The sequence below is a fragment of the Battus philenor genome, unplaced genomic scaffold, assembly GCF_028537555.1.
Source record: "Battus philenor isolate CCGP_79_NKW_IND1 unplaced genomic scaffold, ilBatPhil1.0.hap1 SCAF_7, whole genome shotgun sequence".
NCBI lineage: Eukaryota > Metazoa > Arthropoda > Insecta > Lepidoptera > Papilionidae > Battus > Battus philenor.
Genome location: NW_027181737.1, coordinates 7,319,267 through 7,463,445, shown reverse-complemented (window position 1 = coordinate 7,463,445; position 144,179 = coordinate 7,319,267). Strand labels below are relative to the sequence as shown.

Below are 144,179 nucleotides of genomic sequence, written 5' to 3'. Positions count from 1 at the left end.
CTTTTTCGAAGAATCGACCAGTCCTTGAATGAAGATATATTACTAATGACTTGCTTAAAGTTGTTTTATTCCGTAAACTGAGGTAAATAAAGGTTTCCTGGATTCGCACTCTGCCGATTCGAAATGTCTTTCAGTGATCTATCACAAAGCCGTAAACTGCCTCTGCCTGGGCTAATTCATCGTTAAATGTGCTAACAATTTGATTCTTGCAACCGGTGAAAGTAATCACACTTATAGGTATATAAAATAATTGGTCCTGAACTAATACGAATCCATAATTTTTTTTAAAAAATTAAAGGTAAATAATACTTAAGAAAGTCTTTTAAATTTTCTCCGATAATAAAAACAGTGCGTTGATTGGTTCGTTGTGCGGTAATGTGTAAATGTTAATGAGTAAATTTAATCTATGAACCTGGGCTTTCTCTGAACATCCTTCTTATAAGCTTGCAACAATTCCATTTTATGAAATTATTAAATCCAGATAGATTACATCGGGATTACAGAATTGAAAAAAGATAATTTCATAACGCCAAAAAAATTGCTTTATGTGTTGGCAACGCCACCTCGGTTCTTTATTTCGATGGTACTCTATACCCGTTTTATGTTATTTAATAAATGCCGAATTTTAATTTCAAATCAGGTACTCTCTTTTTATTCCTTTTAACTTTTAATCCTCTTTTGTTTTTGATACTGCACTGTACCGTGACGGTGCAAAATTATAAAGTTATCCTTTATTTGTATCACACTCTGTTAAAAAGGAGATTACATAGATGTTTTATTTCTCTCATAAACAATTATGTAATTATTTTCACTTTATTTCAATTATATACTTTTTATTTAAATAAATTTGCTATTATAACATTAATAGTTTTAATTTTTCAATATCTAAAGAGATCGAATAAAAACCTAAGAAAGATGTGATATCAAGAATTGAAATGTAATATTCTGTGCAAATTAATTTGTGCAGTCCACACTGATATTTGTAATTAAGTTCTGTGTACATATGATCTCAGAAACCAAACTACTGTAATGATGGCTTAGGCTTGCTTATATTGTTTTTCTCAATTCTGTTCGCCGGTGAACAGTAAAAATTTTCTACAAAAATTATTGGTTATATTGGGTCCAGATTTTTTTAACAAATAGTCCCCCCGAGCACTAGTTACCACTACACTTGCGTCTCTGAGTGACCATGGTGTGTAGGTTACTTCTCACCGCCTGGACCTCTTCCTTCTATACCGAATGTAGTCCCAAATGCCTAATCCTTTTTCTTTTCTATTCGGGATTAATTCCGGCATCAAAACGGACTTCAGATATTTTTAAAATATTTAGGTATTTTCCTTGAAATAATAATGACCAGTGCATTTACTAGTTTTAGAGACAAACTTGCCGTACCATTAAACATTAATGTTAAAAAAAAACTTTTCCGCTCCTATTTGTCAGGATGAAATTAATAATACTAAACTAATTATAACTCACATATGAATGAAATAAAGTTTGAACTTTTGATAATAACGTATTTAGTCTAACGTTTGAACATGAACAAACCCCTCTGCATTAAACCTCATGAATTTCTACGCCGCTTTATGATTAAAGATTTGACTGCGCAGTAGAGTGGAAAATAAACGGCTCCAGTGCCGAGTCAGCGGTTTAATTTTATTTGCTTCATATGAACAAAACCCATAGGTTCTAAAGTTTTGTAACTAATAGCACAAGTTTTGGTATAAAAGTACAATGAAAATGGATTAATTTGATATCTGTTGTAAGTTTAACGACAATATTGTTTTAGTTTAATAAATTTCACTACTTCTTTACCTTTCTCACTAGCGAAGATTGACTGAAAATTTTTTCGTATCGTGTTATGTCTCATGAAGCTTAACGACCATTAATGATGAATGGATTACTATTTCTAGTCAAAAATAAACGGTCAGTCAATGAAGGCCTATATCAAGCGGTTTTTTACAGTCCCCGGTCATGTGTATAATACTGCTGCCACATTTGGGATGGCTTGACTAAATACCAGTTGGATGTTTTTAACTCTGTAGAACGGCGTTCTGTTCGGCTTTTAGGTGGTAATGAGGTAGTTTCTAAGAAACTTCTCGTTTTTCTATAGGACGAGTAGGTCGGCCCACTTTCACCCTTACATGGTTGAGTAGCTTTAAAAATATACTAAGCGTTTCGATTCTACGTCTCTGATCCGCATCGGTAGAGCATGAAACAATCTGTCGGCTTCTTTATTTCCTGAAAAATATAACCCCGGTATTTTCAAGGTCACAGTAAACAGGTACTTACTGAGTCTGCGTGTTCCATCTTAGACCACATCGTCGATTTGCAACATGCGAGTTGGTGGTCAAGGTCGGATAAAAAAAGAATAGTAATCTAAACACAAAGTTTTCCATAGAAGCGATTCCAGTAACTTTATATCGGGTGGCAGCCCAAGATCTCTTTCGCCAGGTCACTAAATCGTCCAATCAGGTAATAGTGTATGTGATATAATGGCTCGAGTCGAAGAGGGAGCCATTGAGCTAACATAATAAACGAGGTTTAGGTTGAGTGCCTTCCCCGCACTGCCTCCTGAAACCTGCTGAATAATATAAATAAGGTAAATTCCTAATAAGGTGATCCAGACCGCGAAATATAAAAAGGCAAATGGTATATATAAGATGTACATTATCAATTTTAAATTTAGAACTTCTGAATAAATTTTGTTGTTAAGGTAATTTACTATACGAGATCAACGTCAGACCCGAGATCTAAAACTTAAACGAGTTTTGCCACTTCTTGTTATCTTTGGCTATTCGCCATCCAACTTTTATATTGTTCTGTAAATTGAACATCGCAGACTTGTTGGTCGTGTTCATTCAAATGTGTACAAATTAACATAAATAAATATATATCCTTTTTCTTCGGTATAACTGTAAATATTTCTAGACAACTCTGACAGTTTTATTTATGAGTATTGAAAACCGAGGTCAATGCTTTCCTTGTAAAAACAAATAAAATTTTACAATAATAATTGTAAAATTTTATTTGTCCAGTAATTTCACGAGAAGAACCTTTCAAAACAATGTATTTATCTCTTTGGTTTTGGACTTAAAGACGTGGACTCTTATTCTTGCAAACCTCAAGTATAATCATCGAAATTTGAGTTTATTACTTTCTGTTTTTGATTAAATTACTGAAGCGGAAGAGGTATTTGTGTGTGAATATGTAAGTGATACAACTTACCGGTTTTTTATACAGGGGCCATTACTACTTAAATAGTATAGACTCAATTATTTGTAAGATTTCAATTATAGTGCCCATTGAACTTACTGGTTTCCAGAAACACAACGCCAAGCCGACGTCATAGAGGCTACTTCAGAAAATTTATTAACCGAAAATTCAGTAATAACCGCAGATGCGATTTGTTGCAAAACATGAGTTAAACCATAACTATTGCAGAGCGTTCGCTTAGCTCTAGGTTTTCTGTGCCAAATAGTAGCATCGAATAAATGATGGGCTGTGAAAATTGTTTCAGACTTCATTTAATATCTAAACAAGAAGTATTTTTAATGGTTATGCTATATGCAATAATGGAACATTCTTATATAATTGCCTATATTTCACTCCAAGAAATATTTGATACAAGGTACCACACATTGAGATATGCTCAAATATCAATATATCTTTTGGAGTAACAAACGTGTTACTTAATCGATTCAAATTTGAAAGTTTTGTTATTATGATTTTATCATTAATGAGGCTCGAGTTGATAATGTTTATTTAGTAGACATCATACTTTTTATCATCATAATTAATATTTAGGGTTCTGGATTTAATGGCAAATCTATGGCATCTATTTTAAATAAAAGATTTTTTAATTCTCTACTTAATGACCTTATGCACAATTGGTATGCGTTATAGTATGAGGACAATAGAATTAAAGGTAAAATACTATTTATATTTTTGTACCATAAATTGATTACATGTTCTGGCCTTTACAAAGCGTTACGCACTAACGATGTCTTACAAAAATACTACTATAACTACTACTAACCAATACAAATTAATTTTGATTAGGAACAAAATCAGTTACAAGTCTGTGCAGTGCTGTCGCCGAACTAAGCAGAATTTGAATATGTTAAAGACAATTGCATCCCATACAATTCAGAGTAATATGCCAACAACATAAAATAACAATAAACATTTAAAAAATCAATCCAATTTAGAAGATCTATTATACAATACGTGCGTATGTGTGTGTGTATGTTTGCGTGATGAATGTGAGAGATTTTAAATTAATACTCGTAAAGAACGATACTGAATAATAACATGAATCTACCGTACAATTTAGTTTTTAGATTTTCAATACACGAGGAGATTGTATTTTAATAATAAAATAACGGCAGCGGTATGCTATTTTAGTTGAGATTTCAAGCCGAGTTTGAGATGGCCGTGCCTTATCTTCATAAAGCTAATGTGCACTTTCATTCAACATGAACTCTTGAGAACTGCAAAAGTATGTAAAGCTTTACGTGGACAATTTTCTACTAGAATTTTTTTTTATTATTTGATATTACCATTTCATTTTTTGTAAAAAAAAATTCTAGTTATAACTTAAACAGCTATAGCTATTCAAAGCTCATATAATATACTTAGAGTAATTTTGATATGATAAAAAAAGTTGTTTTCTTAGATCTCCTACTTATTTCCGATTTGATCTCGTAGAAAAATCCTATCCGTATTTCGTTGAGTGACTAAGAGCTTGCCAACGAATATCGAAGTTAAACCACATTTCATTATTAGACAACCACTGGTAAATAAATAAAAAGTAGTAATAAGGGTTTAATGATCTGAATCTGGAACACAAGATAATAATTCACGTTTAGGCAAGTTAGTGAAATCATATTCTCTCCTTACATATTTAAGCGGTCTATATTTAAAAAAGTAAGTTATTTATGTTTCACAATATAAACGAAAATTAACTAATGGCGTTAAATGAAATGTCGTAAAAGTTAAAAGTTATTTAGTTATAAAAGAATCGTTCGCCGAAAACTTTTACGGCACAGAATTATACACTTAATAAAAAAAAAATTAAAAATCGTAATCAAAGAAATGTAGATTCATTCAAGTTCATTAAAACACATTAATATTAAGTTGCTTTTAAAGCCACTTTGTGGTTAGCGCCCTTTGCTACTACTTGCTTTTACGCTCTAGTTAGTACGGCCTCCTCGGTGCGGCGACGGTTGACAGCCCTTTGAGCACATGTTAACAAGTTTTACCCGAACTGATGCTTAAAATCAAAATTCCAATATCAAATACTTCGTGAAATCGATGTCAAGAGTATAAATACATAGCAAAGCGTAATAGCGTATTAAGTATTAATAACCTTATAATCATGCTGCGGATGCTCAAAATACCGTGGAAGACGCGCTTAACCAATGTTAACCACAAAAAACTCATACGGTGAAACATTAACCAATACTTAATTTATTTGGTAATGTCATCCGTAATGAGGAACTTTTGGTGGTGCAAGACAAAGCGGAAGTCAGGCGACGTTGACGACGCTCTCCAACAAGATGAACAGACTCATTGAAACTGCCACTGAAAACTCAATAAATAAATGTTTTCACTCCACCAAACACCGATCTACATGACGACGCATAGCGAAAGTAGCGGGGGTACCAGAACCAATCGGAGCATGTCCACAACATTTCTGAGAAGACTGCACCGACTTAGAAGTAGACATCGTGCTATAGGTACACATCAAACTTGTACCTGAATTTTTTTAAAAAAGGGTGAAATATGTATAAAATATAAACCTTGGCCTTATAACAGAGTAAACAAAAGAGATTTCCCACAACTTAATACAATGTTAATTTTATTTAATTTTTAATTGTCGCAACAAAAAGTTAAAGTTAGCTTATAAATAGCAATTTTTATAAGTAAAACTTAATCAAATTTATATGAAGAACTGTCAACGAGTACGCATTAGTGTTATACATATCGTACAGTACTTTTGTTACTTTAGTAATATTGCCAATGTTTCAACGTTGTACCAGAAAGTTTTTGATTAATGACACAGAAATGCTGCAGACAAAGCAAAGCAAACTACCAAAAGCAGGGTAACGGTACACAGTTCAGCACTATTGTTGTATTGTTAAACCGGAGTTTGTTGCAACAATAATCGTGAATTCGCTTAAGTTTCTTAAAGAAGCTCCCGTGTCATTGTTCATGCTTCAGAGGCTTTGTTACGTTTGTATTTTAAAGGGCCAATGCAAATAATTTTCGTATAGATATGTACGGTTCTAAGATTTATTACAAAATATTACGAACCTTAGTGCATAATTTTTTTTTAGTATTAGAAATAAAATTTCTGTTAGTAATAGCGAATATACAAATGTATGTTAAATACATGTCAATTTAGATTATTATAATTTCCATGTAATGCATGTTCAAATAAGTAGAAAGTAAACTATAACTGTAAAGAAAATAACCAGACAATCAGATTTTTAAACAAACAGTTCTTATAGTTTTACAATTACATTAATTATACGGTTTGAGTTTAATTTTATTTTGGCTATTTAATAACATTTCCTTTAATTATAAATCGTTTTGTGTATGTTTATTTTGGAACATAGATAAATACGAAATGCTAGGCAGACTATAATTTAATAAAAAAATAGAAAGAGAACAGAATGGTTTGTTTTTTTTTGACTAGCTCACAGTATAGAATATCTGTAAAGAATCTTCGATTCTATGTATTTCAATAAGTAAGTACTAATTAATGTTACGATGTAGCCATCTATTAATTAAACCTATATAAGGTGATAAAAATCTTTTCGTTAAGATACAAAATATGGCTTCAAGTTCCGACAGCTGAAAACTTTCTGGTTGCATCGAGGCGGAAGCACTGAAGTTAAAACATAGTGCACTTCGCACTTAACAGTGTTTCCATTTAGTTCTTCATTTTAGTTTTACGCTTGCTCCTATTTATTTTAATAAATATTATACTTACATAATAATAATAAATGTTTTAGCATAGATTATTTATTGCAAAGTTTCATCAGGTGAATGAAAAAAATTAAACTAGAAAGTTAGGTCCAAATATTACATACAAGGACATGGATATGCGAAGTTCGTTATGCTGATTTTAACATTAGTAACGTAAAATTACTTAAAAATTTACTAAATTTACATTGCATTTAAAGCAGCAAATACTCGGCACTTTTGAGAATATCTTGCAGAACTATGTTTACTACGTTTACCGTTTTGAAAAAATATAAGGTGGGTGGATATTAAGAAAAAAAAATAGTTTTTCATGAATACTGGCAACCGAAAATAAAACGAAAGTGTATATTTCTGTGTGAAAAAGTCCCTATCCAACTGCCACAACGAATAACAGAGTTTATTTTCAAGTAGGTCTTGAAGCTGCAGAATTTAATTAAAAACGTTTTTCTTAATTACTAGTTTTTTTTAAACGTTTTTAATTACACAAACAGTCACGTTAGTAAATTAATAAATGTCAATTATTAGAATGCAATTAAATAATTTAGCAAATTTTTAATTAATTTGTCCTCGTAGCAGTTTCTTTTTACTTTTTGGACCTGCTCAAAACTGCGTTTTTTCAAGTAATATACAGCGACCATTCTATACGTTAATTTTGACTTGTGAGTGATGTAAATGGTTTGGTTTATATTGTTAATTATTATATGTTTCCGAGTTCTGGTAGAAAACTTATAAAACATTTTAATAATTTTTGAAGGCTAAATTAAGAAAAAAATACCCAGTGTAAAACGTATGCTAAAAGAAAATAAAAGAATTAAAAAATACATGCATTGGGTATGTACCATAAAGAAATCATTGTTAGGATCCTTTATAACACAGGATTCATACAATAAATTCATTCAGCTTTACTAACGTCTGTGGTTCTCTAATCACTGCGGCGAATATGTGACATGCACGTTGTATACAACTATTTTTATTCAATGTACATTTTAAATAAAATTTTCATGGTTCACTGACCATAAGTTGATATCCGTATCAACGAACATCTGCATTGCGCAAAGGAGTGTTTGAAGAGAACTTTTTTACGTATACGTCATAAGCAGTCTACTTAAAAATGTGTGCAAATATCGTATAACGTTGATGTTATTGTATTTTTAGTTTTTATTGTTCAAATTAGCACACTATATGTGTACTATATAGTTAAGTTATACGTGGTGTAACAACAATGTCACTAAAACAAATCGCATCGATAACAAAAAATCTTTTACATTTTATTTCAGTTGTCCGTCATTACTTTTGAGGGATAGAATAGAAATCCACAATAGGCACGAGCAATTAAACAAAATGAAATATGAAAAGAATCTCGCTTACGTAAAGACTCTTTTGTAATTTATACTAAGAGCTAAGAAACTTTCTTAATATAACCTACGTATAAAGTGAATACGAAATGTTTAACTTCCTGCATTGTGAACCTCGCAAAGCTTTCATTTCAAAATATGCGGACGTTATGAATTTATTTTAAATTACTTTTAGATGTTATGTAATATATTAGTCTTTATTAAAATAATTATTAATTATAAACACATCGATCTGTTATAAGAATAGTCTTTTGTCTATTCTGAAAATCAGGTAATTATATCCGCTAAGTTTATTTTTTTTTTAATAAAACCTGTCACATATAATAAAACATGTTAAAATGGTTTTTTTTCTCCAGCAACGGCGGGCGCTATTAAGCCAGATAGGTAAGAAAGACCTAAGATATTTTTTCTTTAAGAAAAACATGGCATAGAGGTCAATGTCACTAAGTCACAGAGCGTTCTACTACCCTTCAACGTCTCTTTGGACTACGTCCAACTTGTTACGTAAGCTTGCATTTTAGGATTTATTAAAAAGCTATAAGTCAGTTTTTGTTTATTTTCATTTTCATGTTTAGATGGCAAGACAAAGTACTAACATTGCTGTCACGGTAATTTCAGTTTTCACAATGTTATATAGCCATGTCTTCGTGGTTCTTCTTCTTGGTTGTTTATTTTTGTTGCTGAAGGACACGCTTTTTCTGAAAAGCCTTGGTCTAGGATTCAACGAGTTACTCTATGACCTGCTTTTCTAATGTTTCATTTATTGTGAGGCTCGTCACCACGCACAGAGAGCCCGTCTATCGGGGTGATCGCTTGGTTCGTTTCGCGCTATTTTTCCTGCAACAACCAGTTTATCGATACTCAATGATGACCTCTGTACTATGTGGCCAAAGTATCTCAGAATACTCCCAGAGGGTGGACAGCCTGGTCTTTATAATAAGTTCATCGAAAATAAATCTTTTGATTCTCCTCCCAGTCCATGGGATGCAAAATGTCCTTCGCCTGCACATGGTCAGTAGAATACACCTTTAATGATTTGCGTACTAATCAAAATGAACAATTCAGTTAGATTATACTCGAGGCGAACATCTATTATTAATTTTATTGTCACATGTTTTAAATTACCTCATGTAATTTGAAAGCTGACTTATGCTAAATATTATAAAATTTTCTTGTGTACTTTTATTTTCATTTACATTCATATATACACATTTATAAATATATATACTTACACATGTGTGTATGTTTCAAATTTGCGAGAAATGCGTTGTTCTCTAGTTATGTTTGTTTATACATTACCCCTAAAAATCAGCAAAAATCGGCAAATTTAAATCATATGTAAATATTTGAAGAGATTTAGGAATTTAATGCTCTATTCACTTTTAGGCATGACTTTTCCTGCTACAAGTGTGGTATAAGTAACTTATGAAAGTGCTTACTGTTAAACCGTCGTGACTCAGACTCTTATTTTCTTACATTAATATGAAATTACGACCAATGAAAACACAAACAAACGCTGCCCGATGAAAGATAAACATGAAATATTTGGGTCGCCATAACATGTTCTGTTACGCCTTAATGTTGTTTCCTCGTGTCAAATAACTGGTTATAATAGGTTAGGGAAAAAGTTCCTTCGTATTTTATATGAAAGTTCGAGACATTTAAAAAAAATACATTTAACTACAGCAACTATATAAAATTCTGTTCGATGACTTTTTGAAATCCTGTAGGTATTGATGCCGTGGTTATAAAAGTTTTGGAATCTCTGCCATCAAAACTCCGGGAATGAAATCTCTTGAATCAACTTTGTGCTACACATTATGTACATTTATATATAAGGTACATAAACGTCAAAATTTTTTTTGCTGCTTGCGTAACATATTTCTGCTCTTGAAGTAAAATTTGAAAAATTATATAACAACTTTATTAAATTCACGAATTATATACAATTAAACAAAAAAACAATAACTCGAAACGAAAAGTTCATCAGCTTGTTACTTTTTTTTGAACAAATAAAGTTATTTTTTAATGTCACCAAAATTATTGAGATACAAAATGAAGGGCCAAATTAATCTTATTACAATTATACATACTATTTGCGAATAGACTTATTACTCAATATTAAAAGAAGAAAAATATGTCATTTTTCTTTCAATAATGTATCAATGATTTAGTAAACGATGTGTAAATCAAACATATTTAAGTATTATAAATAACATAATCTTTTTATAAAATAATACAATTAATTAAAAGTGTTAATAAAAGGCATTCTAGAAATTAATAATATGATAGTAATTTTGTTAGTTAATACCACAATTCATGTCATTTTCTATATAAAAATAGTTTTATTTATAGGCGTCACTGTTTTTATTCGCGGTATTTACTAACGTCAGTTAATTACGTAAATTTTTCTATTTTTTGTTGTGTACATGATAATCCATCATAAATCTTGTCAATTTTTAAAATTTTGAGATGAATATAAAATACTTAAACGCTGATATCGTTTACAACAAATGTAGGCATCATTTCTACTTCCTGATTTATTATTGTTAACATAATGACAAATAAATCTCTTTAGATTTATTACTTTGTAAATATCTTTAAAATTATTTTTTTCATTCATGAATATATTTAGGAATTCAATATTATGATAAAAAAGTTATTTAATTGAGAAATATGTAACTTTCTATAAATAATCAACAAGTCTGATTTTATTGTTTAGCCTTTGAGTCATTTCTTGCAAAGTTAAAGAAAAAAAAGGAATGACTGTCAGAAACAACTAGCAAACACGGTTGCGATTTAGATGCTTCAATAATTTGGCAGATGCACATATAGAGATTAAACAGATTTAATTAATAAATATTTCGAAAATAACTGTACATCTTTATGTTATTGTTGTTATTTATAACTCATGGTTAAGTTTGGTTTGTTTTAATTTCATAACAGTGTTAACAAATTGAACATTAAATTTAAATGCTATTACAAAGAATGACGAAATATTTCAAAATACAAAAACTCATTGCAAAGATCATGCAAAAATTCATCACAAAATATGAAATCTGTCAATAGGAAAGCTTCCCCAGAGATCAAATTGTTGGTAAAAAAAAGCTTGTGTATTTTTTTCTTTAGCTCATTTTTTATTTTTATCCTTTATATATTCTGTGGAATGATAAAGATAATGTTAAACTAACTAATAAAATTGTTCAGTAAAAATTATACAAATGTTATCTTACGGCTTAAGAGATCCAAACGTGATAATAAAAGATTTATTTTCCGAAGTGATTGTAAACAACTCTACTATGAATTTTAGTCATTGTCCTAGGTTCGTTTTATTCCAAACGTAAAATATTTATATTTTGTTTTATATATATATACATATGTATACATGTATAAATATATATGTGTATTTATATTTATATATAAATATATAATATATATATATATATATATATATATATATATATATATATATATATATATATATATATATATATATATATATAAATATATATATATATTTATATTTATATATAAATATATAAATATATAAATATATATATATATATATATATATATATATATATATATAAATATATATATATATATAACAGTTTAGGGAATAATAAAGTACGTGTTATATGTGCAAGTGTTTTGAATTAAAAATAAAGTTATTATTAAAAGATTCGAAATTATGAATTGTTATAACATTTTTTATTGAATCATATACGAACTGCAATATCCTATACTGATTTTGTGTTAGTCTATGTTCTTCTTTTAATATTTTCTAGGTTGTTTTACAACATTACAAGATTTACTTTCTATGAAATTTACGACGCAAATTTATGAGTGAAAATTCTTAAACTAGTAACTAGTAATAGTTTATTGAGAATCCTGGCTAATCCAATAAATATTATGCACAATTTATTTATACATACACAAATTTATAAAAAAAATTGTATTATTCGATCGGAACATAAAATTCTGTTATTTTGGGAACTCCGCGCGGTGTTGATTTTGACAAAAAACAAGAGTTTCATGGCGATCAAATACGTAGAGAAGTTTTAAATGAATATGCTAGTCGTTTGTTAGCGTGAATTGGTTCATTAAATTTAATTTATGTTTGCCTAATAAAGCACTAACCATAATGTTTTTTTATTGCAATCGTTCAGCAAAATTATTAAAAAAATTTTGCTCTAAGCACATCATATTGATTAAAACTTTAAGCAAAGTATTAAAGCAATATAAACCTTATTTTGTTTTTACCGCTACATATTTTTTCGATTGATGGTCATTTTTAATGAAAATTAAACATTGCTTAGAATGTTTATGTATTCTTACATTGTAATATCCTTTACGATATATTACAATTTCACCAATCTATTTTTCCGTCCGGTGTCGGTATACATACAATGAAATAAAACTATAGTAATATGTTGCTAACTGCATTTAATTACGTTGCACTGCTAGCCTGCCTGCAGAGCATGTTAATTTTTGTAATTTAACTAAAGTCGCTTCCAAAATGCAAAGCACGAACACGAGCTGCAGCGCTGTACTTCTGCACATATTATTTATATCCAGCTATGTCTCGAGTACTACGCCTAAACTTGGTTTTTGCATATGTGAATCCTATTAGGTCAGTTATGATGCTAGGAAGGCAAATTCTAAAAAGTGTAATGAGCTATAGAAAAATTTTGCATAGTTATATTTAAAAAGTAATACGGCGAATCTTTTAGCCGAGTCGTATTTGAATAAAAATATATTTACATATATTTAATAGATCTTCAGTTCTGGATAGAATTTGATTTAAATTTGACCTGTCTAATTATACATACAAGAAAAGATTTGCTATTTTTGTGTATTTTAAAATTTAAACTTGATATGTAAAATTACATTATAAAGCTAGCGATGTACCTCAAACGGCGGCTGGATTATTATACAAAGATTCTATATGTGAACCTTGGAACCTTTTTAGGAGGTGGGCTTAATTACTAATTATTAACGTACTGAATTATTCATTAATTATTTCACCACATTATTTTAATAAGGTCGGAGAACATGTATTTTCGCAAATAAAAATAAAAGGCATATACTCGTTATAAAATCTTTATTGTCTTGGTAATATTTGTATCTGGCGGTTTTTGATGAATTAATAAGACTGCATTTAAAAAAGATAAAATTCAATAATAAAATTTTCGAGCCATTTTACATTTGGTTTGTTAAAATGCAATACAGGAAAATAAATCGATTTAAAAAATTGATACATATTAATTCTCGTTCCGAAAAAGTTAAAATTGCAATCCAAGCTGAGGGAAGAATATGTAACGTTTATGAACCTAACGCAGTGTAGTTTTCAATCATGGAATTTTAAATCAGGGAATTGATGCACCTTGCTCTGGTTGGTCAATGACGGATAAAATTCTACATCGTTTGTGAAAAAGTGGAATAAATAAAATTTAAATAACGTGTCTCTACTTTTCTAGTAAATTTCGAGAAATTTTTATTCTCTACTTGATATTTATATGTAAACACACATATGTATTTATTAATATACGCTCACATATGTGGATTTTGCGCGTATGCAGATGTCACATCTTTCATGAATAAATTAATATTATATTCCGTATAATACTTGGTAACTTTGTTAGACGTTCTTTCGACCACAAATATAATGCGAAAAACAAAACAAAAACAGTTGTGACGGACATCTTGAAGAACCCGATGAACTGACTGACGTCGATATATTTCCTTCAAATCACTTTAAATATTTAAAATATAATATATATTTTAAATAAAAATTAAACTGTCCGTTTTTATTTCATATTTTCCATAAGATTTTATTTAAGGCATTAAACAAAAAACAAAACATAAAAAATGGAAATTTCGTAGATCACTCATCACTATATAAAGCTAACAACACACTGATATGAGAAAAGTGGTTGATATTTTACAGTTTTGTTTGTACCGGGAGTCTCTAATGTATAAACGACTTTGGAGAAACAAAACAATTTAATAAATTACATGAAATATTATACAATTTCTTCTTGCTGCACACAATCCCAAATCATAAGAACAAAACCAACTTCAGTAAATATCATATTTTTTTATAAAACTACTATATTTTTATTCCTGTACACGTAATCGAATAATATGTTCTCCCAAATTAAGATAGATAGATAGATTTTTATAGTATAGTTCACTTTTCTTATACCATAATGATTTTCTTCACTACGAAATTTATACAGATTTTATATCTGTGTAGGTAAACATGTGTTTTGTATCTTCGACGATAAATGTATTCATCTGATCTTTTTATTAGGTAGGTAAATGTGTCCTATAAATTAATTGTAATAAAATTTTCGTAGTATAAACAAGACTTAGAGCAAAACATCGTAATACAAAAACGCTGTGTAACGCCACATATTTATGGACACTCGATGTTATTTACTATTGAGTGATTGCCGTTCTTTATCGTTACTGTCTAATTCATATAATTAAAAATAATTCGCCAAATGCGTTGCTCATTAAGAAAATAAAAGTAAAATTTTAGGTAAAGTACGAAAAAGTTCATAGGAGATATTTTAATATTATTGCCAGTAAAATGCTTAATACATTATTAATATATTTCCATGCAAACCACAAAGCAAATTTAAATTTGATTAACTCTACTGTTCAAGTGGTATTTGTAGCATCCACGAGTGCGGGGCGAACAAAACGTTTGACAGTGTAAAGGACAGTAGTAATAGTTTCCGTGCTTATAACATAGTCGGTATTTTTGACAGCTAAACACGTGTTTAATAAAAGTATTAACACTAAGCAAATGTTAATACTGCTGTTTACTTGCACCACATAATTATCTAAATTATAATATGCAGACCAAAATTCAAATTTATGATAAAAACGAGTCAACATTGTGGGTAACTATTAACGTTTTAATTTCCTTTGTTAAAAATTCCTGAGATGCACGCTTTGGAAGAAAATTTCAGAAACCTCTAAGCGCATACTCCTTTCAAAGGCAACTCTCGTTATAAATGCTTTCCGAATTGGGGAGTAAAACTGCGGAAGCTTCACAGTGCCTTTAGAAAATTAAAGCGGTAACATAACATAGGCATGCACTGCCGCTTGTGAACAAAAAAGAAAGAAATGCGAAAATTAGGACTATTTTATTGACTTATCTGAATAAAAAAACTGAAGTTACCTTTTGTTTCTTTAGAATTACTTCTTTACACTTTTTTTTACTAATTCCAACACAAACATCAGACATAATTAATAGCAAATGATTACATAAAGAAATTAATTACAATTTGTACATAAACAAAATAACTATTTTACGTTTAAATATTCTACTTGATTGCGGTAATGTCTGTTTTAATTAACGTAAATTGTTGTTATACAGTCCTTATGTCGACCAACGAGCGTGAACGAGAAAAGTAAATCCACTAGAGAAATACAAAATGGTAAATTCATTTGTGCAGCACTGCTTTTATTTACATTTGTGCCGTGGAAAAGCTTAATTCACTACACGGCGGTTCTGGAAGGTAAATATTATAGAAATAATATGATATATGTACCACTTCATTCCATTATGTAAACAATATATTACCACTGATAAATATCTAGTTAATTTTATCATTGTTGTGATAATAATTTTAACATTTCAGCCATAGAACGACCATTTTTGAACGTAGGCCTCCCTAAATATTTTCCAATAAGCCTGCAGGGTGAGGGTCACATTCTGCATGTTTCCACGGTGTCAACAAGGTCCACCTTCCAGGTGGACATACCAAACCTTGTTGACATCTCTGCTTCGCATTCTGATCTGTTGTCTCGACTCCAGAACCTTAAAGACCCATCGGTCACCGTTCTGAGTGCTATGTGACCCACCTACTGCTACTTCAACTTACCAATTTGCCAAGCTACGTCGGTTATTTTGGTTCCTCTACAAAAAATAATTATAAGAGTCCAAAAAACAGTGTTGGACTGCTTCCTTCCTGTCTTTAATCACCCATAATAAAATTGCCCAGTGCAGGCTTCTGAAAGTCGAACATCTTTACCATATTGCTAAATAATATGTATGTGATATTTATGGTAGAAAATTAGTTAATTAAGAATAGAATAGATGTCAAAGTCACAATTCACGACCAATCGAGGAATTGTAATTAATTATTATCTTTTATGTAATAAATTACAGATGAAGGAATTATTAAAACAAATTTTAAAAATAACAATAATATTCAATCTAATAAAATGGACATTACTACTCTTATAGACCTAAAAGAAATAATTTCCTACTCTGAAAAAAAGTCAAATATTCTGTAATAAAATACTTATTTTTAATTAATCAAAAACTTATTATTCTTAAAAAAATTAAAAAATCTTATAAAACAAATAGAATATCTTTTAATGATTTAAATTGAAATTTCATATTTTTGACTCCACAAAGTAATGTTTCATATTAAATTATTAAAATCAAATAAAATAAAATAAATCAACTTTTAATATAAAATGTTTTAAGGTAAACAGTGTAATATTAACATTAAATATTCTTGCGATACTCCTGTATAAAATTTATAAATTCCTAAATTATATTTTCTTTGTTTTGTATGAGAATGAAATAAGAACGTAATCTATAACCAGCTCTAAAAAAAGAAAGTATTATAGTAATTATTGGTAATCAAGATCAACTAACTATTCTATTAATCCATCTTATTACCCCTATAAAATTAATTGAGAGGGAGCTGCTAAATATTATAAAATATTAATAAAAAAACATCATCCTAATCTTATTGAAGATTTAAAATTTATTATTCTCTCATTAATACATAATAATCCTCTATGTAAAGGTTCATAATTAATATAAGCTAAACAAAATAATTATAATTAATGTTAGAGAAACATAATCATGACCAATTATTACGATGTAAGACCCCACGAAACCTCAATAATTTATAGTTAAACTAAAAAAGGAAAAAAGGATTTTCACGCTAAACGTTTAATAAATCCATCAATTTTTTCTTTTTAAATTGATTTTAAGCTAAAAGTATTTTAAAAACATCTTCAAATCTTATACAGTATAAACGGAACATCTAATATAGATTTTTCCGCAAACCTTTAAAAAAATTCGTCACATTTTTATTTTTAAATTATTATAAAAACACCTTCGTATCTAAAACAGTATAAACGAATCACCAAATACAGATTTTCACGCTAAGTTTTTGAAAGGAAAAACTACATATATTTTTCAAAGTGATTTCGAAAGCCAAATTAAAAAAAAAAATCTTTAAGTCTACACAGTATAAACCAAACATCAAATATACATTTTCACGCTAATAATTTAAAAAATACATCAAATTTTTGGTTTTAAATTGATTTCTTAAGCTGAATTTATTCTAATTTTTTTAAACCTTTATTGTATAGACGGAATAAAAATACAGATATTCTCGTGAATTTTACAACAACATTATTTTTAAAAAAATTTAATATCTACACAGCTAGCTTAGCGTGAAAATATGTATTTGCTGTTTTGTTTATACTGTATAATTTGAAGATTTAAATAAATTTTAGCTTTGGAAATCTCTTCTCTTTTGCTTTAAAATATTTTCAATTTTGTAACTCCGTTCTGACAGTAAACAATCACATCAATTGCTTTCGAGTTCTTCCCTTCTTTCATGGTAAGCCATCTCGGGATTTACTTTCAGCGGAGCAAATTGTACATATATTTGTATTATTATAACTGTGACATCTATTCACAGGTGCGAGTTTTGTAATTAATATAACCTTCCGTCATTGAGGTTGAATCTATTCGTACCTTGCACCGGCACGAACATATTCTCCTGTCTACTACTGGCGCTCCCTGTTTCGACCTGTTGCCGCCTGACCAGTCCCGGGAGATCGTGCGGCTGCTTACCATCACCGTCAGGGGTACCGAGCTGCGGTGTAAAAGCAGACCAGGCCTTCCACCCACCACTAAAATTAAATTATATATATTTTTCTTCTATTGTTAAGTTCGTTGTTTTCCTTTACCTTTACCACTCACAGCTGAAACGGTGCAATAGTAGTGTTTATTTTTATCCTATATACAAATTGTTAATAGCAGTAACGTTTCTAATATAATTTTAGCGGGTGTTTTAACTTCAATTTTATTAAATATAAGAGATACTTCTGTAAAATGTCTTTCAATACAACCTAAGACCATTGTGTGCTTAAATAATATAATGGAAAAGTAAGTAAATATAAAAATTAAATATTAATATTTATTTTGTCTTTGATAACTCATTTTTATTTTCGAAATGGTTGCATCTGACGTCCTAAAACAATAATTATCAATTCTGTAATGCGTTATAATAAAAGAAAAATATTGAATATTAGTCACCGTGCTCTAAGTAACCGTTAGAAATGTAAATAATCCTTGCGTAACTGTTCAAAACTCCTATAAAAAGGTTCGCACTACATAAGAAATAAGCTTATTGGCGAATCATTTATACATTAAAAGATGTTTAAAAGCTCAAGTGAAACATGTAGTCTCACCAAAATAATAAGCTCCTTACCTTTTACGTCCATTTTTTAGAGCTTCTTACGTAGTAAAGTCTATATTGTTTCTGATTCACTTTGTTTACTAAACAAAATAGAATTACTTTAGACACATCATCGCTTTAGAAAATCACATTCAAAACCATTGTACTTAATACATGAGATGAATCAATCTTACTGGTAGAAAAAGGCAATAATTGTACCTAATTCTATAAACAATACGATTTTAGAAATAACAGACCGACATTAATTTAAATGTATCCTAGGGTGTACAAAAATAATATTATATAAATCAACAAAAATAAATAAGATTTAAATCGCTGATTTGTCCCGTCTTAACTAGTTATCTTGAACCTGAAGTGTTTGGAGTCTTGTCAACAGCTACTTTAGCGATCGCAAGGTGTTCGTATAGTACGCGCGAGCAGAGTGGGCCAGAGGGTCCGACAAGGAGTGCGTACAGGGCCCGTCGGTGTACAGAAGCGGGGAGTCGGAAACAAACTTAGGTGCGTTCCTCAAAAGACTAAGGTGATGGTGGGTGCTAACCAAAAAGTTTAAGTACGAAAACCCCATACTGAGTATGGGAGGTGAGTCGCTTGGTCTTACTAGGGAGGTCCGGATACTAGACCTCTCTGTTGACGATAGGCTTATGTTAAATAGCCACGTAAAGAACGTAAGCAGGAAGAAGGACCTGGAGGTACTGGTCAGCTACTTAAGACTGCCACATCGGTCTGGCCAGGTTGGTGTGGAGTTTTCCTGCCTGGGGGAAGGTGGGGAAGGTGCGGAAGAGGTCCGACTTGGCACCGCGACTGCAGATAGAGCGATCTTCACCGACAGCAGCCGCATTAAGAACAAGGTGGGTGCGGGGTTCTACGTCATGCAAAACGCCACAGAGCTGTACTCCAAAAAGCTCAAGTTGGGACACTTCTGCACCGCATACCAGATAGAGCAGCTGTCATTAGCGTAAGTGGCAGGGTACGCGGCCGTCGGTTCGGCGCAGCCATGAGCCATATTGAGTGACTAGCGATCCGGCCTCAAAATTGTCGCAAAATCCGACACCCTTTAACTATTAGCGTTATGAACAAAAAAAATTGTACTGGAAGCGAAAACGAGAGGTACGAGTGTGAATATGTACTGGGTGAAAGTGCACGCGGAGACGGATGGTAATGAGAAGGCCGACCAGCTGGCCAGCGACGCGACCCTGAAGAGTAAAAAAAGCCCGAACTACGAGGGATGCATCATCCCATTCATTAAGCGGCAGCTACCTAGCTGCCTAGCGGCAGACACCCTCGATAAGCGGCAGCTTAGGCTTGGGGCGCTTGACGAATGGAACAGGAGGTACATGGAAGGAATGAGGGTATCGACAACGGGAAAATTCTTCCCGGACGCCTTCTTGGCCTACCGCTCGCTTCGTAGCATCGAGCTGAACACGGTCTTGGTCCAGAAGCTCACGGGACACGGATGATTGTCGGAATACCTTCCCAGGTGTAAGCTCAAAGAGAGTCCCTCCAGTTCCTGTGAACCGGAGGTGGACCAGATCGTGGTGCACCTAGTGGCAGACTGTCCCGCATTCGGAAGAATCTGATGCGATTAAAAGGTTCAGTTAGATAAAAAGATTACGGAAGATAGTATCGCCTCGATAATGGGCGATGAAGTAGATAGATCGATTTTTCTCAGATGTTGCAGGGAGGTTATAGAAGTGGAATTTGATATAAATAAAATTTTAAAATAAGATATCAGGTTAGATAAGCGAAATAAAGCAATTTCCAAAAAAAAAGAAAATAAAAAAAAAAACGGTAAAACGAGAAAAGTAAAATTAAAGGTGATACCAGCTGTGTAAAACTTACAAAATTATGTTAAAAATAATAAGAAACCCAGGAAACTGAAAATGGATGATCATGCGAACTATGTTATAAGACCGAATGAATGATCTTAAGAAGACTGAAAGAGGAGTAAAAAAATGAAAAGTAGGATGTGAAATAATTAAAAATTGTAAGTTCCCTATTCCTATACGAGATAGGGGAGAACAAAAGCTCCAAATAATCTTATTGATTATTGGGAGCTATTATTTATCTTAATGATATGGTTGAAGTTAGTTGCATGTAACTTAAATTGATTCATTTTAATTAAACTATACGCTCCTTAAAATGCAAAAAAAATATTCCATTTATAGTTTTTAAGACCGATTCTAAGGTTCGTACGACTAAATAATTCATCTGTATGATTTGACATTGTTAAAGTATCTAAATGTATACGGTTTGTATTCAATAAACGAGAGTCCTTTCTTAAATGGAGTTCTAGTAGTAACAGAATATTTGTATTCCACTCACGATGCTTTTAGTGAATAGAATTGTTTTGTTGTTACTGTTTCCTTGGAAAATATTCCGGTAAGTTATTCTTATCGATAGTATTTTACTTCGAAAATATAATTTGTATATATTACCAGTGTTCGAAATAAGACATGAGTAGTTCACATGAATAATATAAATTACGTGTTAGGCTCACATGTTTTACTTTAGTAGTTGTTATAATATACGCGTACAATATACATTTCTCCCAACGTCTAATAAAATATCTAAATATAAACATAGTATTTCGCCCATAATCATTAGATTATTTTCGCATTTCAACGCCATTGCAACGCTTCTGAAATGTTTGTGGAAGCTCGAGTCGACACATTAAATGCCAATCATAAAAATCGTATTGTGTTATTTATGTCAAGAGTATTCATGTGGAAGAACCCCATTGTTATAAATCTGGCTGATGATGAGGACAATGTATAGACGATGGGTGGATGTGGCCGCCCGACTGTCATAGGTTTTTTGCTGTAATTATTATATATTTTATTTTGTAATATCATGAGTCTGAAATTAAAGCATTAATTATTAAATATGTAACGGTAATCAGTTGAAATTAAAATAGGTTATACATTAACACAAAAAATAAAATAACCGATTTTAAGTTTTGTTACAAAACCATGTTATGGTTTCAAGTAAAAACAGAGATCCTTAAATACTTAAAATTAAATTGAAAAGGTGTTACGATATATTTTAATAAAAAAATTACAGTGAAAAATATTTTACCACACAAGCGATAATCATATTTTTAATCAATAACATCTCGTTTCTAACAAGTCGAAAGATTCAATTTAATTTACTAAACGAATTATAAAATCTATGTGCACTGATAACAAGTTTCTACTACAAGAAACTGTTTGGGAAAGTAACGACGCAATTTTAGTTGATGCCTACTATTGTGGGTAAGATACGTATATATACGCCCAATAGAGCGTAGAGATCTCCATACTTCGGTTTTAAATATGCAAAATTACTGTTTTATTTGTAATTACCAGCTCAAATATGTAAATAATCGACGCTGTAAAAATTGTTAAATTTTCTAGTCAGTCAGTTTGATAAGTATCAAAATTGCATGAGGATATCCTACAAGATGGCCACAGTTCAATTTGTTTCCATAACGCAACACTTTTTAGGCCAAAGTCCAAAATTATCGACATATGGACTGCCCCCTCTGCCCTTTTCTATATGTAGCTGAGCCTCTTGAAGCATGAGTATTGTGTAGACACAGGTACCGGTATGCATTACACTTCCTAAGACCGGTGCAGACGCCCACTAAACAAGTGTATTTTGTTGAATTTCTAAACAGGATCGAACCTTTTCACGTAACACATCACCATTTTTTTTTAATTAATGCATGTGTACATTTTGCATAATGTTAATCAAATTTTATAGTACATGTTCGTGCAACATCTCGTAGGATAGTCAATAGACTCTTGGTGCAGCAACTTGTATGTTTCGCCATCTGTCCGCTACACTTACTACGATATTATATTTATATTGTTTTCTTTTTTATTATTTTTTTCTCTCAGCTGTTACAATTTGTTTTCTTATTACTATATCACAGCTATGCTATTTGTCATTATTACCTGACATTTGTTCATAGTTATGACTTTCATTATAGTAATAAGGGACAGCAGGTAATTACGTGCACCAATATTATTACATATTTAAGCAATGTACGTTTATACATATGTTTTTACGTTTATTGCAATAACTAATGAATAAATATTGGAATAAATTAAACACGGACTTATTTCAGTAAAATAAAACTAATAACATTTAAGAGCATGTCATTCAGTTTTGACCTTTACCATAATCCAAGATTGCCTGCTTAAAAAGTTACGAGTTTAACAACTACTGATATTGATTTTTTAATAACAGCTCTAATATACATTATAGATTCCAAGTACGACCATGACTCTGTAAAGAAAATTAAAGAATAAATTTTAAGAATAAATTTGTCTGTTGTAAATGATAACATAAGTGTCCTCTCCAAAAAATAGAATGCATACCATGGCTTATTGGTGGCACTGCATGCATGTCTATAGTTGCAAATACATACATATATTATTCATGTATAATTACAGTTCCCAGCCCTCCAATCATGTAATTCCTTAAACGAATATATTTGCTATGTTTATAATTCAAAACATGGCTTTTCTTTACAATTCCAACATGATGAACAGCAGTTGAAAGGTTTAATCTCTAATTGCTTATTTACTGTTATGATTTAAAGTTTTTACGTTCATACGTTACCATGAACGACACCTAAACCTTGTATAAAGAACTGAAATATTAGTGATAAGTTAGTCTTAAACAAAAAGGCAATTTTAAATCATAAGTACTCTGTATTCTAATATTAATCTAATCAATGCTAAAAGTCGACAGTCATTTACTGCGTAATACATATCATTGGCAAACAATTATTAATTAAAATTATTATGCCATGTATTATTATTATATATTTATACCGTTATATTAATACTTTAGGAAATTTATAATATCAGTATGAAAGCGCGAGCCTTTGCTCATGGATAATATTAAATCAGGTAATAAATTATTACGAATTGTCCAGTTTAAGTTTAACGTATCCGCTTTGCTGAAAATTAAATACATTTTAAGAAATAACACCAGTATCATGAACATCAGTAATTACAAAACGAACTAACGAACCAGGACGCGAAAGTAAAAATCGCTGCAAAATGTACAACAAAATCCAGGGCGCAATTTGCTACTTCAGTAATTACACTATAACCAAGTAATAACTAACTATATTTTACATGTTAAGTCTTATCTAAAGTTCGAGCATAGAGATGATGATTATTTGCAATAAGGTTTTCGAAACAAGGTAAAGAAATAATTAATCACAATCAAAGTTCATATTCATATTTCTCCTACCGTATAATGTCATGTGTAATTTAGAAGAACCCGTTTATTAACAATTTATTGCCTCTGAGAAAAATTAGCTGTTTGTTCAATTTCCATAAACTCACAGCAAGCTGGTGTTTGAGTTCATTTTACAATTCTTATTTCAGGTTTACGTATTGTATTAAAGTTCTAAGATGATATTCTGTATTTTAACTATAAGTAATCGTATAATGAATATAAAATCATTTACAATGTTTTAACATCTAAAAAATTATAAAGAAAAGTATACGATTCGCAAACACATATCAAATATTTATACCCAAAAGTGCATATACTAATTATTAAAATAAAATTGTTTAAATAATACAACCGTTTATCTGGGAAATGATTGTATTATTTAAACAATTTTTGAGATTTTATTATTGAAACCGATATTTGGGAAAATTTCCCTAGCCTCTTAGTAACACAGCACTTTGCATTTTACTGAGGTAAAATTTAAGGTTTAAACGATACATAATAACATTGCTACCACGATCAATGTTACCACAACCATAGCTAATGAACAGGCAGCTTAGTTATATATGAAGCAATCATGAGACGTCATTTCACCAATCAATTAATAGCAATTTAGGTAATCTACACTCTAAAGGTTTTTGAAACTGGTTTCACCTTTTCTTTCAACTCCTCAGTAGTGGTTTAAAGCCTCTGAGCTATAACTCTAACTCGTATAATCTTTCCTTTTTTTCTTAGTAGTTTAGCCGTATCCCATTCACTAAAATTAATAAAAAAGTAGTAATTTTGTGATAAACATGGATTTCAATATTTTTATAAGTAACTGAGAAAAAATGTTGAAAATGTGATTTGGTTTCAGTTTACTTGATTATTTATTTATTTCTTCACCCTTTTTACAATCTTCGTAAAGGCGGAAATCAATGTCTTTAGGGATTCTCTACCAATCAACCTGAGGTAGTACTGAGATATGTGGACATGTGACCAAATTTTATATAAAAGTTAATTGGTTAAACGCCCAAATGGTATTTATATAAAGTATAGTACTTATTATAACAACTAAAATAGTTAATTATAAACCTACACCTAAAAACGAGAATGTGATATAAATATTATTAGACAGTGATGACGTTTCTTTCGTCAACAGGTCTTAAACCTTCTTTTTAAACATACAACGGCTTATTGACACTCTTTTTTGCCTTGGGGATGTTTATTCCGAAGCAGAATACTTTGGATAACAAAAGAAGAATGAAAGAAGTCAGATTTATGTAAAAAATAAAGCAGTAAAAGTTTATTTTACGATCGCTTTTGCTTGTCATGGTTTGAATCAAGAAATTTGTAAGCATGGAGCTAAGTGAGAAGGTAAAGTGTTAGACTTAAGTAAATAATATAGAATTAAGATCCAGTCGATGAGAAGAGATGTGGTCGTATTTCCGTAGGTTAAAAACGAATCCACCGCAGTTATTATTGTGGTCAAGCCTTATTTGCAAAGATTTACATTCAGATCGATTTATCTGACATCATCGTGATCGAAGATAGGGAGGATAAGGGATTGCACGAGCATCGTCTTGGTCTTGGACAGCGCATGGATCAGAAAAGCTTTAAGGCTATACCTGCAGATGCCACCTTAAGTTGGTGTCTATTAACAGTTCCAGGTGTTTAACATACTAGCATCAAGTAATATCAATCAGATGAAAATGTGAGGAAAATTATGGATCTGGAACTTTTGGAAGTGGGATAACATATGTTTTTTTACCACAGAGAGAAAAAAGCCTGTGTTAAAAGAAGCGTTGATGATGATTTGGATTATTGACTGGAGAAGGGGACCAAGGAATTAGGTTATCATGCGGCGGCTTATACCGCCGCAACCAACGGCATAAGATGTAATCGACAGGATTTTTAGAATAGTTTTTATTTCATCCAGAGACTCTGGAGAAAGGTGTAATGTCTCAACTACAAGTGGAGGAAATCCAGCCAAGTAATCCAAACTTCCTCTTACGGTCTATTGCGAAAGTTGCTGTGACATATTAGCTAAAGACACCCAAATAATCGATTATATAGGTAAATTGTTTATGAGTACACGTTGCAAATACATATTGCAAATATATATTCGGCCTGTAGTAACTTGACACTTATTTGAGTAATTTTCTAAAAAATTTTGACCTGTATTAATTGGCCACAAAGGTCGTAGTCCAAATTACTAATTATATTTTTCGAGTGTGGGATTACGACCGCGATAATATTTTCAATGCTAAGGGCGCTGTCAGTCGCTCTCATCGCACTAATAAATTAAAATTCTTTCATTGGACAAAACGTAAACAGTACGTACATATTAAGCAAATTCACTGTGTTAATATTCCTGGTAAATTTGGTATTTAGTTAAAATTAGGAATAAAATTGACAGGTTACTTCAATTGACTAGTAAGTTCAAATTAAATTGATAAATGTTTATTTATATATATATATATATATATATATATATATATATATATATATGTATATATATAAACATTATATATACTATGATTACTATGATTTTGGAGCGGATCACCAGGTCACTTCCAACTGATCTTATTGAAAATGTATAGAGGAGGCCAATGTCCTTCAGAGAACGACCTTCGGCTGAAATGATGATGATACAAGTTACCCAAACTGCCTACATGAATAGATCATGATGCTTTACATTTAGTTTTATAACTTTATACCTGATTTACATTTAATTTTTAATATATATCCCTACTCTCAATATGTTGCTATTTGATAGATAAATCGAATTGCCGAAGAAATATCGAGACATGTTAATAATATTGCGACCAGAAATTTTTAGTCTTTTGTTAACCTATTCCTACCTAAAGAATTAGAATGAAATCGAGGCAGTCAAAAATTTAATGATGCAATATCAGTTCCACATGGTAGATACTAACTGTTCTAATCCTACATGTGAAATTTCGTTTAAGTCTGTCCCGACCAGACTTAGACATTCTTTTCACCATATAGTTTTGTGGATATTCTGCTTGTAGGCATTTACTTTTTTCACAAATCCTCAAAATTTTACAGATAAATCTAGAAAAATCGTGTTCTACGTAAAACGAGTACACGATTCATTAGATTTTTTTTAATTAGCTTGTGTGGCACCCGAAGCGATATTTTTGTATATCTAGACTATCAACTGGGTCAAAACTGTTTTTGAACAAATCCCTAGTACTACTGTTATGCCACTATTGTCAATAAGCCGAGCCAGTTTTCAAAAACAAACTCCAAGCCTTCATCTGTAACAAGTTGACTAAAGTAACCAATTTAACAACAACAATCTTACTTAATAATAATAATAAAATATACGGATTAAAAACTCTATAAAGAAAATGTTTTTTTTATTGCATAGATTTTTCTGCTTGTATTAAATTTTAACTTTAGTATGAATCAGAATTATTTGTCAGATATGTAATATTCTATGAGAAAGACGTTTTTAAAAATATCACTCTTTTATTATCTGATAGAATTTTGAAATAACCTATTAATAATTAAAACATAATAAGCTTATAAGTGTCGTTATATTAAGAGAAAACAACCAAGTTTCACTTTTAAACTTCTAAAAGGTCTTTTACTAACTAAATAGCTAGTGTATATTTGCGTCAATTGATTCGAAAAATATGACTGGTACATTTTTCATCTCTTTTGCTGTTGGGACAATGTCGATTTTTGTTTTTGTGGTATCTCAAAGAACTAATGTGTATTTCTGTCATTTGCTTTCGAATCTCACGGCTAGCGTAGGTACACTATGCCGTTTCAGTCAAAGACGTGTGACATTTCCTGTGCCCTCCAGCTTTGATGCCAGTTCGTTATCGTGGAGTAGAGCTCTCGTTTTGTTATTTCTTGTATTTTGTGATTTCCTATTTCAAGGTTTGGATCTTTACGTTCATATTTGTAAACTTGTTGCTCACATAGCTGGGTATGTTCAGCATGACTCACCATTTTAGTCTAAAACTCTTCAGTATTTCAAGATTGCTTTTGCAATCTTTACCCAAAGCTAGATTCCTTCGTTGTAGGTATTGATTTCAGAATGTATTTGTAGATGAATTAAATTGTTTTCATGTGATAGCTTTGACTTGCATCTCACTAGGTAGTACATGGATCAGAGTTTTGTGTCCAGTTGCTTTTTTGTCTAAATGTGCTTTTTCCACGTCACCATCCAAGTACACTCCCAGGTATTTCGCATCAATTTAAGCTTAAATAGAAGCTCTTCATGCCCCACTCAACCGAATGTTTGGTTGACATCCAGAAATATTGCAGAGCAATATTTTTCACACGGCTTCGACTTAGTGACGGTGATATTTTTCCTGGACGCCATTTCAGCCTACCGTGTGCTCCGCAGTGTATGTACTTCATACAGTGTGTGATACGGTCTTGGCCAAGCTCTTCACGGGTCACGGGGGGTTCTCTGAGTACCTTCACAGGTTCAAGCTCAAGGAGGACCCCCCGTGCTTCTGTGAACCGGGCGTGGGCCAGGCCGTGGTCCACCTTGTGGCCCACTGTCAGGCGTTCGAAAGACTGCGCGCAGATTCCTAATGCCGGATGGGCGAAAAGATAGAGGAAAGGAGTATCTCGGCCATCATGCAAGACTAAGGGGAGAGAGAATGCTTCCTCAGCTACTGCAGGAAGGTGGTGACAAATGCCATAGGTAAAAATAAAACACAGTAATAGATTCAAATATTTAAAAAATTCAAAAATTAGACTTGAATATGAATAAAAAAGTAAAGCAAACACTAAAATATAGAAATAAAATAAATAAAGTAGTACCTAAAATAGTGCAATAAACAGTATAATATAATATGATAATTATAAATAAATTTATGTGTTAAATGTTTAAACAATAAATGTAATATTACAAAATAAAATAGTAAGGAAACTTAGAATGTAGTGGTTGAGGATGGATGTATGGCTAATGGAATGAAAGAGTAAGACTGGGAAAATTGTAGAATGAAAGAAACAGTACGACAGATAATATGATACATGAAAGAGAAGAATGATAATAATAAAAAATATGAATAAAATATTAGAAATAAAAAGTCCCTGTCCCACACGAGATAGAGGAACGAGAGGTCCCCAATAGCGGGGACCACAAAAAAAAAAATATTTTTTACACTCCAGCATACGACTTATGGTTTCTGCAATACGATGTTTTTGCTCCGTAATTCCGTCTTGTTTTTGGATTCCAAATTGGCGCTTACGAATTACTTCTGGTGAGAATATCCGCAACAGATTTAGAAGAATGTTTCTAGAGATTTGTCGAGTACGAAGACCAGGTAGAAAATTGCTTCATGCAGAGGTTTTCCTGGTTTGGGTATCATTTTAACCTATGCTATTTTCATCGAGCGGAATAGTATTCCAGCCCCGGGCGTGTATTAAAGATTGCAGTGATGTGGACAAAAAAGCAGTGCAATGACTAAAAAAACAAAGTGGTTACAAAATTGTAGAAAACACACTGAAATTTTATAGGCATGTAAAAGGCTGGTAATTTTTTTAAACGAGGAACGTTTGGTGTGGTTAAGCATCACGAATGCGTTTCAAAATACTAGGAATACGTAGATAAATCTGATTAGTCAGTTGATTATAATCCATGTAGTTTCTACAGATCTTATAAAGAAACACAGTATTTAATAGTAAACGCCTATTACTTCAGTTAGGAAAAGAAAATTTACTCATAAGATTATGACACGAAGACCGAGAGTCGTGACATTTATAAATGACAGTTCAACGGAACTTTATTTGAACTGACTTCAGTAGATCACATATTTTTGACTAATAATTATATTACAACAATTAGTTTACACCTCACGGCAGTGGGTGAGAGCCCTATCGTCTAGGCGTGGAATATCAGGCGAATGCCATGTCTGTCTCGTTTGTATTGACATTGACCTTACAACTACACTTAAACTTATTCGATAGAACGCGATAGATGGCATTAGTCTTTTTCTCTTACGATAAAACTAAATCAATTCTTGATAAAATTAATATAGTAACAGTAAAATAACGTTAAGAAGAAATAAAAATAGCACACTGATTGAATTTACAGTACTGTCATCTGTTTATCTGTTTTCAATTCTGGTTCAAAGTAAATTAAATTTAGGCAAGAGAAATTGAAGAATATAAGGTTTAAGTAGATTACTTAGAAGCGACGGTTTCGTACGCCGACTTGAATGAAATTATAGCCTTACTGAAGAGAACCAAGTTTTTTTCTCTTTTAAAATAATGATGACAGATATTACTTACACCTCTTTTTTTTTCAGTTATGTTACATTTAATGAAATATTATTAACATGTATAATTTAAGTAAGTTTCGGTGTGTTATTGAGTTAAAAATAAGTATTATGTAATGCAATAATATATATTACATTTATTGAGTAAATAATAGTAAGCAGCTTAGTCTAATTACCTTTAAAATGCCTGTGGTTAACGACTTGATCCCACCCACTAAAACAGCAACAGCTACAAAATCTAATATTAACGTTCAATATTAATTACTATATGTTGTTTAACCATGATAGATCCAGAACAAATTACTAAGATACCTTAATAAATTTAATAATAATAGTAAATACAACACATACTTTAGGGCGAAAATTCTCGAGAGCTTTATACAAACAAGAAACACGTACCACTAATGTGATGTAATTTTCTTTATTACTGAAAAAAATAATTATCATTGACTACTAACATAAATTTATTATTTCTTTATTTGTAACACACTACTAATTATATTATGATTATAACTACAGATATAAAATATAGGAGTAATCACAAACAAGATGTTTAAAAAGTGCCTTGGATTTGAGATGTATTTTATTACAAAAAAACTTTTAGCGAAATTATAATCTCATTCCCCTTTGACACAATAGTATTTGTACAGGTATCACAAAAATGACTAGGCATACATAAAATGAACACTAAAAAAGTAACGACGTGAAAGTGTCGTTAGTGTACTTATATTATCCAAAATTATTACTTCCACTCAACACGTACTAACAATGTATTTTTGTAATACACGGACGCTTTTAGTGCCCTAAATATTTAAACGGATAATACTAAATAATGTCATGCACATCGTCTTGATTTTATGTTTAATAATATTTGTAATTCTGCTATCTATCACAGTACAAATAAACGGAAAAAGAGAAATAGTCGCCTCAGTAAATTTATGACAAAAGAACTATGGCTCGTCTATTATTACACAAAACAGAAATGCGTTGTTCTTCGTTGATTATACCAGTTTACTGTTCATCTTATCTTAGGTAATAACAAGAGCCCAAGTTTTAAAAGGCAAAGACATAAATATGCAGTTACTCTTAACACGAAAAACATACATGTATGTATTCAATTTTGATGCGTTAAAAAATTACTTACAAATTAACGTCTTAATAAGAGAATTTCTTACTTAAGAAAAATTTTTACACTTTTTGAAGCTTTGCGAAAATAGCTTCATCTTATGTTTAACATTAATTTACTTATTAATGAAAGACAACAAGTAAAACAAGAGGTATGAATGCTCTTTCAAATGCACATTTCTATAGCATGAAAGCAAGCTCATTAGTTAGTAAACAATTATAAAGCAAGTCATTAAGAGAAAATGGACTGAGAACCGTACTGAATAAAACCGTGATTAACGATTTATGTAATCTTAAAACATAAAGTAAAGATGTTTATAATATATCATATATAGTGATCATTACACATTATATTGAGGCAATATTGTAACCCATAAACAAAACACTGAAGATAAGTAAGGAAAAAAATTAAATAAACCTAAAAAGAATAATTTACATTCAAACCCAGATGATCTACACAAAGAAGGGACGACACAGGGATTTTTACCACAAACGGCGACGGGTCTGCTGAAATAAGAAAATAAGTAGCGATATTGGTGGAATAGATAGTAGTAAGGATGAGAGGCGTCCTCGATAAAAACCACACATGCGTCGATAGTACGACATCAGAAGAACTGCGAACGTGAAGTGGTTCGAAATTGCAGAAACTCTAAATAAATGATTTTGTTTGTAAAATATATACAGTTCAATAGATGCAAACAAGCATAAATACGTAAAAAACACTTCTTGTTTTATTTGTATTGAATCTTTATGAAAGTTTTTAATAATCACAGAGAACAATGAGATTTATTGAACTATAAACTCGGAGGCACGAAGATTTTGAACTTCACAAGCTTTAATGTTAGAGGTATTTAACGATACGTTAATGTTGCCGGAGAAACTTAGTGATTATTTCTTTAAAATCGATAACATTTTCGACATAACCGTTAAGAAAATTTTCGTTCCAGTGCACATTTGAATTACAATTCAGTTGTAAAACTGTGATATCCGCAGTTGTGCTTTGTTAATATAAGAATTTTGGATATAATTTTCAATATCAATATTTATTTTCAAAAACACTAAACTTGATATGTAATAGGAAACTACTACTATTAACTATTTTAATCTTTTTTAAACTATTATTTGTTATAATTTTATTATTTCTAACAAATTAATAAATGAATTAAGAAGTAATTAATTTTTTTCGTAGTTTTATTACTTATGCTATACACGGGCGTAATATTTCTTTTCCTTAACATTTTTATTCCACGCTCGGGAAAAACTTTTATATTCGTGCCACTGGGTTCCCACTGGGTGCATGTATTTCATGCTTGCAGTCCTTCGCGTAAAAATGTTACACATCTTTCGTAATGGTTGTTTTAAGTGATTTTAGTTATTAATCAAGTACACTTTTTTTATTTATATTTCAGTAAAATTTTCGTAAAAACAGAGCCGAAATATTATAATTTTGAACGGTCTTATTGCTATCATCATTTCGGCCGTACCATGTCCACTGCTAAATATAAACCTAGTCTAGCCATAAATTCTGGTACTGGCTGTACATATATTTTAAAAAAATATTAATTTGAATTTCGAACTTTAACTTTTACAATAAAAAAGAAACTTCTTTTCCGCCTTTCTTGTATATTTTTTGTTTAGAAATTATTTGTTTTAACAATGAAGTGGGGCACTAAAGAGAATAGGATTGCAGTTACTGCATAAAGTAGGTAAAGAGCCAGCCGACATTTTTGATACATTGCAAAAGCTAGGGATTAGCCGAATGTTTGGGTATCATATCATCAAAGGCTACACTGAAACCATGTCTGTTGATGACCGTAAGAAATCTGGCCGACCGCGTTCTATTTGAACTAACCAGGCCGTTAATGCAGTCGAGGCCAGAATTCGTCTAAATCCCATAAGGAAGCATAAAATCCTTTCCAAAGCAATGAAAATCCCACCGAGGACACTTTCTCGGATTATCAAATAAGACTTAGGTCTAGAGGCTTACTGAAGATACACAGGACATATCTTAAATCAGACACTAAAACAAAAGAGAGTCGAAAATCAAAACAGCTGTTACTTCGATACGCGGACGAAAAACACCGAAAAATACTCTTTACCGATGTAAAAATTTTTACAATCGAGGAGCACTTTAACAAAAAATGATCGAGTCTATGCACACAGCTCTAAAGAAGATTCCGAGGTAGTGGCCAAAGTTAATCGAGGCCGTCATCCAGCATACGTCAAAGTTTGGTGGGGTGTCTCTAACAAAGGGGCTAATAAACTCCATTTTTGCAAAAAAAGGAGGTGAAAACTGCAGCCAAAGTGTATGAAGATACCGTGTTAGAATATAGTTAAACCTCTCAACAACACCTTATTTAAAAACTAAGTGTAAACATTCCAACAGAATTCAGCCCCGGGTCATAAGGCGCGCACTATCCAAATTTAGCTTGAGCAAAATGTTTTAGACTTCATAAAGGCCGATGATTGGCCTTCGGCTAATCCGTACTTAAAACCTTTGGACTATAAATTGTGATCAGTACTAGAGGACCTGGTCTGCTCTGAGCATCACCTAAATATTGAGTCGCTCAAGTAATCTTTGGAAGCAGCAGTGACCAAGTTTCCAATGGAAAACGTTCGTAAATCCATCGACGCATGGCCCGACCAATTAAAAGCTTGGGTTAAAGCTAAGGGTGGATACTTTGAATAAGTAGTTTAGTACGTTAACATATATTTTTCGCTCTACATAATCACATATAAAACTAAAATAACATTTTTGTTTTCGAAATTATCGGATATTTTCTTTGTAATATAAAGTAAAGTGAAAATAGCCTTTTGACAGCCTTTTGACAACCTTTTGACAGCCTTGGCCAAAGAGTCAAGAGCTAATCTGTGCCATTTCTACACTGATAATATCCCGGAGAACAGCCTGTGAGAGATCAAAGAAGCCCTGAAAGAGCTCAAAAACAAAAAGGTGCGAGGCGATGACCGAATATCATCGGAGCATCTGAAAACAGGTGGATCTAGTACTGAAAGTCCATTCAAACTTACTCTCGAAAAACCCAGATAAACAACTTAGGTCAAATTCACACGATTCTATGTGTTATTGTATATATAACTAACCGAGGAGTAAAGTTTGGCACTATAAGAAATATACTTTTATGCTAGACTTTTGTGGAATGTGAGATAGCCTTCAGTTTGGTCATAACATGGACAGTGCTTGAATTTTTCCAGCTATACCGAATTAACTATCGGTAGAGGTTCACACGTTATTTTATGGTCACAGTTCACTGCCGACGTATACATTTACTCACATTTGCCGTTGACATTATAGTCAAAGCAAAATCATAAACTAAGCACAAAGCTCGACCTCAAATGTGTTTCGCAAGCGTAGGCCTGAAAATGAACAGAAATAAGATACAATCAGTAACCCAATAACAGCTGCTGGCTCTTGAATTCGCGTGGTTAACAATAAGGACACTACAAAACGTCTTCTCGTCCAATATTCCTCAGTACTTAAAGACAAAGGTATACATACAATGTGTATTACACTAGTAATGACTTATAGGACATAAACAAAGTCTCTCATTCCGAGCGTCATTGGTAAGCTCACAGTCGCTCATTGCCTCGATGAGGGCTACGCTTAGGGTTACAATAAGATCGTATGAGGAGGTCCGTAGGTGAAGAAACTGATACAGTTTAGTGGACAGATAAGATGAAATGACAGTGGACAGGATGAGAAGGTATCCGATGTACATCGTGAACTCTGGTCCTCGCATTTTTTAATGTATTGTTAATAATAATCTTCTAAACACTAAATTTCTTAAACGCACGAACAGTATTTACGTAAATCTTTCATTATTCTTCTTATATGTCTGATCCTGTTTCAAAATTTGCTACCGTTTAGGACTAATTAATAATAATAAATAAATTTTGCTACATAGCCACATTGTTCATTTTAACGGTTATTTGACTAATTAAATCATAGAAAAAACTTTTTAAATTACATTACAATTTCGAATATTTATTTCTGTTGTTTACACCACATAGTATAATTTTATATTTAGAAGTAGTGGTCGGTTAAAGGTGTTAATAGTTAACATTTAATTAGTAATCGATTTTTAACTTTATTGCTCCTAAGCCTTCTCGTTAGTATTTTTTATAAAACTGTTGTGCTGGAAGTACAATCATTTACAACTTAAATTTATCGCGGAATAAGTAAAAACGTTAAAAATATTCTGGATTAAGAAAACTATATTAATATAAAATGAAAAACAACTACTCTACAACTCAGACGTGTCATAAAGTTATTTAGATACATATATCTTACGTACAAATAGTAAATTGATTAATTGGTAATTTAGTAACTGGTGAAGCGGCATGAACACTCGAACAACCAGGTATTGGCGGGACAAAGTGAGTAAACACACAAGGCCGCTACACTGAGAGCGATACCAGGAAATTGATAGAATTGTTTGGTTCTCAAATAGGCGACAAGAAATGCACTAAATATGAGCCTAGTTATTGAATTGCTTTCACAAATTAGTCGTAAAATTGCTCGATGGTGGATGGTATAATTAAAACTTTGTTGGTACGTATCCATTAAAACCGTAAATTATTGTTATGTTTATTTACAATGATTCAACATTTTTGTACTGTATCGGTATCCGTTGATAAGTGATACAATTAGTAATACGTAAAAACAAGCTACCAGCGTATACACAAATAAGTCGGCGTTGCCCAGCTCTTTGTAGTAAAATCATGTGCACCATTGGCGTTATGCCTGTCACCTGGAAGTAAAAATTTTCTTTGCCGATGTGATTAATTTTAATTATTAGTCGTTAATTATTTGTTATAAAATATCCAAAACCAAAAGAACCATGTGTTACGTTAGTTTTTTCAGTACTTTCATGTATTCTTTGCGGCCTATATAACAAATGTCCAAACAGCAGGTAGAATAATTTTATTACATTTTCTTAAAAATGTATTCCTTTATGTATTTCATTCAGAGTAATTAATATTATTATAAAATAATAAATGCTATCGCGACTAGGATAAAATGCTTTGCAAAACTGATAGAAAATATTTAATACTATCTGCCTAGTAAAGATATTTTAATTTTATTCCCAGACAAACTTAGTAAATAGACAACCAGCATCCTAGTTTAACTTTACAATTCACTTAGTATTCTAGTTCGCGTTCGTTAACTAGATTAAATCTACGGTGGCATTTGTAATTCAGTTGATATAAAATTATTATTAAATTATATTTGTTTCGTATAAAATTATTAGACAAATTACGCATTGTTTGAAAAAAAAAATGAAACATTTAATATGCTTCTGTATTATTCCTATGTAACAATTTTTATTAAAAGAAATTGAACAGCTAATATTAAAATAGTAACAGTCGGTTAATCGCGTAACGTAACGTAGATTTCTATTTCTATAGTTAAACCAAGTGGTTGAACGCAATCACCATTTTTATTTTCTTATTTAAATAAATTCTCCTATAAATCAAACTTTAAATATTCCTGTTTGTAATAACAGATAGTTTAAAGAGGAAAAGTCGATTAGTTAAGTATATCGTAATCAGAACTACATATGCTATTTGCAAAAAGTTTTAAGTGAAATTGAACAAAATTAATCATTGGTTAAATCTGAACAATTTTTGATGTTGTACGTGCGTTTTACTCCTAATGGCCATCGTTTAATGTATAATGCTTAATCAAATCTTCGCTATATAAATGTATATTACTTTTAGAATTAGTTTAAATATTTATCTAACCTAATTTTTGCGCCTATTAAGTCAAAAAAAGCCAACAAATCTCGAAAAAACTGTATTTGTTATTGCGACCTTTTTGACCAGGTTTTTTAAAACAAAAATCCTACACATCTTCGCTTCTCACTTCGAAACCTAAAATTGTACGTTTTATTTCTCTTTACGGGGCCCATTATATCGAAACACCTTAATGATTATGCACTAGTTTTTGATGAAAAAATCTAGGCAAACTTGCTCATGAAAAAGGAAATACTATCATCGACAAGTCATTTTTTGTTCTAATAATTATTTGCCTAATCGGAAAAACTCAGTCCGGACTAATCTGCCTAGTGATAGTACATAGCAACACGTTTTTTTTTTTTTATTTGTACTAGATTTTTTCTTTCAGTGTTAAATACGCACGATTAATGTCAAAATATCAAGCGGAGAGGCTTTTGTGGCGTTATTGAACGTGTCACAACTTTTTCGGCATCCATAAACAAACAACAATTTTTACTAAACGGTCTGTCCAACCAAAAATTAACCGATCACACTCCCTTAATTTTTAAAGGCAAGTTAGTATTTTAAAGGAAACATTCGCTGTGAAGATTGTTTCTTGGTTTCAGGATCATATCAAACTGAACTAACATAAAGCCAAATTTTAAAGCGTCGCTTACACCGTCAAATGCAGCATTTAATGATTATTGGAAAATGACGAATGCAACGGCGACGTTATAATGTTTCCTAACATATATATATGTGTATATATATGAATATAAATTATACTTTAATATTTAACTATACGGATGTTAGGGCATACTTGCTCGATTTTACTGGTAAGTAAATAATCTTGTCAGGATTTTGTCTACCATATACAACAAAACTTCGACGTTTGTTTTAATATTGACCGTTGAGGTGCGTCCTTCACGGGAATCAGCACTGAGATTAATAAGTCCACGTAAGAAATCGTTAAAACAGTTGTAGATAGTAGCAAAGAATGGAGTTCATCACCAAAAGCTAACCGACTTTGTTTCTGATTGCAACAACAACGAAAGCAGTAAAAAAATCATACAACGCAAATATCCACGTGTTAAATCTATTTATTTAATAGAATAAGGCGTTATTTTGCGGAAGTCCATTCGAAGTAAATAAAGGACGATTATATAGCTAATTTCGCACATGCTCATGCACATGTGCGAAAGTAGCTATTCGTCCTTTTGTTAAATCTATGTCGACTTTATAATGTAATTACAGAGTTGATTCCAATTTGTCGAAATCAATAATAAATATGAAAAATAAGTGATAAGATTAGCAGAAAGGTTAATTTTCGTTTTTTTTTAATATTAATTTTGAACTGGGCAACTCTGGCGAAACGAAAAAATGATGTTTATTTGTTTCATAAAAAAGCCGGTGTTGCTTTGTTTAACATCGTGTATGGTTTCAATCGATGTCAAAATGTGTTATCGAAATCATTTTTCTAAATTCATATTTTTCTGCTGTCATCAAAAGAACTATTTCTAAATTTTACTATAACCATTTAATTTTAATACGGTATATTTGAACTGTAGATGTTAGTTCGACTTTCTTTATTTGTAAAGCCAATTCACATTTCTCAGGCTAATGCTGCGTGAACACGAATAATGCTCGTTTGTTTGTTACTTGTTTGTGGTTGACATTTACATACATTAATCTCAAAAAGAACAGAGGCTTAAAGAGAAACGAACACTGGTACACATGGTCTGCAGACATTTGTAACTTTAATCTCTTCACAGAAGCGTTTCATAAATTTATTTCTCTATTGCTCAAACTAAAACAGTGTGGCACACAATTTCTGAAAGAATTTAGTATTTTTTTGTGATTCTTCAGTTTCGCCTTCTAAACTCAACTTGAATTTGTCTATCATACACTTAATGTTAAACTTGCAGTACATATATATACAGGCATTTTACATTATTATTCAACGTGTCGACTGTACACATATTACACAAATTTTGAACAACAAATTGAGATGTTTATGTCTATTACAAAACTAGACTAAGAATACATGCGAAGAACTGCCTGCCCTTTTTCGGTAAGTAAATATAAAGGAATGTTGTAAATGAATTGGAAAAAATTTCAGTTGGCACCTCCAAGTTTCGAAAGAGGCGGTCACTAAAGTCAATTTTGACAATATTTCCTTTTGTATACTGTGACAGTCTCAAGACTGGTTTCGTCTATACAATGAACACCTGCATTGCATAGTTTCTGATGTTATTAGCCCGAGGCGCTTTTATTACTTTTTCGGAATTGAGTTCGAGGAACTGAAGGATTCGCGAACGAAAATCTGAACGACTATACGAAGATAGCAAACAAAGTGTTTACGCTTGTTCTTAACACTTTGTTGCATTGACATATACGATAATTACAAGGGTACAAAATTGATTCACAGTATTTTTTGTTGGCTACTTTTTTTTGCGCCAGTTATCGATACTTCTTGCGTTCCTTATAGCTATGGAACGATGTTCAATATCTTTTTATGTTGCGGATTTATTCTGTTCATGCAGTAAACTGTATAAACATTAAAAAGTTCATCACGCTCTTTTACACGGTGGCGATAGATAGTGATGGGTTGGTGAATATATGTTACGTATTGAATTATAAATCAATACAATGTTTTTCGTTAGATAGACAGAATACGCTCGAGTGTATAAAATATCTATTTGTTGCTTTCCCGTTTTACAATGTATATGAAAATAAATTAGAACTTCTAAAATATTTAAATTTTTATTTATAGTAAGTTAGTTTTGTTTTTTTTTCAATTTACAAGTCGAGTAAACCTCAAAAAGGAAATAAACGTTTCAGTGTTCATCTACTCCGTAGTCGTAAATGCCTGTTTATTCACATAATAACAAGCATTTGTATTTTATTTTTGATAAACGTTTTATTTTTGAAAAACGCAAAGTGTATTACAAAAAATTAACTCTTAAATCATATTTGCTACTCATTTATACCACGAAGGTGAAATATACGCCGTCGTTGCTCATATAGTTTCATGCTTTGGCCAATTTGTGTTATCTCAAATGAGTAGTAAGGAATTATAAGAGATGCTTTTACAAAAGTTTTTATCTTAAATCTCAATTTTTGTATAAAACCAATATTTTTTTTCTCTATTAGTAAGTCGGGGTTCTTTCGCAAAACATGAAAATTCGTAACATATTTTTTATCTTTTATTTACATTTGCCATCTAGGAAGTATAGGACTTCTAATCAAAACACTTGACATTTAACTTAAATAGTCACCTAGTGATGTTAACTTGACTCTGGCTAAAGAATTCGGAAAAGAGCGACACAGGTAAAAATCTGCAGTGCTACATGTGTAATATCCGGAGGTTAGAAATGGGTCTTGAAAAGGAAAACTACACAGCGTCACAATAAAAATAATATTTATTGTAAAGTAGAGCTAGAGTTTAGAGTTAGCACTTAAGCAAAAAATCTTAACCAAGACTGATTAGAAATTGAACTATGACTTAGCTATAATGCTGATACGAACGGACTGCCATTACTACAGGGCGGAGGACTATTCATAGTCGCTTAAAGTATTATAATCAAACATCATAAGATAAATTCTGTTTCCGTAAACGACCCATCGAAATTTGTTCTGGCAAACAATCACTTCCGATATATTATCTTTTTCATTGTAATGAGTAGTGTAAATGAGCACTTATATCAATGTAACAGTAAACAGTTGTCATTTAGTTGTAAAAAAGGAGAATAATATATTCCTTTAAGAAAATAAACACGGTTTATTTTTATTTTTTAGTATCGTTAAACAATTTATTAATAAAACTTACTCGATAAACAGTCAAAAAATATACATAAATCATTATTAGGATCAACAATGTCGTTTTTACATTAAGTATTTTAATTTAGAAATAATGTAATTCTTAAATGTAAAACATATATTTGTATTTGCCACTGTACACAATTAATGAGTTAATTCGACTTAAAGGTATATCTGAGATATCTGACATGGAAGGTCTTCTAGCTCTACACCTTTGTTGTTTGAACGAGCTACTTTCAATTTGATGTCTTCTAATGCCAGTTTTCTATCATTTCTTTTACAGAAGAAATGTTTTTTTCTATAAGTATTTTGCAAATCTATAAATTATATAAATAAAAAATTAGCTTTTTATTGGAAGGTATCACATACGCAAAATAAGCATTCTAAATATCTTAATCAAAAATCGATTGATTTCCTATCCCATCAATCATGTCAATAATTTTATCAATTTTATGACTCGCTAAACCCAAACTTTCCAACTCCAATTTTTCATGAAAGATTTGTGATCAGTAAAAATCCTAAATTAAGAACCGTACAGATATGGTCGAAAATGCTTTACAGACCATACACATATGCATATATGCTACTAATTCTTTCTCTGTTTCTCCTATTCTATATAATTTCAGGTCATATATGTTTTCACAAGACTTACAAGGAAATTAAAGCTAATTACAAATGGAATTCTATGAAAAAAGAAATACGAATCATGTCAAAAGAACAAAGTGAAAGGAAAGAAAAATAAAAAAACCTATGGAAATTCGTTCAACATCCACAGAAGCATTTTAGAAAATTGGTTTGGATATTGTTGGCCCGTTACCTTTAACAGAAAATGGACAAAGGTATATATTAACATTAAAAGACGACATCACAAAATATTCTCAGGCCTACCCGTTATCCAAACACGACGCTAAAACAATAACAGATTGTTTTGTTCGTAATTTTATTTTCAAATTTGGTACTCCTGCAGTATAGGTAACAGATCAGGGAGCTGATTTTACTGCAAATTTAATAAAGAAATTTCAAAATAATTTAAGTTAAAAAAGATAAAAACAGGTGTTAATCACCTACAATCTAATGAAGCGTTAGAAAGAAGCCATTCAAGATTAGCTGATTATCTTAAGCGTTATGGTAATGAAGATCAAAATAATTGGGACAAATGAATAGATTATCCTATGCTATGCCATACAATACAAATATTCATACTTCAACACAGTTTATGCCACTTGAACTAATTTTTGGTTTCAAAGCAAATTCACGTAGTTTCATAATGAAAGGATTTAAATATTACAAAGTCCAAAAAATAACTCTTAAAAAATTAATAGATTCTAAAGAAAATATAAGTAAGTAAGTTATAGAGAAAATATAAGTATAAGCAAGTAAGTATGTAAATTAGCATCGTATTGGTTAGGACCTTATAAAATAATGTAAATTTGAATCACTGACGAATGTTACGATTAATGTTAAAAATTAAAGGTTCAAGGTTTATTCAAACGGACTGAAGCAAGCATTAGTTTCAGAATGAACCAGGGCACGATGTTTTGATATCCCTGAGTTGGATAAAGTGTGCAACACCAACAAGTATTGAAAGTTATTATGGTATAAATGTAATAGATAAAGGAGGCATTTGTTTTGAAAATTTAGGAAAAGTAAATCATTTTTACATCGAATGTATCTTATTAACTTGTTTATTATAGCTAAACTTCATAAAAAAATGCGTTAGTTCATAACACCTACGTTACGATAAAAGACCTTTGCAATCACGAAACGTTTAATAAGTGTTCTTTGTGTCAGACTACACTAGTTTTTATAAAACCAATTATTTCACCCAATAATTACGATGCAAAGAAACTGAATTAACCGCGTAATGAATGTGGAAAGAATTAACTGGTTTTCGTATCAAAAGTTAAAATGAGCACTTCTAGATAGAATTGGGAGTATTTTTAAAGTGTTATCCGGAGGAAGACCATGCTAGAAAATATAACAAAGCAATTGGCAATTTTAGATAAAAAAACGAACACGAATTTTACCATAGTAAAAGTCGCAATCAAATGTAGTGAAATAAACCATTTTCAATTTAATAATACGATCACAGATTTGTATAAAAATCAAATAATATTTAATAAAAATTTAAAAACATTGACAAATTACATGAAAGATGTAAATGGGAAAATATTTGATATTAAAACGAAACAAGTTATTAACATCGGTGAGACGTTATTGAGTATATGTCATTATTAACTTTACTTATCGATTACAACTAAAATTAACAATCAAATTTCGATAATTATCAATGCAATCAATCTTATTAACAAAGACAATGCAGTTAATCCTGTAATAATAACGCCGGGATAATATGTTATGTTTGTTATGTATGTTATTAAGAAAGACAGTATCATATTTATCACCTCAAACCAAACATCCTTTAGAAATAAACGATGAGAATATACCAGAATTGTTGTCACTAGGAAACTTAGCCACGTATATTCCACGTGTTTTTCTACTTAAAACTCCTTTAATTACTCAAGCTAATTACGACTCATAGAATGTTTTACGTGTACCGATTAAATGTAGAGACGATACGTTTTGAACTGCATTATCTAATAGCTTTTAAAATATAGACAACTGTAAAAACTTCTAGATAACATAAGATATAAATATAAATGTAAATTAGAATTACCTTTATCTGTTCAAACTAGTTAAACATGCGAAACCGAACTTATGTATAGACTATATACACTTACGAGTTGAATACATACACACATACATTTGGATACGTACAAATTATATAGCGATAATTATTGGATATTTGTTACGCCAAGGAAAATAATTGCTACGTTAAACTGTAAGAATAAAGAACATTCAGATATCGAATTAAATAAAACTGGAATGTTGAAAATTATATAATTTAAGTTTCAAAAGTAACTAATTCAATATTACCACCGATAGTTATCGTGTCAGACGATAAGTATAAAAGAATAAAGAATAAAAATAAAACAAATATAAATTATATACCAATGAAAGTTCATGAAAAATTGATCTTGAAAAGTTTGGATTTAACGAGTTATAAAATTAGAGAGGGACAGAACAAGACGAAAAGACGTAGTGCAAGAATATTACAATTAAAAATAAATTAACTCGTTTATTATGTACAATGGCGAATACAAATATATGTTTTACATTTAAGACTTAAATTGTTTATAAATTAAGATACTAAATGTAAAAACGTCATTGCTAATCCTTGTAATGATTTATGAATATTTTGTGATTATATTCAATAAGTTTCATTTGGTCCATAAACGACATTTTTTTCCCTTTCTTGGAGTAAATTTAAAAAAAATGAAATCTTTTTTACAATTTTTGATTTTGACAGAAAGAAAAATAGCTCAAAACAATTTTACTAAAGAGTTTCTTTACATAAAATTTTATCTTTTTAATGTCATTAAAACCTTCCGTTTATATACTATTTGTGAAAAGAGTTTTCCCCCAAATTAATAGTACAAAGTAATCTCCATCACTTTCACATCCATAATTTAAAATTTAAAGATGTTAAATTCTCTAGGTAATAGAAGAAGTATTTCATTCTTCTTCGTTTAAAAAATATAGTAACTATTGGAAGCCACTTAACGAAGGCTTCATTTAAATAACAATTATCATTAATTATTACCAATATTGTGGTACATGACTGTAAACACTCAATAGCCCAACACCGCATAGTATATACATACAAGGCTACAAACGTATTTAGCTTGCAGCTTTGTAATCGGCGCTAAAAGCATTCAACTATTGTAAAAGACAATCTCACATTGCAGACTTTAGTCAATGTTAATGTCATTAGATTATTAAAAAAGCGTAGGCCCCGGACTTGTGCATTGAGATTTTTCTAGGCATATCTTAAAAACAAGATACAATCTTTACTGTGGGTGTGTATGTAATATGTAGAACAAAGGAGACAAATGAAAAACCCTAAATATTTGTATCTTTAAAAATACACCTCCCGTATTTAAATAAATAATTTTGCTTGTATTTTTTATGCCCCAAAATAAATATTATAAAAATAAGAAATAGTTTCAATCAAATTTGTAATGACAAATGATCATTACAAATGATACATAGTTGAAAATAATATGATTAAATAAATAAATTATGAAATAAATTTTACATTACAATTAAAATTATTTATAGTACTTTTTGCATTGTTTTTCCTCAGATTTATTCTAAAATTTGTGAATAACACGAAAAGGTGGTCAAACATTTATCTTTTTTTCTTTTTGTTAACCTTAAAAGAGAGGCAATCATTTCTGTCAAAATAAACATCCTTGGTTCAGTCTACCAAGGATAAGCCTCCCTCTTATCTTTTTTTATTAACACAACGCGACTAAGATTTAATTAAATAGATATGCTGGTCCTTTAAAAATGTTTATTATATTAATTACCTTGGCCTATATATATATACATAAGTATATGGTATAAGTATTTGTAGTACTAACTATAGTACGTAACGTAGTCCTAACTATATACATAAGAGAATTAATAAAAGGAATATCGTAACTAAAATCTACTACTTAAATGAAAACATAAGCCAGGTTAAATTATACAACAAAACTGATTAACTGTAACCGGTACTTGTTTTTGAATAATTTTTTAATTGTTTTTTTCTTATCTAATTTCTTGGTCAATAATTCTACCTCAACATAATAACATTACAATGATACATTAAAACGCAAACTTCATGAACTAAAATTCCCCTAATATTCAAAATAGTTTCTGGTGTCAAGAAAATATTGTAAGTAGAGATGACTCATTAAAATAATGTTATGTAAGCAACACCAAATAGTTTAAAAAAAAGGTGTCACATGGTGAATAAATTATCCTGGAGTGCCCAATAGTACAGCCAACAAATGCTCAAAAAAAAATCCAATCGGTGCGTAAAACCTTTTTATTGATCTAACTGTACTTTCATGTACACCGGTTGCAAAACAATGAAACTCGTTGTGTTTTGGTCACAAACATTCTTAAGATTAAATTGTATTAATACTTTCAGTAATTTTTGTAAACTTTTATCATGAAATTTGTTAATAAGAATATTTAGATAAAGTTTGAGGGACTTCGGTGAAAAAAACATGTATTTTAACCTAAACATATTGTAAAAAAATCAATATTATTTGCATTTCTGTATTAATTTAAGTCTCTATATTTATCATTTCGTACATGTCTATACAACAAAGTGTCAGTAAGCGTAAAGAAGGTACTCTGTATGCTACCTTCATAATAGATGTACAATGTATAAACGAAACCAGCGAACGCGAGGTGAAGCCGTGTAGAGGCAAGTCAGACAAAGTATACAAAAGAAATCTTGTCAAAATATACTTTTTCTTCTAAAATTTTAGGCATAATATTGAAAAGGCATAATATATATATAAAGGTGCTTCATCACCTAAAGACCGCCTCTATCGAAACTTGGAAGCACCATCTGAATTATGAATTTATTTTCCAAATTGTTTACAATATAGACTATTAATAAAAAAATAGACTATTCTTCTCATAGATTATTAGTCTAGTCAGTGGCGTACCTAGGGGGGGGGGCGGTGGGTGCGGTCCGCACCGGGCGGCACTTACCTTGGGGCGGCATTTTTTATATTTACTTATAGTTGTAAAAAGCAACTTTTTCATTTCAAATTTGTTTCTTTTTTGAATAATAAATGATTATTATAAGTTTAATATTTGATTTATATAAATTATTATTAACTTTATGATTTCGAATATTATTCCTCGGTGTATATAAATGCATTTTAGTGTAAATTTTGGATTCTAATACAAGAATAAGATAATTTTATTTTATTGTATTAATTAAAGTTCGTTGAATTCGTAAAAGGATCTTTACGACTTTGTTCGGCAGTTTTTCCAAACTAAAATTTTTTGATGTCAGTTTATAAATGTTATTTCTTTTGAAAAGTTTATATGATTACTTTGAATTGACATATCAATATTTTTTTAAGTCAAAAACCACTATTTGATTTACATATAATAGAAAGGGCGGCAAACTGGAGATCGCCCCGGGCGGCAAAAGTTCTAGGTACGCCACTGAGTCTAGTTTTGTAGTTGACATAGACATCATTTATTATTCAAAATTTGTATGACATTTGTACAGAACATATTGCATTCAGAGTGTTATACAGGACTTGCTTAACTTGATGCAATAATTTAGTATCATCAATGTAAAACGTATGTATATATATGCACTGCAAGTTTAACACTTCAAATTTATGATGGTCAAATTCAAGTTGACTTTAGAAGGCGACACTGGAGAACCACAAAATTTTACTAAATTCTTTTAAGAATTGTTGTATGCACGATAATGGTTCGAGCAATAAAAAAAAATTATGGAGCACTACAGTGAAAAGATTAAAGTTACAGATGTCTGCAGACTATATGTACCAGTTTTCGGTTCTCTTTAAACCTTTGTTCTTTTTAAATTTAATGTGTGTAAATGTCAACTACAAACAAGCAACAAAACACACGAGCATTATACATGTTTTCGCAGCATTAGCTTGAAAAATGTCAACAGGATTTGTAAATAAAGAAAATCGAACAACATCTACAGTTGCAATATAACAACTGATGACAAATGTCGTTTTAAAATTAACTGGTTTTTGTATAATTTAGGAATAGATGTTTTGATGACAGCAGAAAAACATTAATTTAGAATAATGATTTGGTAAAGTCTTTTTGACTTTGATTGTAACTATACACGATGCTAAACAAAGTAACATCGGCTTTTTTATGAAACAAATAAACATCGTTTTTGGGAAAAAGTTACGCCAGAGTTGCCTAGTTCAAAATTAATATAAAAAAAAACGAAACGAAAAACGAAAATAAATCTTTCTGTTAAACTATTCATGTATTTTATATATTTGTTATTGGTGTTCACAAATTCAAATCAATTGTTGTATTTTCTTACTACCGCCGTTGCTCTCAGAAACAAGGGTAAGCTTTTGGTGATGAACTCGATTTCGTGCTACTATCTACAACTGATTAATCGAGTTCTAACGTAGACGACGTATTTATCTCAGTGGCGATTCCTGTGAGGATTGTCCTTCAACGGTAAATATTACAACAAACGTCAAAGTTTTGTGGCATATACCTACCAGTAAATTTGAGCAAATATGTCCTAACATTAGTTAAAGCCAAAAATTAAATAATTTGGAGTATATTAAAGATGTTATGAACAAAAAAACACCGTCGCATTGCTACAGTGCCGTGTTATCGAAATCAATGCCTCAAACCGCATTAAAACTTGGATTTACGTGGGTTTCATTTTGTTATGATCCAGAAACCAAGAAACAATCTTCACAGTGTTTTCTTTGAAATACTTGCGTGCCTATAAGAATTAATGGAGTATGATTGCATAATTTTTGGCTGGACAGACTATTTAGTAAAAATTATTCTCAAAAACGAGAAAACAAGTACACATTGCTACACTAAAACCGGGAACAATGTCCACGTAGCAAAGCCCTCCTTCATCAAATAGAATATATGAATAATCGTGTGAAACTGTTAGGCCATCCTGCTAATACACCTCAACCAGCACACTGTGACTTACTAATATTCCCAAAAACAAAAAGAAAACGTCAAAGTCAGTCTGTAGAGAATATAAATTTACAGGTAATACAGAATAATTGCAGGTGTGAATTATAGTGTTTTGCTCAGTGCCACCATATTTCATGTTGAACCCGACTTCGAATTATGTGCATACTTTATATTAGCTACGGTGACCTGAAACCAGAAAACATTTCACTCATATTCAGTAACGTTTGAATCTTTACAGCATAAACAGTTTTATCGAATTCAGGGCACACGTAAGTAAAATTTTTAAAAGCGGAAGAGTAATGCATGCTTACGCATTACGTTTGACTACACACTATGCTAGACGACATGGAGGCATTGCAGTAATTCATGTGTAAAGGTCCCTTAATAAGAAATATCTACGATAACCAATTAATTATTGTCCATTTATTACTTATTTTATTTTATTATTGTATAAAATCTCTTAACTTAACTTGGTTCCAGACGATGAAGTGAAAGTCGATAGGAAGTCTGTAATGTTCATTTACCACATAAACATTACAACATCGTAAAAGTTAGATTGGCCAAATATAAAAAGAAAAGTCCATAGTTATTTACGCTGAAATTTGACTTAAGACGATATCTTCTCTAACAAATAATAAATAGTTTAGTATCGAAAATGATAAAAATATCGTCGTTAATTAAATTATGTATAGTATTAAATAGAAATTAAACTCAACGATTTTTACAAGTATTTTATTTGATTTATTGGCTTTTGCGTGCCTCAATAACAAAATATTTCGTAGCTAGCGCATTGAACTATACATGTAGCAAAGGAGAATTCAAACATTTCTTGCCTGAAAAAGTTGTTTTAATCCAAAAGAATAACTTCTTAAATAATGTGGAGACAGACAATAACTTTTCATCGACAAAATTGTACGATATTAGATGGTAACTAATTCAAATGAATTAAAAAAGTGCAAATATGAACATAAATGATTCGGTAGACAAACCGTACCACGCGATTATCCTTAGAAAATATGGAGACAGATTCTGAATTGGAACAATTGAAGAAAAAGAAAACTTAACATGTTCTCGTATCTCTATGCATAATATGTATTGGTGTATTTTACAAGCATGCCACCTTATTTATCAGCATAGATTAATTATTACTACTTAAGTAACTAATCAATAATGAGTATCTGAATTTTACTTTAATTTGCTTTACTTATGAGATATATATACAAGTAGAAGCTAAAAGATGTATAGATGTATAGGTAAATATTTGTATGCATATAATTAAAACAAAATATTAATTAAATATTTTTCATTGTAGTATTTCATATTTATCGTCATTTTTTATGAATACGATATTTATTTTAAAAAAGGAATTTCGTTATTGTTAATGTATATTTCTAGAATACATTAACAATAAAATACATGTTACACAATTACATTGTCGGTGCCACTGCAAAGGTAATTAAATTCAAATTCAGAGGAATTTATTCATTCCATTAAATTAGGCATCTGCGTTCAGCAACGTTTAATCAACCACAATCACGGTTATGATTAAAGATTCTATGCGATAAAATTAATAATCATTTTCAATGACAATATCATTTTGATAAATATTTTTAAACCTATGAAAAAGAAATACAATTACAAAAAAAAAGAAAAATTATTTATTATAACATTTTTCAGACCAATCACTTCATACAGGGTGATTGAAAATAGGTGCAAAAGCTTTAACCTTAAAGCCTTTAACTAAGAAATGTGCTATCTATTCACCTTTTTAAAGTTTGTACATCTCTAACTATCAGTCTGTGTACTTATTCCGAAACAAACATCTACCAAAAAAATAAAAAAAATAGATTGAACTCGTAAGAGCTCGCGAGATCAAGGGTAAATTATTTTCCAAAAACGATTTAGGTCATATTTAATTCTAATGATAACGTTCTTTTTAAATCGAAAAACTCAAAAAGATTTTTAATGAAATTTTCGCGTAGTTGGTTTTTGCTATATATAACAGGGACAATATTCGTGTATTATTTATTCATATATTGCGGCTTTTACTAAGGATACTTTGAAAGATTTTCAATTCTGAAGGAATCCACCATCCAAGCCACCGTCTTAACAAACTCCATTTCACGAGCTCGTAATTTTTCTAACTTCCATTAATATTTAAACGTGTTATCTTCGACACGCTCGGAGTCTCAAGTCTTCATTTAGAATTTTATTACATTTAGATTTATTGTAATTGTAGTTATGTTTAACCATTATTAAAGCCCAGCAAATTTCTACCTGTATATGGTATTTCATTGGATTCGTACTTACAATATTCCCATGACCGCTGATGTGATTTTACGATTTTTTAAGAAACTTAATTCGATAATAATTAAATTCATAATACTATCCATTATTTCCAAATGTTACCAGTATAACTTAACACCTCACGTGTATGTTACTTGTAAACATACATTCTACAGACAAAAGCCTAATTATATCTAAGATGCGTGTCCAAAAACTTCAATACAAAACTTGGCGACGGACCTTTCTTTAAACATTAGGTTGGTCGTTTATTCTTATTATTAACGATTACAAAAATCATTCGTAATTTATTTTTATTCATTATGGCTTATGCAGTCAACCCATTGTCGAAGATAAAAAATATTTTCCACAAAATCCCTTCTTTTTTTTCCTTATTGAATTATATAATTAAAGTTGGCTTGCATCCCGGTTCTCGGTTCGCGTAATGTAGGTCAAGTGAAAGTTGTAAGTGTAAAGACCATTTGGTTCTATTCCATGTTCTAATGACTTTTTGTAAAAACAAAGAACATAAAATAACTAAGTCATTAATAATTGGACAAGGTGGTCCGACAATCTTGTTAAGGTTGTCGGAAGACGCTAGGCGGAGACCGCTTCCAACAGTTCCCATTGAAATTATATTGGGGAGGGCTAAGTCCGGTAGTGGAGGTCTTACGGTTGAAATAGTGATGAAGAATGATCATTAGCAGTTTATTAAAGATATAATTACTGTAATTATATTAAACATTCAATTTAAATATCTCTGCCTCCTCAGAAACAATACATTTCTCGTAACTCTTTATATCACTTGCAATATTTATTGTAATAGTAATTAATATATGGAGTTACAACAGACAAAAGGATCCTAAAATACAAAAGCTTACGTTTTTATTGTCTTTAATATTTCATAGGATTCTCTACTCTTAACATGTCCAATTATTTCAACTTATTTCACTCTAGGAGTCGGTATAATGATAATTAATAGTTAACTTATTTCACCGTAGAAGACAATCTGAGCCTAATGTAACTTATTTTGTTAGCAGTAAGTTCAATTATAATTCCGATGAAAAGAAATTAAAACTTTTGTAATGTAATTAATATTCTTGATAGCACTAAAAAACATACATACTTTAATGAACAAAATAAGATATATTTTAAGTATGACCGTAAAAAGTTTCTTGATATTTTTCGTATATAGAAAATGTAAAAATTATATAAAAAATATCCAGTCTCGTAACACTTCAAATCTCTAGAATTACTTAAGGGTGCACTTTTAGTTTTAGATTGTAATTCAGCAGTTTCGACTGTCTATCTCGTTACCCAACAATAGCGGAAACCTAAAGCGTAATTATACCCAATTTACAACGGATATAAACTACTTACAAAATATAATACTTACAAAATATTGACATCACCAGACATGAAAATGAGGGTGCTTAACGCTCCAATCTAGATCTCAATCCTTTAGAGTACAGAATACAGCAGGTTTCGAAGGAAAATAAGTACGTGTTCGACGTCATGGAAAAATTGAAACATGGATGACTCCATGTTAAAAACAGGGACCGAAATAGATATGAATATAATGCGTGCTCTCATCAATAAGTGGCCGCAAAGGCATTATTAGGAAGGTTGACACATTCCTTTTGCCTGTGCGGAAGAGGGGAATATTCCAAATTAATTTTGAGTCAAATAATTTTTTGTTGTTACCTATACCAGAAAAAAATATTTTCGAAATAAACTCAGTTCCAGTTTTATAGGCTAGCAGTCCTCCGTACGCTTTACGTGACTCGAACCATTTGTCAAAGTAATTTAATAAAATCCAACCTCGGTGAGTTTTAAAGTGCCCAAATATATTTTTGGCAAAATTTTACACCTACATGTATGACGTACGGTTTGTAAATATGCGTTTTATTTAATGAACAACTACTCAACCCTTCTTAATATTTGTACAATTTTTTCTTAGTCGAGCTTTACGCGGAAAAATGACCACCCTACCAAATTTCGACTCACTAAGCTTTATGCTTCCTGAAATATTGTGACGAGTCAGTACATAGGTGGAAATCTAATAGTTTATTTTTGTAACAATATTTAGCAACCGACTACGTATATCGTGAAGTGTTTTTTACAGCCCTGTTAATAACTTTATAAAAGCACGTTTTTATATCACTATTATAATAAATAAACTTCGACCAAAAAAAACTACCATTCATGTGTAAAGTGTAATATGTCACTGACGCTCTTTGTTGTTCGTTGTTGTCAATGAAATTGTCGCTAAATAAAAATACAGCAGGTTTTAAGAATAAACATCTGTATTAAGGTAAAATCGTTTAATGGTAAATTGTTATAAGACCGAGAAATTGGGTATTTTAATTTCTCGTGAATTTGATCATAAATCACTTGGCCAGATTGAAAACACATTACCAAACCACAAGAGTGCTATTAGACTCAGTTTAGAAATAAAGCGATACATTATTTTCGTGTATAAAGGTTAAATTAAATAAAGCACCAAAAGCACATTTATCCAAATAAATAGATATAATTAGATATAAATACACAGTCACCGAAAACTTTTTTCTCAGATTTTGATTTCAATTAAATAAGGATAACGGAATTAGTGGTCATTATATGTTTAATGTAAGATTTTATTTGTTAATTCTAATAGTTTTTTACATAAAATGTTCGTTCCATTCTAAATTGAATAGCATTTTCATCACGTAAGTTTTTATGATAATAATGCTAATAAATTAAGAGCCAGACATTGTCATCGCTTTTTCTGGATATCTGTGCTCTAATTTAAACGTAAGTAATAAGTTTGATTTTATTTACAAATCTTGACTATTGGTGAGTTACGTTATGAATCAATATTTACTTATTCGACATAAATGTCGACAGTCAATGTAGCAAAGAGCAAAGATCTTTTCATGATTTTATAGATTCTTCACAAAAAAATTAATGGTCCCACTGGCATTAAGTGGTACGAGATTTCTTGAAGCCATTTCTTAGCTTATATTTTCAACACGGAAAATGAATTATTTTCAATTCTGTCATTTCATTTTACCAAGTTGTATAATGTCGTATTCAATTACAGGATTACGCGCTTCATTTAAATGTGTCAAGCGCTGCGAAAGGTCTCGGATTCAAAATTAAAAGGGATTTGAGTACAAAGACCGTATCGTGGAGATTAGCTTCATGCGACCGTCACAGAGGGGGAGGGGGGGGGGTGTTATTTTATTTCACTTGCATTCTTGAAATACTCTCGTTTCAGACATTCCGTTACAAATAATAACTTAAACTAATTTTTGAACATTTTTTTTAGTTTAGAACTACAAAACTTCTTAACACCCGTGTTAGCAATTGATAGTCCCAACCACTTGTTTCGTTAAATTTACTATTTTTAAAAATTTATTTATATTGCTTCAAAGACATGCATATGTCTTTAAATAACTGTAAACATATGCATGTCTAGTAAAAACAGATTTAAATTTGGCATGTTCAATTTCTTTGAAAATTTTCGTTTTTAAAAAAGAAATAGAATTAATTGAACTTTGCTGCTTTACCTTTGTACAGATACTTTATATAATGAAGCACGCGACATATAATCATTAATAAATTTGATAAAAACCCTCCAAGATATATTTGCGTTCAGTATGACACTCGTAAGCAAATGTTTTTAGCCCGTGTGAATTTACGAGGCAGTTACAAACCCGCAAGAGTCATACGGAAACAAGAATTACGCTTTGACTCGAAAGAGATTATTTACAAGACGTTGTTAAGTACTATTCAGAAGTCAATTTAATGTAAAAATTATTATTAAATTTAACTATACTTCATTTAGCAAGCACGAAATTCGCGTAAATAGCAAATAAAAATACAGCTCGCTAACTAATAATTACTTAAAGTTGTTAAATAGTAGGTTTACAAATTTTTGTTGAATAATAATTTGCTGTAAATTTATAAATTGTGTTTACTCGATTTATGTTTTTAATCTTAAATAAGTGTCCTAATGAACTTTTCATTCAACCGTTAGAAAATCTATTTCCCTTAAATATTCAAAAATCATAAACAAATTTCTTTTTTAATAAAATAAATTTCAGAATCTACTAAGATAAAATATTTCTACAGCAAGAGAATTATTAAAAATAACATAAAAATTGTTTATAATGGACCTGCATACTTCTTACGTTATTTATTAAACTTTACTATTTATTTTAAAATTACCATATATTAAAAAAGTAATAAAATAAGAAGAGGGAAATTCATTTCTTAAAAAGCATATTCAATGCGTGACATGCATAAACAACTTGTGGTTAGGTCCGTTATCCAGGTCAGACGCAAACCTTTTTTGTCAGCCTCGTTGACACGTTGTTTGACCGTGTCAGCGGCACTGTTGTTACTAATAACTTGTGTTATTTATGTCCGCTCATTTTACTTCGAGCTTATACCGTTATCGCCTACTTTGTTTAATCTTACCACCAAAGCTAAACGTCTGACTTATTATCGGGCACGTTTTACAATCGCCATGAGTATGCCCCTTTGTTACTGTTAATTCCAAGAAGTGTGCTAAACGAGTTAATATGTTTTGTCTTCAGCATTTTCCCTCCTTGAGCGTCTTTAAATTATTTCATCATTAAACATAAGGGACCGTAACGTATTTAAAATGTGTTTTTGCGACCTGTTTATAATATTACATAAATTAATGTATGAATATTGTATAAAGCATTATATATAATGATATATAAATAATGCTTTATACAATGTATGAACAAGACTACTCTGTATGAAAAGAGCATATGTTTGACAGCGGTAAACATTTAACTTATATTCTAAAGAGAAATCATATTCATCTATAAATCTCAAAAATACTCTTCCTTTGAACTAGTACTTATCCATAGAATTATGAAGAGCGGAAATGTAGTATTTGTAGCGCCAGCTAGCAGGGATATAGTATCTGACCAAGCTAAGAGATTTACTTCAATAATCCTTGTTTCAATTTAGCTTGAGATTTGGGTTCATTCATCCTCTTATCATAATGGTGCAGGCAAATTGTTCTACTCTTTTATTGTTTTCAATTTCTGTAAATGAAATATAAAACCCAATAAAATAAATTACAAGCTCTAATTTATAATCACAGTGCCTTTGAAATAATAAAGCATCAAGTAAAAAATAATAAAAACTTTGATAACCTTAATAACAATGTATATACGATGCGCTATTTCAATTATCATTATTTAAAAGGATTGCATTTTAAATGAAATAATTTAAGATACATTTAACTAAATTTTTAATTATTTAGTTCCTGGCCCTTAAATGGGTTGTTTTATATTATTGTACACCCACGATGTAATGTTTAGAGTGATTTGACATCGTGAGTGGTTCTGTCGTTCATGTTTTTTATAAAACCTGCGTGAATTATTATGGTCGACACGACCGGAAGTAAACAAGACCTTTACAGTACACAATCGTTTTAGGCGTATTGAGCGAAGTTATCTTTTTTCATCTTACCAATTTTAAAAAAGAAAAACTTTATATTTAAAAATATGACCGGAAACAATTTGTCGCTTATTATAAGGGTTTTAATTTTTAAAACGATTTATATTTAATGTTTTTGTAGAGCGAAGAATATATTAATTAATACGTATACATTTTAATTTAAAACTCGACCGTCTAAAGTCCACCGCTTTATGATTATGTCAATATAACTTTGTTATTAGTTTATGAACACATTATAAGTGAGTTTATAAACATGTTACCGGAACAACAGAACTAGCTCCAATAATAATAAGTTAAATTACTTTTAACGAATCTGAAATTTTGCTTGTTTGTTCTACATTTGTTGCAAATATGTTCATCCGATTATTTTTAAAGATAATCAAACAATGAGTCAATATATAAATAATGTTCTCATATTTTTGTGCGTAAATGAGGTCTGTATACTGTTAAATCGATATAAGGACTTATTGTTATCCAAGTTAAAAACAATACACTGCAAGTGATTGTTCGCCAGAACAAAGACCAATGGGTTGTTTAATTTAAGCGACTGTAAATAGGCCTCCACCCTATAGTAAAGGTAGACCATTCGTAACGGTATTATAGCTAAGTCATAGTTCATTCTCTAATCAGTCTTAGTTAAAGTTCTACGCCAAAGCGTTCTTTCTTTGCAATAAAAAATATATTTATTGTAAGACTGTACAGTTTCATTTTCAAGACCCCTTTCTGACCTCCGAACATTACAAAATTGGTGTCGGTAGTGGGATGAAAAAGAGCTGTTGTAATATTACAGTTCTTGTCTCCTGACAAAAGTTCTATCATCGGTCCGAAAAATTCCGGTTCATTGACGTTAAAATACGTACTGGAATAAAACAGCTTGTTCAATTACGAACGTATCAACTTATGTACTAAAAGTGCAATAGGTGTAGGTAACCTTAAATAAACCAGGCGAGGCATCCAATCTTCGAAAACAGCCACAAAGATTTTTAGACTCGAAGATCAACGCTGCAAGTCTCATCCATCAACGAGGTTCAGCTACGAGGGACTGGCGACCATGGTTCTTAACTGGCTTATACACGCCATTACCGCTAGTAGCCAGTTCTTCGGTGGTGCACTATCATTACAACGGCACAACGGGATACGAACAGACTCTGCAATATAGAAATAACAGAAATTATTACATGTGAGTCGTACTGTTATTTTATATATTTTATGTAGTATTGTTTATAGAGGTGGTATTAAGTATTAAGTATTTACAGATTAAGTTATATGGGAAATTAATTCAAAAAAAAGTTTTAACTACATTTATTAGTGGTCTTCAGCCACAATTACATATATTTATATTATTAAAATCACAAAAACCATCAAAATTGACAGATGCCGTTTCGATTGCAATATCTAAAGAACAAGATATTAAATCTCATCAGGAAATTCACTCTAAAATAATTATAGCCCATCTAAAAATGCCTAAATTGTAACTAATCAGATCATTTAGCGTTCCAATGTTTATGCCAACTTATAGATAGACATGTACATACAAATTCAATTAGCGCTAGTATCCCTACATGCTATACTTGTTAAAGAAAGAGTCACCTTGTTCGCGATGGCTGGTGTGAACGAAATGCAATTTCGAATTTTAATCGAAATAATCAAAATCAGAGCAATGTATTACAAAGAACAAACAAAACAATGTAGGAAAACAATATCAGCAATCGACCAGTACTATTCTTTCAACTCCATATAATTCATGTTGTAACTGAAAAGTTTTCTATCGAATGCGATGTGTATGAGGCAGTGATTTTTTTCCAGAGACCAATGTGATAATTAATTATATAAAGAGTAAAAGATACGAATAAATGTTGTAGAAATAGAAAAGGAGCAAGAGAATAAAAGGTTTAAGTATCAATATCAAATAGAAAATGTCACTGAATGTAAAATGTTTTATGGAGGAAACCCAACTAAGTGTTATGAAATTGAGACAATTTCTGATATATCGTATACGTATTCACAAATCGAAAAAATTAAAATGAGTGATGATAACATAAATTTTGAAAGTGATAGTAAAAACAATGTTTTTGTTATAAAACTAAAATCAATAAAACACGGTTACTGCTACGAGAACTCGATCCGGCTCATGCCCCAGAGATTGTCAGAAGTGACGCTCAGGTACGTCATTCATGTACGGTCCTACCGCGACATGTGACAACAGATGCGAAGTAACTGTAACTAGAAATTAAAAAATCAACCTATCCACGTCAAAGCAAATGCATTGTACAAATAGCACTACGGCTCTCTTTAAGGAAATGTTCGGACCATGTACCTACCGGCACCACGGTGACTCTAAGGTATTTTCTTTTTATTTCTTTAATAATTTTGTACTTTTAACCTTGTCATTCAGATCACATAGGACCTCACGTATCCTCGCTGAGTGGTCGTCGGCTGTTTGGCCGCACCCCTTTCCGCTCTCCAAAATGAGCGCTCCGCTGACAGCAAGTCTCTGGCGAAGAGCCGCGATACCGACGGACGAGGCGCAGGCCATAACAACGTTCTGGTTTCTCCAGTGACATCAGCCCACTTGTTCTGGGCTGAGGTCACCGTGGCTGATGGAGGCAGTGCTGTCACCGGAGGCAGCTTTGCTGCAGGAGGATACGCAGGCTTCTTCCTGGAGCACCTAAACCGTCGCGGTCGCAGCGGCTGCTGTGCCGCCAGTGCGAGAAACTTAATTGGCGCAGTGAACGGAGTCACCCTTCTAGCAGCCAATGGAGGCCCAAATGGGCGCCACACCGTAGTAGAAGCTGTCCGCAGTCGCTTAGCGTCCTGGCGTCTGATTGCAACGAGCACTCGATCCGGCTCGCCGCCGCAGCCCCGGCAGTGCCATCCCCAGAGACTGTCAAAAGTGACGCCAAGGTAATTCATTAATGTAAAGACCCACTGCGACATGTGACAACAGATTCGAAGTAACTGTAACTTGAAATTATAAAAAACCTACCTACTCACATCATAGCAAATGTATTTTGCAAATAGCACTGCGGTTCTCTTTAAGGTAATGTTCGGACCATATACTTACCGGCGACTCTAAGGTTTTTATTTTTATTATTTAATTACTATGTACTTTTTATCTTGTCGAACAGATCGCGAAGGACCTCGCGCATCTTAGCTGCGTGGTCGACGGCTGTTTAGCCGCACCGCCTTCTGCTGACCTCCAAGATGATCGCACCGCTAGCAGCATGTCTCTGACGAAGAGCTCGATACCGATGGACGGAGCGCAGGCCGGGACAACGTCCTGGTTTCTACAATGACATCAGCCCACGTGCTCTGGGCTTAAGTCGCCGACTAAAAATCTTTGTGGCTGTTATGGAGGATTGGATGCCTCGCCTTTTTTTTTCAGATTCTCTACACCTATTGCCATTTCAGTACATATGTTGATACGTTTGTAACTGAACAAGCTGTTTTATTCCAGTACGTATTTTTACGTCAATGAATCGGAATTTTTCGGACCGATGATAGAACTTTTTTTATGGAAACAAGAACTATAATATTTCAACAGCTTTTTGTCATCCCATTCCTGACACCAATTTTGTAATGATTGGAGGTCAGAAAGGAGTCTTGAAAATAAAACTGTACAGTCTTACAATAAATATGTTATTTATAGCAAACAAATAACGCTTTGGTTAGAGAATGAACTATGACATAGCTATAATACCGTTACGAATGGTCTACCTTTACTATAGGGTGGAGACCTATTTACAGTCGATTAAATTGTATAATACAACCCATTGGTTTTTTGTTCTGGCGAACAAAAACTTGCAGTGTATTGTTTTTAACTTTAATAACAATAAGTCCTTATATCGATTTAACAGTACACAGACATCATTAAGGCACAAAAATATGAGAACATTACTTATATGTATATCGACTCATTGTTTGATTATTTTTAAAAATATTCGGATGAACATGTGTGCAACAAATGTAGAACAAACAAGCAAAATTTCAGATTCGTTAAAAGTTATTTAACTTATTATTATTGAAGATAGTTCTATTGTTCTGGTGACACGTTTATAAGTTCATTTATGATGTGTTCATAAACTAATAACAAAGTTATATTGATATACTCATAAAACGGTGGTGGATTTTAGACGATCGAAATTTAAATTAAAATGTATATGTATTAATTAATATATTCTTCACTCTACAGAAACGTTATATTTAAATCGTTAAAAGGATTAAAACTCTTATAATATGTCGCTTATTATAAGAGTTTTAATTTTTTTTAAATTGTTTCCGGTCATTTTTTTTAATATACAGTTTTTCTTTTTTTTAATTAGTAAGATGAAAAAAGATTACTTCGCTCAATACGCGTAAAACGATTGTGTACTGTAAAGGCGTCGTCTACTTCCGGTAGCGTCGACCATAATACTTCACGCAGGTTTTACAAAAAACATGAACGACATAACCACCACTCACGATGACAAATAACTTTAAACATTACATCGTGAGTGCACAATAATATTGAACAACTAATTTAAGGTCCAGGGACTAAGTAATTAAAAATTGAGTTAAATGTACATTAAATTGTTTCATTTAAAATTCAATCCTGTATCTGTAAATTCTGATAAATAATGATAATTGAAATAGCGCATCGTATACACATTGTCAGTAAGGCTATTAATGTTTTTATTATTTTTTACTTATCCTTTATTATTTCAAAGGCACTTTTATTATAAATTAGAGCTTGTAATTTATTTTATTGGGTTTTATATTTCATTTACAGGAATTGAAAACAATAGAAGGGTAGAACAATTTGCCTGCACCGTTATGATAAGAGGATGAATGAACCCAAATCTCAAGCTAAATTGAAACAAGGATTATTGAAGTAAATTCCCTAGATTGGTCAGATACTATATCCCTGCTAGCTGGCGCTACAAATACTTCCTTTCCTCTCTTTATAATTCTATGGTTGAGTATTAGTTCAAAGGAAGAGTACTTTTTAGATTTATAGGTGAAGATGATTTCTCTCGAGAATATAAGTTAAATGTTCACCGCTGGCAAACATATGCTCTGTATAATATATATAATGCTTTATACAATATGTATACTTTAAATTATGTAATATTATAAACAGTATCGCAAAAACACATTTTACTCTTTTAGTTCCCACATGTACTGTTAATCTTTATACTTTTAAGTTGCCTAACTTTTGATCTCATACTGTTGACACACTTCTGAGAATCAACAGTTAAAAAGTAATCTCTATTTCTTTTCTAAAGTTAAACTAAGCTAAAATTCGAAAAACTGGTATTTCCGCAATGCATTTACAGGCTTCTTTATCCAGGAATACTATCTGAAGTATCGTTGGAAGGTTAAAAAATCACCGCGTAAAAATTCGCCCGATACAAATTTTTATGTAATAGAGTATTTTTCCTAATATCTTCAATGACGTATAAATCAATTAAAGAAATGAAAAATTATTTTTTTTGCTATTATAGAAATTGTTGGCTTTTGTAAAACAATGATTATAACATGGTTATTTTTATCTTGAACATATAACAATTTAATTTTTTTAGGCATTAATAATTTTTAGCTGTTACACTTTTTTGAGATTACCTTTAATAAAAGACCTTGTGATTCAGATTTTTTCAGCTAGGTCAGGCACAAAAAGGTGGACAAATTGTTGGAGAAACAAAACATGCTTTTTACAACTTAAATTTACATAATAAAAAATTGTTTATAAATTATTCAAGAGGTAAATTGGTATGGCACCTTTGAATCTATGACCAAAGAATTGAATAACCAAAACTTGAAACAAAAATATTGAATTTAGATTACGTTGAAGAGAAATCCAACAAACGTGCGTAACACAGTTTCTAGAGTATTAACATGTTAGTATAAGATTTAGTTTTGTAACGACGCAGCATCAATCTAACAAGTCTTGTTTCGTATAATATGAATTATCACAAAGGAATTTTAAATCAATTTCATCGTATCAAATTTAAAAAAAAAAGAAAATAATTATTAATTAATATACTTTCACTGAGAGCTTAAGTAAACAAACAAGTAAATTCATTATTTTAATTACTGTGCACTACGTAATTTAAAAATTCCGTAAATCTTAAAGGGTATTAGTTTATTCATGAACTTTAAAAATGAAAAAGCAGTGCACCGTGTAGCGAAAGAAACGTGCCGGGCTGGCAAGGATAGTACTTTTAGCTCTTCTTAACGCAAATTAGACAGTTGCACTTTGCATTAAATAGTTACAGTGTATTCGTACGTTTCTAAAAGGAAGGCGCGTTTAAAATAAAATTTCGTCAGATTACCGAATGTTTCGTTGTTGTCTTATCAATTATTTTATTTTGTTCTTGATAATTACCATTTGTCTTAGTCGTTTCAGCCGGCCTACTATAAGCCATAGACCCTTCTCCAATGATATTTTTGAAGAAATATACCATAATAGTCTCTTATTTGGCAGGCGGGTTAGCGATCACATTGTGTTGTTATGGTAAGCAGAGGACGCTGCTGTTCGTCCTCTGGAAATTTGTTTGTGAGCAGTGGTAATCCTATATAATTAATGCACAGTGTGAATTATATGAGAACGTATCCCGAGAATCAAACCGCGATTTACTATCGCAATCCTCAGTCCTCTACCGCTGTGTAACCACTGCTCGACTACTATTCATTAAGACATATTAAACTTCCATGCAATTTACATTATCTGGTAATTTAGATTTAATTTAGTCGAAAAATATTATGGGCAGGTTTTCAAAGCAAGCTATCGTAACTTGTATTACTCGTATCGTTTGTCGATAAGTAATTTACAACCAGAGAACAATACAATACCGAAGACAAAGCGAGGCAAAGAATTAATCAAAAATCGATGTGCACATTATAAGTCATCACTTCATAATAAATTAATTTTAAATCCATCCTATGACGATCTTTTTATAACAAATTTTGACACTTATATTTTCGTTTCATTGCTATCTTACCGTAGCTTTTTGTAAACGATAGACAGAAATTCTTACTGCATTTGGCTGGTATCATCAGGAAAAACATTACTCCAAGTATTAAAAAATTACGAAAATAATTTAAAAAAATTAAATAAATTGTATTCGTACTGTCTCAATTCTTAAGAGTAGGGTATATTATCTATAAATAGTTAAATGCCATATAGTTAAAGCGTTATACGCCAGCTTAAATGTTTTGTTTATTGTTAAACAGTATACCTCAACACTAGTTATTATAATAAAAATGCAATAAGTCGATAAGGTAACAATTCTGATACGTGTGTTACTAGATATGTACAACATGTACAGCGGACAACAACTATGTATAAAAATTAGAACGTAACATTGGGGGCGTAAAAGACACAATGAAATAATCAAGACCTATTCAATATTGTTTTATTGCATATAAATAGCAATGGTGTAGTTTTAATTTATATGAGTAGCAAAGTATAACAAATAATTTCGTTTATAGGCTATCTACCAAAAAAAACGAGAAAATGTATGGCCTTTTTAGCCCATTCCTGTAATTAAATAATATATTTCACAAGGTGATTAATTACAGCTGTTAAAGCTTCAAAGGGGTGAATGTATTTTATATTTTATTAGCCTTCAATTAATATATGCTACGCTCTATCCAAAAATAAATGTTTTCAGCAATAATACATAACGCATTTTTTTTACTTTAATTATCATAACGTTATCAAAATTAGAATTACTACGTTTTAAAATTAACATATTTGATTGATCGCCTTATACAGTGGATGATTGTAAATAGGTGTAAAAGCTGTAAAGCTTATTGCTGTCGAATAAGCTATTCCTTAATACTTTTAAATTTTACACCCAAGGGGCACGGAGGATTCGCCGAATACATAGGTTTAAACTCAACGAGTGTCTCACGTGCACGTGTGACTCTGCTGTGGACCTGACCGTGGCGCACCTATTTAGCATGGAACCAATTAATTGTCAGTTCCGATTGCAGGTAAGAATAGAGGGGGACAACACTGCCATGCTGATAGAAGATTAAAAAAAACTCCACATTTACTTAGAGTACGGCAAAAAAGGTTATAAATGACCTTATTAAAAGAAATAAGTCCAAGTCAAGTAAAAGAAGAATGCGGTATAAATTGTGAGACTATGGAACATAAAACTTAACAAAATGAAATAGTAAAAGTAAAAACTGGAATACAAAAATTAAAAAAAGAGTAAGTACTACATAAAATTAAAATTGTAAAAGGTAGAATTCTGAAGGTGAAGGCGAAGTAAGGAAGGCGATGTTATAAAGAAAATAAAGTTGGAAAGGAATCATTCCTTTCAGAGAGGGCAAAACATGTGTATAAAAATAATTTTTTTAAGTAAAAATATTAAGAAAAATAGTCTCCGTGTACTCAAGACTGGGATGTACGAGAGGCTCCCAGTAACAGGGGTCATATTATTAAATAAAAAAAAGATTTTACTATCTTATCCAAAAACTCTTCATAACGGCTAATCCATTCTTATACTTATAAATTTGTGATAATCCAGCATTTTACGTTTAAATACTTTAAACATAATTATTAAATTTAATAAAAAACAAATAATTTAAATATTATTATAATGATGTTACAATTTATAGAGGTAGTATAAAAACGAACAAGCAGCACATACGATAATTAGTGCTCACTGCTCCATCCTTACGGACAAAAAACTGTGATACATTTGCAAAAGTCAGTGTAACTAAAAAATTTAAAAAAAGAGACACTAATGTACTAACTACAAAGTAATAAAACAGTTTCACAACGGATAACATGAACTCTTCACGCTTGAATTACAAATATATTATCACAAACCCTTTTGTTACCCTTGTCGTTCCTCGCATAGCTTACGTAATTTTGTGTTCTGTTAAACATGTGTTTAATTTAATGACAAAGAATTACATGATTACGTTTTATAACTATTTATGAAGTAGTAATTTACTAATACAAATTGTCGTTAATACGACACAAATATTATTTCTGGACCTTTCTATGTTACGTTGAGGACTTTAAAAGCGTTATATACCTATCGCATCAAATAGGATTAATAAATAAATCATATCATGTGCTTTTTCTCTACTATAAATTTTTAAATTGCTAATATCTTTTAAGATAATAAATATTCATTATTCAGTTGAAAGTAGGCCATTTTTGATTTCAGTTCCAATTAAAAATAATAAAAGGTTTTAATAAAAAACTACGAAATTTATTAAAATTAAGCTTTTTGGACATATCTAATTATTCATGGGCCCATAAATGCTCCGGTACTCTAGTTGCAAATAAAACATTTCCATAAAATTCTCCGCCTACCTTATCAAACAATTGGATTCGTAATATAGCATCTAAAAGTAGATTATCTGTTACGTATATGGCAGCAAGTAAACCTCCTAAATTTAATATCTTCAAGATACCAACGTAAAATTCAACGTAAAATTATTGAAATATATTATAACATTTTTACACTTCTAATAGCACACACCCACACACACTTTAAAACAATAGATAAAAGTTGTTATTATTATTAGATATATTAATAAAAATTATACCATTAGTATGATTATGAAACAAGAATGAAATTTTATTTAAATTTTAATAATTTATTTATTCAGAGATAATTTTATTCACATTTTTATTGTTTTAGATACTTAATTATCAACTAAACAAAACATAATTTATGAGTAATAAAATCTTGATCAAATAACACATAGCATTAATATTTGTAAAAAAAACCTTGTAATCAACCTATGTTACAATCAAGACAAAAACTAAATTGGGTTAACACTCATGGGACTCAAAGAGCGCTGATGTACGTGAACATAATTCACGTTAGAGACACGCCCGCAGCTCCGACAACATAACTCTTATACTCCACACTTATCTAACTTATTAAATAATAAAATTCAAACTTTTATATTCCACAAGATAATACAAATATACTTTATTGTATCAATGCAGTATCAACGGATTACACCGATATTCGTCCCAAAGTAATGAAAAACAAAACGTGCAGTCAATTATTATATCTTTGAATCGTAGTTTATAATAACGTTCAATTAAAAAAAAAGAACAGTGTATGCTATCAATCGTACATAAGATAAATATCATGTAGACCATCCACAGACATTCATTACCAACTTTACGTTTCCTTAGACATCTGATGTGAATTACGTTAAAATATGTTTGCTGCCGAAATAAATAAGAGGCTGCAGAACATATTAAAAAAAAAAGAAAATTAAGTGTTTATATGAAAGACATTCATTGATAGATGGAGAGAGTTTGGAAATTATGAAAAATGATATTTACTATATCTTCCATAAAATTATTCATATTACATTTTGGCAGAATGGCAAACTTATTTCATTACGTTAAGGATAAAATTGAATCGGTTGGCGATTTTCGACATAATCCATTAAAATATTAACACCTAATCTTCGTAAAATAATGCTTAATGCACGAATAATTATTAACATTATAAAATTAACGAAAACATTACAATTTTAGTAAAATTTGGTTAAAAATGTAATGTCATGTCTTGGTACTTTCCACATGTCAGTGATTTAAATATCTATAAGGAAACAATGCGCCCTTCAAATATTTATTGAAGCGGTTTTTACAATTGTAAAAATCAACTACAAATCCATTAATTCTAGGTGGGCTCATCACACAATTCCAGAGAGAATAGAGAGATCATTACCGCAAGTTCTGAACTTGATATAATTATCTCTGTCTCTTTATATACTTTCTTTGCTTTAATAAGAGATATAAAATATGCAATAACTAGAAATATTTCATACCTCTTTCCGACCGAATTTAATAAGGCTGTGTGTTTTGTATGCATGAGCGAATATTTAATGTGTGAAAAGATACGGCTCACGACAAGGGCACAAATCTCATCACACTGGCTCTACATATCATTTAAGTGTTTAGGCAATACGTAATATACTCCCGGAATAATGTTCCAGAAATTCCATTTACCGTATTACTGTGTAATATTTTATATAACATGAAATAAACTTAATAAATCGTAGACAATGAACGTCTTTCATTATGTTTTATGTAACATTAACTTTCCGAAATAAATAGTACTTTCAATAAATATTTAAAACAAAAAATTTTTGTCTTTTTAATAAATGTTCAAAAGTGAATAAAGTACTTACCCACAATAACAGATATAAAATCACAGTTATATAACAAAACAAAGGCCAGAGCAAAAACTTATTTTTTGATGATTTTTTGAAATCTTCATAGTTTAAAAGGACGTAAAATTATTTTTAAGATTTCCATGGAATTTTAACCATCGTTGCATAATTTGTTTTTCATTATTTAAATGAAATAAATATTTGTATTCATAATTTGAGTAGCAGTACCATTCAAGTTAGTTATCGGTTTAAAGACAAACAATTTTTTTCCTTTACTATGGAAACTATACCGATGGTTATGGGCCGATACGCCATGCTACAAAATCATCGCTTCGCAGTAGGTATAATCGTTGGGAATTAATAAAAAATGTGTTTTAATTATTTCTTTAAAAATAAGTAATTGTGATTGGCGATAGGAAATCCTTATAGATATTAATAAAGTTAAAACCTAAAATTATTTACATCATCTATTTCACAGTTTCCTCTAAATATTGAATAACTAAATTGATGAATTTGTATGATATTGACACTATATAATGAAGTTACCGTTCTTCGGCTATCGTGTTTAAACATTTAGCATAGTAAATGTTTACAAAATAGGTATAAAAAAACTATGAACCTATCTACTACTTTAAAAAAAAAGTTCAACAATAGCAATACAGAATTAAAAAGAAAAACTCTTAAGATTGCAAGTTTATGCAACGCTCACTTGCCCGGAGCATTTATTTAAGAGTAAGTTATAGGTTGAATTCGTTGTCTTTTCAACTGCTAACAGAGAAGACTTATTTAAATTGCCTTATTAGTGTTAAACTTTTTAAAATTTTTTAAATTGCATTTATATTTCTGATTTGCAAGATTTAATGAATCTTGTTTAGTCTACAATCACTTTATTAATATTGGACAAAAGATTGTTGTGTCTTCCAACAGTTGTATCATCTAACATTGTTAAAATGTTATTAATTATTATCGTTCTACTTACACTAACATGAAACACTTTACGTGACCAAGAAAATATCTAGTTTCCCCCTGTATCATGTGCTATGTATTATAAAACGTAAATTTTATTTAGGCAGTGAAATTTATTTCAGTTTAACTTGTTTATGATTTAATTATCAAAAATTACAATACAATGTTTCCATTAAATATAATATCAATAATCAAAATAATAATATCAACTAATAATAATCACTAAAAATAATAACTAAAAATAATTTGAATGATATGCATCTGAATATTAAATCTCATGTTATGTACTTTTAAGAATGGCTGAGATACATAGACACAGGCGCCATCCTGTTCAACATCGCAAAGTCCTTCGACAAAGTATGACAAACGGCTTATTATATAAGCTATACGAACTTACCGTGCCAGATAGATTCGTTAAGATCATACGAGCCTTCTTGTCGAACCGCACTTTTCGGTTTCGAGAGGAGGGCTTGCTCTCCTTGCCCCGCCCCATCCGCGCAAGAGTCCCTCGGGGATCCTACTGCTCACCGCAAGAGTAGCGACTCTTCTCGCTTTTTACTAGTGACATCCCGAGAGATAGCAATGTTCAACTTCCACTTGCACCACAGGTAGAGTTCAGTCCCTTATCTCATGTCACCTCCAATCGCCTGGGCCTGGTGGTTCAGAAAATAGAGGATCGAAGTCAATCCTGAAACAAGCCAAGAGACAATATTCACACGAAAACACAAAACCTCCCGGTTGCGCATGCGAAGGCGTCGCGCGGAACGGGGCATCCTCTCCCTCTTCGACCGTCCCATCCCTTAGAAGGACTATCAAATACCTCCGAGCCAACTTCACTCCAAATTACTCTTCCGCCTACATATTCGCCAGATCAGTACTAAAGCCAGTCACATCCTCAACTGGCTTTATTCTCTAATCTGCTCTTCAAGCAAGCTACCCCTCAGGCACAAACTGCATTTGTACAAAACTTGCATAAGACTAGTCTTCTCTTATGCATGCGTTGTATTCGCGCATGCCGCTCCAACCGCTCTAAAATCAGTACAAACGCTCCAAATACGCTTCACCTGGATGGCCACCGGAACGGAGTAGGATCAGCGTATTGTAGATCTCCATAGCGACCTCAAACCTCCAACGGTCCAAGAATTCTTTAAGGCTTACTCAGAGACTTATTTTGAGTCTGCCTCTTCTCCCCCAAACCCTCTCATAGCGAGTGCTTCTCGCTACTCCCTCCTACCTCAGCAAAAGCCAAGAGACGCCCCAAAAATGTACTCCCCACGTCCATCATAGGGTTCCCACCGAACACGCACCACACCACACCCGCTGCAGGCAACACTGCAAGCGTTAACCACAGCTGATGCTGCAGCGATCACTTTAACTTTAATCATCTTGTATACTCACTCTAAAATATTACATTGAATAATTTGCTTTTTGAAGATATCCGAATTTAGACACTCTGTGCTATGCGTGTGCATGCATGTGTGTGTAAGAGTGGTGTGATTGCTTACTCAATATGCACGTCTAAGTTTATATATACGAATTAAACTATGTTACTTTATAATACTTTGTATTACTTTTTATACGAACAATAAAATTGCGTAATCTTTTAATCTCTTTTAACAAAGACCGTCAAGGGAGTGCGCTCAACTGATGCGTGAGGACTGAACGATAATAAATCTCTACGAGGAAAATTTTGAGATTTACTATTTTCACGCTCTGATTCATTCATTTAAACCATTACCAGGCTCGTACTTTTGTAAAAGAAACTTACTAAGGGTCTTTCGTCCGTTATTTAGTGATTGTATTGTATGAAAGATATTGATCAAGAAAATAAGTTTAGCTCACTATAAAAAATGCTGTGCAAAGAAAAATGCGTATAACGCTTTAGCCTCATCATCTTTTAAGAGGAGCGAAATTCGAGGGGTCTCCCGGGAACATCTGCTTGGGCCGTTACATCTTTCTACTGTTGCTGAATTAGGCATTTAGACAGGTACTCTATGGAGTGATTTGTTGCAAGGACTTCAGCAGTTTAGCCTAACACCTCTTTTAAGGTAGAAAAGCCCTAGGGCTCCGTAGAAAACTTCGGCTCGAGGCGCTACTTATTACAATTTCACCAGATTTGGAGGCCGCCGAGCTTCTTAGATTGCTTCGATGGACGCTCCAAGGAGTGATTAGGCTTTAGGATCCTCGTGAGGAGACCTCCTCGACATGGGCTGCCACTCGTCGATAATACCCTAAAAGGCATTCAGTCTCAAGGAAGCCCGACAGGGCCGAACCTCGTCTTAGTCAGTAGCTACCACTTCGGAAAGCGTTAGCGCTGAGAGAAGTAACGGAAGAAACGGCAGCAACGCTTCCCACATCTGCTCCAACGAGGCCGATTGGTTTTCGAACGGCTGTGCAATATTTTGTATGATGCCTGTCTTTATGTCGTCGCATTATATGGAGAGTCGAGCACGTGTCTCGGTCTTAGGACGGCGCGGCTTCGGAAAGTGTCGGTTGCGATAGTTTTTTTGGTAGCGACACCTTTAAGCAGCGAGTTTGTGTGTTGAACGCAGAGTCGGAGTAATGAATCGATGTCCATTTTAAGAACTGGGCATTGGTGGGCAGTTCCAAGTTTACATACAGATCACGAACGTGTCACGGAACGCCCGTGGCCGTGCGCATAAACCTTATTGTTATACTAACATTACTACTATTTCAAGAAGTAGCGGAAGAAGCCCCGGCAACGCTTTATCGCTATTTAATATGATTGGAGGTTGGTGTCCCTAGTGATGTGTATGAATATATGATTCGAACTTATTTCCACGGAGGCCGCTTGGTTTTCAAATGGCAGTGATTTTATTTGTACGTAGTTTGTCTTATTGTTATTGTGCCTCATCCAGAGATACATGAGTCTCTGTCTCAAGACAGGTTGAGGACAGAACGAGCTGGTTTCGTCGGGGGCACCAAAAATAATTTGGGTGGTTCGCGGCAGATTTGAGTAAAAATAATGGATTGATACTTGTTTTATGAACTGGCTGTTTTATGAATGAGTCTTTTCTATATCCTTTGCAGTTGATGTCTTTTCATGGGTAAAACACGTCCGTATGTGACAATTGGTTAATAACTTTATTGTTTGTTACTTTATTGCTGTTTAAAAGTGACATTTTGCTGTTTAGTGCCCCTCTGTTATGTACGCCCGATTTTAAAGCCGTCCCCACTACTATTTCTAAGATTACCTTCAGACTTAGTCACTGAAGTTGTATTCAAATTTATGCATTTCTTAAAATAATATTCACGAAAAAATTAATTCTATGACAACATTTTCTGAATTACTAATTAATAACGTGTCTTCTTTGTAGATTATGTTTGACTTATATCTATTTTCCCATATAGCAGCAGAAAATATTGCTTCATCCTGTTATGGTTAACTTCAGTGTACCGAACATATGAGATAATAAATTATCCTACTTGTATACCCCGTAGAAAATAAATTAAAGGATTTTTTAGCTATTGCCTTCTTAATTCACTTTGCTTTTACTCTGAACGAAATAGATCCCGAACTTGTATTGATGCAAAAAGTGTCAAAGAAACATTAACAACGAGAAATGAAAGTTCTATAACTTTTCGAAGGCTCCTGATATGATACTCGTAAGTTTTCTTATCAAAGTATGTTTAAGCTATTGGAGTACGAGTATATTCGTTTTATGCGTACAGTTTCCTATATATTAAATTATATTATTAATATATTACTTGATCTTCCACCCTAATAGATAGATATAGTGTCAACAAATTTTACTGTTACTGGTTTATTTGATCCGTTATTTTCATTTTAAAATCGGAGCTTTAAGTTTTTAAGATTATATTTTGCTCATTTGGATTGTACAACGTACATAAAAAAGTACGTTGAAACATTCAAGTTGCCATATAATTAGACATGCAAAATGTAATTTAGACAGAACGTGCGACCTGATTATACTCTTCTCGTTAACATCATATTCCAATTTATTCAAAACTTTAGTTTGTAGCTTTAAAGCAAGAATTTTTATCACGTTCTAATGTTTTTGTGCATAGGAATAATTCATTTATTCTTACTACACCGCAGGATACTGTAAAGCATATGAAAGTTTTGCATTTTTTAATCTCAGCTTTAATGTCTACCACCAGCGTAACTATGCAATGAAATTGTTGTGAAGTAAAAGTGAAATAATAGTTGTATCAAATTTATTTTAAGTGCATTTTAATGCAAAATAGGTGCTAACTGTTTAAGTCAAACAAAAATTATTTGATCAAATCCTGTGTATTGTGTAATAAAAAATTAATTAAATTACTTTAAGTCGTTTCTTAACATAAAGGAGATTCAATAATTTTATTTGATCTTTGAACATTTAGAAGCATTAAAGATACTATCATCTCAAGTTCGTTAAAACTGAGCAAAAGCTCGTAGCTGAGTTACACAACATCCAGGATATTAAGAGTGCAGCGCAAGTTTTAAAATTTTATATCTATGGCACTTTTGTAAGTTTAATATCTTTTAGTGGCAATTTTGCACATGCCATTATATAACGTAAAATGTTCAAACAATGCAGTAAAAATACGAAAATATAGATATTTTACCAAATGGAGAGTTTTGCCAAAAAATATTTTAGAAACTATATCCAATTTAGAATATGCATTATTAGAATGTGCTGTAAATGGAAGAGTTCTTATTTTTTTTTTAAAAAACTCATGATTTAATTTTATAAATTAAGAAACATATCTACAAAACGAATTGTTAACGTTGTTCAGGAAAAGTTACACATTACCATATTTTGTTTACATAATCCATGTTATTCACCCATGTGAGTCACCGTTGGAAAGATTTGAATTAGGAGTCTAAAAAAATTCTTTTGATACTGCTTTACCCTCTCATATTTTTTGTTAAAAATATTTAAGACCAACGAAAATTTGCTGACCTTGTATTGCGTTTTCCATTAGGATATTTTATTGCGATTATTATTAATAATAATTCCAAACAAACAGGAGACCATGGAGACGAAAAGTAGTTTTGCTACTTAAAAAAAAAACAAAGTTTATGTAATCAAGCAAACCATATTTATTGTTGGTAAAGCTTTAAAGGGGTGAATGCATAGTTAGTTTGCTATCAGTTAACGTACAATTAGCTGAATTTATGCGAAAATAATGATTTGAATAAGATATCCTTTCAAAGTATTAGCCTTTCGCCTTGAACTCTTACCAAATCTAACAGGTAGATGGCAATGGCGTCAGATGCGGTCCTTGAGATGATAACATGAATGTCGACCGTTTGGACTGGCTGAGGTTATTATTTTTAGTTCTATTATTTCCTACTTTTGTATACCAATTCTACCGGTAGGATGTCGTTCGTCTTTCCTCTAAGAGAGTTAACATTTTCAGTTATAATAATTAAATTACAAATCTTTCTCAACTTAGTTTAGTAACATTCCAAGTCTTACGTTTACAGTTAAAGAGTTTCAATTATCTTCACAAATAAATTATAAGTATGCCGTGAAATAATTAAATTACCTCCTTATGTATCCGTAATAGTAAACTCCGCAGCTTTATCACGGATCTACAATTCGAACAATTTGCAGGCGCGTGCCAGACCTGCATTACATATGAATAATGCAAATTCTAAGACATGTCTATTAACCCATTATTTTAATGTTTTACCTTAAGTTTTTGTTTCATGATATTAATAATAGCATTTTTATATACCAACTTAAATTACAGCGAGTAGAGAGCAAATCAATTATGAAAGTTATGATTCTATTTTAATTTAATTGAAAAAAAAATTGTTGGCTTCATTTCTATTTGCAAAAATAATTTTTTCGTACCATAATTTGTTTGCCATATTATCGCTCCAAAAACATTTTACAAAGTAGGTCAAAAGTCTCTTTTTAAATTTCAAGGCTATTTTAGTTATTTGCATATGTTAGACCATAGTCAACACTTCACTCGGCAGAGCCAAATTAGTGTTTTACGATTATTAATTTAAATAAACTATTATACAAATTTGTGAAATATTGAAGTTAATCTTTTTGACCTGTAAACTATTTATTGTGTATGTACATCGTGGCGATATAGTATGAACGTATAATCCTTTAAATTAGTATTTTCTAGCTAGTAATTAGAGAATTTCAGGAATTGTTTATAAAGCAAACTAAGTCTCATGTATAAACATTAATACATTTTTTTTAAATTTACTAATTACTCTTAATAACATTTCCTTGTGATGGTTATAAATATTAAAATCCAATAGGTAATGAAATTTTGTACCGTATCGCTGTAAAATCGACAGACAAGGTAACCGAACTAGTATGGTTTTTTTAGTAAGCAAGAAATCGTTAGTACTAAAACTTTAAAAGCTAACGAATACATTACACTCTAAACAACAGAAAAATCTCACCAGGGCGGTAACCACAATTAAAACCTGAGGGGGCGTAGCCACGCCACAGACTATGGTACAGGAACCTCACAGGAGGAGAATCACTTGCTTACGCAAACACAAACGATAACGAAAACTAAAACTGTGAACAACTGCACCTACGCTATGTGTAATAGATGCAAATCGGATTATGGTATGCAAGTACTTTGAACGGCGACAGAAGACTGGCCCCAAAAAAAAAACACTAAAGTACATTCTACAAGTACTCGGTCTTACCAGAATCTTTCACATTTCGCTAAAACTGAGGACGGATTCGCATAAACAAGAATTTCCAAAGGACTAACCTTCTTGTACTTGTTAACTGAAACATAGGTGATGTTCATGAACACGGCGTAGGCTGTTGAAACCTATCATGGTCAGATTAATCACAACTCGCGTCAACATTAGTATGTATATATGTTGAAAATTATGCTACCGCAGCTTGGTAACGTAAAACAAAAAAGATGATATTTATAAAGCGCTGGACGGTACTTTGAAGGACTAAGGATATTCATCGTTAATGGCGGTTCTAATGCCAACGTTGACAGAGACAATTCTGTATGTGAATGAAAATCAAGAACTTAGCATATGGAACAAAATATAAAAATCTTTGAATATTTTTGCTGTATTCCTGTCCTAATAATGACCTGATAATAAATAGGAGACAGTCTTTTCTTACATAGCAACATGAAAAATAAACCTGTATCTTACCCGATGGAATTACAAAGAATGGCATGAACAGCTATCACCATCCTATGATGTTGGCGCTACATCGTTGGCAACTCTTTTCCAAAATAGAACAACTGGTAAGATAGGCCAAAAATTTTAATTAAATCCCTAATAGCCAGAAAAAATCGTATTAGAGCTCTGAAATCGTTTCTCTATCTCGAATATTTATGCAATTGACAAGATAGCAAAAAATAATTTACAGAGAAATTGGCTCTACAGTCTTGGGGCCCAACCTGCACTGTCGTAAACAATGGATTTTGTAAAATCATAGGACCTAATTGTACGAACAAGATGTTTGCACAGACAGACGCGTAACGTGTCATACGCCTTAGCTCTCACCTCACGACTCTATATCGTAACATACATGATACGATTTACAATAATACGCGTTAGTGATCAGTAGTAGGCCAGCCGTACAAGACTGAGTTTTGCGATCGTAGGTCACAAGTTCGATTGCCGAGATTGACAATTGCCACAAACAAGTTTCTAGAGAGTGGGCAGCAGCGTCCTCTGTGTACCGTAATATCACATAGCTATTGCCAATCCGCCCGCCAAGCGTGGCGATAATGGTATATCCCTACTACTGTGTTTTAGCGATTAATTTATCAGCTTTGCATGTCAAGGATTATTATATATGTTAAATTAACCAAAAAAATTATTTTATAGAAAAGTTTTGACTGTGTTATTGGTAAAGCATTTAATTTGCATGAAACGATTGAAATTTATCAACTGTTAACAAAGGCCGCTGTTTGATATGAGATATAAACTTAAACGAGTTTTCCTTCTTCTCGTTATCTGCGGCACGCCGCGATCAAACTTTTACGTTGTTCCGTAAATTGAACATCGCCGGATACTCACTTGATGTGGTTCAAACGCTTTAATTCAATTCAATTCAATTTTGCGTAATTAAATGTTTGTCAGCAAATAGATTCATGAATGGTATGATCAATGATTCATCATGGATCAATTGATCTTCAGCGAGTGCGGCTTCAAGACCATTCCTCCCGGGTGCAGTGCACGCGATGCCTAGGTTACGACGGTAACAAGTGGTTGTGCACTGAACCTAGGCATTGATAAAGGAGGGGCCACGAAACATTTGATGAGAAATGTCCGGTCCGGGAGCGGAGGGACACCAAAACACGAACGTCTATAGCGTACTGCTAAGGACGACCGACTTGATTGACCGACCACACAATCCGGACTGGTTACCCACCAGTATCGTGCCGTGCAGTTAAATCTACAAAGCTCCAAGCTCGCTACGATTGAGTTGATATGCGAAGCGCTGGAGAGAGGCTAGGCGCTCGCATTGGTGTATGAGATCGGTACGTGAAATACGGATTCCACGGCGAAGACGCCTCCGAGTTTATCCTACTAAAGGACTCTGGGCAGAGGAAGGCAGAATTGCCCTGGTGGTCCAAAAGATGTCTCGAGGAAGAAGAGGGGGATAAAGTATGAGAGGTTGGCCCGTAGGGAGCTGGTCTTGCGCGACAATGTCGATGCAAAGAGGGCCTACCACCGCATAGAGGCGAGACGCTCAGGCCCAGAGCTGGAAACAGTCCTGCGAGTGGCAAGACCGCGAGACCACGTGGGACGGAGTCTACTGTGTGATATATTGTACGAAAGTGATGCGAGAGGACATCCCCCTCGTCCAGCCAGGTAATGTGCTAGACGAAGTGGGATAAGCCAGGTTGATGGCGATAAGCAAAAATCAACGACAACTTGAAAAAATTATTGATCACAGGAAAGAGCGGAGACCACGAGACCGCAGGCGCTTGCAATGATCCGATCAAGTCTAGACAATAGTCGATATTGATACAGTAGGCCAAGTAACAGTGTACCATAAAATTTTCAAAAACTGAAAAATATGACACAATATTCTAGGACTGTCAGTCGGTTTCGGTATCTTTAGGCATCTGGCATACACAAAACTTGTCCCGAGTGTAATTAGATAATTATTAGTTTCCCCTACGATGGTATTGGTATTTGAGAAAACAATCTCCGTCAGAACATACCAAAACTTAGATCGTGGTTGACTGAAAGTGTCATGATAAGAAATACAAATGAAAAGAAATGTTATTAATCAATACAGATTATTTTAAATTCATTTTATTCTTCAAACCGATTTTTTTTCAATATCGAGTCAATTCTATAAATCAAATAATAAATAAAAGTAAGTAAAAAGCAATTACCTTTATTTACAAGTTTTACCTCATTGTCATTCAAGCATTCGTATAGGCAAACATATTCTATTATTTATTCCGTTTCAAATAATAGTTATTTTGCAAAACATTCTATTCACATAAATTTATAATTGTTTATTCCACTTCAAAGAACATTCAAAACCCTAATACGTGGCAGAACTTATTAGATAAACATGTTTTGCTACAACTTTGTTATTAATAATCCTCGAGATAGTCCCATAAATGTGTGGAACAATTTCCTGCGAACGTGTTGTTCACAAAAGCATATAACATTTGTAATTTATTTAATTGATTATTCAGTAAGCTCGGTTGTAAATAATTTTGTCGTTGTGATTACAATGTTTTGTCAACAAAATAAAAATTTGTAAAAATACTTATTTTCTTACTGTATCATAGCAATAATAAAAAATAATAAGTTTGGTTAAATATATTAGTTTCAAGGACATGAAGAAAAAAAAATAAGCAATACATGTTGAGGTACAAGGTCAAGCCGTGCTTTATCACTTTTAAGGTATTAAGAAGTTATCTACGACATAAACCCTTTAATTATGATTCTTCATATGCACTTTATTATAAAACTAAACAATAGAAACGTGCAAAACTATAACTCGACCATGTCTTTAATAAGGTTCGGAGACGATGAATCTGCTAAATTAAAAAATGCACATGGCTGGAAAAATAATGGAACACAGAAAAGTTGCGTATTGTTTAATTGTTTTAATAACACGCAATTACAAAAAGTTCTTTCAAATTACAATAAGTAATACCCTATTGATTTAACAAATCAGAAAAACCTGGTTCATTAATAGAAGTTACGAGCTTAGAAAACAAAATCCCCAATTTTTTTAAGGAATTTAAAATTATAACAAAATTTTTGCTTTTATGCAAAACAAATTTCTGTTTCGAATAATTTTTTGCATTGCCCATACAACCAATTTCAGCAACATTTCACTATGACTTGAACAATACACGTAGGCTATTTATCTGTGTGTATAATAAAAATAATTAATGGTAGTGCTGCTAGAACAGTAGGAGTATAAAAATGTCTTATATGTACATCCATACAAGACATTTTCGGTAAGTGTCAACCTTGTTAGTTTATCTGAATGTATGGAACTTTGTTCATAGACTCATTAGAAAGGTTGATATTATTATTATATATGCTTCAAACATTGCTAAATTTCCTATAAAAAGCAACTGTTGGATTTCATGTAGATTTCTCTTTAGATAGTAATTCAATAATAATGTGATCTAAAATATTTACGGATTCTCTATAGTACTCTTTCTTGGGTAGTAATTAGTTATAAAAAAGATGACTGGTCAGTAAAAAGGGTCTAAATTATTTTTACAGTAAACACAATAATGTTCAGACGAATTGATATTCGTCTGAACATACCAAACCTTAAAATAATTGGTCGTGATATATGAAATATTAAAAGTTAAATTAATGGAAAATTTATATATTATAATTTGAAAATTTATGTTTCGTTAATTGTTATCAGTGCTTTAGTTGATACTTCGAAGCTTTTTTTTCTCGCCTTTTTGTATTTTGTAGTTGGTTCTTTTTTAATGCAATGGCTCACAGCACCACGATTCGTTGCGTTAAAAACGCAACCTTTTTATTACAAAGAAAACTTGTTTAATTGCGAAGTGATGTAAATTTCAGCCATCCAACACTGTCACGGTTTTTTAATCAGACTAACGAACGGAAACACGAAATGCTAAATTGGACAGTCACAGTTTTTGTTTAATCGTTATTTACTTTGGGCGCTCTCACTCACGGTAATAAATGAAAATAATTTTGAAGGCTACCATTTTTATTCACCAAATACAAATTACATAAAACATGGTCATTTTTATATGATTTATGAAAATTAAGTAAATATCTAATTACATTGCCAGTAAGCCTTTAAGGGCCAGTATTAATTTTGGTAGTTTTTTAAGCATTGACCTCAAACGTTTTATTTGAGGTTTTATTTTTTCAAGAACGCGTCAGACTAATAGTAAACAAATATTAGAAAAAATGTGCACTACAAGTGTGCCGATAATAAGCTGCCACACACACAGCATCTATACTACATACTACAAACGTGTGTGAGTATGTTTGTGTGTGTGTGCGCGTGCGTGTGTGTGTGTGTCGTTATCATGGCCTGCAATAACAACAAGAATCCCTTTGACGTAATAAATACCAGTAATACTTGACTTCACTATGCGACATGTACTAACATTATTTTTACAGAAATACCCTACCCCTATAACAAATACGTTCGTGAAAATAAACTTTATATCAAAACTTAATAAAGTATAAAATTAAATTTGCATGTCACGCAAATAGCATGACTTACTTCAACATGAATTGTTTTATTTCCATTTGCTTCTAAGCGACAATTTACAGTAGATATATACAAGTCAATGTTAAAGGACTAAACGAGCATAGTGACTCACTACTACATAGTCACAAGATTCACAAGGTAAGAAATATCAGTACGCAAACCAATCAACTTAATCAGTCCTATTCCATTGAAGAGAATAAGAAGCAGAAGCTTTTTCCTTACTAAAAAAAATTATTTGTACTTTTACCAAATATATTATTAACGTCCTACTTAACAAAGCTGATTTGTTAATTATGGATTTAGATAAGCTTTCGAATTCAAATCGCTCCATTAACATTATCCATATAACTAATATAATAGATAATAGTACTAAGTAACTATATCTTCCTAACTATCCACTAGCAAAATATTTTTACAGGAGCAATAGAAATGGTGACTCGTATATTTTAGTCAAACACTCACATAAATTGCGTGAAATAACTAAAATAAAAAAATCTTAACATTTCAAGCTTTATAGAATTTTGTACGATCGCGACAAATTTAGTTTTAATAATTCGTATAAAATAGCTTCATGTGGTAATTTTGGCATTTGCATGTTAACTAAATGTAATTTGTGTGACAATTTTAAACAATTATTACATAGCTTTAATTTATAACCTTTCTTTAATGACCCTACTATTTTGGCGAGAGGAACATGTATTGACAATATAATTCACAATATCCGTGCATCAAGCGGTCAGGTAAAACTTGTACCTTAAACTATTTATACGTATTTAAGCGCGCTAAGAGTACACACAACTTCGAACTATTTAAAAACTACCTTCATTCTTTCCCTCTTAGTAATTAATGTACAGTGTCACTGACCGTAATATGGTGTATAATTGTTACTATAGGTTATTTTGTTGCATATATGATTAATATTTTACAATAGAAAAAATAAAGTTGGGTTTAGTATTAATAAAAGAAATATTCAATAATGTAAATAAAAAGACACATTACGGCTCTGTATATGGATGATGAATTAAAAAAAAAACTTAAAGCATATGGCGAATGAGGAAATAACCCAAGTTTAATTGCATCGTAACGTAAGAGGTAGAGACACAGAAAACTAATATTAATCCCAACACAAAATGCGAAACTACACTTCCGTTCGAGGCTAAAACCATTCAATATGGAGGTACCACAGGGCAGGATTGAACCAATCGTCATACGCGCTATACATGTTTTAACATGTTCCAAAAATCAGCACACATTTCAAGACTTTTAAAGGCCTATCATGGGCTCGTATCATCTACTTAAAACTCGCGCTTATATATGTGTTATAATATATATATATATATATATATATATATATATATATATATATATATATATATATATATAAGCGCAATATCGCATAATGTTTCCGAACACACATAAAATTGACATATTTATAGCTCAAAAAAGTATATCGGAGCAATTTGTAATTTGAAACAAACTGACAGCTGTAAGCGATATTTCAGAAATTGAAGATTACTCATATTACCGCCGTTGTACATCTACGAGACTGCTGCGTTCATGATGGTTAATATGCACGTCATAATAATAGAATAAAACTTAGTTACACAAAATGTAAAACCACTTTTTTGCAAAAATAAATACTTATAATGTATATATCAAACTTCACAAGACTGAATGTGCAGTATGCTCATTGTTTTAAGTTACTTGCACTCACTTTTGGTTGGTAAAACATATTACACTATTAATAAACTTTTAAATGATAAATTATTATTTTAGATTAGGTATTGTTTATTATTCTTATCAAAATAATATATTAATTCGATTTTGACATTTTAAATTTTATTGTAAAGACGTAGTGTGTATACAGTGAATGTAAATTTATATTTGAACAAATACTTGACATTCTTTTATTTCCTTTTTATATACAGACCTATATAAAATTTGTACTCCATTAGGCAGAACGCATTTGGACTATTTATTACCTGTTATCACCAAATTTGACGTGTATTTCACTATATAAATGATTTATTTTAATTTGATTGGATGATATTACAACATATTAAAAAACTAATTGGAGAAGAAAATATTGAAATTTTCAGTGAGAAAAAAAGACTAGAAGTAAAGTAATCAAAAGATACAAGATGAAAATAGAAAGAATTATATTAGGAAACTTGAGGAGACCAGAGGATATGAAGAACTTAATCGCTACTAAAAGAACACAATTCGTTCAGGGCTACAAACTTCATGCAAAATACTTTGGTTCATTTGAAGTGACAAGGAAGAAAAAAATTATCGTAACGCTTTGAAGAGAATTAGTGATGGGGAAAGACAAATTAATACTTCTAGTAGTACAAGTTTTATTAAACCTTGGGTCGACAATGATGACATTTAAGACTATATATAAGAATAGTAGTATACATATAAGAATAGTATGACAGGAATGTTTAGTATTAGCAGCAAAGTTTAAAAATAAAGCTAATGTCGTCTGGTAAATTTTGACAGTTGATGGGTTTTGTTGTGACCTGTTAAGCAGTCGTAATAATTAAAGTTTTATAAGCAAATTCGCGTGTTTTTACATTAAGCATCCCACATTAAATTGCTTTTGAATCTAACTAGCTCCGTGATTCAAATCTATTCAACCACAAATGGAAAAGCAAATGGAAAAGTGAAATGTAAAACCCTTTTGTTTACAATATCACTTATTAAAAAAAAACTTGTGATTCAATAAACTAATGGGCAATAAATGTTGATTACCTTGAATATAAATGTATCGTGAAAAACTAAAAGCAAATTTTTCTTTTCTGCGGTTACAGCAATCAAGTCACGAACGTTCACAAATATATTCGGAATACAAATGTCTGCAAATTGACTTTGCGTTAAGAGTTAAAAATGATTTTTTTCAACTTTGTAATAAATTTATCATTTAAAATTGTTACAAATGACTTTGAATATATTAAATTTTATTTGTTATGTATATTTCGTACATTCGTTATATCATCTAGTATTTTCGTTCTTGTCTTCTTCTTTCCCATAAACAACATCATATATTCTATAAATTAGACAGTTTTGCAACTTATTGCTTCGACGTTTTATACTGTTATATTGAAACGGAAGCATGTCACTATACTCATAATGACATTTCCGAAGTGTTTGATAGACTCCGCTTCCGAAAACCGACTTAACCTTGACATCAACATAAGCGAGATGGCAACCTCGCGTTCCAAATATTTTATCATCACATGTATCAGAATATATATCAATCCCCGTTGTTGCTGTTATAGAATATCGTAACCATAAGAAAGGAGGGTTAAGGAACCATAATATTTTTTGTGGTAACCAGATTAAGAAGTTTTTGTTCTAACCTTTTAATAAAAAAATTATTGTGAAAAAGAATCATGCCTTCACAAATAAATTCCGAATATTATAGTGATATCATTAACAAATATATCTGAAAGTAATATGAAGCACTAAAAGCTTTATGTGCTTATATTATAGCAAAGAAGAGACGCCTTCAAGTTCATACAATAGCTTTTGAATAAAGACAGGTTTTTACAATAGTCGCCGGGCCTGAAGCCACTTACGTCAGCGTATTCATTGAAAGCCCCTGGGGAGTCTAACTCTTTTAAGAAAATTTTAAGAAAAACACAAGATAACTTTTATCATGCAAATTATTCCCGTGTTTTTGTACACTTCTTTCAGCAAGCGCTTGCTTTGTCTAGTATTGAATTGTGTTGCAGTATATTATTGTAAAATATCATTATTTTGCTATTATACAATGGTGCATTTAAATACAAGATATGTATCCTTTTTCCTGTGAATAAATTGCACAGTGTTTCTTTCATAGTTTTCAGAGGAGACATTTAACCAAATCTTTACAAACTCAAGGACCTGTTTCCGTGAGCCCAATTTCGATAAAGCTGCACAAAGCTTTTAGTGGCTAGCAACATAACGTCATTCACATAATAAATTTATACATATTAAAAATGAGAATTCAAAGAAAATAAGATTATTTCATCGGTGGTCTGAACTTTATTAACATGGTTTAGACCAGAGTTCCCCAACATTTTTTGGGTCGTAGACCCCATGCTATGTTTTCCCGTGTTGGGTAGACCCCCTACTTACCTGATATTGATTTCCTGTAAATTTCTAACTGTAGTGAAGTTTAGTGTTAAAAACTTAAAGTAACACATGTTAATTTATACATTTATTAATTGAATTTAAATTAAAACTACTCAAAATAAAATTTTGTATCTGTTATGTAAAATATACGTAGCATTAAACATAGAATAAACTATAAATAAAATAACATAAGCAATAAGTCAATATTTTTAGTGAGAAGGATGAACCTGATGCTTTAATAATAAATTATCAACATTTGGCGTCAATTTTGTAAGGGTTAATCTTAAATCTCCTCGGCTAATGATGGCCAATCTGTTTCTTTTTTTTCGTTAGGAGATTGGTAACAGCGCTGAACCTCCTTTCCACTAGGTATGATGAGACTGGAGACTGCGACTCTCAGTTTTTTACAAGTTCAAATTGTATTGCGACCACAAAGCGAATACCAAAATCCTACAACTTACACAATTTTAAAACCATATACTTATAATATTTTTTTTTCTTCATAGGTACTTTTATAAATAATGTATATGTTTTGATATAATGATTTAAGTAAATAGGTACCATCAGTGTATGTGTTGAGATCCACTATCGTGGACCCCCATTTTCATTTCATGGATCCCCAAATTTTTTTCCTCAAATTTTTTTCGCTGACGTAGACCCCTTGCAGGTTGTCATAGACCCCTAAGGGTCGATATAGACCACTTTGGGTATCACTGGTTTAGACACTTAGAAGTCATAATACAAAAACTTTACATATCAATCTTAGTACAAAGTACATAATTTTCTTCTACGAATACATTATATTCATTTACTCTTTACGATAATATATATGATTTGCTCCTATCGCTGAACATATATTCAATTTACAAGTTGTTTGGTGAATTATTTCTTAATGAAAAAAGCTAGTTTAATTTTATGAGAAATGTTACAAAACATTTGTCGAAAGCCGAAGCTTTCCTTTGCACCTTTGAAATGGTTTCCTGAAATATTTATAGCGCAATCTCCTAAAAACAAACTGATCGAAGATCCCAATAAATCGTGCTAAACATAACATTTATCATTTGATTACTGTTCTAGTTGACGCCTCATTTGCATAAAGGTTTGCGTACCCGCTTTTTGAATAATTTGTAGAAAGGTTATTTCTTTTTCTATTCTAACAAATTGATCAGGTCTGAACACTTAGTGATCTGGTGTTGCTAAAAGCAAATATTAAAATAAAAATTATCGTTGACAAGAACTAACTGGCCTTCCATAGTTCAATAAAGTCGCTATGCATTTATGGAAAATATTATTCACTGCCATTAGGCAGTGAATAATATGTTTGAAATAGAAAATGAGTGATGAGTTGAAATAAAAAAAATTGTAGCAATAAGTTAAATGTTGCGTAAAAATGCAATATGCTGCAAGAATACATAAATTTCTATATATATAAATTTCAGTCACATCAATTTATTAATTATTCTCGCAGATATAATTTTATATAAAATAAAGTGTGCAATAGAAAGTATATTAATATATAAATACGACTGTCTCATTCATCATTGCTTGTCAAAAAAAATGATTATGAAAAAAATGACAAGTAGATAAACTTTGACACTGTACATTGCAAAGTTTGGAAATTGTCGAAGAACTTTAATGTTATGCTCATTATGACACAAATCGGTCACAAATTCATGTTAATCTTCAGTCTAGCTTGTTTTAAGTAAAGGAATTTACTTATTTAAATACTGTAATTAGCATTTTTTTAAAATCGTGATTTGTAATCGTTTTTATTGCCGTAATGGTGCGAATATGTAATAAAACTTTAGGTAAGATTTTTTTTGTAAAAAATATTATAGACTTATAGTGTAAGGAACTTTAACTGTGTTTAATTTAAACACAAATTTTATTGAATATAGTTTTGCAATATTTACCAAAACCTTTATGCAAATTGATTGATATATCAAGCAATTTGTTTTAAAGACATGAAAAGGCATTAATTTAGTTTCAATAAACATTCATTGTATTTTTAAAAAATTTGTCGATAAAATATTTTACATAATAAATCTGAAACAGTGTTTAAAGTATTTTAAAAGTATCAAAGTTTCAAATTATTATAAATAAGTAACTGATAAAATGTTTTTGTATATGCTTTCTTAAATAACTATTAATTGAATGTTTTTACAAACAACAATTCATTCACATTGTTCTAAACATCATTATGATCAACAGTGCCTATTCATCTTCATCATCTAATGTAAACTTGTGTGCAGATGTATACCTTGCAGTAGGTTTCTATCAGCTGACATAAAAAAGATGAAGCTTATATAATAATTACTTTATTTCTAGATAAAAAATTCTTCCAAGATCAAGTCTTAAATAATATTCACATAAATAAAAACTCTGTGGATGAGAAAATAAAGGCAATACTGTGTGAATACCCTGTAGAAAACAAGGAAACTATCAAAGAATGGCTCTTGAAAGTTATCACCATTATAGATTTAACAACTTTGTCTGGTGATGACACTAGATCTAATGTATTTAGATTATGCCAAAAGGTTTGTATATATATTGTGTGTATATTATTACAATTTCAAGGAATAATTAAACTCAATAATTGGTGCTAAAGTTCAAAACACTAAAACAATAATATTATTCTGTAATTATAAAAGTAATAGACCGCGGTTCCCCTGGAACCTTAAATATTCACTACTTTAAAAGGGGTGTTGGTTTGGTACTCTCTGTGCCCTGTTGCAACTACAGAATCTGCAAATGCCACTTTGCTTGAACATATATAATTACATTACATTACTACATAATTAAAGACCTACCATCTGTTTGATACAATGATTAAGACTGCCACATATAAAGCTCATTATTCATTTTACATATAAAAAAGGATTGCATTTACAATTATTAACCTTTATGCTCAAATGCATTAAATGACTTAGTCAATATCGAGGATAAGAGTGTCTGTTTTTAAGTAACATATAATTTATCTGAAACTATTTCATGTATGCATGTTTCTTGGCTTTAAATAAATTAATTTGCCTAATGAATTACATATACACTTTGTGCATTTTCTTACAGGCTGCAAATCCTTTAAAACCTGAGTTAGTAAAAAGTTTAAACCTTGATTATAAGATAAAGACTGCAGCAGTTTGTGTTTACCCAACAAGAGTAGCGGATGCATATGAAGCCATTAAACAGATGGGACTAACTGATACTATACAAATTGCATCAGGTGTTTAATTTTTTTTTGTGTTTATTAAACCTTACTAATTCTTTGTTCTATATTAATATTGTTATCTATTTTGGAGCATTTGTAGTATTCTATCGTAATATGAGTAAAATCTAAGAAAAGCTTTGTATAAACTAAACTAGAATTAAATTGACATCTCCTTTTCTGTATTTAAATATATAAAATATATGTGTGAGATATTCTTTACATCCTTATCTGTGAAGCTTAAATCAAGCTCAATCGGGTTATTTTGCAATCAAAATATATTTATCAACATCATTACAGCCAGGCCTTAGGACTAACACTGCTGGACAAATACCTCCCTACAAATTTCCATCCAGACCTGTAGAAATGGGCTAAAAAAATTATTAAATTGTAAATTATAAAGATTAATAATTATAAAATATTTTTCTGCTAATTACCAGTAAAGGTCTTTACTGGTAATTGGTTATTGAATATTGTTTACTTTATGTACCACATAATTATCAGTTTAAAAGAGGGGCATATAGAATTACATTTTGACAATAAAAGATTCTTCTTAATGGATGTCATCGAAACATCCATAGTTAGTAAATATCAGGGAAAATATATTGATATCATAACGAATAAATAGGCAGTGGAAGATATTGAGAAGATTGCAATGAAATTGAATACTTTTATATTGAAAACTACATTACAGTTGCAACTGGGTTTCCGTCGGGGCTATACCCATTGCAGAGCCGTCTTCTAGACATAAAATATGCTGTCAATAATGGCGCAACGGAAATCGATGTCGTACTTGATCGCAGTCTTGTTTTGACGGGAAAATGGGAGACGCTATATAACGAACTGGCACAAATGCGGCAAGCTTGCGGCGAAGCTCACTTAAAAGTAATTCTGGCAGTTGGCGAACTGGGTTCATATGAAAACGTGAGGATTACAAATTTTATCATCGAAAAATTGTTGACTTGTGTTATTATGTATTATATGTAAAAAAAAAACTCAGCCTAAATTTGGTTATAGGATGTTTATCGCCATAAAAGTAAATGAATTTTGGGCAGTATACTTCTTTCTCTGTGACTAAAAATTTACTTTACAATTATTTATGTAAATATACTACATTCAACTTTAAAAAACCTTATCGTTGAATGTGACAAAGAACTATTAATTTGAAATTTTGAAGAAACACCCGTATTCATACAGAAGTATATAGTTGTAGATAAAAACATACATAATATATTAGTTCATTCTACAGTAGATTAAAACAAACGATCTTCATTTTAAGGTTATCTAAAAATTTTAGCGATAAGCCGCCCATGGCGTATTTAATTGTAAAAATACGCTAAAGATTTAAATTCTTCATTTTGTAATTGATTCGAAAAAACCTTTCAGCTTTATTTTTAACGTGCTAAGTAATTGTTAAACTTTGCGTTCTTGTATGTTGTACGAAAACAAATTCCAAACTCTTCTACTTTATACTAACCCATTGTTCATTAAATATACTGTTAAAAGCATAACTTATTTCTTATGATATCTTCTTACGACCTGTAAATTTAAAGTGTAGTATTTATTATACATTTAAATTGAACTAGTTAAGGGAATTTTCGCCCGTAAACAGTAATATTAATGAAATTTACACAGGTGTACAAAGCGTCAATGGTGTCCATGGTAGCTGGTGCAGATTTTATCAAAACTTCCACTGGAAAGGAAGCGGTCAATGCAACTTTACCGATCGGCTTAGTAATGTGTCGAGCTATTCGCAACTTTTACTTAATGACGGGTATTAAGGTAAATCATTCTCCTTCAAATTCAATACTATTTTATTATAGTTCTACCGGAATCGCTGAGTCGCATCTTAACCCATTCGAGACCGTACACAATTTTGAAAACCATCTCCAGAATCAGAATTTCTTTTTTTCGGTTTATAGTGACGGCTTTTGATACAAAAACATGTTGGCAATAGAAATCAGTCGCTTTGTAACTCCCTTTGCAAAAATAAGATAAGAGCGTGTGTGAGCATGTGTGCAAGTAGCTTTTCTGAATATTTTTATTACGAGGGACGGATTACACACCAAGTGTGCAATGTAAAATAAAATAAAAACAATTATTAAATTGAATAACATTTATTCCAAAAACAGTCAGTTAACATGAAATTCTTTGTTTAGGTTCAGTAATGAAGAAAAGAATATAATCCATTTATTTTTAAAGGCATCTTAAAATATTTTGAAATCTTCCTCTACTCCATATGTCAGGAAAAACAATCAAATTAAAATAATTTGCTTGTACTCCAATAGTTTTAAATTCTTGAATATTTTATAGTGCCCATAAGTAGTAACACACTTAAAAATATCTTGAATTCCAAGATGGTTATTTGTTTCCATTTTTCCCCTAAAATCATTTCTCCGTACTTTTTTATCTTACTCACAGTCGTAGAGAAAAATGTATTATCAAACAAGAGTTCAAAAAATCGTACAGATCACCTCATTTAGCCTTTAGCCCATAAAAGTATTTTTTTAAATCACCGCTATCTGCCCATCCCTCAGCATCTTCACTAACTTTACTTTCATATTCTTCGATTTCACTTTCAACTTCACTAAAATCTTCCCATCACTATGCTCAACAATATCATTTAAAGGATATACCGGATAACCATCACTATACATAACGATATTTCGGTTATTTTTTCAAGTGTCCGTAGGCATCAAATCATCACTTTCACTATCGCTGCTTCTTTTCTGTAATGCTCATGGTCCTGGCTTTGGGTCACTCATTTTAGAGGCTAAATTGAAACCAACACCAAATTTTGTTTTTAACAACTTCTGAGATTATTTTTATGTTAAGTTTGTCTTGTCCTCACGACAATTCAGCAATTTAAAATCATTGCAAACACCGTATGCAGGCGGTCTTTTTGCCTCGGAAATGCATTGCACACACGGTGTGGATTCGGTCTCGAATCGGTAAGAAAGCGCGGTAAGCCATGGAAAAATAATCATGAACGGAACACCCACTATATTTCCCCTCCCCCGTCTCTTCGCGCTTTTCTAAGACATTTTAGATATAAACGAAAAATGTTCATCATTTGTAAATTTTACAATTGAAAGTATATTTTAAATCAAAAGTTAAAGAAAAATCAATGTGGGTTTATAAAATTATATATTTACTTCAATTTAATTTATTAGATATGTTATAAAAAATAAGTTCCCTAATTGGAAAATCTTGTTCGTTTGCGATTAACGGGTCTCTCATCCCCGTATTTGTCCTAAATCCGCCGCTTTAGAACCGAACAATAGATAGAGAAATAAAGTGACAGCGTTTTCACCATGTAAGCACGTAATGAAGTTATATACAAAACGTATATACGTTCTTGAATTTAGTGTCGTATTGAAGATATAAATAAATAGTAAAAATGGTTTTCACGATGTTAAACTTTGTCATGTCTGTGAATGTAATTAACATGAGAAAAGCCCAGTGAAATGTAATGAGATTCCTCCTCTATCTGTTAACTTCTTACATCAAATCACGTATTTGGCAGATGAAGGACATTTAAATTGAGTCGACATTTCAAACAAATGAAGCTACATTTCTACTTTGCTAATTACTCGTGTCATGTCAGGTATGATACGTGATGAACATGAATGTGAAATATGACGCATCAAAGCATATCCAAAATTTGAATTTGATGATAGTTGTTACAACGTAGCAGTAAGATTATTATTTTCTTTCTTAGGTTGGCCTTAAACCTGCCGGGGGTATTAAAACTGCAAAGGATGCCGTTAACTGGTTAACTTTAGTGTATACAGAGTTGGGTCCCGAATGGGTCACTCCACACCTCTTTCGCATTGGTGCTTCAAGTCTACTTGACGTAGTAGAAAAAAAATTGGATAATTGTATCTAAATTACTTTAGCATAACATGCATACATAAATACTTCTAAGACTTTATACATATCACTTTCAATAAAATCTTAAGAAAAATTATCGAGTTTTAACAGAAGTTTGATTGTTCTGATCTACGTTAAAAGGAATAATCATGTCTTCAAATGTTTTTGGTTAAGATTTCAATTTAGATTGGATAGTTAAAATGCTGTCGCAACACTGATATGCATATTTGTAAGTTTTTTTTTAATAAAAAGTTTTCGATACACCTTTTGTTCTCATTCATTGCACCCTTTCTATGAATATATATATATATACATATATTGAACAACGGTTCTCTGCCAGAAATATTCAAAATTTTACAATATTTTTTTTACAAAACTAACGTACAGAATAATAAATGGTTTATTTATTCATTTGTATAATAGATTATTTGTATTTATGTAATAATTAATATATGGATACCAAAGGTTCATTAAACTCTCTTCCTTTTAGTTACAATATTTTAATTTTTTCATGTGCTGACGACTACAGGCTGCTATTATCAATTCTCTACATAATTCGCTATTTGCGATTATCCTTTACATATATTTGTAGTTTATATCAATGTCTACAAAAAAAAAATCTAAGAGTACAAGAACGACAAATGAATTTCCAACTTGACAAAATTCTCTTTGTGCGTTTGGCGCAACTGTTAGACACAAATGATTTTAAATAAAAACTGTCGTTACGAATTTTCAACGGTTTTGTTACTGGACATATTGCCAATAGTTTCATGTACAGACCGCGCGTGTTTTTCAAGTGACCAAAATGTTTTAAAACAGATTACCTTGTTTCTTTTATGTGCTTGACAATTAAAAAAAACAGATTATATTAAAAGTCCATATATAAATAAATAATTTGAATAATTTGTATATTGCTAATACAAATTATTTATTTTGTATTTTCGGAAAACTTTCAGTTAGATTTAATATTAAAGAGAAAAAAAAAATTTACAGTAATTTTATTATTAACATATTGTGTTACTATTTAGGTATAATCTAAACTTTGTATGATTAAATAAAGGGTTTAGAAACATTTACCCTCAACATATAATAAACTTTCGTCTTTTTAAAATCACCGTCGATGACATTAAAAATTGTTCATTGATCTTAATGTTTAGAATAATATCCCCGGTATAATATTAATTTTCTCTAAGTGGCCACCTGACTATTGTTTTCCAAACTTATAATTTTAAGAATAGAGATATTCTCTATCCTAATTGAAATGAAACAATTTTGTGTGAAGTAAACCGTGTGGTTTTTTTATACGGAATGTTTATAATGATATGGTTTCAGATGAAGTAAGTGTTATTAGCTGGTGCGACTCTTACAGCTTGATCGATAATGACTTCGCAGAATAGACGTACGTAACGAAAAATTATACGCCAGATTAGATACCACTAATAGGAGACTTACATAAGCACGAAGAACTAAACTCGTGTTAGCGTTTAGTGTGATTACCGTGCAAAGTAGATATTAAATTATAACTAAAGGTGACTGTAAGTTCTGCTTGGCCGCTCGCAATCGCAAAAAGGCCTATGGTGAATATGGTGCATAATTTTTGATGCAGCGCAGGCGTTCGCTGTGATGTAGCCGTACTCCGGCTACATCACAGCGAACGCCTGCTTTTGTGTTTGTGGTTGCGCATGCGGTGTCCTGTGTAACTGAGTCTGGTTATATTGATTTATTATTCGCGCAAGGTGTGAATAGAGTTGTGGCGTTTGTCAGCGCGGTGTCCTGCGGCAGCATTCCTCGAAGCACAACCTGTTGTGGCGGCATTCATAAATCGTGTTGCATGTTAAACAAGGCGTTTCATGAAAAGTCTATTTCGCTCAAAGCGTACTCCTAAGCAATCTAAGAGCTCGGCAGCCTATCCATCCGATAAAATTGTAATATTTAGTGGGCCCGAGATCAGGCTCTCCAGGGAGACATCGAGCTTCACTACCTTAAAAGAGGTTCTAAGCTAAACACCCGCTACTCCCTGCCCTCTCGCACCCGCGGAATCTACAAATACCGCTCGGGCAACTGTGTCAAAGCGAGCCGATAATAGCTTTGTACGTGATACGTTTGTAGCTTATACTGTGGCAGCTTCATACTCTTAAGAATATATCTACTTTTAATCATTATAGAGCTTTGTCGATGCTCTGTGTAAATAAAACGCAAGATATGGATACAAATTTTTATTTGCTTGTTATTGTCCACTGATTTAATGTAAATAACTCTTGTTTTATAAATTATTATAATTTTTATTATTTAGGAATTGGCATCGTTTCACTATACACTAAATCTTTTGCAATAATCTTAACTTTTACAATATTATAAAAGTGCATTGCTTAAGACTACCTATGATATTTAATTACTATCCTTAACATTACTTTTGGCAAAATAGTTATATACAAACATGTATCTATACATATATATTTTATTTTTTAAGCAAATCATAATTAGCTGTTTAAAAAAACTGACTCCATAAAATATATTCATGAATTTAAATATTGTTATAATATTTTGATAGATAGTGTGCAATACACTTACCCCAAGTACGGTTATGAACTGTAGTGTCTTTTTTAAATGTAAACAAGTAAGTATTGCAAAATAATAAAGTACGGAACAATTTATCGTTTAACACCTAATATTTTAACAGAGGCGTAGGCCCAAAAGTTTGTCGAATATCTAACACAGTCAACGCTTTTAACGGCTAAACTTTTTAATCTGGGTTTATCGGCTCTTTTCTAAATTTTACTTGATTGTAGAAACCAAATTGCTCTTACATTTAACTTTTATTTTTACACATTACTTATGTTTTCTACTTGTTCATCTTAATGAAGCGATTATTTGATATATGTATAATTTATTACATAACATAAAACCACCGCTAGCCATTGAAAAGGCTAAAATTATTTACATGCGTCTAATATTAAAAAAACCATAATAATTAAGTTAAAAATATAACTGAGTAGGTTATGTTATTAACGTATACCTTTTCCTCTCTTTTCAATATATATATATATATATATATACATATATATATATATCTGTGTGTATATGTATATATTTATATGTGTACATATATATATTGTTCTGTTTAGTTTACGTTGTTACTGGTCTTTTTCCACGGGGACTTCTGCACGGAAACCATGCTCCGGGTCAGCATCATAGTTGACAACCCTTAACTTTCCGTTTCTATCCATATATCCGTAATGGCCTCGAACATGGCCATCGTTGTCGCGTTCCTCATACCGAAATTGGCGGTTTTTTCTAGAATGACAAAAATTAATGTTCTTATTCTTTAAGGCAATTAGTAAAAGTTTCTACACAACAAAGTTCATTTATTACATGACTCTTAAATATTTAAATTAAGTTAGTTTAACTTTTTAAATTTTACAAATCGTCATGTATGAAAAACGTGTCCAGTAGAACCTAAGTTTTTTAAGTTTTTTGATTTCTAAATGCTTCTGCCTTACGCATACTTACTAATAACTTACATAAATTACAAACTAGTATTCATTTTAAACATCCCCGCCTTATAAATAGTTATTGTTAAAAAAAACTTTTGAATTTAGGATAACTTCTTGTTACAACAACTTGACTCTATTTCAAATCTAATTACGTAGGGAATTACCATGCCTATTTACATCTTTTACATAAAGATGCGCATAAATTCATAGCATTAACTGAAACTTCGATCTTCTTTTTCGGTGATTATCGACGTTGGTGCATATATTAAAGATTTATAAACAGTAGCCATTATAAAACGATTTAGCTGACAGGTTCAAGAAATGTATTAATATTGTATTCTAATAAAGACGGTTACTTATTTAACACTATCTTCTACCTGATACATTCGGAAAAATGTTTTTTACTTATTTCTATATATGTGTAAGGAATACGAGCGAACTTGTGACATTTAAGGGAATTTAAATTTTATAATTAACATATCGTTGTAAAATAGGTTTCAAATCAAAACATCATGTAAAAAACACATTACTGACTGTTCTAATAAGAAATCAAAAGATCTGATTGTTAATCGAGACTTATTATTTTAATACATTACCCTTTGCCTGTGTCATATCCAAATTGGTAGCTATGTGGACCTTTCATCCCGTGCATGCGGAACTCTGTTCGTTCGCCAGCAGGCGGCGGTGCGTGTTCTTTGAGCTCACTTGTCCGTGGCGAATCCGGTCGCGACGGCTCTGATATTACGCTACCTGGAAAATATCAACTACGTCATTCTTAATCACAGGAAACATATAGGTCGAATAACCTAATTGTAAAATCTCACTTTCTCCGTACATCATCTCATAATCGCAATTATTGGTGCGTATATCATGTCTTTATTTAAAACTCTTAGTGTGCAATGATAAAATAATTATTATGGGGTTATCAATAAAACCGCCAGTGGTTCCGAAACATCTTTGCTACTTCATAAGTTACTACACTTCCCTGTGTAAGGTTTCATCTTTATTGATAAACTAATTAAATCATATATAGAAAACATTGGTTATGAAGCGGAGTACTAAGCTCCTATGCAATCAATAAGCCCAATATTCACTATTGTCAAGATTTTAGCCGGTTATTTTTTAATAATTGTAATTTGTATCACTAGGAGATATTGCTTACTATGAAGTGATTTTTTTTCGTGCATTTACTGTGCGCAGACAGTTGCGAGAGAAGTTACCGCTATTTTAGTTATTTAGGTGTAAATGATCTTTTTCTTGTTACAGTAGCTGATAAGATGTGACGGGCTTTTGTTTAGTAAATAAAAAGTGAAACAAGCTTAAACAAATAACGCATTGCAGAAATAAACTCAAACTGAGTAATGTCAACAAAAAAAAAATTTAAAAATTAAAAAATATTTTTACTTTTTTTACCTGCTCTGCATTGCTGCCCAAGCAACATTTTTAGATTCCACGGGTTTGAGAGAGCAGGCTTAACCTAAAATCTCTTTTATGATAGCGAAGCTCGATGACTGCCTGAGAAGCCTCGGCTTGGGTACTATATACTACAATTTCACCGGATTGGGTGTTTTTACTTACGTTCAGGATATCTGAAATGACTTTCCGACGCTTGTTGTTCACTTGTTTGTGGGTTGAGATCATCATTTGAATTGTTTGATACGGAATAATTCTGGAAAAAGTATGTTAATAAGTTTTATTAGTAAATATTACATCAATTAACAAAACTATTTCATAATACATATAATAGTTTTTGTAGTGAAGGTAATTACATTTTGCAATATGTTTTCTTCTTTTATCTTCCGTTTCTTTTCATCCTCCTCTAATAAATAAATGATTTTCTCGTCAGATGGCTTTTGATATTCTTCAGTTACTCTTAAGATCGGATGAAAGGGTTGTAAGGGTCTAGCTTTTGGAACTACGTCCGAAGAATCATCAGCAAATTGTGATATTGGAATAGGAATCGGCTTAAAACCATCTGTATACTTTTTGGGATAAAATTTCGTTGGTGTTTTAAACTTTGATAGTATTGGTTTGTACGGTAAAATTTGTGGCGCTGGAATCAATTTCTGTTTATGAAATCTTTGCAAATGTGGCATGAATCTACTGTGGTCAGAATAAAATATAGGCAGTTGCTGATCTGAGTTTTCAAAAGCAGGGGTTTTAAGCACTTCTTGTTCATCGGATGGTTTGATAACAAGTTGATAATCGTTAGGTGCATTAAGTGCAGGAGGTTCTAATTTTGATGACGGTGTGGGTACAGTTGGCTGTGAGTATTGCAAGGCTTTTTCGTTTCTGTTATTTTTAAATATGCTAAGCGCTTCCGTTTCGTTCATCTCCGGTAATATTATAGGCACTACGCCTTGGGAGTTTTGGGCCATATGTGCTATTGGATACCAATCACTTTGTGGGCCAGTTCCCGTTCCTTCATATTGATAGTCTGATTGCTTTTCACCTAATGGTGGGAGCAAATACGTAGCTGGTTTGGGTATTACTTCCAATATTACTTCCGCATCCCTTTCAGGTTCATGAGGAATAAGGTAGGTTTTATCATCTTGCAAAAAGTAAGACGGATCATGGGGCGAATCGTTTGTAACAAGTATTACATTAGCACTATTTTCTCCTTCTTTTTCAACCGGAACTTTTATCGCTGTTATTGATAATGCAGCTACAATTCCCTGGAAAATTTATAAACCGAGTAGGAATTAGTTTTAAATAAAAAAAAAACATTTCATTAAAATTGTGTAACATATCAGGATAGCTCAGTATAATAATATAACTTTAAATTAGGCGTCAGTCAATCAACGAGCGCAACCAGTAAAAAACGAAATAGTTTTTCTATTACATCATCGTGGCGTAATCAGTCGCTGAAGAAAAGTGTGTCAGAAAGAAAAAAGCTCTATCCGTTATTTAAAAAAGGAAAGGGAATATTAGAGTTGTTGACAAATCTGTAACTAATTATTTATCATTGAGTGTAAATCGATAAAACTGGGTCGAGCTTTCTTTTATTATTCAATTAGCCATTACTTTTTATGTTTGTAAGGGGAAGCTGAAATTATGGGTGCAATAAATATTAAAAGACCCTACTCTTGAGTATAAAGAGTTTACGTAAGTATACTTTAAAAATAATGAATAACAGTCTTTTAATTAACGTTTTATTCTTGTTTAAATAAATATATTAAAGCAATATCATGGTAATATATTTTAGTAAATTATTTTATTTTTTATGTGAATCATGTTTAAAAAAAAAACAGTTCACCAACATCTTAATCACTGATGACGGGTTTCATTATAGAATTTCATTTGTTCAGATATTCCGTTGATTAGCTTTTAATGATGAGGTAAATTTACAAGTATATTTTTTTTAGTTTCTCTTTTTCCGCAGCTATTTAAACCGGAATTGATACGTTCCGGCACGTAGCAAACGACAAATCTGTTGGTTGTTATGGAAGTTGATTACTATAGTAGAACCACTTCCCGTTCTATTACCAACTGGTTAAAACTAGGAACTAGAATTTCTCTTAACCTAAGTATACGTATGAATGTTTTCTCTAATTAATAGCGCCGATAACACACCTTACCCACTAATATAACTAAAAATAATATAATTAGATTTATTTTAAAAAATATATATTTAGTATAACAACTTGCTTTGACTTAAATTTTGAAACATCTTAAGGTTAAGCATATACAGTGCAGATAGCATACGCTGCAAGTCTTTTAAGAGAAAAACGAACAATTTTATTTGATACAGCGTAATACGGCTTAAACTCCCATGATCGAAATTTAAAAAAAATGTTACACAAAGTGGAAGGTAATTGTGAGATCCGATTGCGGTCAGGGCTGGCAGCACATTTTTTTACTTTCTTACTTGTTCAAGAAAGTAAACTAGTGACGGCTTTCCGACAGAGCGTCATTGACTTGTTACTGTGCTAGTTTATCAGTGTTTAGCCTCATATTAACATCGAAAGGGGAAAAACAAAGAGTTTATTTTTCTAACTATTTAAGTTAGAAATACCACAGCAGTAACTTTAATTTTGTAGGAATAAGTGATAGTAACATTTTTGCAATACAAAATTTGTTAAACCAAACAATCTTTGGAATTACTGATAAAATTAAAACAAAATCGATAATATAAATTTGTTTGTATCGTTAAAAAATAACAAAAAAATATTTTTAACGTCAGACGATTATAACAAAAACTAAAACATGCTATATAATCCAAAATGAAGTTAAGAACAAAATATGTATATACGAATACGTTTGAGTAATAAATGTATAATTCTTTTCGTTTAATATTTCGTTAAATATTTAGTTTTAGTTAAAAATTTAAATGTTAGAGATTACCTCGCAAATTATTCACAAATTTTTGTTAGAAAAGTGTTTGCACTGTACTAAAGAGTCGATTTCTTGTAGAAGAGAAGCACCTGCTTAATAAATTTGTATTTTCCTGTTTTTTTTTAAATATTTGTATTTTCCTGTTGCACAGACTTAAAATTCTTTTTTTTCCTTACGTGTAAGATAGACCTGTCTGTTTATTTTTCATGGTGCCGATTTTGGCGCAACACAATGTGTGACAAGGTAACATACAATATTAATTTGTTCCCGTAATCTTTTATTTTTATCCTCATCTTACATCCTTCTTAATGTCTACTATTCGTTCTCCTCTATTTAAAACAAATTATCTTTCATTTTTGCCATTCTTTTCCATATATCATCATCGCCTCGCTTTCTTCGCCTTCTCTCCTGTATTCTACATTAACTTTTTTTTCTTTTTTATTTGTTTTTACATTAACCCTATTATTTTTTCTTCTTTTTTATTGTTAATTTTTATTACTTATTCTATTTCCTACTGGCTATGTCGCAGATTAAGTTGTCACGATTAAAATTTTTTTAACACCGAAGGAATTTTTTTTTCAATTTATTTGTACTTATCATTTATTACCTTTTATTATTGTTCATACAATATTTTTACAGATCCAGAAAGATCTGGTGATGCTCCTCTTTGCTTACCAATGAGGCGATGTTGTCATGCTTTATTCTCCTGCTAGCCGAGACTGGCATTTCAATCTTATGGACCGGAAGACGGGACAGTTGATCACGTGCACCACGGTCTAATTCACGTTCGGATCACAGATGCACGAGAGAGTCTCTTTGAACTTAAACCTATAAAGATACTCGGAAAATCCCCCGTGTCACGCTAACATTTAAACCAACACCGTGTCCTGCTCGATCCAGCGAAGCACTTAATAAATTGAGACGGTGTCTGGAAAGAACTTCCACGACACCGTACCCGTCGTGCGTCCCATATACCTCATGTTCCATTCGACAAGCGTATCCAGCTCAAGCTGTCTCTTGACGAAGGAGACGGTGCATTCCTCATATGGCAAACTGAAAATGCCCTCTCGTTGCTCTCCTCCCCCGCGTTCGCTTTTATAGAATCTTCTTTCACATCCTTCAGACCCGTCTATTTACCGTTAGATGCTTGTTTGCGACCGCACAAATATTATAGACAGAGAAGTGAACGACTAAATCAGTTTATATTAAATCGGAAAAGAGGTCTTTTCGGAAAATAATATGTGTAAACTTGGTAGTAAAATCTCTTTGGCTGAACCATTTGTATCTGACTGGTTTTGTGGACATTCAAAAGGTGGCGATTTTTTTATAAAAAGAATGAAATTAGTAAAAAAAAATTCGGAATATTTTAAAAATTGGAAATTTTTCAATAATTTCCTTAAAAAAGAAAATAAATAGAACACAAGCCGCGAAAAAAATTGTTAACTACCTAACACTGATTGCCCACTTACAGATAAATTGGATGTGATTATTGAAAAAGTGAATCAAGATCATCACATCAGTACTTAGCTGATGTATTGAAAATTGACCACAAAACAGTTTTAAACCATTTGGGTTACACATGCGTTTATTAAATGATATATGATTTTTTATTAAGACGTAAACAAACTGAACCGTTTCTGTAGAAATTGATAACTAGTGAGCAAAAGAGGATCACGTATGACAAGATACTGTGAAAAAAATAGCCATAGATCGACAAGGCTTAACTGACTGTGGCAAAACAGTGAGTTAATTCGCAAAAAGGTCCTCCTGTGTGAATGCTGGGATTGGAAGGGCGTTGTTCATCATGAATTTTTACTGCCGGGAAGAACCGTCGATTCAGATCTCTACTGCCAACAATTGATAAGATTAAGGCAAGATGTTGGGAGAAATCGGCGAGAATTAATCAATAGAATATGTTGTGGGTTTGTTAGATCAGTTAGTGGAATTGTGGTTTTTCATTATGATAACTCTATGCCGCACACATTTTTAGCGCCTTGGTAAAAATTAAGAGAGTTTGGCTGGTAGATGATAATGCATCCGACATTTAGCCCTGACTACGCACTAAAGATTCCCGCATGTTTGAATCTCTTTGGTATTTTATTAACATCAAGAAAAAACTGCGAAAACTGCTTGACGCATTTTTTCATCAGAGATCTCATAATTTCTAAAGCAACGGCATCATACGATATCTTACAAGATTGCTACAGTTATCAAACAAAAAGGCACCTAGTATATGATTAAATTTAAATATAGTTAAGAACTTAAAAAAACATATCAGGAAATTTCATATAAAAAACGTTGGAAGTTTCATCTAAGCTAATAGTTCTTACTAGCAAATTCATAAATAAAACGTTTAATAATGAACGTTAAAGTAGACTTCCTACAATATTATATTACACAGTGCACTATCACTCAACACCTCAAAACTAAAAATGGTCTTTAGAGGCCATCTTCATCATTCTTAAATTAACATTTTACCCACAAAATGGAGCAATGATGCATGAGCAACTAAGTGAAATTCTGACCTCTTGACTTAAATGACCAGTAATCATAGATAAGCCTTTCTTTTAAAATTTCTATGACATGGTATAAACATAAAAAACTTCAATCTGTGCAGTTTATATTAACAAAAAAAGTCTTGTTATATACTTATGAAAATATATACTGGTATTTAATAAATTGATTTGTCGCCGTTTATGTAACTGAAAACTTAACATAATAAAAAGCTAATATTTCAGTTTTAATGGCATATCTTCTCACCGCACGTAATCTTACAGGTCCATGATTAGAGAAACAAGTAACATTTAAGTCGTTAAGCGAAAGTTAAACAAGAAACGAGCGATACTAACAGAACATAAATGCTAGAAAAAGTAAAATAATCAATTACACAATAAGTAAACTTTTAAGAAGCTAATGAAATATTTTAGCGTAAAAAATATTCAGTTATAGTTTTATCACTTTGTAATTCAAAATATGTATAAAGCTTTTTTAATGCTACGTACCTTTTTTATTAAATGTAATAAATGCGAAATTATATAAAATACATGTTACGTCCGAGTCGGTATTCATATTTTAAACATTATTAAAGGTTTTGTACACAAAAACATGTGGAGAGCATGTTTTTGCATAATTAAACCATATTTATCATTATATAAAATGGTACTTAATATGTAAAATACTTTTAAATTGATAAATATGAATACATAATATAGTAACGAAAGATTTTATTGAGTTTTTGGCAGTTCTATATAAAACTTAGAATAAATAAAGGCATTAAGTTTGCAACAAGAAAACATTAAGTGTCTTTATTTAATTAATAATAAATAAATACATACTATTACTATTTTTTTTTCGTCAAAAAATGAAAATATAATAGAACACCTTCTTTTAACCTTTGTGTAATCGTATTATGATTTTTAAAGACAAAAAATATTCATTGTTTATTGTCAACGGGAAAATCTATTTAACACGCCGTAAAAGGCTATAAAACCCTGTCATTGGCTTCGTGAGAGACATTAAAATGAAAGTGAGACTAATAATCAACTTGGCAATAACTAAGAGATCTCATTGTGTCTTTTTGGACCTCCCACTTAAAATATTCTACTATTAACATGTAAAATTTAATTAATAGTCATTTAAGACCAATAAAAATATTAAAATTTAAATATATATTATATTAACATTTTTTAACATAAAATTCTGTTTTATTTACTAGACTGACAAGGTTTTATTTGAAAAACTCACCAAAATTATTTGATACCACATTCTTTAACCAATGATAAATTAGCAAAATTATTATTATTTTTGAAACACAACACTTCTCTCAGTTATTGATTCTTTGATTGACTTCGTTACACCAGCGCAAGCGTCACCTTTACTTATAATAATATCAATGGAAACTAACGGCAGTTACGCTTGCGTTTTATAGATCGACAGTTCACCTCTTTATTGTACATAAGATTTTGCTGTTTATTTTTTTTACCAGGTTAGGTAAGTGTTGCACTGCTTTATTAGCAAGAAGCCTTATGCTTCACTTCTATTAGTGCAAAAGTAAAATATCATTGTTAAATGTTTTCATTTTTTATTGTAAACTAAACATGTTCTTTTAGTGTACACACCTATACTCTCTTTTCACTGTTTTAAATGTTTCTTCCGAATTATAAATTTACAAATGACGAAACGAAACGATTGTTAAAAGTCCTAAATTTTAAATGTTTGTTGTGGAGTTCATTTCGGTTTAACTTCCGACTTAGGTCAAAGTAGTTATACAAAATAGTAATAATAATTGTCTTGACTTGTTAGTACAAGAGAATGACCATTTTTGACAGGTATTTTTCTTTTTTTTTCGATGTTCGAAAAATATTGTTAATATTTTTAACATGTCTCTTTCAGGATATCAGTTAGCGTTCACAAAACTATGATATATTTAACCGTAGCATTAGCCATTCAGCGCTCGGTATAGTACTTGCCCACAATACAACTTAGTACTTATATGACATTCTCTTTAATAATTTGAATTAACGCAATGAAACTGCAGAGTTTTTATAAAACTGCCTCTACTATTTCTCTATGCTTTTGAAAAAGTAGGATACACAAATTTACTCTCAAGCAGCAGCTGATTTTTAATTCGTAATTTAAAAAGTTAATGCCTTTTTTTCGTTATGTATACACTTAATTTTTGTGCTTTGTATCACAATTTAATTTTACCATTTATCTATCAAACATCTTTACAAACCAACGGATGTGCCTTATTCAATATGAATATTTATTTTCTTCCAAAGCGCGACCAAACAATATTGTATTTTAAATTGTTGTTCCTAATTTGATAATTTAGATATTCGAGTGCTGAGAGACTGATCGGGCATCGTCTGATTAACTTTTAATGCTAAAGTTTTTTCTGATGTCGTCGCAAAAGGACTAAACGTTAAAAGTTTTCCGGTTCCGGGTACATTTTTCGAAGATAAAAAGTTCAGTGCGAGTCTAATAATTGAAGCTGCTCGGAATTATTATTGACACTCTCGAGTCAGAGTAGTCTAGTTAGACTAGAAGTTAGTGAGGCAGTTAGTTAACTGCCTCACTAACTTCTTAACCGAACTTCAGTTCTCAACTGTGAAAAATATTCATTGACTACTAAACAGATTAACGAAAAAATAATGTGTAGGTACGTAAGATTCAGTCTTCCATAATTTTTTTTTTCGAATCGGACTTTCACTGTTGCCTATATGGCATTTGCAAATTCTGCGATGGATGGCGCAGAGGGCGCCTAGCCTACGACCCCTTTTAAAGTGGTAGCTCGGGGGCTCTCGGGCTACATACTTCTATTTTATCGATATATGGAATGACTTTGAAGTTTTAAGGGCCGAACCTCGGCTTAGTCGGTTACTATTGCCTGACTAATATCACTACTACCACTCCGGTAAGAACCGCATTATCAGATAATAGTTATGTACATTAGGTATTTGGATATTCTTAACGTAATATTAAGATAAGACATTGGAAAACAGATATTTTATACACAAGAATATTACTAAAAATAAATATTGTGAGTAATCATTTAATCGGGCATTGTTCCATAATAAATGTTATTTGAAATTTATTAAAACAAATTTGTTAAATAACATATAAAAAGTTAATTTTAAGTACTTATTATAGAAGAACTCTTATTAGTTAAAACAGGAAACTTAAATATATTTGATATGTTAATTATTTATTTAATTAAAGATATTTGTAATGTTATAAATACTTTCCCTGCCGTGTGGAACATAAGCATGATTTGTATTTTGTTAATATATTCTTACATATTCGTAACACATTATGAAATGTCATAACTGATCGTAGAAACAATGATATTAAAATAACTTCGCGTTGGTTTATGTTTACATAAGAAAGAAATAATGAGAAAACTGTAATGTATTCATATTAAAAAAGCGCTGTGCTAACGTCACATTGCGGCATACTTATCGTTTATTAATGAAATAAATATAGTAAACAAGCCACAATTATGATAGTATCACGTTTCGACGAATATTTAATTTTTTAAAATGTGATTTGACTTAATTGATTTGTTAGTAGTCGTTAGCGAACGATAGATATTCACAAAAATATTTATTTGAATTCATACCGCAGTTTCAATTTAAGGGACTTGTTTTTCATTTCTAGATACTACATACATCTATCATACTATATCATACTATCTCCTCTTCTATTTGCTCTATTAATTAATAAGATTTCCCAAAAATTATGTTCTACCTGCCATCTTTATGCAGATGATCTTCAAATTTATTCCCAAGCACCATTGGATAAGATTGCGGAAGCTATTGCCTGCATAAACTGTGATATGGACAGCATCTGCAAGTGGAGCAAGGCCTATGGATTAGCCGTCAATCCATCTAAAACGCAGGCCATTGTGATCGGCAGCAGTAGAATGCTATCCAAACTAAACTGGGCGTTATTGCCATCCGTAGCTTGTAACGGCACTGTGATTCCTTTCAGTGAGACAGTTAAAAACCTTGGCATTCATTTCGATAAACTGCTTTCATGGGGTCCATAGGTTCGGGAAATGAGCCGTAAATTATTTGCATCGGCAAGGTCTTTGCGACGTCTTAGCTACTTTTTACCTACTACTACTAAAATTTCTCTTGCACAGTCATTCCTTCTCCCCATCCTTGATTACGCAGATGTCAGCTATCTAGACCTCACTGAAAACCAACTAAATAAACTTGAGCGCCTTCAAAACTTTTGTATTCGCTTCATATTTGGCCTCCGAAAATATGATCATGTTTCGGAATTTCGCGCTAAGCTCAATTGGTTACCCATAGGGCTTCGCCGGAATGCTCACATACTTTATCTACTCTATAATGTTCTTTTCAATCCATTCACTCCCTTTTATCTCAAATCAAGGTTTCAATTTCTTCATGATACACACGAGAGGTCTTTGAGATCATCAAATAATCTGGAATTAAAAATACCGGCGCATTCTTCCTCGTTTATGGCCAAATCTTTCACCACGCAAGCCATTCGATTGTGGAATGATTTACCGCTAAATATAAGACGTGCTAACTCACTACCTATTTTTAAGAAAAAGGTTAAGAACCATTTACTGGACCTGTAGTTGTCTATCTCTTGGTTCATTTCTTTTTCTTTTTGCTTCTTTCTGAGGCGGGTGCGATCGAACCAGTGCTGATCGGGGTCAGTTGGATGTTTTTATTTATTATTGTATTATATTTATAATCCTTTTTTATTATAAGTATATATGTTATATACGTATGTATGTATGTTTACGTATATTTATGTTCATTTGTTTGTGAATATGTATTTTTTTGTACACGTGAACTACCCTTTATAATTACTATTATCTTTTCCTTACTATGGTTGTCTGTATGAGATTGCCTTGTGTGATAAGACCGCCCATTGTACTTTTCTGTATATTATTGTATCTGTATATTATGTATCTTATCGTGTACAATAAAGAATATTAAATAAATAAATAAATAAAAATAATTATATAATATCTTGATGAAAATTAGCGTCTTTATAACTGACAAGTTTAAAAAAATAATTTTAAAATTTGAAAAAAGAACCTTTTACTATTCATCCACCTTTATTCTTTCATTTATTTTCTCGTATTGGCGGTAACTTAAACAAAACAAAAAAAAAGTTGCGGCCTCGTCGGCAATTACGTCACGATAGACTTAGCTTAGCATAGTCTTAACTTTTGATAATGAAGCTCTATGACGTTCTACTATTTTTAACGAATACGATATGATAATCAGGCCTGGTCGTACTAATCTCAGTGATGATTCCAGTAAAGGATGACCTACAACAGCAACTGTTGAACTAACATCGAAGTTGTATGGCAAATAATAGAAACAGCAAAATTTGGACAGGCTTGGACATTGGCATGTGGCAAATTGAAAATATTTTGATTTAATCATTTAGGATCTTGAAAACTGTGGTAGTTTACCTATGTAATTTTGGTCAGTTTCAAAAATACCGACACTGAAAGAGCAAAAATCAGAACGCTTATGATTTTATTTCCGAAAGTGTATAAATAGCCATGTAACTTTGTAAATATAAGTGTTCTGTAATAGCATTCCGTTTGGAGCAGCAATTCAGTTACTTCGTACAAGAGTGTTTCATTTCAGTTATAACACAGAACCAATTCTTTGTACTCCCAATTGAGGAAACTTTAGCAGGATAACTAACCAATACTAGTTTATATAGGTTGAAAAGTTAATAAATAGAATCTTATCTTCCTTCCACACCAATGCGTCTTTTTTATAGTCTAGTTAATTTATATAACTTTTAGTACGTCTTCGAGGTCACCTTGAGAGTGACAGAAATATACTTGAGGATATACGCAGAACCAAACACCAACGTAGCTCGAAGAATACCTCGTCTGTAGTGGCAGTGTATGAGGCACATTGCTAGTGTAACCGACGGGTGAAAGGTTCTCTATTAGAGACCACGAGCCGGTAAACGGATGACGTGTCCGAGTTTATTAACGATATGCCATTTAAAAAATATTTCGAATCTTAAGAAATTTTATAATCAAAGTTAGTAATGGACGGAGTGTGGTTATAGGGTTTGAGTGAATACAATACTTGCGTAGGAGATTACGGGTCTTACGCAAGTTTTGCAATCTTGTATTCCAGGTATCGTATATATCGACCCCGAGGGGTCTATGACAACCTGCAAGGGGTCACGTCAGCGAACAAAAAATTTTAGGGTCCAAGAAATGAAAATGGGGGTCTCAGCACGTATTAGATTGTATGAATTACTTCATTTAGTCATTGATGCAGTAAACCGAATCCGAAGCAACGCGTTGAATACGCGGTTATTTGCGCAGTTGTGTGAAGAAAATGACGAACACTATCATCAATTACTTCTTCACACTGAAGTACGCTGGCTGTCGAAAGGCTTATGTTTGACAAGATTTTTTGCACTTTTTGAGACTATTTTAGAATTTCTGTATACTATAGATAAAATTTTAAAAGAAAATTTAATGAAGAGGAAAACAGACATCGCCTATTTAACAGATTTGTTTACAAAATTTAATATGGTTAATTTGCAATTACAAGGCGACAGTTTGAATTTGATTAAAACAAAGTCCATCTTATCAGCGTTTCTTGCCGGAGTTAAACTAATGAAGCAAAATATTGGACGGGGCGGCTCAGTTCCCCAATTTGTCACAGACAAGCTGCCAGGAAGACAACGTTTCAACTTACGTTCAACATTTAAATGCCCTCTATTCAGATTTTGAATCTAGGTTTGAGAATATTTTGAGTATGGTAATACCACCGTGGATAATTAATCCATATGGTGACATAGAAGAAACAAATGTCATAATACAAGAGGAGCTGACTGAACTAAGTACAAACGAAGAACTTAAGGTTCAGTTTAAAAACGGATATCAGCAATTCTGGCTGCAAAACAACATACCCGTTACTTATCCCGTATTATGGAATACAGCGAGGAAATTTTTAATTTCCTTTCAATTGTCATCATACCCAGTGGAAAGGGGGTTCAGCACTGTTACCAATCTCCTAACGAAAAAAAGAAACAGACTGGACATCATTAGCCGAGGTGATTTAAGATTAACCCTTACAAAATTGACGCCAAATGTTGATAATTTATTATTAAAGCAACAGGTTCATCCTTCTCACTAAAATGTTGACTTATTGCTTATGTTATTTTATTTATAGTTTATTTTATGTTTAATTAATGTCACGTATATTTTACATAACAGATACAAAACTTTATTTTGAGTAGTTTTAATTTAAATTCAATTAATAAATGTTTAAATTAACATGTGTTTTTACTTTAAGTTTTTAACACTAAACTTCACTAGTTAGAAATTTACAGGAAATCAATATCAGGAAAGTAAGGGGTCTACCCAACACGGAAAAACATGGCAAGGGGTCTACGGCACAAAAAAGTTTAGGGAACTCTGCTCTACAGTTTGCTGGAGGAACATATGAATGTGTAAAGCCTGCTTATATTATGGTCGATTTTATTCCTGACTGAGCGAATATACGTGAAACCAAAGTCTAGACAGAAAGCTGACTCCAAGGTACTTCACCGAGTCCTTAGTGATAGGACGGTCGACGCGAGATAGGATGCCCCAATAGGCGCGACGCTCTTATCTGCGGGCGCGGGCTGTTTGTGAGTCTTGTGAATTATGTCACTTGGCTCTTCTCATAATTTACGTCAATTTTCCCATTTCCAGAACCATTCGCCTAGGTGGCCGTGGATTGAAGTTGACGCGAGAGGAGGGACGGTACTCTATCCGATTTTGATTTTGTAGAGCGTAGTGTCATCCGCGATTAATATTGTTTGCCTTAGAGTTTTTAGGGACGTCGCTAGTGAAGAGCGAGAAAAGTAGGGGAGGGCAGGATCCCTAGGGAAAACCTGTGTGGAGGGTTCGAGCGGTGAAAAGTACGAACAAAGCCCGGTATCGAAAAGTGTAGTTTAACAGGAAGGCTCGTGCGATTTTAACGAGCTTGTTCGACACGCCTATAGAGTACGTACAGCTTATATAATAATCCTTCATGCCAAATTTTGTCAAAGGCCGTTGCGATGTCTAATTAGATAGCGTATGTGTCAGTCAGCGAAGAGCAAACCCTGAAGATGAACTCGGCGAATCTGTGTGCTTGATATGTATTACGGAAGCCGAACTGTTCGTCCGGGAGGAGTTGGTTATTAGGCGCGACATCTTTGAGGCGCTTTAGGATGATCAGCTTGTTTACGACTTAAGACATGACGAGGGAAATTTTTTAGGTTTGTTAGACTGCGGAATCCTTACCACCACTTCTTTTTTCCAGACGTCCGGAAAAGCGCAGTTGGCGATGAGGGAGTTAAAAATTGACACCAGTAAGAGGATGACATAGGGCGGAAAGGTTTTCAGGACTCTGTTAGGGATACCATCAGGTCACGAGGATGATTTATTTTCAACACTTTAACGTCGGCAACCACGTCGAAAATGACGGGAGGTATAGCCCTGTCATCCCTCCGGCAGAAGCGCCCACTGCATCCGGACCTTCTCTTCGGCTTCTTAGAAGAAACTCTTTATTATTTAGATAAAAATGTTGACGATTAATAAAAGCTCTGTTAAGTTTCAATGTTGTAAATTTTTATTTAATTCATTTGAATTTTATCTTTTTTATCTTTACAGAAGTGTTAGAGAAATGAAAAACCAAATTATTATTTATTGACCTCTTTATTGGATATTACAGACCTATTTGACCAATTTAAAATGCAATGTTTATCATATGTATCACTTCGAACAATTATATCCATAGTTATTTTGTACAAAAAAATAATATAAAACTGATAATTGTAAAACATACACAATTTTAAAATCAATATTCAAAAGCTATTTTTCTATTTTTCGTTTGGTGTGTGCACAGAAGCTATTTACAATTTTATTTAAATACTCATATTTCGTCAATTGATAATTTTATTTTAAAGAACACTCGTTGAACCTAAAATAGCATTAATCCAAACAAGCTCTATTTACAAAATAGTTACAAAAATAAAACACTTTCATGTTAACAATAAAATAGGCAAGTCAAATCATGTATTAAGACTTAATTTTAAAAGTAAAATACGTTAATGGTTGATTTATAAAAAATATATAAACCGAATATTGAATGAATGATAAAGGGAAACTGGTTAAAGCAGCTATTACAGATTTTTTTATTAAATGTTGATTAGGTAAATTTAAAAAAAACTATAAAATCATTGAAATAAATTAAGAATCAACTATTTTTTTATGAATTATTGATAATACACTATTTCTGCTGAAAAAACAGTAGCCAAAGTGCAGCCAGGCATCTTATACAATGAGCATGATAGCCTCTTTATCAGTCTGACAAATGGTACAAACGAAATGTAGAAGACAACCAATCAACAACTTACTAAGATATAATACTTTAACTTGAAAAAGGAATCGAACTTTTTGTAATTATTTATCGGTAAGAAAACAAAGTTCTTAAGAAATACTGTCTGAGTCTAGTTGGAATTACTTGCATGTGTATTTGGCAAAAAAGGGACTAAAATATGGCGCATAGGATACCGCTCTCTGCATCTAACCTCGAAAAGATTCTATAGAAGACTGGTAAAAAAAATACATGAAGCAGATGCTGATTCTGTCTTGGTGTTTGCTCTATTCGGTACAGAAAGTACGATAATAAACTGTTTATTTTATCGCAATATGCTTTTACAGCTTGGTCCATTTCTATAACACGGTTGACTAAAAACTTTCGCTGTTATTACACTAGTTGTTTATAGCTAGTGTATAGAACAAACCCAGAACTCTACAACTATATATGGATTTAAATTAATAAGCAAAGAATAGAATTTATGAGCTGCTTGGAAATCACGTAACTATTTCTGTTTCTCATTAGGCAAATAAGTTCGATTTCTTTAATACTTAGATAGTTAATTTGTTTCTTGACATATAAATCTCATTGGAACTTTAGTGTATCGTTTACCCACCCGTACATAAAAATAACCCAGTATTACTACTTGAATTAAAATGCAGTAAAGTTTTATATATATACAACGTTATCACAAAAGGCAAAAAAATCTGATGATTATACAGTACCCATTAATTAATATGATAACTAAGTAGTCAAAATTTCTTGTCGTAGATAAATAAAAGTATATAGTAGTATATATTTAGAACCTATTTACAAAGATTAGTGACAAATATAATTTTGTCAAAAACATTTTTCAAAATTAAAATTACATAAAAAATGTTAAGGAATCACACCAAAAGGAAAATAGAAATTGTAATACCATCCTCGTTTAAAAATAGAATTTGCACCACAAGAAGCGTACAGAGACATAAAAAACACAAACTAACACGCATCTGGATAATACTTTCTTGTAAACATTTGACTTGAATGATTGAATGAACTGAAGTACTTAAGATAACCGTATGGACGCCTACCTAAGTCTAGATAAAAGATAAATACTTCTTACACACTATTTTCAACTTACTACTAATTTAGCAACGTATCACATCCACCAACCAAATGTAGTCTTAACATTGGAAAGACCAGGCCTGACGTGACCTAACATACACATTCATTTATTTGTATGAAAAATATTTTATTGAGATTTCCGTCTAATTGAACCCCCAAATGACGAATGATTAACTCTTTATGAGGATCTTCTTTTAATAATAGCGCTATATAATAAAATGTATTACATTTGGGATTATTATTTTATCTATAAGTACTCCAACCTATAACTCTCATCGTCTAAAATTGTGAAAATCGAAAGTTTGAAATAATAATTTAATGTACAATGCTTCAATGCCTAAATAAATTGAAGACAATGTGTATATAACATGCGTACAAGAAACATTAGTTGTGCATTAAACATTTACAAAAGTGTCAGCAAAACCACTTGTTAACCGCGCCTCATAGAAAATGATACATAATGACATACAATGATGATCCATAATAAGTCAGAATACATTAAAGCCACGCACGCGCACGTCTCTCTCTAAACTTTGAATGTAAATAACCACAACAATATCCACTTGAGTTTACTCACATTCTGTTTTAAACAATTAGATAAAGTGAAAAAGTATTTTTATTCACTAAATTGTCTATCACTGGAGATACCAATTTCACCACTGCTGGTTAGAGGGCAAATAATTTTCAGGAGGAGGTACGGAGGGCATAGTGGTGGGTGGCGCCGCGTATGGAGGATAATAACCACCACCATAGCCAGGATAGTACGGTGGCGCGTTCGGATATGCGCCATAGCCCATCGCGTAACCTGCAATCATTTCACTTTAAGAATGAAGTTAACCTCTATAATAATAATAATAAACTTATTTATCAAATTACAGAAATGAATACTAGAAACAGATATAAAGAATACATGTACAATTAATACATGTGCTCTAACATCTGTCAATTGTACATGTATGCTTTAAGTTTTTTTTTTCTATTTATAATCCCTTAAAATTTAAACTTTAAAATGTTGACTAATATTAAAACCTTTTTTAGGATTTTATATAAGAATTGATTACTTACTTTTAAAGGATTACACTTAATAGTACCATGAAATAAAAAACAAATTCACGGATTATATCGTTGTTTACTTGTATATAGCATTCATGGTCGGTAGTCGCGAGGCTAATGAAATGTCGAGAGCGTAATGGCCGAAAGCAATTTTTCAAATTTGAACTCCACTGGCGAACCCATTATCAATGAAATGAATTCCAAAACCAACACTACAATACCTGAAGATTCCTTGAGCTTATATTGTGCAAATCTGACCAACAAAAAAGTAATTAACAAGATTGTACCGAAGAATTACGATGGCATTTGGGCATCCAACATCTCGATCTTACCCATGAATATGATTTACTGTAAACAACTCGTAAAATCGAGAACATAGAAAAACCCGAAATAATCCGTTAAAAATCAGTTTTAAGTATGTAACCTGTAAATTAAAAAAAATTAAAATACCTGGATATTGACCAAACACCCCTTCCGGTGGCGGATTTCCAGGTGGATATGCTTGTCCTGGAGTCAATGCACTTGTATTTATCATTGGGCTACTTGTAAGATCACCTAAAGGCCCCGGCACTTTTCTTACGTCAATATTAGGAGTTACAGATGTACCACCGCTCATTAGCCCAATGTTCCCCAAAGACGATCCCATTGTTTGATGCTTAACGTGGTCTAAACTTTGGCTCATAGCAAAATCTCGAAGGGGATTCATCGAATTGTCATGAGGTATCGCTAAAGGATTTTGTCTTGGGCCACTCAAAGATAAGTTTTGTGCAATGGATTCGCTCATTCGTGGTTTCGGTAAATGATTACTAAGCATCGGATCGATGCGAGGCTTTTGACTACTCGAGCCAAGCAGGCTAGATACACTATGAGACATATTAGAATTTGAATTAGGCCTATCGGGGTTTTGAGATTCACAGGCGATTTCATTTTTATTTGGAGATTTTTTCTTTTTAGATTTACTATTTATCCTGTCGTCGTTACTTGGCGAATAAGACTGTGTGATGTCGTCTAAATTCTTTCGAAAATCGGGAACACCATCTTTGTTTAATGTACTTGCAGTCTTTTCTAGTTGACTTAAACTAGACTCAGTTTGGTGTCGACTACCTGGGCGTTGATGCCTATAATTCTTTAACAAGTTAATTTTTTTTTCCATTTGCACAGGATTATTACTTTCAAGATTTAATAACTTTGTTTGATTGCTAAGCACATCAGGTATTTCATTAGGTATTTCTTCATGTAACTTATTTTCTAAAACGTCTTCAGATGGGAGTTTCTCATCTGTTGTCAAAACCATGGGTTCATTGTCCTTTTGCTCTTTTTCTGTCGTCATTTCTTTTTCAATGTCTTGAGAAACAATTTGTTTTTGTGAATCACTATCGGGATTATTACCTTTTGTATCAGCAACCGATTGTTGTCTACCTTTTGGCAAAGCTTCATTTTCGTCATCACTATCTAATATCTGAGTATCCTCATCAGACTCGATTTCCACTTTCTTTGACTCGTTTGAAGAAAGAATGCTTGTTGGTCTTTTAGTATCCTTGGGTATTCTTGTTATACTCACTGAACCGGGCAAATTAGGCCGTAACATTCGCGTTTGATTAATTGGCGTTTTAGTTCGCATTGTCGAGTATGATCTCATATCTCCCAGGCGATTTCGTATTTCAGCTATTTTTTGTCCTGCAAACACAGGCCGTGAGATTTTATTTGAGCCCATGATTGGCCGCGACATAACCCTATGAACGCCGGGCCTTGGCCCTGTTTTGGATGTAATTGTGATAGCAGAGTTATTTTTGAGTGATCCCGGTATATTTGCTGAAATAGGCCGAGTACCTAAAACTAAAATTAAAATTATGATTGCTTGCATAACACTTCTGTATTAACATATAATGTATTAAATAACGCAGGACTTACTTTTCTTTCCTATAGGGTTACCTTCCTTGTTATCCGAGCCTTTTTGTAAACCTTTCATTGACGTTTTAATAGCGATGATTTTACCAGACTCCAGTTGCATATAAATGCCTTTAGGTGATTTTAACACCATTACACGTTGTCCAGCTTTTAGTACAATATTAGTTTTCTCAGCAGAATTTGTAGGTATAACAACATCTGAAAATACATAATTGTGTTTACATATAAAGTCTAGTGTGTATACAACAAATACTGATATATACAGACTAAACTTTGTTGTATTTTATAGAGAACACAATTCCGTAAAACATACATCGTATATATTATATATATATATATATATATATATATATATATATATATATATATATATATACACACACCACCGTCTACCGAATAACCGATACAGGCGCTCCTAATGAAAATATGGGTTAGTCGAGTTGCCAGCACTTTATAAATGTCATATTACACAAACACACATGTAGGTTATATCAGACATTCGTTATAAATTGATTCTTATACAACTTTTAAATTAATAGGTTTAAACCCTACAGTCCTACAAAATTCGTTTCACCTGTTCTTCTTAATTCGTCGTATGTTGCGCAAATAATATTTGAATTTTAATTGAGTTTATTATTATTACTACGACCAAACGTAACGTTCGTTTTATGCGACTTACCTAATGGTAGTGTCATCTCTTGTGCGGTCATGCCCTGGCGACGCCACACATCGGCAGGTATCCAGCGTGCGCCGTGTTGCATGGGTCGCACGGACGCAACAGGCCTCTGCACTACAGTACCGTCCGCGGTGCGAACTGCTCGGTAAGCGCTCGTGGGTTTTGGAGCCAAAGCAGCTTTCTTCTCTAGCTCATATCTGGAAGTAATATAAAAAAGAGCTCTACACAAAATATACCAATGAGAAAAAAATGAATTTGACCTTAGATTTCAATAATTTGAATCATTTCAACAGCTTTTGCTTTAAAGTAAAACCATGATTGATGAGCGAAATACAAGAGTTTGATAACGCGACTTCCTACAACACAAACACAATATTAAATAACTACGTACTCAATTTCAGTACAAGATGATGTCTAAAGGTACCTCAGAAAAAAATATATAATTCGCGATTTGTTAACATGAATTCGATATTAGTCATAATAATTATTTTAAAATTAATTACATATACCTTTAAGTACACGAAATTAATAATTAGTAAAATCGTGATGAAACATTTGACAAATACGAACTCGCAGACGTACCATAAACTTTGGAGATAAAAAGTTTTTGATGTTTTGTTTCATCATTTTTAATATATATTGATATGTTTTATAATTATTGACATACCTCCTTCCTCCTTGTCACACAATACACATCTTTCATATTTTATTTAAAGACGAAGAAAATGGGAAAGAAACCCTGCCGATATTTTCAGATAACACTATCTAAAAGCGTAAATTTTTTCTATAATATATATTTATTCCTTACCCTCTTTGTGCAAGTCTTTTTTCGGCACTGGATAATTTCTTCTCTTTTCTGTCTACTAAAAGAGATTCGTGTTGGAAAGGTTCCTTACTCAGTAATTTTCCATGTGACGTCAGAATTCCTTGCATTAGTAAATCTACGTATTTTTCTTTATATTCTGATAAATCTTTAGCTTCCGATTCCTAAAAAGGAAATCACATTTTATAGACATACAGTTTTATAACGTTAGAAATTCTCACTCCTTACAGTTTAACAAATGATATAATATTTAAATGCGATAATTGTAATTAATTCTAATAAAATTTACCTTTTCGTCGTTATCAAAACAAAGATTTGTTATCTCTTTCATAGATAATACAGCATCTGGATTGCACTCATCGACGACTCGATCGGCCATACCCTGCTTGTTAATCTGTCGGTCGTAAATCTTTTTCTCCAAACACCAGTCCATGACGAAACGATATACGAAACATGGCTTTTGTTGTCCATACCTATTTAAACCAACCCCATTTATTTGATTATATTATTTGTCAACAACATTGTGAAAATAAATTGCCATAGTTTGTAATATTTACTGTACATAAACAGAAAGATAAACACGTGTAATACATACGATTCGAAAGAACCGAAAGTGTGAATTATAATGCCACCACTGTATAAATTATATTTTTTTATTTACAATTGTTTATATAGTTATACAATAATAAACAGTTTATTTAAAATTTATAATTATTGATTTGGAAGTATTTTTTAATAACATATTGGGTAAATAAAATAATTAACTCACCTGTATACGCGACAAACTGCCTGTGTATCATGACATGGATTCCAACTAGCGTCGAAGACAATAACCCTATTAGCCCCTACTAGGTTAATACCAAGAGAACCGGCTCGTGTCGATACAAGAAATAAGAATATATTTGGGTTTATATTAAATTCATTAATCAATTTTTCACGTTCTAAAGCATGTGTTGAACCGTCAAGTCCTGTAAAATAACTTATCTTAAAACAAATGTCTTCTTGATTTACTTTTAAGCTTACACACTTTTATGTTAAAAACCTAATGCTATGATTAATACTAAAAAAATATTTATACTTACTATAGTAAGAAGTATTTCTCTGCCATAAACAGTTTGTGCCCGGAATGTAGTTTTTCTCTAAGAAATCTTCGATGAGGTTTAATGTAAATAAACTTTGACTAAAAAGTAACAACCTATCCCCAACTTTAATGCTTTCATTCAGGAGATAAAAGAATAACTCCATTTTGGCAGAATTTTCTATTATGCCTGGTACATAATCTTTTAATAATTCTGTGGCCCAATCATAAGTCATTTCTTCTGCTTTCTTTACCATAGCTAATTCTTCTTCTTTGTTCATTTTCTCCTCCTTTTCACTTTCGTCAGAATCTGAGTCATCGTTATTTTTTTCTTTAGATGTTTTTCTATCTTTTCGTCCCTTTGCCTTTGGTCGTCCTTTACTCTTCGGTTTTTCTATTTTTTTGCTTTCTTTGCCTTTAATTTTAGGCTTAATTTTTTTTGTATTCTCAAGATCAGATTCTGATTTATCACTTTTATTTTGATCTTTTAATGCCAAATCTTTAACAGTTGGTTCAAGAACTTGAGTTTTAGGTGATGCTGCTAAACTAGAAATATCGCGTTTTACATCGTCTTTTACGATCTTCTTTGTGTCTAAATCTTCTATTTTTACTTCTCCGTCTGATTCAGATTTCATTTCAAGCTTTTCTTCATTTTTAATTTTATCAACTTCAGTCTTAATAGTATCTGTTAAGGGCCATGACGTAACAGGGCTTCCGGCGCTATCCAGAGGTTGCTTAGTTTCAATGGATGGATAAGCCGGATACTGGCTTTCTGACTGATCTGGGTAAAGTGGGTTTTGTTGATGAAAATTAAAAGCGTTTTCAAAAGGAGCAGCGGACGACTGCGAATAATTTGATTCCGGTTTCCTGTCAGTCCCCTGATAACTAGGATCGATATTCATTTCTGTTTTAATTGGTATTTGATTTTGAATAGAATTATTTTGGGGATGACTAGGTGGCATGTTATTGCCATAACCTGCATAGTTTGGTTGATTATCATATTGGTTATATGTATCAGCTCCATAGTTTGAACTATTTACAGAAAATGATGGAGGTTGAAAAGGTCCACTTGAATAATCTTGAGGTGTTTGATTGTTAGAATAGTTACTGGGTGCGGAGGTATTTGATTCGAAACTCGAATAGCCAGAAGTTGTTTGATTAAGAGGTCCTTGAAACGGAGGCCTGTGTTGATTAGCAAAATTTTCTTGATTACCAGGATAAGGGGGCATTTCACTACTAGGAAAAGACTGATTATTAGCATTAATGCTATTAAAGTTTGGCGGATACGGTTGTGTATTATTGAAATTGGTTGACGGATTGCCGCCAAATTGCGGTTGTTGTTGTTGTGCATTGGAATATGAAGTATTGTTATAGTATGCCGGGTTTCCGTAATAATTAGTATTATTCCAATAATTTTGATTATAACCTTGACTACAATCAGGATTGTTTTGAGAATACTGATTTGGATAATTACTATTATATGAAGGTGGTTGATGTTGATAATAATTACTGTTAAACTCTTGGCTAAAACCTTGATTAGGAGGATAATAGCCCTGACCAGAGTTATGATATTCTGGATAAGGTGGGTATGAGGCCTCTTGCCTATTTGGCCTGTAAGAGTTTGGAGCCCCGGTAGGCCCTGTATGGTAAGGGGCGTTTGTTGGAAATGGTGTATTATTACCAAAGCCTCCGATTTCTTGACGAGGATTTCCAGATCCGGTGGTATTAGGAGGTATGGTTGCTGCAGGTTTTTTAGAACCCTATAGAAATAAAAATGAATACCATTTAGTATTATACTTTAATTTAATAAATAAGTTCAAATTAATTGCTTTTTCTTCACTTACCCGCGGTTTCCCGACCTTTTTCGAATTCCCTCTAGTTTTTGGCCTACCGGCTTTAGTGACACCTCCTATTTCCTCCAAGTCCAGGTCTTCCTCGATAGCTGCATTAACTTCACTTCGCTTTTTAAGAAAGTTGTATAGAACATCTGGATGGTTCCATATCTAAGCAATAATATAAGACAAATTAGACAAGGTTCCATAACACAATCATTCGCATAACAATTCATAAATCATTTCACTTACTTTGCAGCAAATAGCAAATGCTTTTAATGGATTTGGTACTGAAGTAGATCGAACAACTTCATTCATAAATCTGTCGTATAATTTGCGTTGCAGAGGCGTCATACGTACAAGTAATACATATTCTTCTTTTTGCGGCAAAGTCGATTGCAAGACAGCATGAGATCGTCTAACAACAACAATATCTGAATTATTATAACAATATTGTGCCAAAAATTATTTCTATATTCAACATAGACGTTAGTGGTGATGAAAGGTCTCAGAACTGGCCAGTTTAAAAAATAGTATTAAATATATCTTTTAATTCGAAAATAGAACTCTTTAATCTTTTACAGTGCATTACTTTTAATGTGTCGTTTGTTTTCACAAATTGGCTCAATTTAAAATTTACGTTCTACCATCATTTTGCACTTTATCATCATGTGAACCGATAGAGGCCTCCTAAAGGGCCCGCATCCAGCGACCTTATGTAATTTGTCTGTCCACTTATTGAAGGGTCTACCCTCGCCGCATCCTCCGGCCCGCGGTCGCCACTCGGTCCCAACGACCGCTGGTTGAACTAGCGATGTACTCTGCCCATGTCCGCTTCAATTCTTCGACCTACGTCAGTGGCGTTTGGTTTTTTTGACATTGTTCATGTTACTATTTACAACTGGTTAAACGAAATCAAACGAGAACGTACTAATCTTATTGTTGATCCGCGTAAGGAACGTCCAACTGTAGTACTGAAAATATCATCAAAGTTGTGCGGCTGATAGTCTGACCAGTCCAGCAAATTCGAGCGAACTTGAGCATGTTTTCGAGTGAAATGCAATATATTTTTCACAATCATTTAGGCGTTATGAAACGTTGTACTAAATAGATATGTGGTATGCTAACGTCAAAATGCCTTTCTATTGATTAATACCGTGAAACGATATTGATATTAGATGACGGTCCCTCAATTGCTGTATTGAAGAACTTAACAAATCTTGTATCTTGAAACCAAGAGACATGAAATGGTCATCAACACCAATTCAGTGTAAATATCTTTGAAATGAGGAAATAAAAGTAAATTAGTGTACTCTTTCGATTTAACGTACCTCTGAACAAATCCCACGAGCAATGAATGTAATACATGCGCTCTATACCTCATGAGCCTTATGTCTTGTGGTGTAGAATCTATACATTGTCCGTTTTGTATTGGGCGTTCAAACATGTTGCAAAACTCAGTTTTACTTCCTAAATAATTAGGTCGGACAAAGTCTACCATGCACCAGTATTCTAGTAAGTTATTTTGTAATGGATAACCTGAAAATGCATAAACATATAAGTATATAAATAGTTTGTAACGTTTTAAAATAATATTTGTCAGTAAACAATACCTGTAAGCACAACACGCCGTCTTGTTCTCATTTGTTTTAAAGCATATGATATGTTTGAATGGGAATTTTTGATTCTGTGACCTTCATCACATATGACTAAGTCAGGACCAGGCCGAACTAATGCTTCATACATTTCTATAAAAAAAAAAACATATTTTCAATAACATTAAAACATACCTTTATGGATTTTACATATAAGAAATATAGAATATTAAATAATTTTCTCGAAAGGTTTCTTACCATCTAAAAGCTTTTTTTCTTCATCAGTTGCAGCATCTTCTTTCTTTTCTTCTTTTTCCTTAGTTTCTTGATCAGTTTTGTTTTGACTCTCTCCATCATCTTTTTCACCTCTTGATTCTTCTGATGGCTTGGACATGTTACTTTCTGAACCCTTGAAAAACAGGGGTATACATAAATATAAAGATCAAACCTTTTAGCTTAGGGTTAAGCCCGCAACAAAGATTTTCCCTAATTTAGAAATAAAAAGTTGCTGTGAAATTATTTTTATTTTACTGTTTATATTTTGCAACATTAAGTATAATAAATACACGACATTTTAGAAACACAAAAATAACATTCGCGAATGATTTCTCTACATTTTTCTAATGTTTATTTTCCCTCTAAAATCATACGGTTTCCAAATAAAAAAAAAATTGAACAAAATAACATATACTTAAATATAATAAAAAATTGTGCATACAGCAATTTATTCAATAAATACATTAGAACATTGCAAGGAATAAAGTTTTCCTAAAAAGAAATTTCTTTGTATAAATAACAAACCTGCATATCTTCATTAATATCAGTTTTATCATTTTTTTGTCCATCTTTTTCTTTGTCCTTATCTACTTCAGATTTAGCATCTGCTTTTTTTTTCTTACGAGGTTTTTTGTCTTTTTTCATGCTTAAAAGTCTGTACAACTCATAACCTATCATAAGTACACCGCCGGTGGATGTCCAATCCTGAAAAATAAAACTTTGTGCAGTGTACCTGCTACAGGTCGATTTCAATTTATTTCTTTCTTTTAGAAGCCGACAAGACGAGCAGCACAATCATTTCATGGCAAATGATATCCAACAAACAACAGCCAGTGATGTGGTGCAATACAAAGTTATGTAAAACAAAATCTGACTTGGGCCACCTTGTCTTCTCTTGTCTCCTCATAGGATTAAATGTACCATCAGCTTACTAAATTCACTAAACACATCAAAAGGAAAATATAATAAAGGATACAAATTTCTTTTGTTCATACATGAACCGGACCGGAGTGGCTCATATACCTTTCCCATATATGTACGTTCATCTTATTTATTGCATGAAAATTGTTGTATATAATAATATCAGTGTCTTACCTTAACAACTTTAGCGCGCATCTGCAACGTCTTGTGACTGTCATTCAAAACATAAATCGGAAAATTCCGTGGACGCACATCCCCGTGTGCTGAAAGTGGACTATTAACCGCATCCAACGGAAGCCACATATTAAATTCTGCTACCTAAAATATATTCCAGAAATACTGTTTAGTTATCTCTAACTCATTAACAGGTTGTCCACAGATGTACATACTTATGCAGTCATTACAATTGTACATGCATTGATGCAATGTACACTCTTTGCCAATAGTATCAATAAAATAGAATATAGATTTAAATTGCAAGGTTTATTATCAACCACTAAGTCCAAAACACCAAATTGTTTAAGTTAAAAAAAGCTATTTGTAAAATCCACAAATGTAGTATAAATAAATTATAATAAACGTCGTGAGTTTCACTAATCAGTTTCAGAACATTTATCCCATTCTACAGTCTTGGAAATATTTAAATTTTTTTTTATGGTTTTTCGGTTTAAAATATCAATATATTTTTGTAGATATAAGACATAATATAAATGACACTTACCCAGTTTTGTAGGGTATTTATAGGCATTATACATAGCACAGTCTTGGAAGTGGTGTGTCGTAAGAATATATCACAAAAAGACACAATTTGCAATGTTTTTCCGAGCCCCATGGAATGTGCCAATATACATCCAAATCCTGTAGATGTTGAAAACCGTTCCACCGACTCTATAATATTGTCAAACAAAAACCGCACCCCTCCAATCTAGTAAAAAAGGTTATATGTCTATTATTTAAATAATTGATTAAAAAATTAGTATGAAACTATAAACTCTTCTAAATTAGTTATACTTAGGGCCTTAAAATTAAGTTACTTCTAATTTAAATATTAGCAACTTCCAGGTATCTAAAATAATTTATGCCGAGAAAATAAATGTAATTACATCACTAAATGTGAAAGTAAGGTATTTTAATAAATTTTACATGCATTTTGCGAACCTGATGTGGTTTGATTATCCTTGCTATTTGTGGTGCTAAAAATATATCTTCTTCAGTTTCTGGATGTCCTATATTAATTAAAACTCGACCCTGTTCATCTGGGATATTGTAACTATCATTCACATGCAAACCTGTAAGAGGAAATTTATTTGTAGTTATTTTAACAGTTAATTTTATTAACATCAAATTGATCTTAATTTATATAAAAACTTTTCCATACAATCATACATAATGTTGAAAACTGAATCTTGCCTAGCTTGTTCTCCCCCCAAATTATAAATGTAAGTGAGTTAAAAAAACCTTTCACATTTTATGTTAATAACTTTGAAAGATTGTTTTATATGTGTCTGTTTTAGCTATTAAATGTAACATTAGAATAAATTTGTTTACAGTGACCTGTAGAAGTACTTAAATAACTCTAATAATATTTAATTTAATAATAATATAAAAAGATTTACCAGAATTAGCGGGATCTTCTTCGGCCTCGGGACTTGGTGGTACTTCTGAATCTGACAACATTATACAATCATCAGAGTCTGAAGATGATGACGAGGATTCCTCACCACTGCTACTATCCACTATTTCTACTACCTGAAAATTAAATCCATTGTTTCAGCAATAACTCACAAAAATGCATATCATAATTTTCTTTCATTGTGATATCCAAAATTCATTATGATTACTTTACTTATGACTGTGAATGTCTAATTCTAATTATAGAAATAATGTACAATTATGTCAATCTACATAACATATGTAATAAATTGAATTTTAGTGAAACCACTAAAATGATTAATTTTTCATATAAAACAATATAGTTTTCATAACTTGTCCAGCTTTGCAAAAATAGAAAAACTATACACTCTTCATTTAATTTATATTCATTTCTCAGGTAAAACATAGCATAATATTAACCATGCATTCATTTGTAAGACCAAGTCTTTCAAAAATAATTGTTGATATTATTTAAAACACTTTAAGTGTAAAAAAATAATGACATGATACCTCCTTCTTTTCTGATTTTTGATCTAGTCTTCCTAGTTTTTGCGAGAACAGTGATCCTGATGTTGTGGGTTTGGAAATTTTGGAGACTTCTACTTGCCCTTGCTTTAAAGTTTTCTTCATTTCTCCTGATGGCATCTTTACTGTTACTGTATTGGGTAAACTACAATAAGATAAATGAATTTATAAAAAGTGTACAGTAAAAAGGACATATATGTTAAGTAATCATTAAGTGATTTTTTACTTCAGTTTTTGTCCAGGCCCAGATTTTTTAAGTAATGAAGATCCTCCTTGTAATAGAGAAATAGTTTTTTGATGGATTTTGTTCTGCCTGTTCATTGCTATTTGTCTCTGTACCTGAAAGGAGTGGAAAGTAAGCAACTGCATAGAACAACTTTTTCCGCTTTAAGATATAATTTAAGAAATATAACTATTCAATATTAGGACAGGTCTCTTCAAAATTTAATTGTTTTATTATTTAATTTAAGGTTTTTCTTCATGTTTGGGGACTTTATGGATATGTGAGGCTGCCCACCACCTCCAAGCTCTACAATTTCATTAGAAATGCACTTGAACTACATCATTTTCAGCTTTGTGGGAATAATAGCCCCTTTGGCCTTGTATTCCAAAGTGGAGGTACCCGCTGTTGCATCCAAAGTATTAACTTGAATGCTCCTCCTGGTCACACATTATCTCTGATTTGCTACAATTGGGGTATTGCTAACCCTTTACGCCTCCTGGTTCGTAAAAAATCTCCTAGTACAGGACAGCCTAGTATCATGTGGAATTCGGGATGACAGATTTCATGATGTCACTAAATTTTAACCTAACATTCCCAAATTGGGTTCTTTTTATAAATTTATAAAGTTTTAGGTGACAATAGAATATCTGTTTGTGGCCTTTTGCATTATGTTCTTGCAAATTGTCTTATTATTTTCTGGAAGTAATATTTTTAAACTTGTACAGTCCATTTTACAGTAATTCATTGATTATTCATTCCTGAATAAATATTTTTTTAAGCTAATGGAGCCCAACAAAAATTATTATATTATTTTATGTATGATAAAATAATATAATAATTTTTGTCAAAAAAGTCAGAGGTTCAGTTTCCAATTTAGCTGTTAGAAAATAATGCGTTGTTGCAAGGAAGCTGTATGTAATATTCTCTACCTCCCACCACCACATAATTTTCCCATAATAAGCAAATTCTTCAATCTAACCCTTCTATTACACCACTATAACTGAATGTTTATTCTATACAACTCATATGCAGCTATACAGCTATAAAATGAGAATATGTGCAGAAAAACCATGATTGTCAATGTAGGTCAAATGTAGTGGCAATAAGTGAGGCTCAACTCTAATGCAACTCACGGCCATAGGGGATGGCGTGGGAAATGTTCATGAGTGACAACCACAAACCTACAGATGTTACACGGGTAGGCCTCCCATTAGGTGGATTAAGACAAAGTTAAGGTTGCAGAAAGTTACTGGATGTGGGCAGTGCAAGACAAGTCATCGTGGTGATCTTTGGGGGAGAAATAGGCCTCCAGTGGGTGCCATGTCATTTTTTTATAACAGTGTTAGCTTAAAATGTTTATTATATAAAAGACTAACCAACAAATAGCTATATGATATTTTATTTAAATGTGTTGCACGGTGAACACACTAAAAATAACAATGAAAAAGTATTCTAGTGCTATGTGAAAACTATTTTAAGCTATTTTTGTAGATATTTTACTAACCTCCCGGATAATTCTCTGTTGTTCTTGAACACGTGCAAGACGTTCAGACTCCTGACGCTGTGCTGCTAATGTAGAGGCATCCAAATTTTTCTCATCCATTACTTCTCTAATATTTCTCCTTACATTAAGTGTATTAACATTAGTTGATTTTTTCTGAAATAGGTCAAAACAACTATGTTTATTGGTTAAAAAAACGTTCACCTAATGAACTTGGTTCAGTTAATTCTACCAAATGTGAATGTATAAAAATGACTTTCCAAAATTTGAACCAAACAACAAACTTTTTTTACCATCCAAAAAACAAACATTAAAATTTTTTTAATACATAACAAAATACTATCATTATGCTAAGTATGTACAATACAGAAAAATTGTTATTGCATGAATACATCATTCTGCATTTTTCTATGAAACAACACAAACATTATAAAAAGAAAATGTAAATCTTACCTCTTCTTCAGAATCTGGTTTTTTCTCTTCCTGAGTTGGCTTTTCCTCATCCTCTAATTTATCTTGAGATTCAGCTTCTTTACCATCTGTGTCATTAAGTTTATTTATTACATCAAAGTCCTGGCTGGCCTCATCTTGCTTTATATTTAACAACTCCTCTGGACTTTTCTCTGGACATAGCTCACTTGTTTCCACTTCAGCTATTTCAACATTTTTACTTAAATCAAGTTCACCTTCACTAATTATATCACTGATTGATAGGGTTTTAGGCTCCATGTCTTGTAAAGCACCTGTACTACTTTGAGGGGGATTTGAATTAACTGGCTTATGTGCTGTTCTCTTGTATTCTAAAATATCTCCTGTCTCTGGATCTATATAACTTTCATTTTCTTCATCTAACTCCTGAACTGCATTAGGGTTAACCACAAATTCTTCTTCCGACAAACCGTCACTTTCCGATTCACTATTTTCACTAGAAAAATCACTTAATTCTAATATTTTGTGTCCTACTAAACTACGAATTGTTATTCCAGTGTCTTTTTTTAATTTTTTGGTAAAGTCGTGAAAATTTTTCACCGCTTCAAGTTTCCGTTTGTGGCTCATTGGTCGAGGACGCGGTGGAGCTCGTCGACGAGGATTCATAGCTGCTGCCTGTGCATAATGAGCCCGCTGAATCCTTGCTATGGTTTCGTCGTCATCTTCACTGTCCCACATTTCTTCCTCTGATTCATCGTCTTCCTCCAATCTACTCTTAATTTTGCTCCTTACGGAAGCCATACCGCCAGTGTCACCCATTTTTAATCTCAAATCTATTCGAATCAACTAGGATTCATATTAACAGCTTAGCAAGTCATCAGTTTTCAAAAATAATATTTTTCACGATATAATCTAAAACAAACATATTTATTACAATTCATTGGCAGCAAAAATGTTTGCCTAAATTATTACATTGTTTTATAGTAAACTCAAAATCCTAATTATAAAGAGTTCTTTGTAGCTTTTAGCACGGGACGCTGTATGAAATTGAAGAAAAAAGAAGCCGGATGACACAAATATTCAACATGCACACTCGTTTATATCGAGAAACACTGTCTACTCAATATCTTTCTCTTAAAAGGTACATATTGTCGCTTACAAATTAATATCTGCAATTAAATTTTAGGAAGCCATTACTTCCGCAATAAATAGCATTCGCCTATTTTATACATATAATTTGTGTATTCGACAAGCGTGTTTACAAAAATTGTTAGATATCATGGAAATTGTATCATGTCAACTTTAATAATGCCTCAAAACAAGGCATGCAATTGCATATCAATTTTATCGTTATGCTTCCTAGCCGGCTAAAGGGTGTTTAGATTGCCGCAAACGAAAAACGTCTCTATAAACTACAGAACATAAGGTGAAAGTTTATGAATCCGTTATTTTGTATCATGGCAATGATGTGAATTTTCTCTGGGTTGTCATTAATTTTTTATCTATGGTTTCCTATAAAACTATTAAAATATTAATGTAAGTTTTTATAAACGCATATTTTGCAAAAAGAATCTATAAAATGTAAATATAACGTGTAAAAAATTAGATTAATATTGTGTTAATAGCAATCTACTGAATATTTTAATTGTTGATTTTTGTTAAGCCTTATCTGTGACTTCCAAATATGTTTAAATTTATTCAAATTTCATTTGAAAAATCTAATTCAAGTTAGTTTAATTTCTTTAAGCACAAGCTTTTCACCAAGCAAAAAATAGTCTAAATATTTTTTCATCAATGGCCACTTATTAAAATATACTGAATATTTAAATGAATTAGTTAACGTATTATTATTTCAATGCCTAAAAATTACTACCGATATATGTCATTAATTATAAAAACCAATTTGCTTATGCGAAAAATTAAGAGTTCGATTCTTCAAATCACGTGATTAAAATTTTTCTGAATTATTAAGATATTAAAAAAATTTCTATAATAAATTCCTGTACTTGCCACAGTTCAATATATTTAATAAATTGTTCAGATATGTCTTGGCAAACAATTTCTTGTTTTTAACAAGCGATGTAAATAGCAATTTAGTTAGTTTTAGGAAAATTTATACAAAATAAAAAGCACAACAATTACAACATTTTAACTAGTTTATTTACAATTCTCAGAATTCATTTCTAATTCATTTAAGCGGCACCCACTAGACGCTGTTCACGGAGTCTTAAACGACGTTCACGTTCAAACTCTTTCATACGCAGAACATAGCTGTAAAAGATAATTACTTTTAATAAGGGTTGATTAATGACTTATTAACAACGATTTTGAAAATTTACAGAAAATTCGGAATTCTTATTCAAACACTACTTGATAAATACTATGATGAGTTTATTAAACAGAAATCCACAAAAATGTCATAATGGGACCAGTAACTGGTTTACAAACATTTCTTATATTTATTAATAAATAAATATAAAGATATATAAAAATGTAGAGATATATATGTATATAAATATATAGAATGCAGCATTATCTAAGTTATTAAGCACAGTTCTGTGTAATACATTTAATATTATAATTTAGACATGCCATTCACCATCAGGTCAGTTAAACATTACATGTAGAAATAAATACAGATAAACATAAAACCCAAAGTTGTTGTGGTAAAATAAATCACGTTTAATTATGGGTTTTGGACAATTTTATCATGTTTGCTTCTTACAGCTTTTTCGAAATTCAATACTTGTTTAAGCATGTATCATATCTTTAAGCCAAAATTGGATATCATTTGTTATACATTAATAAGGTAATTATTATTTGTCATAATTTGAAATACTGTCCCTTAATCATAAATTAAATAAATACAAATAGCTTGGCACCAAATAAGTCATGACAAAGTACAACAAATATCAACACTTAATAATAAATCAGTCTTAGACGATGAGTACATTATAGCAAAATACATAAATGCAGTCAAAACTTTTACATCTTTTATTTAATTCCATTAGTTTTATCAAAAGAAATTGTGACAGAAAATAATCTATGGATAATATGAAATTTAAAGAAATTTTTAAAGTTGCAATGTTTTCATGTTTCTCTTTTCAAAGGAAGGTTAAACTGATAAAATATGACAAAATAACAAATTTTTCTTTTTAGTTTACCAATGCCACTAGGAAATGATGAAATTATACATTCGTAAAGTTTCTGACAAGGCTCAGGAAGCAAATTGGGGACAATTTTATTAATTTAAGGTTGAAATAGATTCTTAAGCAGTTCAGAGAAATAAATATTACCCGTTATTTATCTATTACCATTTACCAATCCTTTAATTCAAATTTCGTTAGAAAATTTAATTATTTGCGAAATAAAAGTATATTACTTACTCCTGTTGTTCACAGTTTAAGTAATTGTGCTTCTCGTGGGCGCACTTGTATACCATGGGCATGTTCTTATAGCGACAGACCTGATATTCCAGCAAGAAATGAGCGCAATAGTCACGTTTTGAGGGCGGAATTTTGGCGGAAATCAAGTCTTCTTCTTTTGCAATCATTTCTGTAAAGTACAAGAATAGTTATCCTAATAACAATATATTAGAGTAAGTGTTTTTAAAGAATTATATACTATATTCTTAACATGTAAATAAACTATTATATTGAAAACATTCTCTAACAGATATAACCTCTTTTAATTATATAACACATAAATTAAAAAAAAAACAATCGCTTTCTATAATTATTGGATAATTTAAACGTATGATTTTAAATGAAAGAACATTCAATATACCTCGTTGTTTACGTTCGAAAGGGAATCCGGCTTGTGGATCGAAAGTTGGTTTATCGTCCATATAAAGATCAACATTTCTTGCATTATAGGAACCTAATATTTGCCCCATTTTTATGTTCAATGCTCTTTTTACAACTTATTTAAGCTCTTTCTTAATATGAACTCTAAATTTTAAATAATTATAGCTGTGGACCAGGCCTTAGGCCCTATGTTTTTAATTTCCTCCAAAACAGTAGATAGATCGAATTATATTTTCTTTGGATAGAGTTAAGGGAATGTTGCCATTACCTAGTCGAATTCGCTGATCAATTTTAATTGACATTACTTTCGCAAAGTAATGTAAAAGGAATACAATGATTTTTAAAAACTAGTTCATTGCCTTTTCTAAAAATTAATACAGCTGTCTTTAATAAAACACTTGAATTCCAATTTTGAACTATCTAGAATAAGAGAAAAACATGTTAACACATTCACGCATGCAGCGACGCCAATCGTGGCTTTCTAAGGAGCCCTCGAACTTTGCCTCCCTAAAAACATGTTAGACTAAGCACCCTCAGCGCTCTGCTATCTCACATCCATGGAATATGCGAATGCCATTTGTGCAGGAGAGCAAATCAGATCCAAAATGAAACCAAAAAATTGCACTTCAGCTGTTTTTAAAATTCGTCATCTGTCAACAAGATAATTATTTTGGCTATAGTCAGGACCCGTGAGTTAGCAAGCGGCCGATAAAATATAAAGGTTCTAGTCGCACTTGAGCTACAAGTTATAAATAAAAACTGAACATATGTATATACATTATTTAATAAATCTTCCTCCAAAAACCGAAAAATATTTTAAATTTGAATATAATATTTTTGCATGTACAAGTTATTTTAGTTTAAAACATGGGTATAAATTTATCGTAATATACTAGACATGAGAATGTAAACGGAGTTATTTTATTCTCTCCTGAACAAAAAATTAAAAAGTAAAATTGCATTTTAAACAATATGATGTTAATTTTTGTACTATAAAACCATATAATTTAACACTTGTCAAATTAAATATATTTGGGTAGATGAAAAAAGTTAAGGATAAAGTAATTACCGTATCGACTTACATTTATCTTAAAAATATTGGACAAAGATGGATATTACGGAAAGATTTAGACTTTGTAGATTAAAAGTTATAAAAACAATTGGTAAAGGTACATACGGGTACGTATATGTTTATTTATTATACAAATTAATAAACGTAATAATAATTTTTCTCTCAACTTTTAGAAACGTGTATCTGTGTGAAAAATGTAGTACAAAGTCACTTACTGTAGTAAAAGATATTGAACTTAATACGAAGATTCAAAATCATAATCAGGTAATATATGCATATATTTTATAGTAATGATTTTTTTTATTTTGTTATATATAATCTTAATTCGTATTTAAGGAAATTGCGAATGAAATTAAAATATTGTCGACAGTGAATCATCCAAATATTATAAAATTTTACAACTGTTTTTATCAAGAACAATATGTAATGATTTGCATGGAGTATGCTACAAATGGAAATTTAGCTGAATACATGTTTAAACGATGTCCAGAATTAATAAAACAAACGGTAAGAATAAAGTTTCTTTGTATTGTTTCCAGTGTGCTTGAAATATATTATCTAATTATTTTTTCTTTCAGGAGATTTTATTTTATTTTAGTCAGGTTCTCCTAGGAGTGCATTATATTCACAGTTTAGATATAATTCACCGAGATTTAAAAGCAGAAAACATTCTCTTAACGGGCAAGAATGGCAAGATAGTAAAGATCGGGGATTTTGGTATTTCTAAGATGTTAGCCAGGTCAGAATTTTTCAATGATTATTTTGTTTTTCAATTCCAATCAGTTTAATCAAGTAAAAACTTATTTTATTAGGGAGACCGGAAAGTAACGTCGTTTCTATCAACATATTTTACAGAAAAACCGATTGATTCTCATCGCTCCGGCATTAAAAATCCGTATACTAGATGGTAAAAGGTTGTTGACAACGAAGGTGAATATATTGTTAATAAGAAATTAAAAATTGTTAAAAATGTAGTCATGGAGATTTAACTTAAGAAAGCGACATTACTTTCCGTAGCCCTTAAAAAATCATTTAGATTTTTTTAAAATAAAAAAATTTCAAAAATTATTGAAGTTTTTTTATTTTAAAAAACATATGCGTCATGAAATTATGCAATTTATTTATTTACCTTTATTACAATTTGTGTAATAGTGGAATAAATGGCTTTAGGCATTCCCTACAGGTCAACCCAATTTAGCATGTGCAAATTATATTTTGCGTAACAGTTTTTAATTTGCTAATAACATTTAATTTTGACTGGCAGAAGCCTAACTTTCAGAATTTTAAACTTGTTATAGTGGGGGCATTATGTGAGATTAGGGCACTTAGTAGTTTTTTTTAATTACATGTCTATTTTATAATACTTTATCGTAGTACCTTTTTTTAATTCAGCTTTAGTCAAGCTGCCGCCAGCTTGGCTTTTGTGCCTGGTTGTACTGTCAAGTGTTATTTTATAAATCGGTTTGACTAATTTCAAACCGATATATAACTTTATTACCCTTCGATAATTACAAAAATTAAGAGAGCACTGAGTAATTCCAAAATACAATGTGCAATACTATAACGATATGTACTGTACGTTATCACAAAAACCTTGTTTGTTTCTTAGGACTTAAGTTATATCGTAAAATATGTGCGTCATTAAAAATTAATTTCTTCACAGTTTAGAACCTCTTGAGTGCGGTTAAATATTATTATTTCTTTATTTATCATATATTATCAAATAAAAAAGCCCTCCTCGCGGCCGCTTCACAAAAGCTTTAATAGCTATTAATTATTAAATCATTCACATAAACATTTAATTCAATCTAACAAGGTTGAATCAAATGTGAAATCTGTTGACTGCTAAGTCTTTGTAACTCTCTACCAAATCTAAAAATCCATCATAAAGTGACAATAATTCGGTATAATTAAGATATATTTAATGACTATAAGTAAAACATAATGCGCAGGCGCCTACGATTTGCGTTTTATGGCAGCAGCATAAAGGGAATATATTTGTGAACATTTATCATTTTAATTTCAGTGCAAAGAAAACCTCAACTGTTATAGGTACTCCATATTATCTCGCTCCAGAACTTTGCGAAGGTAAACCTTATGACACCAAAAGCGATGTATGGGCTCTCGGGTGTTTATTATATGAGATGTGCACACATAAACGAGCTTTTGACTCTGAGGTAATATAACTGAGTAATTATAATATGAAACTATTCAATATACAAACATAAATAATTGGAGATAATTAAGTTAAATTAGATGTTTTTGAGATTATTGCAGCAGTTACAATATATATATGTATCATTATGCTGATATATTAGGCATACACTCGTTTATGCAGTAATATAAGAAATTCATAATTTTTAAACATGTATTAAGACAATGAGTACCAATAACCTACCTGTAAGAACAAAATTGCTAGTATGTAAAATTCTTCTGCTAAGCGTTCCCTTCCTATAATATGGTGCTTCTGAAGAGCCTAGTTTCCAAAAACAAGTATTCTTTGAGATTCATTCAATCAATCATCAATTATAAATGAAAAAAAAGAATTACATTTTCAATTATTTTATTTAAGCATTTAAAGTAAGTAAGCATCATTTAATTACATGCATAAAACAATACTTTTAAAAGTTCCTCGTTTTCGTTACCTCTAATTTTCTTGAAATTTTGTTAATATATACGTGTGCAAATAAAATTCGAAATTAAAACTGATCACCAAACATTTCATACGTTGCTTACTTCACAAGCAAAATATATAAGATTTATTTCGGTTTTGCTCTTAAGCGTGATAATATTAGTTTGTGAAAAATATACGTCACAATAGTGTGTAGTTTAGATAGATACAATGTCAAAATCTTTAAATAAGTGCAAATTATTGTTAGGGAATACACTATTGCATCTGATATTTCGATTATGCCTATATTAAAGAATGACATTGATTTCAAATTGCGGTAAAAACTAGTATAATTAAACATTTATTTTATTAAAAATTAAAAAGAATTTTTTATCGGATATTATTTATTAAAATGATGTCGTCTTGGTGACCATCACGTCCGGCGCACTTAGATTATGGCCTCGATGTTGCATGCCCACTCGCTGCATAAGTGATCGTAGTACCTGTCATCTTGTAACGCCGTAAACGATTTTTTCTTTTACTTCTGAGATAGTCACCGGATATGTTTCGTAGACTACTCTTCAGATACCCCCACAAAAAAAGTCCATTGGGGTAAGATCCGGTCACCAGGGCGGCGAAAGGATGTCACCAAAGCAACTTATCAATTTTTCAGGGAAGAAATCACAAAGAATTGCCATAGTATCTTTAGCTGTTTGGTGTGGCACCATCTTGTTGAAGCCACGTTTGATACTACTACATAGACATACTATACTATATCAGCTACCAGAAGTTCACTGCAAGGTATAGGCTTACCTATAGATCGATCGATAAACAATCTTGCGCTGGCCAAATCCAGCGACATTATATATGTCGTCAGTTTGTGAACACTACGCGAGAACCGGTCAGGCCACGATGGCCATCGGTTGCACGACCGTTATACCCCGCCCACAGCCACTTCAGACAAGCAATTGTTCACGCTACATCGGTGAACTTGTTTTGTCTGTGGATCCTCCTATTTCTTTCATATATATAAATCTAAATACATTAGTTTCTTTTGGTTGTTCGCTGTTGATAAACGTCTTAATTATTACATTATAATAGTAATTGCAGGATTAAATAATATAATTACAATATTTTTTTACAGACACTTGTGGGATTGGTCAAGGTCATAACAAGTGGTAGCGTGCATCCTATTGACATGACTGTGTATGACAGAGGTCTCCAAGACCTTATAGACTCGATGCTGTCGATAGTCCCCGATAAGCGTCCCACAATTAAGGAAGTAATGGGCCGTCCTATTTTGCTTTCAAGTGTGTATACGGTTTTTTTAGATGCTGGAAATGATGAACTATTATATTCTAAAGCTTGTGAGATATTTTAGATTATTACGGCTTTTATTAATTTTATAATATTATCAAGAAAATTTGAATGGACAAAAATATATGAAATGAAAAACTTTAGATGTGGTAAAATATGTATATTGGAGAAATGCTGAAAATTGTTGATCTGAAATCTGTCAAAAAAGGTGTTATTGTTAAAAGATTAAATGCAATAATTTATGTAGCAGCAAGCTGGAAAAGCTGCTTAAGACAGCATAGTCAATGATTTGAGATAATAAGGCCATAGATTGTTGGTAGGTTCCCATGGTTTCACGATAATCAGTAAATAATCCCAGAACCTGATGACTTACAACATACTTTTCTATTCCTTATTTCTCTATAATTTTGTATGACATTAAACTGAAAATTAATAAATACTGATTATCATACGAGATTCATTTATTATATGAAAAGAAAATGTCTTCGATATTTAGATAAATCACTTTATGACTGCAGAGTTGAACTTTAATGGCTGAAAAACTACACAATTGTACTGACACTTGTCACGCAAATAGAAGTACAAATGCAGAAGGGCCAGTTTAATAACTGGATACTGAATATAGCTCTGTAGTTTGGTTTCGTAAAACATTAAAAAATTAGCCCCCCATAACTGAATAGTAACTAAAAATATATTTTTAGTACATTATTCAAAATCCTATGATAATAATACACAGTTCGCATCTTCAGTTAGGTGTGTACTGAATACATCCTACCATGTGTTTAAGTAAATGTATCTAGTATCCATTGCAAATAATATTTGACATTAATGTTATAAACACTAGACTGATTAACTACTTATATTTTAAAGCACAATTATTCAAAAATGTAAAACCCGTAGTGACTGCAGAATTTCAGTTTATTCTATTCTTTTCAAGGTCAGTTTGAACACCTTGAACGCCACGTCAAATCGAGTATTTCCATAAAAGCTACGCGGTTCACCAGTGGGCCATATCTCACAGAATCATCTAAGCCATGAGGGTCATCCATGAGCTGCTTATAAGGATCACCGGAAATGTTTCTTACAAGCCACATACAAAACGCACATGGAAGTGAGCTGCGAGGTCCTGTTGTATAAAAGACAGCATTCTATGTTTTAGAATGTGAATCTCCATTTATAATTTAATAGATTTCCTAATTTTGGTATGGCTTTAATGGGATAGTACGCTATGCTCACCGGTGGGTCATAAAGCAAACTTTTATATTATAAATATAATAAAGTTGCAGTTTTATAAACCATCACCTGTATATTGAGATTAAAATAAATTTGAGCTGCAAATAGTACCACATAGTCCGAAACGTAACTACGAGTATCTGTATCAAAATAATGCAACAACCTAGGTTTTTAAGGAACAGCATATAATGGCATTGTTGTAAGTTTATAAACCATATTCATGGTAAGTAATACTTTTTCGGAATGATTATAATTACATTTAATATGAAATATTAATCACTAATCCAAATAGTACCACAGAGCTTTCATGTTATAGTTAGTGAATCGCAAAGACTTTAGTTCAGTTACATTTAGTTTAGTTAGGTGGCTGATACAGGACCTGCACAGCTCTATACCTAAACTGGCACTACTAAAAGAGACTTGCTATAATATTTGTTTGTAGTAAGTCAATAAAGGTGAAGACAATCTTATCATATAACTGTTTTTGTTCGAAACATACTTATAACTTACGTAAATAACGCAAGGCTGATTAAGTAATATGGCATCAAAATCATGGATACCTAGGTAGTTATCCATATGTATTAAAGGCTAAACTTAATTCAGTATGTGTGCTCAGTATTGTGGCAAACACTTTTTTGTAATTGACTGTTACCCTCATAAATTTGCACTTTTGACCAAATTTAGATTTTAAAATTATGTAAATTTAAATGAAATTATAATGTTATCTAACTCATGACAAAAGCAACTTTGCATATCTCTTGACTGCGAATGTTTGTTGAAAACTTGGTGATTGATAACTTTGTGAAACAATAAATAGACCAGACAAAGTGGTATAATAATCTGCATTTAAAATATATGAAATTGAAAGCAGCAAATAAAGAATTATGTAGATTAAGAACAAATCCATATACTGTTATTATTTTTAATTTTTATGTTATGCACTGGAATTTCAATAAAATGAGTGAAAATGTAATAAATTATGATATCATACACCATTAAAATGGATGGATCATCTGTAATGACAGACTTATTGCAATATTAGTCCTTTGTACTACAGACAAAATTAATACCTTTTTATGAATATAAAATAATGTAACTTAATAGCACTTTTAAAATATTTTGCCGTATGTTTGAGAACATCCTTTTAAAATTTTTAGAATTTTATTCATTCCTATGCTACAAAGAAAATATTCACGCTTGTTTGTCAAGAATGTAGTATCAGTTATTTTAGCAAAATATGCTGAAATTTATGTATCTGTTCTTCTCACCTTAAAATTATAAAAATAACATTTCTTAAATTTGTGTATTATCTGTTCTTACAGCTAATAATTAAAAAGGTCTTTAACAAATTTTTGTGTAGATTGAACTCTTTATGTAATATCTGTTCTTTAACTTGAAAATATTTCAAACATTCAAATCAATTATTTCTTATTTGATCTGTCTCCATTTCTTCATCTTCATTTTCTGAAATAAAACATTTAAAAAATAAGTATTTAATTTAAACGTTTTAAGTTGATTCAAAGTTGGCAAGATTCTAACATTTTTTGTTTTACCAATATCAATCCATAATGTAAGAAATATGAATCTTTTAGATATTTTTTCTAATTTAAAACATTTATTTGCAAAATTACTATAGTGAAACAAAGTTCATTAATATAACAATAACATGACTAAAGAAATCAATTTATTTCTTTTTTTGTTTATATAGTAAATTTTGAAATAGATTTATTAAAATAAATGAATTATGATAAAGTAATGGAGTTTTGAAGCAAAATAATGAAATAAAATATCTTACGTTGACCATTTGTTGGTGGTTGTAAAGGTTTCTGTCCTGGTATTTGACCAGATTGCAGCATTCTTGTAAGTCTTTCAACTTCTTGCAATGAAGATGCATTTTTGATAGCTTCTCTGATCTTGTGAATTTCTTGCGGGTTAACATCTGTTAAATAGTAGTATAAATTTAGAGCATTAGTTAAAAAAATAATTATATGATGTCCCAATTAAAAAATATAATACTGACTTGTAATTTTAGGATCAGGCATGTTTCCTCCCGGTACAAATGTTTTAGCTTTTCTCAAAATTTCCTTTTGCATTTCTTTTCCTTTTTTACTCTTAAACAAGACATTTGCCTCGTCCCTTTCCTTTTGTTTGATTTTTCTGAAATCTAACAATCGTAACTCAGGAAATTTGAATGCCACATAAGCTCTGAAAACAAAAATAAAAATATGTAAATATCACATAATAGTTAAATCATTGTTTCCACTATTTGCACACAAAATCAATATTAATGCATAATAATAAATAGTGTCCAAATAGAAGGCATTATAAATGAAGACTTGATATTAGAACTATTAAAATAAAACAATAAGTGATTTGCCTAGAAATATTTGTTTGTGCATATGACGGGTAAAAAAAAATATTTTTAGTAACTTGATAGTAGACTTTTGAAATAAAGAATATTAAAAAGAAGCTTTGCATTTGTGTATAGAAGTAATATTATTTACACAATAAATCACCACATTTTTAATATAAATCTAATGTTGGATATAAAGCCCAGGTTTGTCATTTTACCAAGAGACAAATAGGACAGATGACACATGACAACTTGATAAATAATACAGAGTTAGTAACAACTTATTTTCGATTAAACTGACAACAGAAATTTCATACAAGCACAGAATTTTGAAATTTACAACTACTGCTAGCACTAAATCTAGGATATAAAAGGTTACCCTAACTTAAGTTTATGGACTGTTACCTAACTAAACAAATACCCTTCACAAGAATAAAAAAGCAAGTTTCAATACTTTCTCTAACAAAAGTGTTGATTATAACAATAGTAATACAATAACAACAGTCTTCTTATATTCTCAAGTAAAAGTTAATTCTCCCTCTCTCTTGTAGAATTTCTAGTTGTCATGACAGGTTTTGATTATTAAATAATTGAAAATACAATGTAAAACTTTAAGGTAGACAAATCCTTTTTTATTCTTACTGTTTGCTTAAATGTTATAACACTGGTTTTTAGTAATGTGCCCCCTATACTTTGAAACCATCTATTCCCCTTATGATAAACTCCAGGGTCCATCAGGGTGGTACCACCATCATCTTTCCGAGTATAAAGATTGTGTTTTTCTATTTCCTCTTGCAAAACACAAGAAAAGTTGTTTATTTACCTGTAGTGTTGTTTATTTGCAACAGGGTTGTGCATCAAAGATAATGTTTTTAGCTTCGAAAGACTTGCTAAAGGATCTAAATCTCCTAATTCATTAATGTTGTTGTTTGTTAAAATTACAGATTCCAAATTTGGCAAATATTGTTCCAGATTTTCACCTATTCTTCTGTAAAAATGGTTTAATGATATTAATTATAGGTAATGCAGGTAAGGTTGACATTTGCACAGCAGGGAAATAATAATCATAAATTTGATTGAAACCATAAATTTGATAATAACGGATCTGAAATTAGATGCTTAAATTGCTATTTTGTATATAAAAAAAACCTAAGTGTACGTTTTGATAACAATCATACTTACACAATCCTATTATTATTAAAAAATAAACATTTTAGTCTTTTCAATAATGGAAAACCATCAAGTTTTCGAATATCGTTATCAGAAAAATCGATGGTATCAAATTGATCCAAAGTTGCGCCCAAATTTTCAATTTGTGGAATTTTATAACCTGGAAATAATAAACAATGTATTGTGTACATATTATTCAATGGTAATATAATACTAATACTGGTAAATATGAACTTATTTATCACAGTAAATAGAAAATGTTCTATGTTTGTAATATTTTAACATATGCAAGCATTAATTTATTTAAGTATGTTTTAAAACGGCGATATTGCAAACACAACATACAAATGAACTAACCTCTAAGATCCAACTCCCGATCTTTACATGGATTCATGTATTGCATTGAATTTTGAATCAGTTCCGTAGTAAGTTTCACCATTTTTGACGAAAAATAATAATCATATGATATTACAACCTTATTTAAGAACGTTTTATATTTACGAATTTTCGTATGCACTGGATTTTATAAAAAGTAGAAGCCTACTAGTAATGTGACCATTTAAAAAAATGATTCAGATTTTATGATTCAGATGTTATTTGCAATGTTAAAATTATTGTAATTGTTTGAAGTCATATATTACAAAGTCGAAAATGAACAAAAACCTGTTTTTAATTAAATAAAAATTAAGGTATGACGGATAATTACGAGGAATAATTACAATTAAATGAGATATTGAAGTAAAATAAAAAATATTATTACAGCGGAGGGATAATTATTGTATGAATGTATACGATTTGAATGTCATATATAATGTCATACATACTGTTATAATTAAGAATATGCAAAAAATTACCTTTGAATGGAATCTGTCATTTTTTTATAAGCGTTCATTGTATTTTCGTATTTTCGCGCCAACATATTGTGGACGCACCAAAATGTTTATGGCCTAGGATGATAAAGAGAAGCAATCATTGTGATTGCTTTGTATAAAGTATGTATGATGCAAAATACAATTATAAGATCTCTATATGATATCAAATGTTAATGTTCCGGACTATTGAAAGGTACGAGTACAATGAAATCTCCTCTGTCTATGACACAACAATATCTGCCAATTCACATAGTATTGGTACGAAAAGGGCTATCAAAGCAGCAAGGGAAAATTGGAAAATTTGAAAAAATCCTGTCCGAAAGGAATAGATTTTGTCTCGGGAGATAAAGAAAATCATGTTGCGAATTTTAAATGATGACTTTGGACTTGCAGTCATATTTTTGTAAAAAAGGTATCAAAACATCGACATAGGTGTATCAAGGTACCATTCTTGGGAAGGTAGTTAACAATACCATGTCCAATAACCAAGAATAGATTTTTCAGCAAGGCTCGGCGCCGGTTTATAAAGTAACCTTTGTTAAAAATGAACGTTCCGGGCTTCATCAGAGCTAAAGACTGGCCATCATCTAGTCCTGATCTTAATCCACTGGATTATGATTTATAGTCAGCTTTAGAGAATAACGCTTTCTATAAACGCCAGGATAATTTAGGTTTCCAAAACTATTTTTACGATTGGCAGTGAAGAATTTTCACACAGAAAGAGTGCGTGCTGCTTTTGATAACTGGCCTTAACTTTTAAAGGACTGAATTGCAGCCAACGGAGACAACGAAATAAGTTTTATATATCTTTAACGGTTTCACATTACTGTATTGAACTTAAACACTTTAATAATAATAGATAATACGTACAATAAAAAAAAGTTGTTTTTCTTTATAACAATTTTAAGTATATGCTGCCAGGAGTTTTCTTTTCCGAGTTCTCTTTTTTGAAATTTTCTGAATAATTTTTTTTTAATTGAAAACGGTAACACCTGCTATATATGGTACCTAACCCCTATTGACCTCGTTTTGAGAATTATGCGCATAATGTTTAAAAACATTTTTATTTTACTTAATTTACTCTCCCGCCATTATAATAATAATTGCCAAATATTTGTTATTATTTTTTAATCATTCGACTAATGCCACCTATGAGCAGAATTTGACAACTATAGAATTAATTGTCAGTTCTGCGGTGACTGTCTGCATTTTTTTACACCTTTTAAATGATTTAATGATAGTTTATAATGCAAATAATACTTTGAGTCTTAGCTCATATGTTCAAATAATACACGTTTTCAGTAATTGGAATAAAAAAATTCTTTAAAAATGTATGAATGGATGAATGGCGTGTTAATATCGGTCTGCATAATTATACCCTATCCCTCCTAACAGTACCTAAGCGTAGGTGCCTATGTTCCTTAATTTGATTGCCGAGTGATCCACCCTGCCCTCCAACCTTCACTCCGCACTCACTATACAAACAGCAACACAGACTCGACCAGGAAAGTCTCGTCTCCACTGCCCCATCCTCCATCAGAGTGTCTAATGTAGGTTCGGTAGGCGTTACAGAGCGAAAGGGAAAGAAAGAAGAACTGCGGCAAGAATGAAAAGAACGAAAGATCATACGATGTATGAAAGAAAATAATGAAAATAAAAAATATGTAAATAAATTAAATAATATTGAATAGAGTCCCATACAAGATAGGGGGTACGAGAGGCTCCCAATAGCGGGGGCCACAAAAAAAAAATAAGGTTCGGAAAATCGAATGCTTTAGTTTATAGTATAATTCGCGGATCCTTACGTTCTTTGAATTCATTTCCGATGAAGCTGTAAAAACAATGAAAGTTATTAATGTGATCACACGGGTATAGATGTTTACGTCCCATATATTTATGATATTCTCTTAATTTCTTAAGATGAATCCCTGCAAAGAGCGCAAATGTTCCTAGATCTCCGTACTCTTCAGAACACTCCAATAATTTAGTATCGTGCTGGTGTGTGCACCTTCGGAGAGAATAAAACCTAAGCTGATTCTCCTTAATAAAGACTGTCGAAGGTATACGCAGATTTCTTGGTATGATAAACTTTTACCGTACTTATACGTTGGACACTTCACTTGAGGAATTGTTTAATAATTAATAGGTTCATCACGCAAACTTCACCTATTCAATTGCAAGAGCTCCTTTTGATGTGTTGTCGTATCTTCTTTCATCACTTCGTCACAAATTAAGGCATTGCTGCAATAAAAAGGAGATTATCAATAGCACTAGAAACCGCTAGTAATTATAGATGCTAAATAATAAACTATTACTACAGGGAGCTACTAATTTGTACCTCTGTAGATGTGACCATATACACCGATCACAGCTATAAGCTTGAATGTTATTTTATCAACAAGTGGTTTTACGAGTTTTTGATAGTTTTTTTACCGATAAAATGGTATTTAAACACAAGTCATTATAAGTATTTTGTCAAGAATTAAATTCCTACTGCAATTCATTAAGTAACACTCATAACACTAGCATAATTCATTCGTATGGAATTCATGTGGTCTTGACAATCAATTGTTTCGTATACGAAGGTAGACACGGCGCGCGTGGGCGTATATTCAAGGGCTAATTGATTATCGTAACGTCAGAAATTATAGATACAAGCCTGTTTTGTTGCCGGATCTGGGGCCATGACGGTTTAAGATTTAGCTGTAGAAAGAATTTAAACTTCTACTATATGTGTATTATACGTGACCATAGACAGAGTAAATAACAGTCAATAGTTTTCTAATTTGGCCTTAGAATTTTTAGTTGGATATCGTATTTTGGTCTTAAGAAATTCGACAGACGACACCTGTTTTTGACCGCATCCAGTGATATTTTCATCGACCGCTATGTTTCCAGTTCATATAGTAGAGGTCCCACCCACATTTCGGTCACAAGGACCATATGTATATATTTTACAGACACTCATGTGATTGATGTGACCTTGACCGATCCTGAGAGTGTAGCGTGCAGGCGCTGTTAGCCTGAGGACTTTTACAGCTT

At 31.5% G+C, this 144,179-nt stretch overlaps 6 protein-coding genes across 9 annotated transcripts; 2 read left to right on the top strand and 4 right to left on the bottom strand.

The window, feature by feature from the left end:
- Window positions 1-85,934: 85,934 nt before the first annotated feature.
- On the top strand, window positions 85,935-91,629 carry Dera (deoxyribose-phosphate aldolase). Its single transcript, XM_068774371.1, has 6 exons — window positions 85,935-86,122; window positions 86,643-86,851; window positions 87,384-87,537; window positions 88,214-88,443; window positions 89,155-89,301; window positions 91,241-91,629. The coding sequence occupies exons 1-6, from the start codon at window positions 86,095-86,097 to the stop codon at window positions 91,406-91,408; spliced, it is 936 nt and encodes a 311-aa protein (XP_068630472.1). The 5' UTR covers window positions 85,935-86,094; the 3' UTR covers window positions 91,409-91,629.
- Window positions 91,630-94,492: 2,863 nt separating this feature from the next.
- LOC137931227 (uncharacterized) lies at window positions 94,493-102,999 on the bottom strand. The gene is made up of 5 exons (XM_068774636.1): window positions 102,966-102,999; window positions 96,656-97,561; window positions 96,465-96,555; window positions 95,483-95,636; window positions 94,493-94,686 (listed from the first exon to the last, which is right to left on the bottom strand). Exons 1-5 carry the CDS (start codon window positions 102,984-102,986, stop codon window positions 94,527-94,529), a joined length of 1,332 nt encoding a protein of 443 aa, XP_068630737.1. The 5' UTR covers window positions 102,987-102,999; the 3' UTR covers window positions 94,493-94,526.
- Window positions 103,000-110,438: 7,439 nt separating this feature from the next.
- LOC137931311 (uncharacterized) lies at window positions 110,439-127,951 on the bottom strand. 2 transcript variants are annotated; one of them, XM_068774766.1, is made up of 23 exons: window positions 127,863-127,951; window positions 126,728-127,615; window positions 126,278-126,430; window positions 124,777-124,889; window positions 124,536-124,695; window positions 123,989-124,121; window positions 123,531-123,661; window positions 123,094-123,297; window positions 122,547-122,690; window positions 121,977-122,156; window positions 121,434-121,584; window positions 121,194-121,328; window positions 120,912-121,119; window positions 119,833-119,998; window positions 119,593-119,751; window positions 117,753-119,508; window positions 117,440-117,638; window positions 116,960-117,143; window positions 116,656-116,834; window positions 115,851-116,044; window positions 115,175-115,369; window positions 113,714-115,099; window positions 110,439-113,015 (listed from the first exon to the last, which is right to left on the bottom strand). In XM_068774766.1, the coding sequence occupies exons 2-23, from the start codon at window positions 127,520-127,522 to the stop codon at window positions 112,864-112,866; spliced, it is 7,077 nt and encodes a 2,358-aa protein (XP_068630867.1). In that variant the 5' UTR covers window positions 127,523-127,615; window positions 127,863-127,951; the 3' UTR covers window positions 110,439-112,863. The 2 variants fall into 2 exon arrangements, with proteins under 2 accessions (XP_068630867.1, XP_068630866.1); XM_068774765.1 differs by lacking the exon at window positions 127,863-127,951 and having other exon boundaries at window positions 126,728-127,686.
- Window positions 127,952-128,841: 890 nt separating this feature from the next.
- Window positions 128,842-130,770, bottom strand: ND-B18 (NADH dehydrogenase (ubiquinone) B18 subunit). The gene is made up of 3 exons (XM_068774503.1): window positions 130,490-130,770; window positions 130,090-130,258; window positions 128,842-128,974 (listed from the first exon to the last, which is right to left on the bottom strand). The coding sequence occupies exons 1-3, from the start codon at window positions 130,596-130,598 to the stop codon at window positions 128,896-128,898; spliced, it is 357 nt and encodes a 118-aa protein (XP_068630604.1). The 5' UTR covers window positions 130,599-130,770; the 3' UTR covers window positions 128,842-128,895.
- An 845-nt stretch (window positions 130,771-131,615) lies between these two features.
- Window positions 131,616-137,227, top strand: LOC137930796 (serine/threonine-protein kinase Nek8-like). 3 transcript variants are annotated; one of them, XM_068774093.1, is made up of 7 exons: window positions 131,616-131,688; window positions 131,755-131,845; window positions 131,918-132,088; window positions 132,160-132,320; window positions 133,608-133,758; window positions 135,337-135,502; window positions 136,447-137,227. In XM_068774093.1, exons 1-7 carry the CDS (start codon window positions 131,618-131,620, stop codon window positions 136,545-136,547), a joined length of 912 nt encoding a protein of 303 aa, XP_068630194.1. In that variant the 5' UTR covers window positions 131,616-131,617; the 3' UTR covers window positions 136,548-137,227. The 3 variants fall into 3 exon arrangements, with proteins under 3 accessions (XP_068630194.1, XP_068630196.1, XP_068630193.1); XM_068774095.1 differs by lacking the exon at window positions 136,447-137,227 and having other exon boundaries at window positions 135,337-136,244; XM_068774092.1 differs by lacking the exon at window positions 136,447-137,227 and having other exon boundaries at window positions 131,618-131,845; window positions 135,337-136,244.
- Window positions 137,228-137,806: 579 nt separating this feature from the next.
- U2A (small nuclear ribonucleoprotein polypeptide A'-like U2A) lies at window positions 137,807-140,806 on the bottom strand. The gene is made up of 6 exons (XM_068774418.1): window positions 140,623-140,806; window positions 140,278-140,425; window positions 139,919-140,083; window positions 138,763-138,947; window positions 138,538-138,681; window positions 137,807-138,206 (listed from the first exon to the last, which is right to left on the bottom strand). The coding sequence occupies exons 1-6, from the start codon at window positions 140,702-140,704 to the stop codon at window positions 138,160-138,162; spliced, it is 771 nt and encodes a 256-aa protein (XP_068630519.1). The 5' UTR covers window positions 140,705-140,806; the 3' UTR covers window positions 137,807-138,159.
- Between the last annotated feature and the right edge of the window lie 3,373 nt (window positions 140,807-144,179).

Coding starts and splice junctions, on each gene's coding strand:
- ND-B18 (XM_068774503.1), bottom strand. CDS start 130,598: ATGGGGCAAATATTAGGTTCCTATAATGCAAGAAATGTTGATCTTTAT. Junction 130,259..130,489: donor TTTCGAACGTAAACAACGAG/GTATATTGAATG, acceptor TGTACTTTACAG/AAATGATTGCAAAAGAAGAA. Junction 128,975..130,089: donor TTAAACTGTGAACAACAGGA/GTAAGTAATATA, acceptor TATCTTTTACAG/CTATGTTCTGCGTATGAAAG.
- LOC137930796 (XM_068774092.1), top strand. CDS start 131,618: ATGGATATTACGGAAAGATTTAGACTTTGTAGATTAAAAGTTATAAAA. Junction 132,321..133,607: donor ATTTCTAAGATGTTAGCCAG/GTCAGAATTTTT, acceptor TTTTAATTTCAG/TGCAAAGAAAACCTCAACTG. Junction 133,759..135,336: donor AACGAGCTTTTGACTCTGAG/GTAATATAACTG, acceptor ATTTTTTTACAG/ACACTTGTGGGATTGGTCAA.
- U2A (XM_068774418.1), bottom strand. CDS start 140,704: ATGGTGAAACTTACTACGGAACTGATTCAAAATTCAATGCAATACATG. Junction 140,084..140,277: donor TTTAATAATAATAGGATTGT/GTAAGTATGATT, acceptor CCATTTTTACAG/AAGAATAGGTGAAAATCTGG. Junction 138,207..138,537: donor ACCACCAACAAATGGTCAAC/GTAAGATATTTT, acceptor GTTTTATTTCAG/AAAATGAAGATGAAGAAATG.
- Dera (XM_068774371.1), top strand. CDS start 86,095: ATGGTGCGAATATGTAATAAAACTTTAG. Junction 86,852..87,383: donor TATTTAGATTATGCCAAAAG/GTTTGTATATAT, acceptor ATTTTCTTACAG/GCTGCAAATCCTTTAAAACC. Junction 87,538..88,213: donor TACTATACAAATTGCATCAG/GTGTTTAATTTT, acceptor ACTACATTACAG/TTGCAACTGGGTTTCCGTCG.
- LOC137931227 (XM_068774636.1), bottom strand. CDS start 102,986: ATGTGGTATCAAATAATTTTG. Junction 95,637..96,464: donor TCATTTCAGATATCCTGAAC/GTAAGTAAAAAC, acceptor GATATTTTCCAG/GTAGCGTAATATCAGAGCCG. Junction 94,687..95,482: donor GGATATGACACAGGCAAAGG/GTAATGTATTAA, acceptor TTGTCATTCTAG/AAAAAACCGCCAATTTCGGT.
- LOC137931311 (XM_068774766.1), bottom strand. CDS start 127,522: ATGGGTGACACTGGCGGTATGGCTTCCGTAAGGAGCAAAATTAAGAGT. Junction 124,122..124,535: donor AAAAATCAGAAAAGAAGGAG/GTATCATGTCAT, acceptor TTTAATTTTCAG/GTAGTAGAAATAGTGGATAG. Junction 122,691..123,093: donor TAAATACCCTACAAAACTGG/GTAAGTGTCATT, acceptor AATATATTTTAG/GTAGCAGAATTTAATATGTG.